This window comes from Melopsittacus undulatus, chromosome 1 (assembly GCF_012275295.1).
Source record: "Melopsittacus undulatus isolate bMelUnd1 chromosome 1, bMelUnd1.mat.Z, whole genome shotgun sequence".
NCBI lineage: Eukaryota > Metazoa > Chordata > Aves > Psittaciformes > Psittaculidae > Melopsittacus > Melopsittacus undulatus.
The window spans coordinates 29,557,726-29,701,904 of NC_047527.1; the positions used below are offsets into that span (position 1 = coordinate 29,557,726).

General features: G+C 42.0%; 1 protein-coding gene across 1 annotated transcript; it reads left to right on the top strand.

Moving 5' to 3' along the window:
* Positions 1-6,800: 6,800 nt before the first annotated feature.
* ZNF704 (zinc finger protein 704) lies at positions 6,801-95,972 on the top strand. The gene is made up of 9 exons (XM_034068780.1): positions 6,801-7,078; positions 22,571-22,818; positions 69,849-69,952; positions 75,960-76,192; positions 79,634-79,734; positions 81,760-82,021; positions 86,987-87,091; positions 92,070-92,164; positions 93,921-95,972. The coding sequence occupies exons 1-9, from the start codon at positions 6,830-6,832 to the stop codon at positions 94,030-94,032; spliced, it is 1,509 nt and encodes a 502-aa protein (XP_033924671.1). The 5' UTR covers positions 6,801-6,829; the 3' UTR covers positions 94,033-95,972.
* The last annotated feature ends 48,207 nt before the right edge of the window (positions 95,973-144,179 follow it).

A 144,179-nucleotide genomic window follows, 5' to 3' on the forward strand; every position in this document is an offset into this window, starting at 1 on the left:
CCGCACATGTTTACGGGCCGCACTCTGCCGGCAGGAGGAGAAATCGGAGGCAAAAGCTGAACAGGATCGCGGGCGGGAGCATGGAGCGAGGGCTGTGGGAGCTCCGCCGGCCCTCACGCATCCAGCGTCGGTGTCCAGCCGCGACGTGTCTGTGCCGGCGCCGGGCTCGGCTCCTCTTCGGTGTGACTGTAAAGGGCATGTTACTGGAGGGGGAGAGTCCGTTTTATCTGTGCCTTTCCAGCTCCGGAGGGGGGGGGGGGGGGGGGGGGGGGGGGGGGGGGGGGGGGGGGATGTGTGTTATTTTTTATGGAGGAAAGCAGGGTGGGAAGAGGCGCAAGGTCAACCGGGTTTTCCCAGGAACAACGAGGTAACTCGTTCCCGAATGAGGACCGGGAAGAAAAGCAGAACAGATAGTCTAGAGTTGTCTCTTTCAGCCTTTTTTGTTAGGGAAATCTCGGACTATCAAAACTGCCAGGTTTTGTCTAAAGACTCCCGAGGAATTGACGGGAAGGAGCACCTCTTCCTTGGGGAAAAAGGCAAAAAAAAAAAACAAACAAACCCATGAAAACAAACGACAAGAACAAAAAAAATCCTACACCACAAAACCGAAAGTTATCTGTAATGAGTCGTCTGTATTCACTAGAAGGTATGAACTTGCACAACACAGAAAATGGTTCGTACATCTCAAGCTAGTAACAGGCTTTCAGCTGATTAATGAAATCTTTGAGGTATGGGTGATCTCAAGTTATCTGGTGTTTCCTTTATGTATTGATTACAGTGCTATTTACTTGAAGAGCCTTCAGGGTTAATGTCAGTGTGGTAAGCAAGCCAAAAAAAAAATGTGGGTGCCCTTTTCAAAGCAGAGTGTTCCTCTCCTGAGTTAAGAATTTATGCAAATAAGACTATACTAAACTATATGACAGCGAGATGATCAAAATAAAGTTGTACTTACTGCTCAGCTTACTGGAGTAAATATCTTTATTGCTGGTGTTGACTGACAGCTGTACAGTCTTTTTTTTGTGGTTCCACAAGATTTACAGTGGAGTTTCCATGTAAGAAGTGAGTCTGCAAGTACTGTTTTATGTGGTCCTGTAATGTTTATGTTCTTGAGTGCCTAATCTAGTTTGTTCATTTTGAAAAGAATGGTTATTTTATGTATAATTGCTACCTCTGCAAATTCAGCCTTGACACTAGGAATCAAGAAGAGTGACACTTCACTGAGAAAGAGGAAGTTGACATGCCAGTCTTGCAGTTTGCTTAAGATATGTTCAATCTAACTTACATGGGAATTTCCACCTAAGTTAAGACAATGAATACACTTACTTAAAATAGGATTTCAGTTACCATCTTCCTTTTCTATAACCTTCCTTTAATAATATAGGGTGTCATTTTAGGAGTCAGTGTTGTTCACACACACTTCTTTTGCTACACATGAATGAGCACAAACAGCTTTGAAACTCCCCCAAACAGGGGCTTTGTGTAAAAACAAACAAAAAAAAAACAAGCAAACAAACCCAAACCTATATAAACAGTTATTTCTATCATGTGCTCAAACATTTGCATTCCAGAGGCCTGTGTGTCTCAGCCCTCAGTGCAAACTGGTTGGGTTTGTAGTTTGGATTTTTTTCTGTCCTGCCCTGCTTTTGCTAAGAAAAAGTGTTTTCTTTCTCTTGTTTGTTCTTCATGATTAAAATGTTAGTCTGCCTTTTTTCAAATTCATCCCTTTGTCTTCCTCAGACTAGTTAATTTGAATAAAAAGGAACTGGAATCACTGTATCAGTACTAGCATGAAACTCCAATGAACTGGTTTTTTTTCTAGGAAACAAGGCTTTTTAAGAGGCATAAGCAGGTAAAATGCATGAAATTAGTAATTGACAACAGCAAAAATCTGAGGAAGGCCTTTAAAAAAGCTGGACAGTTCCAGTTGATGTTCATTTTCCCACAGTCCAAGGATGGACTACCCAGAACTCCTTTCCATACCAATAAGATTATTCAGAACTAGCCAATGCTTTGGAGCAGTAACTCTTCAGAGTCATAGAATCATAGAATAGTTAGGGTTCGAAAGGACCTTATGTTAAGATCATCTAGTTCCAACCCCCCTGCCATGAATAGGTACACCTCACATTAAAATACATAATGGCTGATGAATTTTGATGCTTCATTCCATCGCATGGCTGGCAGCAGAACTTCCTTCGAGCAGAAGACATAGCCTTATCTGCAGGGTGGCATGTCACTGTACAACAGCCAAATGCAGAAGTGACCTTGTGCTCCCTGCTCGGTTGATGAGCAGGGCAGAGGCATGTCACAGAAGTGATGATGTTGCTCACTGAGAAGAGGGTCAGGAGGTTGCCACCTCTCCTTTTGAACAGCATCTGGTAGACAATTTTCTGCTTAATATTGTCAATCATTCCCTTGTTCTTGAAGGTGCCTGGCTGTCCTCCCAGCTGGAGTGAGAACTTCAGTGATCACTATAAAGCAAAACAAATATGAAGTTTACAAAGGGGGTGTGGAGAAGGCAGGTCCCCAAATAAAGAAGTTGGCAGGGACTCAAATGCCTGGGATTATGAGAGAAGTGGAACACAGACACGGTTAATGCACACGCTGGTTTGAATACCAAAGCTCAAACAAATACATTTGTTGTACTCTGAAAAGTGAAAAGTGAAGGGCTACTCTAGCAGGTTGTGTTTTAAAAAAGGGTGGTGATTGTGCAGAAAATTGAGGGTTTCTTTGCTTCCTCTTGCTGCTAGACTTTTTTAAAGGCATGGAACTACAGCATAGCATCACTCTGGGAGGAGGCAGGAGCAGAGGGCATCTTGCTTCTATTGATAAAAAGCTGGCATTCATGGACAAGGGGAAAAAGTATTCAGAGATGAAACAAAATAAATCAAGAAGTGTATTAACTTTTTGCAAGCACATCAGAAACTAAAAGAAGTGGAAAGAAAAAGCAGAGCTAGTCAATGCAGGATTCTGGGTGGTCCAGCTATGTATCTGCAGGCTTGTGTGAGGCAAACTAAAATATACCCCTGCTAGTGCTTGGTAGCCATGACTAGTGCTTGTTTCTGCTGGCAGCTGCACTGTTGATAGATCAGGTTGTCCCTGCTGGAAGTGGCTGTGGGACCAGCAAGCAGGATGGTTATGGAGTAATGCCTACCTGAGTGTTATGGCAGAATCTCTGCTTCCCACAGTGAAAGGAACTCTCCCCAGTGTGGTGTCAGGCGAGCTGTGCCTGCAGTCACGATCACAGTACTTGAATGGAACAAAATGTCAAACAGATCAGTAAATAATTATATTAAAATGAGAGGAATGCTTAACTGAGAGATGGACTGTATAAAATGTTTGGGGAAAGTATGTATCATAAGAAAACTCTACCAGATTTTAATCAGGAGAAGACAATGCCAGGGAAAGTTATATTTTTTTCAGTGGCTAGTGGCATGGAACTTCCCAGTAGGTTTCCTGAAAGAAGTTAGACAATAATTATTCAAGATGAACCACAAAGCTGTCACTGTAATTCACCTTTACAGAATGTTCTAGAACTTCTGGAGGGGGATATATACTTAAGTATAATTATCAGTAGAATTGTCTCCTATGTCTCAGAGACATTTCTTGTTTGGAAATATGAACTGATTGCTAAGGTTAGAGGTGAAGAAGCATCTGAAAGGCTTGTGCTGTGTTGGAAAGCTGTGTACACTAGGGAAGTGTGAATGTGCACATTAACTTTTAATAAGCTTGGAAATCATTGACATGTAAACAGCTATTATTACAGCCAGAGCCTGTACTTTCGTTAGAGGCATATTATGCTGTAGCACAATCAGGAGCTCTCTCTGTTGAGTGAAGTGATACCATATTACTCCATGTATCACACGAGTTTACTTGATGTCAGGATGTGGCTGTGGGCCAGAATTGTTCAGCAGTTCACCCCAAGAGTGCTAAGACTGAGTCTCAGGGAAAAAATGTTGATGGGTGAGAGTGGATTATGGCTTGTGTTTGTCTCTTTGCTATTTGTGAATGTAAAGACACTGAGGAGAACTGTATCTAGGGCTCCCTGACCATCCTTAGAAAACTTCCTCCATAATTTAACTCATCTGGGAAGCACTGAGGGGGAAATGAGTTCAGCTTCAGCTCCATTCATACTGCAAGTCAGACAGACTGGAAGAAATGAAGCAAAGTAATTTCTATCTTTTGTGTGTATCAAATATTGTGAGAGAAGCTAATCTTACTACAGCTCCAATCTGGCTCGCCTGAGAAGTGCTAGAAATCTTTAACCAATCTGTTGTAGAGTTGTCAACACGGTCTTCTCATTGCATTTGATAACCCAGCAGGAACAAAAAGCATTAGCAGCTCAGATTACTGATCAAAAGTCAGTATCCCTCTCTGAACCTCTTCCCAGGATTGCCCTGCCTCTTAGTGAATTCTGGACTGCCTTTCCTTATCCCTCCTGCCCCCAAAACTCTTTTGCCACCTCTCCCTCCACCAGAATTCAGATACACTATTCCTCATCCACCCTGTCCAACTTTTCCAGGGCTCACCTACTCTCCTGCTCTGAGAGCTGAGGGGCCATGATCTGCTGGAGCCTTATGGGGGATACAAGAGGCAGCATCCCTGAGGATGGGAGCAGCCTCCTGCTGACCAGCAGGCAAGACTGGGATGATTTACATGTCCCTAAGAACCTGCCTGAGCCGCTCTGCCTCCTGCCACCATGCTCCCAAAACAGCCCAACTAGGAGTTTTTGAAACAATTGTTGCTGAACTGACAACTGAAAGCCTGATTATTGGTTAACAGTCTCTTTTTATGTTCACCCAGCAAAACCTCAGGGCAAGAGGCATCAAGTCAGCTGTATCTTACACAGGGTTCCTGGAACCAACGTGATGGAATGGCTGAATACAGAGTTCAAACAGATGTTGAAATGTGAGCAGTGCTGGAAGTCAACAGACATGTCTGTGCAAGCCCAGCTACTCTTTTTATCATCTCTACTTTCCACAAGAGATCCTTTGGTCTCCATTCCGTCAGTTGTGGCATTCATGCTAGAAAATATAATCCAATCCAGTGATTAAGTGCATAGAATTTCTAAGGTTGGTTCTGGTTTTGCTACAATTAAAACATGCAGAGCTTTGAAAAAGTCAAGGAGTCTCTTCATGTGTATCCCAGTATGTGGCTGATACGAGTGGGACCTTCAGTAACAGGATTATAATAACGTATCACAGATAACTGTGAACATGGGTCTCTACAGATGATCACCATTGGGTTGAAGTGATATTCAAATGACATATTGCAAATAATTATAGGACATACCTGAATGATTCCGTTTCTATACCTTTGAGGTACAAGTCTCAGGGAACTGAGAATACCATTTAAATTCATGGCGGAATTCATGTTTAAGGCAAAACTTAAGCATAACTTCACTGTCAAATTGGAAACCTTGGAAGAATGAACGAAAACAACTGGTTTGTGGGGTTGGATTGACTTGAAAAGTAACTTTATTATTTCTTTAAGAATGGGAACTGTATTATCCATCATTTCTCACATGGAATGTGTTGCATGCTATATTCCAAAATAAATAAATACTGTTAATTTTTGACAGGAACAAGTTAACCCAGCTTTAGAGGTGAAGCGTGGCCCCATGCTGTTACGTGCACATTTGGCCAATTGGCACCTCTCTCAAATAGAATGTGTGTGGAGAAAGGCACTGAACACTGAAAAGGGAATTACTGTCATTCACTGGTAAATAGAAAAGAATATATATGGTTAAAAATAACATGTAAATGCAGACTTAAAGCTTGTATGTAGAGGAACAGGTTAGGAAAAGCATGCGACAAACTGAAGTCTCAGTTAACTCAGTCTCAGGAGGCTTTAATAAATGGTATAGAAGCCGATAATAAATTTAAATGGTGACTGCAGTAACTTTAAACTCTGGAAACTATATTAATTTAAAAATACTTTTCAGAAAGGTATTTTAAAGCTTAAAGTGCGTAAGTACTACAACGTCAACGGGAAATTATTTCCCTAGCTATTGTGGGTAGTTTTCTCCTCAACAGGGTGTTAATTGTTCTGCTTTTTCATATTGAAACCTCCCTAACCCCCCAGCTCCTTCTCAGCTTTTTCCCCCGAAAGTTCTATATCCCCCATTTCTGTTTTCTGCGGAGAGGTGAGACTATTTCATGCCACCCAGGCCCCGGACATCTGCTCCCTGTCCCGTTTTCCGGCCCTCATGCCGTTCGCGCTGACTAAACGCGGCAGGGTGCAGGAGGGGACGCGCCGGCGAGTACGGACTTGCACCCTGCTCCCACCCGGGCCGAAGCCGGCGGTCGGCGCAGCCGGTGGCACTCCGCAGGGAAACCGGCCCGCGGCTGCGGGCGGAAGCAGTGCGGCCCCTGCGCTCCGTACAGCGCCTGGCGGAGCCGCGGCCGGTGGGAATCCAGTCCGGGTTTTGGTGCCGGGAACCGGCGGCGGCGAGGAAGGGCGAGCGGGAGCAGACCCCGTACTGCGCCCGACAGCCGGACCGGACAGGGAGGGCAGGCCGGCGGAGGAAGAGGAGGGCGGCTGGAGCAGGTGGGCGAGCGGCGGGGCGGCCGCGCCGCCACCGGGCCCGCTTCGCCGCGCCCGCGGGCCCCCATGGCCTCGCCGCGCCCGCCGCACACACCCACCGCCGCCCCCCGGTGAGCGCCGCCGCCGCCCCTGGGGCTCGGCGCTGCCGCTGCGCGCCCGCGGCGGGGCCGCTACCCGCAGCCGGGGCTGAGCGCGGCGGGAGGCGAGGCGGGCCGGGCCGGGCCGGGCCGAGCCGGGCGGAGGAGGAGGCACCATGCAGGCGCGGCGCTTGGCCAAGCGCTCCAGCATGGGCAGCCGGCGGCTGAGCGCCGGGCCGGTCGCCGCGCAGGCGGACGCGGGCAGGCTCCCGAAGCCCGAGAGCGCCTGGAGGCCGCCCCGGCGGGAGGGCTCTGCTGTTGCCCTGGAGGAGGAGGACGAAGACGAGGATGTGGTGGTGGAGGTAGAGGAGGAGGAGGAGGAAGAAGAGGGCGGCCTGGGGAGTCCCCCCCCAGTGGTGACCGGACACGGCAAGGGTCCCCTCCGCGGGAGCCTCAAGGTGCGTTCCGGGGGGGTGCGGGGGGTGTGAGACGGGAGCGGGGTGGTGGCGGCATCCGCCCGGGCCGGGCCGGCTCATGTTGGTGCCGGTAGAGGGGTCAGGACAGAGGTGCCGGGCTGGCGGGGCGGGGCAGGCCGGTTGCCTGCGCCGGGCGGGGGGGCAGTCTCTGTCCCGCCGTGCCGGGTGGCTTGCGGGTGTCCGCGGTGCTGGGAGCGGGCTGTCGGCGCGGCGGTCCCCGCGCGGCTGGGTGCTCTGGGGGCCGGTGTGCACGGGCCTGCGCTCAACAAGTCCCAGGGGAAGCGGGTGTCCGGTGCGGGCCGACCCGGCAGCTCCGGAGCCCGGCGGGGGCTGGGGGGGGAGGCCGGTGCGGGCAGCTCAGAGGCGGCGTGTGTAGGGTGTCTGGAGGAGTTTGAGTACCGAACGTAAAGACTTTCCTGGGCAAAGTGCGGGGCTGCTGGGGGGGGGGGGTGGAGGTTGTGCAACCTGGCCGTTTGCCATGGCGGAGGTTTTCAAGACTCGAGTCGTGCCCACCGGGTGTGTGGTGTACGGGGAGAGTGGCCGTGGTGAGCAGACATGGATGGGCGGCGAGTGAGAAGTTTCTGAATGCAGCAGCACTGTGCAGAGGCCCGAGTGTGATCGGGCTGCCCGCTGAGTTTGGTGCGTTTTGGAGGAACCTGCTGAGCACAGTTGCCGGCTGAGATCCTGCAGACTAGGCCTTATTTTATCATGATGGGTTTTCTGTAATTACTTTTCTCTTGGGATAACCTGGATAGTAGGGTTCAATTTGTGTATAGGTAGGACCGTGGAGGATTTATGTGATAGTTGTGCACTGGGTTATGAACAATAAATGTGCATAAAAGTTTAAAGGGTGTCCATGTGGATTTAATTTTATTTATTTATTTTTTTTAAGGTAGATAATGATCCTTACTTAACAAGAACCAGGTTTGTTCAGCCTTGAGAAAAGGAGGCTCAGGGGAGACCTAATCACCATGTTCTGGTTTTTAAAGGGTGGCTACAAAGAAGACAAGAGACTCCTTTTTTACAAGGAGTCACATTGAAAAGATGGGTAATGGGCACAAGTTACTCCTGGGGAGATTCTGGCTGGGCACAGGGGGAAAATTTTTAGCAATGAGAACAATCAGCCATTGCAGTAATCTCCCCAGGGACATGGTGGATTCCCCAGCACCGGCCACTTTTAAGATTTGGCTGGATAGGGAACTGGGACATCTAGTCTAGGTCATGCTTTGCTTAGGTTGGACTAGACGATCCTTGTGGTCCCTTTCAGAGTGGTATTCTATGATTCCTTGGTCCTATGAAGAGATGAGTGTTGGCCTAGTAGTACTGCTATCTCATACTAGAAAAAAAAAGGAAAAGAAAGCCCCAAACCAAATAAAACTGAAACTAAACAACCAACAGAAGAATCCCTAAATTAAAGCAGCAGCAGAAGTACAAGTTATCCCCGTATTGCTTCAGAACAAGTTTGTTATGGCAGTGGCAGGATAAATCTGTCCCAGTTGGCTTGCTGTAACCTGTGAGTGTAGCTCTTCGGTGAGTCTGTCAAAGGCCATGCGATGTGGTTATGGTCTGGCTGTGTCAAACTGTCTGTGCTGAGGCCCCACTGGCTGGGACAATTTTGTTGCTGCAAAACCTTTCGACACTTTATTGGTAGCCTAAGGATGAAGGGCATCGCAATGGGCTTCTTGTTCCATCAGTCTTCCCATTCCGTGGAAATGCTAGGTGGTAAAGGAGGCTTAGAGAAACTTCTCATGTGTACCTAATAGGAAAAAAGTATGAAATTATCAAATGGAGCACAATAATATGAAATATTAACTGGATTACATTGGTATAAACTGTATTTAACATGGGTTATTGGAGTATACTGTTCTCTTTGTCAGCCCTCTTTGAAGAGTTATATATATATATATACATATATATATATATATCCTGCCACTGCTGTGACAAACCTTTTCTGAAGCAATATGGGGATAACTTGTACTTTCACTGCTGCTTTACTTTAGGGATTTTTCTGTTGGTTGGTTGGTTTCAGTTTTGTTTTGGTTTGGGTTTTTTTTCCCTTTTAATGAGATTACAGGGAAGACCCCAAGGGGAGCATAGCAGTACTACTAGACCAACCCTGATCTCTGTTAATACTTGTATTAAAGGTTGCTGGTATTTCTGCTTTGCACTTAAGACTATATGTGCATAAAAGAACACCGTGCTTGCATGTATTTACTTCCCTGGACAGTGAATCTGCCTCATAGATGAGTATATTAAGATACTTCTAGTGTACCTAATAAATGCTCAAGTCATCTTTGGTTAACAGGTGCAGGTATTTGCCCTCTTTAGGTGAATATTTCTAATCATCATGACCTGCTTGTGTGTTGTTTTCTCTGTATACTTTTGAGTACTATAAAATAAGAAAACTGTTAAAATTTAATACTTTAAAGAAACTGTCTTTGGTTTCTCTATATTTCTCTAGGGGTTGTTAGTGTAGAAGTACATAATGTTTAATCTAAGGTTGTTCCAAGAGCTGCAGGAGAGTAATGGGACTAGCATGATCTGGCTGTGATTTGTCAAACAGGATTCCTGCCACATAGAGAGCTGGCCTGGAGTTAGCAGTGTTTGACTCCTGTGCCTGGCCTTCCAAGTTGGGGTGTGGGTGCAGAGGGAAATCACAGGGTGTCTGCTGCTGAGAGAGGGCATAAATGATTGCAGCATTCAGTACCCTTCAGAACAAGAGACATCCTGAAGAACTTCAGAATTTAATCACACTTGGAAGCAATATGGTCTGGGTGCTGGTTTTGCTATCCAGATAATGCAATTAAAAACCAGCACACAATGATTTGGGATGTGGTATTGATACAAGTGATGCACACATGCACTAAATGTCAGTGCCCTTGAGTGGAACAGAATTTTAAAGCTAGAGATTTCATGGGCTCCTCACAAAGTCACTTCCATATGTGGATGAATGCATCATAGGGCCTGCAAGGGAATTAATATTTTTTTAAAGTACCTGAGAATAGTTAAGATGAAGAAAGTACCAGCACCATCAGGGCACAGCTGTGTTGCCTCCAGCAGAAAGAAGTCCATGGTATTGGTTGCACCACTGGTAGTCTGGTTTTGACCCTCACTTTTAAGCATGAGGATAGAGAGGAAGAAGTGCTTCATAAAGACAAATGTTACTTCTCCAATATCTAAAGTCCTGGAAGGAGAGAACAGATACCACATGAAAGTGGGTAAGAGAGACTGCTGGTCATGGGAAAGATACAAAAGTTGCTTCTTTATATTGCTGTAAACACATATATGTCCAGGTGGAGGACACTGGAGAAAACTTTTGTTGCTCTCCTTCCCCCTGCTATTCTAACGCGATGCTGGAAGAAGCATGAGCATTCTGTGCATAGCTGGTGGGCAATGGCAGGAGATATCCAGAGACTCTTTCAGAGCCTGTAAAGCCTTGTTGAGATGTGCTGGGATTTCTTACTGTATCAGATACTAGTTCATTCATCTGCATAGGGAAACAAGTAATACTAATGTGCTGATTATACAGACTTAGTTTGCACGTGAAATTCTATCTGTGCAACCCATATTGCTGCTTTAGCTACAGCTAGATTTCCAACCATTTGAAATTATATGAAAAAGAGTAAATAGCCTAATTATCAGTACTTAGTCTTGAAGCGTGGATTAATTTTCAGTCCTGTTTATTTCATCTTTTGTATAGAGCTTAATTTAGATACCACAAGCAGCCACATTAGTACTGTGCTGGGGTTAATTCATTCCATGGAAACTGCTGAGTTTGGTGATATGGAGAAAAGGTTTTGAAGTAGGGTCCATCAGTGGTCTGTGATGCTGAATTTATCTGGTACTTATAAGCAAACCCCAGTGCAAGTAGCAGAATTACACTAATTTGCCTGTAAACCACTGGAGCGCTGTGATTGAGGATTTGGGCTAGTAATGACACAGGCTTGTGATAACTTGCCAGCATGTTGCAGTGTTTTCTATACCGTTATAAATAGTAAAGGACTTAGTGCTTTCTTCTGTTTAGCCCAGGTGATCTGCCACTTTATGTCCAGTGCAGTTGCTGTCCGCAGGTTCAGAGTATGAATGCAGGATGTTTCTAATCTAGCTGGCTATGGGGACTGCTCCTGTTCCTCAGGCACTATGTTGCCAAGGTCTCTGCTCTTACCTTACCATATGCAGCCATGAAATTACCCATTTCAGATATTGTCTTGTGTGTGAGCACTTCTTGGTGGTTCAGAAGGATGAATTTCCTGGAAATGGATTTGTTCTTGCAGATATGCAGCTCTCAGGATCATGGGAAATTAGCAGATTAATAGTCTGGAAACTAAGGGCCCAGATAGCTGTGCTGCGATGCAGGGGGAATATGAAAGCCCAAGCTGCATAAGCAAGGTGTCAACTTCATGAGCATTCTGAACACTGTGCCAGAGGTTTCAGAGGGGGGTGGTAGGTTCTGGTAGGGAGTCTAGGTTAATCCAGGAAAAAATATGCTTTTGGACATTTTTGTGGTTTGGTTTGCTTTGGGTTGGATATTTTTTTTAATTAATTTCTTTTTAAGATAGAGACATCTGTGTAATATGTAGGATGTAGAAGAATCATCAGAGTTTGTCTGGTAGAAATCAGTTGCCTATTTTTTACATGAGTTGCTTGGCTGGATTGAATTCACTATGCTCCTTTGCTCTTCGCATTCTAACACCAGGTATGATGAATTCATTGTTGTCCTTTCAATCAGACTTTCAGCTTCAGCTTTACTGTTTGAATGGACTACAGGCTCGTCTTGGGCAAAACATACTTTTTGGTTTTTGCTTGACTATCAAAGTGCTATTTAATTTGTGTGTGTGTGTGTGTGCAAATACATTTTTACAGGCAACTTGCAAAAAGCAAAATGCAAACTTCAAGTACCAGATTTGCTTAGTGGTAGAGAGATCTCTAAGGCACACTAGGATCTTGTATGCTAACCTAAGAGTAAACTGAAATGTTTCCTCTCAGATTGATAATGGTATATTTTTATAAATACTGCTAGTTACTAGAACACCAGCACTCATGTTCACATCTCGGATCCTGTTAGTCTAGGCTGTTAGTCTAGGCTGCATACAAACTCAGAGCAAGCATGATCTTGTTGAAGAGTAACACAAGAGATAACAAATGGATACTGGTGGACTCTGGGGAACAACTAAAGGGGGAGGCAAGAGAGGTAGATGAATACCAGCAGTTTAGCCATGTTTTTGTAAATAGATAAACTGAATTAATTTTTAAATTTCAGACTTAATTTTGTTTCTTACAGACCTTGAGTGAAAACCTGGCTGGTGGAGTTCTTGTGGAAACAGCACAACTAGACTTGGGATTTCTTTTTTTCTTATTAAAATTAATTAATTAAAAATTAAAATTAAATTTGATTAAAATTAAACATTAAAATTAAAAAAGTTTATATGTAGTGTGGATTACTGGGGGTAGAGCTCAGGGTCTTGGGCTTGCAAGATGGTTTTTTTTCTTAACTCTCCCATAATAAAGAATGAATGGGAGTAATTTGCTGAGGATCTTTGATGTGATTTGTTGTTGGTTTTTTTAGACATGGAGCAAGCATAACCACTTTTCCCTTAAAAGGAATTGTATTCCAAAACTGTAACTATGTGAGAATAAAAAGGTGCAGTGTAGCCATGAACAGTTTTGATCCTTATTTGCTAGACTGGTTTCAGTCTAGAATGAGTTCAGTTGAGAATGATCAGTTGGCTGCCTTCAGATATGCAGTCTGTGCTGGTGCGTGGAGATGTGCTACTCAGTCTTTATCACAATGGTTGAGGTGAGAAGGAACCTCTGAGAGTTACCTAGTCTAACCCTCCTGCCCAAGCAGGACCACCAAGAGCCAGTTGCACAGGAACATGTCCACTTGGTTTTGGAGTATTTCCAAGGATGGAGACTCCACAACCTGAGCCAGTGCTTAGTCACCCTCACAGTGAGAAAGTGTTTCCTGATGTTCAGAGGGAACCTCCTGTGTTTCATTGTGTGTCCATTGCCTCTGATCCTGTCACTGGGCACCATTGACAAGAGCCCAGTCCTGTCTTCTTTGTACCCTCCCTTCAGGTAGTTATAGACATTTGTAAGATCCCCCTGAGCCACCTTTTCTCCAGGCTGAACAGTCCCAGCTCACTCTGTCTCTCCTCATAGGATTGATGTTTCAGCCCTTTCATCATCCTGCTGGCCCTTTACTGGCCTCTCTCCAGTATGTTCCTGTCTCTCCTGTGTTGGGATCTCAGTACTGGATGCAGTGCTCCAGGTGTGGCCTCACTAGTGCTGAGCAGAATCATCTCCCTCCACTTCCTGTCAGAAGTTTTGCCTGGTGCAGCACAGGTCACCATTCACCTTCTTGCTACAAGTGCAAATTGCTGGCTCAAGTTCAACTTGGTGTCTATTAGGACCTCAGGTCCTTTTCTGCAAAACTGCTTTCCAACTGGATGGTCCGTAGCATATACTGGTGCCTAGGATTGTTCCTCCCCAGGTACAGGACTTTACATTTCTACTTGTTGAACTTTATGGAGGTTCATGTTGGCTCTTTTCTCTTACCTGTCAAGGCTTCTCTTGGTGGCAGTGTGACTGTCTGGTGTATCAGTCACTCCTCCCAGTTTTGTGTCATCTGCAGACTTGCTGAGGATGTACTCTTCCTCATCATCCAGATCAGTAACAAAGATTTTGAACAGGACTGAATGCAGTATTGACTCTTGGGTTATACCATCATTAATCACTTTGTGCTGCTGATCACCACCCTCTTGGCGTGTCCATTCAGCCAGGTTCCAAACATTTCACTGCCTGCTTATTCAGTCCATACATCAACACCTGATATATAAAAATGTTTTGGGAGATGACATCAAAAGCCTTCCTGAAGTCTAGATAGAAAATATCCACTGCTCTCCCTTCATCTACCAGGCCAGTCATTTTGTCCTAGAAGTTCATCAGGCTGGCCAAGTGTGAATCCATGCTGACTACTCATGATGCTTTTATTGTCCTTCATACGCCTGGAAATGGTGTGTTGGATAAGCAGCTCAGTCATGTTCTTGGGAATCAAGGTGAGGCTGACCAGCCTGTAGATCTCTCGGTCTTCCTTCTTGAAGATAGAAGTGACATTGTTTTGCATCTGAAAACTAAGTATTGAGAAAGTGCTTTTTGTGGTCTGGTAATTAACATTTGTAATGTGTCTTATGACAAGTGCAAACAAACAGACCATCTCTGCCTTTTCTGACCCTGTGCTCTTCCAACCTCGCTTTTGACCCAAGGTTACAGAGAAGCCTAACAGTCCTGTAGATCAGCTTTGAACTCTTGAGGCCTACTTTGTGTTTTCCAGGGCTAGATTAGTGATTTCAGTGGTATGAGAGCACCAAAGAGATCTTAGCAGACTGTGGGATAAATCTGTGCCTCAAGCTGTGCCACTTGGCCATCTCAAAGGTGGGAGCTTTGCTGCTTGAGCATGCACTGGTCCTTGTTGGTGTCTGCTCTGTAAATACTGCTGTAGATTGAGCAGTTATGCTTTTTTATATTATTTATTTTTCCCTCAGAATGAGAGTAGTTTACAGTTGGCTTTATGATACTTCCAAGTGACTTACTGAATCACTTATTTCTACAACTGATGAGCAGCTTGACCATTCCTGCTGCTTGAGGCCAGTCCAAAGACTACAGAAGGGTGGTAGGCTGAGAGAAACTCTTATTGTGTTTTTGTTTATTTGCTGAAATTGAACAGGAAATATAGAGTGAGTAAAAAGAGCTCCTATGGTGACCAGCTTCAATTTCATGAGCTTGTGCTGCTGTTTTTTGCTGTAGTGTGTTGCCAAACAGAACATGTAGGAATTTAATGTTATCGCTGTTACTGAACAGTCTGTGATGGGATCACTTTCACTGCTCTGGCACCGTGCCAAACTTTCAAAAATGACGATTGCATTGACATTTGTCTCATTGTATTAAAAAGTACACGTGTGGGTGGTATTTGTTGTTTGACAACAAAACTAATGAAGACAGGAAGCTGAACAACTTCTGTTGCCTGAACTTTGTATAAAAATACAGATCTTTTTATTGATGCTTTTGCAAAACATAAAGAGTCAGATTTTCCTTTGGAGGACAGCAGCCATTTGGTTGTTTGGGTTCTTTGTGAAGGCCCTTCTGCCATGCAGTGTGGTTGTATCCCTATAGTATTTTAATAGAGGGCTGGTTTCTAGAGTGGCTGAGGAGGAAGAGATCATGTTTGGCCTCTGCAGGTTTCTGCTAGTTACTCCATTGCTTCCAGGGATAAGGAGATGAAACTCTGTGGTATTACTCTGCTTAGTCAGATCCCAAAATAAACTCTTTTTTTTGGCATCTTTCCCACTCTGAACAGGAAAACTGCTAAATGTTTTTGTCTGGAGCCAAACATAGACTTGGGAGAATCTCTTGTCTGAGTGCAATGCTCCTTGCTTGTTCATCTCCACTGAAGGACCATGCTTTCTACTTCTAAGCTTGGAATCAAGTAGATGAGATAAGGGTGTGTGTTTGATTCAGATCTTGTAATAGTTCCTCCAGGCTCTCAGCTTCAGGGATCAGCACTGCCCCTTTAAGCTGTCATTCACAGTGCCTATTTAATTCCAAAGTTACAACAGTTGGATACATCTGTGAACTACCTTGATATAATTTCACTGAAATCCAATCATGAAAAAGAAAATGAAAACAAATGAGAAAGAGCAAAGTCTCTTTATTCCCAGGATGTTAAGGTTTACATTCAGTAAGCTTTTAAGAGATGTAGGATATGAAGCATCTCATCTCAGCTGTCTGCTTCCAAAGTCAGACAATTGCTTCTGACCTTAGAAATCTCACACCCATCTGTACCTTATTTGCAAGAAGTCTTGAAAGTAAAGCTAATTTGTTTTTCTTTTTACCAGACATACTGCACTATATATCTCTGTCTAGGCAGAGGAGGAGGGCTTTCAAATGCACATGAACTGATCAAGTGTTTCTTACTGAGGAAGAGTGAGTCAGCATTTCCAAAATCTCCTTCAAAGTGTGGGGAGTTCCCCACTGCCTCTTGCATGGTCTGGTTTTTGGGGAGCTCACTTGCTTGATCCTGAATCAGATGATAGAAGTGATGGTATTTCTCCATTCTGCTTTGAGCTGCTGCTGTCCTTACGGTTCCCAACCCCCTGAGCAAATGAAAAGAAAAGCAAGTAGATCTTTAACACCATCATCCCTTCATGTTCATATTGTAGAGACAGAAAGGCTCAAATATCTCTGAATCATTTTTGTTTAGACCCGACAACAGTGTATGGGAAGGACTGTAGCTTCCCAGTGTACCTCACTGTCTCCCCTGTAATCTCAGTAACACCTCTCTGTCCAGTTTCAATAACACATGTTTCTTGTGCCAGTTAGTGCGGAATTTCAGATGTCACAAGTTGGTGATTGTTTTATTTGGCATTCAACAGGTATCTCTATGGGTACTGAATTTCACATGTGAGACTGAAAGTTTCTGTCATTCATCTGGATAGATGCTGTATATTTCAGTAGCACCTTAGGCTGGTACTGGGGCACAGTTTTTGGAGATAAGTTGTATTTAGCTGCATAAACATTGACATACACCTGATGATGAAAAGGGTTGAAGTTTCTAGACGACTCCAGTCCGTGGTGCCTTACACCGTATTGTGGATCCAGGCAACATAAATGTTTAAATTTGTATTTTAATAACTAGAAAATATATTCTACAGGTGGTTTTGTGTATTTAGTCAAATGGTGAAGATAGGGACTTTGTCCTGGCCTCGTTGAAAATAAATACTACATTACTGTACATTAGTGCATACTATACATTATAAAGAAGGCTTACAATGACCTTAAAATGCATTATCTTCTGTATTATTACAGAGCAGCAGTTTACAAATGCTTAGAGTGATTAGATTGACATGGTTTATGTGTAATAAGCAACTGCCAGTGAAGCGAGTAATTAAATGCAAAGTATACTCTAAAATGTAATAATACATTGAAATTCAGGGCAGATTATTTCCAAGCTTCATTACGAGAATCTGTCTTATCTCTGTATTCCAGTATGAATAGAGATTTCTGGCAAAATGAAAATTCAGTGCATTCTTTCCTTCCAGTGAGGACGCCAGTTTGGGATGGTAAAAATTAGAGCCTTTTTACAGAAAAAAGCCTCTGTTGTGGGAACTTGAACTGGAAATACTGTACAAAGTAGTAAGAATAAACAAGAACATTTGCCGATCTGTGGGTTTAATTTAAATATTTTTTACTTGCATGATATTATCTTGGTAATAAGTTCAGTCTTTCTCATTGCTGCTTGTCATATTTTGCTGTGAACTTTACTCCTGATTTCTCTCTTGTTCAGAAACGTGGCTTATCCCTGTCCCTAGAGCATAGCCTAACTGTTCAGGCTGGCCTGAAAAGAGCCTTGCAGTTATTAAGCTCTTGTTTTGGCTGAACATTTAAAATGTGTATCATGTTAAATATACACACTTAATTCTTGTTTTACGTTAATACACTAGGCTGGAATATATTGATTCCTTTTTTTTGGGCTGCATGTTTGTTCTGTAGTGGATAAAAATATTGCAAAACCCTTGTTTAAAAAGAAAAAAAATAAAATCCTGTGACTTTTGTTTTCTTAACAGATGGAAGGTTTATTGGCAGTCTCTAACATTTAGCATGCTTACATCTATTTCAGAAAATGGAAAGAGTTGGTCACAAAGTCAGAACAAAAAAATTGTTTATACAAACCAACAGTTACCCAGCACATTGGCTGGTGCTAAACTGGCTTGTAGCTATTGGTGTTTTTTTTAATTGGTGTTTAATCAAAAGAGGTTTTTTTGATAGAATTAGACCAACTGGTTACATAGTAAATCAGATGGAAATCATAAGTCCTCATCCTGAACTGTGTTTTTTTCAACAGTTACATGGTGTTAATATTGTACATAGGCTGAGGACTTGCAATTCATAGAATGGTTTGGGCTGCAAGTGACCTTAAGATCATGTAGTTCTGACCCCTTTGCCATAGGCAGGGACACCTTCCACTAGACCAGGTTGCTCCAAGCCCTGTCCAGCCTGTCCTTGAACACTGCCAGGGATGGGGCAGCCACAGCTTCTCTGGGCAACCTGTGCCAATGCCTCACCACCCTCATTCTTCCTAATATCTAATCTAAATCTCCCCTCTGTCAGTTTAAAGACATTCCCTCTTGTCCTATCACTACATGCCCTTGTAAAAAGTCCCTCTCCGGCTTTCTTGTAGACCTCTTTATGTACTGGAAGGATGCTTATAGGGTCTCCCTGGAGCCTCTTCTCCAGGCTGAACAAGCCCAACTCTCTAAGCCTGTCTTCATAGCCGATGTGCTCCAGCCCTCTCATCATCTTCATGACTCTCCAGTCTGTGACCCATCTTGTGCCTTTGAAGAAGTTTTTGACATGTTTGCACTATTAGGTGTTGAAAAGTCAGAGGAGACCAGATGGGAAGGCCGGTGGTTGCTGAAAAGCAGTGGAACAGGTAATGCCAGATCAGCCCCCAAGTGTGGGGCAGTGCCAGAGCAGAGCTCCAGCAGGGAAGGTGCAGGTAATACTGAGCTGTTGTTTCCAAGCAGAGATGTAGCAAAAGTTTCCCTCGCCCAAGTGGTTATGGAGGAAAGTTGTCAAAGGCAGATGAGGCTAGCGGCAGACAGAAACAAAGCTAGTTTTTAAAATTTGGATGTGGTTTGTAACTCCTGTTTCTGTGACTGAACTTCCAAGTGATGTCAGTTGCCTGAGGGCAGGTTGCAAATGACTCGGTTGAAAGTAAGTTGAAGGTTGCTGATGGCTTAAGGGTGAAAATATGCAATGAATTGCATAGAAAAACTGTTAGCCTATTACAGGATGGTTTTATATAAGCGACAATCTAAGCGTATGGAAAAAACTGGATGTGTTTTTATCAGCAGTTGATGCTGAAGGCAATAAGGTGGCAAATACAGAGATGTAACAAAAGCCAAACCAGAAGGGAACAGCATAAAAATGGAGTTTGAGAACAACAAAGGAGAGAAATGTGAAGTATTTGAAGAAAGCTGAAATAAATTGACATTACAGTGTTAATGTCTGGCTCTCTGCAGGACAGGCTGCTTCTCTTTGGATTAGACCTTCCACAGAATTTCTGATGAAACATGCTATGGACTTAGAGGACCACCACAAGCCTCAAAGTAGTTAAAAGAATATGAAGGATCTGTCAGGGGAAAAATAAGAATTCCTGATTGGTTATTGTAGAACAGTTATCGGGAAAAATATACTGGAAATTGTCCATGTTTTTCAGAACTGTTAGTGATGTTGAAGCAGAGCTTGAAAGCAGCAGGGTCCTGATGGTTAATCAGTGTGTTTGCCAAGAAGTGATCAGTCTGTGGCCTTTGGCACTCTGCACATCAATGTCTGCTTGTGTAGGTGATTGGGTTTCCAGCAAAAGACCCTGTACTCTTCAATTTCGAGCAGGTGTCTCAAGTGGAAATGGCTCCTGTAGACACGGATGAATTAAAACAGAAAAATCGTCTGTAGAGCAGGAGAATGCCACAGGAGAGTGGCCCCCAAGGGAAACTCGTGGCTTTCTCTCATGATCACCTGCTTTCAAAGCAGAAATGTTTCTTTATCTGCAATTGCTCTCAAGGGAAAGTTTAGAAGGAGATTAATATTTCCAAACATCTGTTGAAAACTGAAGGAGTGGGAGAGAGTTAGTCTAAGCATTGGATTTGGTCTTTTGCTGTTTCTGGCCAGTTTAGCCAGTGGACCTGGGACTGTTTGGCAACCAAAGACCTTGCTTCTGTGATTTTAGTCATTCCTCACTTCCATACGCTTACATGGGGCTGTCTGTTAATTATGACATATTGACATATGAAAACAAAGCTCTTATTTGACTGCATTTGAACTGTATGTGAATAGTTTTGACATAAATGAATAGGTTATCTGGTATCATAGTACAAGTATTCTGCTCTTTACAGTTAAGTTTTATTTGTACAGCTGTGGTCTGAGCCCTGCAACCTTTTGTCATCACTGTTTAGGTCTGTAAAGAAAACTTGATAGTGTGTGGCACAGTATGTGTGCTGAAACTGACTAAAATATTATAGTTCCATCAATTGAGGAGTTTTTGGTTGTTTTGGTTTGGTGTTATTTTCCTTTGGTAAAATCATGGCTTTATTGGGTTAAAAAAAAATTGTCCTGATGAATACTGTGTTTAGTCTGGCATTGGAGAGTAGGGAATAAGGGAGGCTGCCCTTGTGCTCTCAGGGCTTTCTCCACTATAGGCTGTGCAGAGCAAGGAGGAAACTGCTGGGTCCTGCCTCATACATGTGCGCACCAGTACCCTGCCATGCACAGCACATGTAGCTGCTCATGCCCTGCTCAGCACTGTCCTCTGCACTGGATAAGGTGGAAATCCTAGGGAGTGAGGAAATGATGCATGGTTGTGCAATGCAAGACCATATGGCAATGGAATGGATAGAATTAGAGTCTTGGATGTACCTTAATTTGCATTATATAATTTCTAGGGGCTTGATATCAGAATGTGGCTATTTTCATTTTTTGAGGGATGTTTTTTGCTTTAGTGCATCACTTCTAAGTCAATTCTGTTGAAAATCGAAGGGAACTCAGCATCTGCTAAGATCCTCAGACCCTAAAAAAACAGGCTTACTGTAAACCTAGGAATGTTTTTATAACATAATCCTTAAATCAGAATTAAATTTATGTTGTTTATGTGTCTTCTCCTAATTCTGTGTGATCACATGCTGATTGTTTTGTCTTCCAGGCAGATTTTCTTGGTAATGTGTCATCTGTTTGTGTGTGAAGATGTGTAAAATGACTAATTCTACTATTTACATTCATAAAGGAACAATTCTAGTTTTGTTCTTTAAGCAATGGCTAAAAGCCCTTCTGTGGAAACACTAGAATAAGACAATTGGTCTGAAGTATTTATAGGTTAGCAGAGTTACATACTTTACTGAACAAAACAAAATTAACTTGGCAAGGTTGTCTTTCCTGTGAACTTAAAATTGCTTGTGCTGTTTTTATACCTGCTAAGGTCTGAAAACTGTAAACAGGGAGGTATATGGAGAGAGGACTATATTTTAGGTATTTTTATGTGTAAACATATGCACATATATTGATTAACTTTTGGATGATGTAAAAGAGTACAGGGGAAGAGTTTACATAGGGAATTTCAGCTTATTGATTGGGGTACTTTCTGAGGACAACACGTCCTCGATCTCTCCACTGTAAAGATCAGCAATAATTTACAAGCATCTGTGAATCCAGTTTGCAAGTCCTAGGTGTCTGGACTTCTCCAAGATGTGGCATGTGTCATGGAAGTACCTCTGCTCATGGTGGGACAAGCATCTATTTTGTGGGGTCGCATTTTGTGTGGCTGTTTGGATTGCCTCCCTGGTGCATCTCTTGGACTTACCACAAGTTAGCAGTTAAAGCTTCTGTTCTTAAAAGCACAGTTATCTAGAAATAACTCTGTTAGCAGGTGTTTCTGGTAGGCAGGGACTTGAGGAAGCTAGCAGGCTGAGGGTCTGGAGAAGTTTGGCTGCTGTACAGCAGAATGAGAGACTCATGACAGTCTGTGAGATAGTCTGTCCCTGTGACCTATCTCAGCATAGTTTGCCAGGGAATGGCATTCCAGAGAAAAGTTTAGGTCCTGGGCTTTGTTTTGCTTGCTGGGAAGACGGAGTGGCTTGGTTCTGTTGGTTTTCCATGCTCTTCACTGCAACCTTGCAACAGTTTAGTGTATAAACACCAATGCATTGTATTCCAGAGAGGTAGTGTATTTGTTAAGATACCTGTTTGCTAAGGAAGTCTCTGCTTATGGGAAGCAGCAGCCCTGAATATCTGGAAAGTGCTGGCAGCCAAAGAGACAACTTGACACTGCTCCCGTCTGTGTCTGTGCTCCTCATTGCTGGATGGGCTCCTCATGGATATCCAGCCGGCAACTTCCTCCCCTTTGCCTTCTGGCACCTGAGTTGGATCATAGTGAATAATTTTTCTGCTCTTGGAGAAACCCTTATTTACAAATGCAGCTGTTAAAGAATCCAGTAAGTGACTGGCAGAAGAGCTTTGCTTGCTTTATTGCCTTTTATCTGGATTCTGACTTTTTCCTGGAATTTTAGGAGAAGGGCAGCTGGCGTTTATTTTGTGTAGTTATGCAGCACAGATGTGTATACATTTAATGTATATATTCTGTGGTTTCTGATACTTCAAATACCTTTTTGATTTGACAATAAGAGGTAACTGCTTTATCAAATGGAAAATGCTTATTTTTCTGCATAGTCTTCAACACTGTTGAGAAATTAATGGCAGGTTTAGACTTTATGAAGGGCAAAGAAATAGTATTCTCTGATTCAAAGAACTAATTAGAAGTAAATGCCTGTGGGTATTGGGTCATGTGTCGTGTGTGTCCACACACCCCCCCCCCCAACATTTTGGGAGATTTAGAGGAAAATTTAATAATTGCTTTCAATTTTACAGGCAGCCAGCATCAAGCGTGAAATGACCTTTCCTGCATTTCAACAGGAAGATGTAAAATATGACGTCGGTCAAAAACTGCCAGACCAACAGTTTCTCCTGTTCACCACAAAGGAGGAAGATTTAAAAACAGCAGAGACCAAAAAACCAAACAGAGCTCATGAGTATGAGAAGGAAAACACTCGTTCTGTTTGCCTTCTGGAACAGAAGCGCAAGGTTGTTTCTTCAAATATTGATGTGCCTCCAGCAAGGTAAGGACAGCTGGGGTTTTTGTGTTTTGTTTAATTTTTTTTCTGCTTGCCATTTTAATGTTTTGTTTTTAATGGGATGTTAGAGGTAAGTTTGGTAAGCAATACTGTGAAATAGTAAGACAAGTATTTGTGTCCAAGCAGTCCAAAATCAATCACAACTCCACTATTTGAGAGATCAGCTAGAAAATTGAAAGCAGTTCTAGCAGAAACTGAGGCCATCTGCAGTGTAGGATTTTGTATCGCTTTTGCAGTGTTTTTGCCTTTAGAATGTGATGCAGCTGAGTTACTCTCAGAAGAGGATGTCTTAACAGAAAGAGATTGTTGACCCAGCTTCACCCCAAGATGTAATCTTCTAAATTAGATGCAGAATCATCCTACCTGATACCATTTTTTTAATTATTATTTTTTAGTATCATACCTGCAGCCAGTTTATAGTCATGGATGTGACTTACACTGCATAGAGGGAACGTAGTATCTTAAGTTCCATTGCATCCTGGTATACGGTCATATACAGCTGGGTCATAATCTTGAGAATCTCAGTAATCTAAAGAATCTTGCATTTTGGGCAAGGACTTCACTCCTTTGAGAAAGAAAAGGAATGGCTCCTCTAGGAAATGCTGAACATTAGTATAAAAAACACCATATCCAGTAATGCTAAACAGATTCACTTCTATTCACGGTGAGGAAAATGACGACAAATCGGGTATTCTATGTTGCAAGATGAGAGGTGCTGTTTCTTTTTGTTGTTCATGATTTGGTGTTGCCATCAGTCTATCTACAGAGATTTTTTTTCCTTCACCTGCCTGGTGAGTTGACTTGCACATAGTGTTCAGTGAAACACCTTCTGAGTTTATATTGTCACTTAAAAAATACCGGATGCTTTGTTGTTTTTTGGTTTGCTTGCTATCTAAAAACCAACATAAACCAGCAGGTTCTGTCACATTACCCAGGACAGGATGACTGTTGTTTTCCTCTTGCTCTCATAGATGACACTTGTGATAACCACAAAGTTCATGAGCATTTTGACACCATTTTCCCCCCATATGTATCTAGTAAAAAACTGTGCATTAAAAACTTGAAAATGTTATGATACTTCCTTGAGATTTTCACCAGTAATAAACCCTGTAATGGCTGAGTGTCTTTCACCGTTATCCTTAAGTATCTCTAAGCAAGTAGGAACATCAGAAAATTCAGGTTAGCAGGGACCTCAGGAAATCACCTAGTCCAACTTCCTGCTCAAACCGCATATTAGAATTCCCATTTTACAATTCAGGCGGCTGAAGTACGGGATTTAAGTGCCTTTTTGTGTTGCTTCATGCAGATAATCCACTTCAAGAAGTGGTTGATCTCCCCTGTCCTGTAACTGTAAAATATCCATCCTTGGAGGATGGATATTTTTTCCCAAACAAGGTGAAAAATAGGATGAACATCTTTAATGCCTTTTTAAGACTAATTGTGACACCAGTTGTGAGTTTAGGATGCTTAAAATTTTAGGAAATAATTTAATGTCACATGTAAAGTTGTCTTCTAAAATTGTTCTTTGTTTCCATATTTTGTTTGGAACAGACAAATTAACATATTATGTTGTTACATATTTTCAGACATACAGGTTGAGCTGCTACATTAGCAGAATTAGAAAATGAAGTAGAAAACAAACCTGGAGTCTAGATTGAATAGCATGATAAACATTTCTGTCACTCTTGCTACAGTTTCGCAGACAAGTTTAAGTTTAACTTTTAATCTGAGGTGAGATATTGTGCCATTTGTCCACACATTCAACTCATTCAGTGTTCTCCTGCCTCCTTAGAAGCTGCTTCCAGTCTTCTGTCTAGGACTGTTTTGATGGAGTTATGTGTTCCCTAGAGATGAATTCCTTCTCCCTTCGCCTCCTGGCAGGACTTGTTGGGTCGGCTGTCCTCTGCTTTGATGAGAACATCCATATGCCTTCTCAGATTTGTCATATCCAATCGTGGAAGGTCATCTTGAATTAATTAGATGATGTTTACAAAAACATGGAAGAAATAAAGGGTTTAATATGACCTTCAGTTTCTTATTGCTGCATTCGCACTTTTTACAAAAAAAAACCCTCCCAGCTATTGTTAATGAAGTAGAAAAATGCTGTGGAAATGAAACTTGCTATTTGTTGTTTTAAATCATTAGTGGAGCTGAGGTTACCCACTTCTCTTCAGATGCCAAAGTAAAGGGTAAATTCTGCAGTGTCCTGCTAAACCCAGGACAATATGTGATTTTGAGACAGAAGGTTATCATACTGCAGTAAGGATTCTGCAAGGGCATATGAGTATAAGACCTCTGAAAAACTGGCTGCAAAAGACTTGGTAGCATGGATGAGTATACTTCACTGACCACAAAATGAGATCTTATCTGTTTTTTAAGGGTGTCAATGAATAAGAATGAAAATCATTCTGAAGCACTGTATCCAAAATAACTAACAGTTCAGAAAGTGCCAGCATAATAAATGTTCTTTGGAGGCATTCAGCCACAGGGCTTTCATTATTGCTTGCAGATTCTGAAATTTTAGAAATGTGAAAATACCTTAACCAAGTACCTGGTGTTTCAGGTGTGCTAAAATTACAGTAGGTGGAACTGTAGAGCAGGGACAGACTGCTGGCCCTCTTGTGTTGTTATGCAGGAGAAGAGGACACTAACAGGAACATGGACAGTTTAAAATGTGTGTCAGTAATATCTGGAGAGAAGGGGTAGGTCCATACTCGGTAATAGCCCAACAGTTACATGCTTGCCTGGGGTGTGGTGTGCATTCTGGTTCTTCTGTTGTTGCATTTGGAGCATGGATCTGAACAGGGGTATTTGGTGTTCAAAGGAGGTATCTTAACCATCAAAGTCTTGATGTATTCAAGGTGTTTCATAGGGCAGCTCTTTTAAGTAATAGTGTCAGGCTAAATGTGGCAGACCTGAAATAAATATTTTATTGCATGCAGGAGAATTTTAACATTAAAATTAAATTGCTTTTTAAAGTTCATTGTTTACATCTTCTATTTAATTTTGAGAAAGTATTGCCAATTTTTCTCTCTGCATTATTTACTGTACTGGAAGTGTCTTTTGGAGTAAAATAGGAGACCTTGACTTTTTTTTTTTACTCATTTTTATGTTTTGGAATGCAAAAATAAAACAAGAGATTAACAGCATTTCATCTTTTCAGATTTCTTCATTTGGGCATTTTGAACAAAATTTATATGCGTTCAATAACTTTCCTACTTCTGAAACTCAGATAAGCCTAAATGAAACTGTTCAGCTTGAGTAGACAAATTATTTAATATAATAAGAAAATTTGAATTCCTTACTTGCCTTCTAAAGTTTTAATCTGTTGGTAGTTTTCGTGCATGAAGGACTGCTGTCTTGGAGAAGGGAATCTGACCACTCAACTGTAAACTGCAATTCTCTCTTGGGAGTTGAGATGTTATCGCTATGACAGAGTACACTTTATACTGACCTCCAGTTCAAACATGAGCAATCAAACACAGCCCAGATCCCTAGGATCTGAGTAGTGAAAGGTCATTTACTAAAATGAAAGTGGTGTCCCGCAGGGACTAATCGCCTTGTCTTGAGGGCAGAAGCAAGCACAGGTCTACCAGTGTTCTGAACAGCTACATCTGTAGAGGTCAGATGTAACCAAAGATGATGTTCCCAGTAGGCAGCAGTGTGGAGTTCGCAGAGCTCTTTGCTCATTCGTATTTTCATCAGTTACTTACCACAACACACACTCCCACAGCAAGTCAGCAAGAAAATGGGGAAAAGCCTGGGCTGCTGATGTGGTGCTTGTGAGACATGATGCAGGGACACAGTGCAGACCAGGCATGCAGGGAATGACTTCTGCCTCTTGGAGGGTGAGGTTGTAAGAGTGGGAGATGGAGAGCAAAGGGTGAAATTTCTTTTTTTTTTTTTTTTTTTTTTTTAGTAAAATATGAGGATAATTGTCAGGAAATGGTGACGGGGTTAAAGGTCCTTTTAGACACAAGTATTTCAACCACTCTTCAAAACTTTTATGCATTAGTGTCAGATGTGTTGTCCTTTCCAGGACTGGAAACACCCAAAAGGTTATGAGGATTAAAGAAGGAGCTAGGCAGCCATCACTTCTACCTCTCTGGTGGGTGAAAGTATTTGAATAGTTGTGCTTTTATGAAGTTTTTGCTAGATGACCTCAAAATAGTGTGAATTTTTTATTATCCCCTGCCACGACGTTTTCCTTTCCCCCAGTCCTCCTGGGCCCTATCTCCTCTGAAAAAAAAACTTCCTCTGAAAAAGAAATACAAACATACCAACTGCCTTTTTCTACATTAAGTTTCTGTTCTTAAAGGACAAGCCAAAGCTAAACCTGAGCTGCTTAAGCACTTTCTATAGGGTGAAAACAGCTGTTGTGCAATAAAACCTTCTGATTCCTGTGCTCTTCTGGTTCACTGCTATTGAGCTGTGACATTTACCTTGGTGGTAATATATTGGATATTGCTGTCTTCTGTTTCTTTTATACATATAGAAAGTTGCTTATTATGGTGAAATTAATTTTTATTCACTTACCTATACTTTACCTATTTATATATAATTTAATGAAAGAGTATGTGAAGTAATTGAACTAGAGTAAATGAAGTATCTAGGAATTCTCTCCCCCATTGCCTCTTTAGGTCCTTCAAGCATAGCTACAGATAACAGGGGCAAAATTAATTGCAGCTGTGTTTTCTGACTATCATTATAAAGAAATAGTGTAGGCAGTGCTGCATTTTCAGCCCTAAATGATTTTCTTGCCTGGTCTCTCCAGAAATGCAGCTCTGGGCAGCCTTCTGATTAGAGTGGTTTGTTGATCTGTAAGGCCTGCTGGGCACGATTGATTATGCACCGTGCATTTCAGTGGAAACATTTGCCTATTTTCATAGGCAAAACTCTCCAGAAGCCTGACTTCAAGATCAGAAGCAATATCTGCTTGATTGTGATACCCTCACTGGGACTTCCCTATCTGCTTGCGGAGGGAAGGACCTGATGATCAAGTTGTGCATTTCTGTTTATCCAGAGGTGGTGTTTATTCAGAGATTGTATTCTGTTATGCTTCTCCATCTGTTTTAGATGCCTCATCAGTTCTCCTTGGGAGAGCTTCTTTTCTATATCTCTGAAATTTTGGCAGAGAGGTTGGTGGGGCAGCTTTAGAAGTCATCAACTATTTGTTGGCTGCCGAAGTTTTTAAGTCAAACTGGGTGCCAACAAAATGCTGAGAAACCAGGCTGTGCTTCACATTTAGTGACTGTAGCTCTGCAAGCTTCTGAGCTCTCCAGCTTTTCCTTCTAGCCCCAAAGCACTTAATTGGGGTGTGAGGTTTTCTCCAAGTTTTTTCACCATCCTATAATTTGAGTGCTCCTGTTTCTTAAATTTTATTTTCTGTGCATCCAAGGTAGTTAGAAACTTTGAAAACAGATGTTTATCTTGTAATGAGAATTACTCCCAGGATCATTCCTGTATTTCAGGGCTTCTGTAGAAATGTTGGTGTTTGGCAATATGCATCTAAAAGCAGCTTCTCCAAATATCCACACCAGCTGATTATTGAAGTAGTAAATTGTTGCTTTGTTATGCTAAACTTTAGCTAAATATGTGTGCAGCTTGATTGGATTTCATCCAAGCACTCATTACAACTTCATTATGTTTCATGTTGCTCATCATGGCCTGCTGCAAAAAGGTGTGGTGCCTTCTGGGATCTAACTGTTCATGGGAAAAAGAGGCTTCCCCAAAGAGTAGTGAGAGAATCTGTTAACACATTTTGAAGTAAAAAACCTATATTTCTTGGTGCTGTTTTTTAATACTAAATTTTCTTTGTGATCTAGAAGGACTTTATGTGCTTTAAGCTTCAGATGCCTTCGATTTGCTGCAGCATGCAAAAGTGCTGTAGCAGAAGCTTATTTGGAAAATGTAGATTAAATTGCAGATTAAAAGCTTTGCACGTAGCTACCGCAGAACCAAACTAGAACTCCAAAAGTCACCTTGTTCATTTAACTGGACTGTCATCTTCCAGATTACTTGGCTGGGTATACATAGTGGTTACTGCCATGATAGCTGAAACAGCTTCTCATGATGCTGAGACAGATGACAGCTTGCAGACTGTTGGAAACTCACTTTTCAAGTGGTGAGATGGATCAGGTCTGAGGTTCTGGGGAACGGGGACATACTCAGTGGGATTGTCCCATTGAAAGCATCCTGACCATAGGAATGGCTGAGCTTGCTGTAAGTAAGATTGGATTTTGTGGCTGGTGGTACAAACTCGGCATTAGCATTTAGAAGTCTGCACTGCCAGAGAGCCACAGTGGTATCCTGGATTGGATCATTTGTTGGAAAAGGGGTAACATACCCAGCTGTAGAAAAATTTACTCTGAAAGTGTGCATAATGTATTTTATTTTCTGGTGGACTTTTGTCTTTTGATGTGTGCAGTAGTATTACTGGTGGAGGTGGCTGATCTCTTCTCCGAAGTAACAAGCGATAAGACAAGAGGAAATGGCCTCAAGCTGTGCCAGAGGGGTGAGGGTTAGACTGGGTATTAGGAAAAATTTCTTCACCAAAAGGGTTGTCAAGTGTTGGAACAGGCTGCCCAGGGAAGTGGAATCACTGTCCCTGGAAGTGTTCACAAACCATGTAGATGAGGCCCCTAGTGACAGGTTGGCAGTCCTGGGGTAATGGTTGGACTTGATGATCTTAAAAGGTCTTTTCCAACCTAGTTGATGTAGTGATTGATATTAGAAGAGGGAACTTCTAACACCAGCTGGTGACTTCAGGCATCTGGATTTTGGCCAGTGTTTTTGTCCAGTTTTTTAACTGTGGACTTGTAATGGCATTTTCAGGGAATGAAATTCCAGTGAAAACAAAGCATGAAAATTTGATTATGTAATAAATAGTTGTAGTCATCCTACTGCCTGAGATTGCAGTCTGTATTATTTTAGGTAATTATTATTTTCAAAAGAGGATTTTGCTTGAGCGTGCATATGTATATATGCACAAACATATATATAATATACATAGAATTAATTTTGAATTTCTTTAGAAAATCCCATATTCAGAGCACTGCTGAGAAATATTTGTCTTTATGTATAGAAGATGCTCCTCTTTAAAATCTTCTTCTGCTGGTGGCCAAAAGAGAAGGCTAAATAATTTTATCTGTGTGATGGGAGTTGCCAATGGACAGTGATCTCATTTCCAAGCAAATTTCAATGAATTCCTCTAATGTGGCACAGAGGAAAAATGTGTCCTTAATCTGCAGCGACCATTAGGCACTGGTTCTTGAAGAGCCGCATTCAGTCAGCATTGCTGTTTTATCTGTTAGCCATTGCTGTGAATGCATGGCTTGTTCTCAGCTCTTCAGTTCCCTTAAAAAATGGAGTGTAATTTCAAAACACTCTTCAACAGCAGGCAATATTCAATAAGAGTAATTTCTTTGTGGTTTGTGTTAGCTGTGGCACAAAAAAAATTCCTCTTGAAATGCCATCTGTGCTGAGAAAAGAAAAAAAGTCAATGGGTACATGGTTTATAACTTGTGTATCTGAAATGCGCAAGCATGGGCTACTGTGTGTATGGTTACACAGATTACATATATTGTAGCTGTTTCATTTAGATGCTATACAATGAAAATATTCTAGTTTATGCAGTGGTATTCAATGTTGTATTGTTGATGTCAGCAAAGACGTGAAACTTGCCTCTCTGAGAGAAGTTGCATCATTGATTGTTACTTGTAAAATATTTTAAACATTTCCATCTTAACTCCTTAAGTATCATCTCCATGAAAACATTCATTATTCACACTGAAAAAAGAGGAGGTAGAAAGCGTGACTTTTCTCTATTTATAGTAATATGCTCGTGCTATATGTACAAGAATTTTTTAGTGTTTTGTTTGTATCCCTGAGACAACTGCACTACAATGAAAATCAGCTAACCCTATATTTTTATGTGGTATGTAAAGTGTATAATTGGTTTCTATAGATGAAAGGCTATTTTTAAGGTGCCTTTTATTAATTTCTGTAAGAAAGATTTTCTGATCTCTGTTATATGGTGGTTTATATGCATCAAATGCCTGCTTTGCCTATTACTGCTTAAATTTTTGTGACAAGGGGAGAATTGTCGAAGGATGGCACACTTCGTCACTTTCAAATATCAATGTCTAGATTAGGATATGTTTGTAAATTAGGTTTTTCTTACGGGTTATTTTTATTTGAAGCAGAACTGCATCTCCTTATGGTTTTAGTAATCTGCATGCTTCAATGTAAGTTCCAAGTCTTCCCTTTTTACTCCCTAATCATTTTGGAAAAATGGTGGAACAGAAGTGTTGCTATATATACAAGGTCTGCATGAAGCAACTATGATTTTTGATAAGTTACTAGTCTTTCCAAATAAAATATCCTTTGACTTTTTTACTGGAGCAGCGCTTGATGGCGGTGTGTTGCATTGGACATGTGCTGCACATGACCTGCAGTGTGACTTTTTGTTCCCTGTGGAAAGCCTGGTTCCATACCTGAAAGGACACTTTTTGGAAGCTTCTAAGAGTTAAGCAGTTGTGTTCAGTATATTTATAACACATACTGAATGACTAGTTCACAGGTTTCTTGAGTCAGCATTAAGAGGTAGGTTTTGTTCTGCAAGTGCGCTTGTTAAGCTTTGCACTGCTCTGTATTTTAAATTCTGCCACGGGAATTCCTGCAGGTGATCTGACAAGTGACCCTTGGGCCATCTGTGCTTGGTATCCCGTGAACAGAACAGTGGTAGTGACATCTTCAGTGGACCACAAGGAAGCTGTGCATGAAATAGGAACTTCTGTTATTAGTGGCCCCAGCAAAGAAGGTACATCCCAAAGTACTTTGCTCTTCCATCCATACATTAAAGATGAAATGAGACATTTTGCTAAAACTATTTAAAATTCCTAAGCAAATGTGTGTTTACAGTTTGCATAGAACCAACATTTAGAAACAATTTTGTTCTCAATTTGGGATAAAACATTCACTGTTAGTGGCTGTGTATGTGAAATGGTTTGTTGGTGCACTTGCACCAGAAACAGTCGGCTGGTGCACTGGTAAAGAAGATCTCTACTGGTGCTGCCAGGAAAAAGTGGTGAGTCGTAGTAGGGGACTCTACTTTGAAAGGAACAGAAGCACTCATCTGTTGGCCTGATCCTGTCTCAAGGGAGGTGTGTTGCCTACCTGGGGCATGGATCAGGGGTGTTGCAGGGAGGCTGCCTGCTCTAGTAAGTCTCATGGACTATTACCCACTTCTAGTGATACATATGGGTTTTAGGGATATAAACAGTAGTAGCCTGGGGAACATAAAGCACTACAGAGCCCTGGGAGAGGTGGTTAGAGGCTCTGGAGCTCAGATAGTCTTTTTGTCAATTATCCAGGATACAGGGGACGACCTTAAAAAAGCTAGGAGGTTTGGACAGGTTAATAAATGGTTAAAAGGGTGGTGTCATAGTCAGAGGTTTGGGTGTCTTGAACACAGGACCCAGTTTAGGAGGCCAGGTCTACTGGGCTGGTGGAGCTGCTCTGATAAAAAAGGGGAAGAGTGGTTTTGGTAGGAGGCTTGCCAGGCTGGTCAAGGACTCTTTAAACTAGATGTGTTAGGGGAGGGGGGCATCATTCCACCTAGCACCCCCAGTCATTTTCCAGCACCTATAGTAAATGCTAGGAGCAATGTAGAGATATTCCAGCCGCTCCAGCCAATGAGCTGGCTTCATTTTAAGCTTGGCTCAGATGTCTCTATACAAATGCCCATAGCATCGGGAACAAACAAGAGGAATTAGAGATGTGTGCCCATCTAGGGGGTATGATATAATAGGCATCACAGAAGCATGGTGAGATGGCTCCTATGACGGGAGTGTTGGAATGGAAGGTTACAGGCTCTTTAGAAAAGACAGGCCTTGCAGGTGGGGAGGGGGAGTTGCTATTTATGCTAGGGATAGGCTGTAGCGAATGGAACTCTGTCTGGGAACAGGTGATCAGTTAACAGAGTTTGTGGGTCAGGGTTAAGGGGAAATCAGTGATGGGACACATTACTGTGGGGATATGTTACAGACCGCCTGATCAAGAGGAACCTGTGGATGAAGAACTCTACAGACAAATAGGAAAAGACTCACACTCGCAGGCCCTTGTTCTCATGGGGACTTCAACCACCCTGACATCTGTTGGGGCAACGGTACGGCCCGGCACAAGCAATCCAGGAGGTTTCTCGATTGTGTGGAAGACAACTTCCTTCTGCAAGCAATAAAGGAGCCGACGAGGAGAGATGCCCTGCTTGACCTCGTGCTCACCAACAGGGAAGGGCTCGTTGGAAATGTGACACTCCAGGGCAGCCTTGGTTGTAACAATCGTAAGATGGTTGAATTTGAGATCCTCAGGACAGTGAGAAGAGCATGCAGCAAGCTCACTGCCCTGGACTTCAAGAGAACAGACTTGGGCCTCTTCAGGAACCTGCTTAGTAAGGTTCCATGGGTTGTAGCCGTAGAGGGCAGGGCAGCCCAGGACTGTTGGTTGGTATTCAAGGATCACCTGCTACAAGCTCAGGAGTGTTGCATCCCAACTAGAAGGAAGTGCAGCAGGAGGGCCAGGAGACCTCCTTGGATGGATAGGGAGCAGATGAGGAAAATTCAAAGGAAAAAAGAGGCTTATAAAAGGTGGAAGCAAGAACAGCGGCCTGGGAACAATACAGGGATGTTGTCCAGGAAGCTAGGGACCAGGTTAGGAAAGCTAAGGCTAAGTTAGAATTAAACTTGGCTAGGGATGTGCAAGATAAGGAAAGGATTCTGTAATTACATTGCAAATAAAAGACAGACAACGGACAGCACAGGCCCTCTCCGGAAGCTATCAGGAGAGCTGGCTATGCAGGATTTGGAGAAGGCTGAGGTTCTGAGTGACTTCTTTGCCTCGGTCTTCACTGGCAAAGGCTCTGACCACACCACCCAAGTCTTGGAAGGCGGACGCAGGGACTGTGAGAATGAAGACCTTGGGCCCACTGTAGGAGAGGATCTGGTTTGAGACCATCTTAAGAACCTGAACATATACAAGTCCATGAGACCTGATGAAATCCATCCGCAGGTCCTGAAGGAGCCGGCAAATGAAGTTGCAAAGCCACTGGCCATCATATTTGAAAAATCATGGCAGTCAGGTGAAGTTCCTGATGATGCGAAAAAGGGAAATATAACCCCCATTTTCAAGAAGGGGAAAATGGATGACCCGGGGAATTACAGACCAGTCAGTCTCACCTCCGTGCCTGGCAAAATCTTGGAGCAGATTCTCCTGGAAGGCACATGAGAAACAGCAAGGTGCTTGGTGACAGCCAGCATGGTTTCACTAAGGGGAAGTCCTGCCTGACCAATTTGGTGGCCTTCTATGATGGGGCTACAGAACTGAGGGACAGGGGTGGAGCAGTTGGTGTCCTCTACCTGGATTTGTGCAAAATGTTCGACACTGTCCCACACAACATCCTTGCCTCTAAATTGGAGAGACATCAATTTGATAGGTGGACCACTTGGTGGATAAAGAACTGCCAGAATAGAGTAGCAGGGTGTTTATTTTTTATTTATGTGTTATACTAAATTCTAGGCATCTGAAATTTATGCTTCCTTCAGGAGCATATCAGGAGCCCACATGTTTCTGGACACCCTAGCTGTGTTGTCCTATGGAAACAGCTGTCCTCTGCAGCACCAACACTGGCATACGGTATTAGAGGTAGCTGCGTTCTTCATGCTATACTGTGTTCCCAAACTTGAGCTCCCTGTTTTCTGCTTTTCTCCTTAACTTGGATCATCTGTTCTGTTTTCACTGTGAAGGTCCATTCAGTTCCTCCCATAAAGCTGAGGCAGGCAGTGAAGGAAGGTTTAAAAAAAAACGGGTATTTAGGACTTTTCCATAAACGCACACAGTGCCTCATGTGGCAGCATGGAGCAGAAATCACTGTGTACTTGGTGGCTTTGTGCGAGGAGATTTCCTCACCTGGCTGAATGAGGAGGGAAAAGATGATGAAGAGGATGTGCTGGGCCTATTTTGATATTTCCTTCTAATGAAAAGTGCCTGTAAAAAAAAAAAAGTTTTGATGCCACTTCCTGATAGGACTGTGCTGATGATTTAGAAAGAATGTTATGGCTGCTTTTTCAGCTCTTGTTAACTCTTGAGTAGTCATGGACAGTTGTTTCATTAATGTCTTCTTTGATGAAATTATTTGCCTTCTCTCTTCTCTAAAGTGGCAATAGCAGGGTTCATTGGGCCTTTGGCACCAAGAATAAGGATGTGTAATTCTCATAGTAAGTGCTGACTAGCTATTAAATATTGATTTTATATATATATATATATATATATATAGAGAGAGAGAGAGAGAGAGAGAGAGAGAGAGATAACCAGAGGGTAAGCATGTGTTTGTGTGACATACTTGTGCCCTCATCTGTAATATCCTGAGAACTATCTTGCTGATATTTAACCTTTCTAAACTAGTGTTTCTATTTTTAGTACCTAGCTAGATCTTTCAGTACTTTTAGATCACAGGAATAACAACAGCAATAATAAAAAAATCTAATTGGTGTTGAAAGCCCTTTAAAATATGTCACATTAAAAGGTTTGTGGTTACACTTACGTGTATTTTGTGGTATACGTTTTCTGATTATGCTGACAGAAATTCAAAGTATTGCAGAGGAAGATGCATTACAATCTCTTGCTAATCTCTGAAGTAAATATCTGCAGGGGAATGCAGCAATTTTGTCATTACGTTTTGATCTGATGGAGAAGCTTGGGGTGAATATCTACATTGAATGTAGAATACAGGTCGTACCAAATAAATTGGAATATGCTAAACTTACAGTACATCATTAACATTAAACCAGTGCAAAACCTAGCTTTCACATCTTAATTTAAGACATAATGTGTAACATTAATAAACAGGGCTTGTATTGATCCTACAGATAGGAGCTTTGGATTTCATTATGCAGCAAATGTTCTTAATTATCTTTGGGGTTTTTTTCTTGGGATTTTTTTTTCTGGCAACCTGTTGTGCAGACATCCAAACTGTTCACAGTATTAAGTGAATTTCCCTGTCATTATTATGGCAGAGGAATTAGAAAGGCAGCGTCTCTGCAGTACGCAGTTCCATTTACATGCCAGAGAAAAATGTAGTTGCTGTGAAGAAAGCCATGAGGGGTCACTCAGTAGGTGCCAGCGCTGCCAAGCATGACTGAGGCTTCCTTCTGTGGGGCAAGGATTGAGGTCTCAAACTGTTGCCCCTCAGTGTGGCAGCTGCAACTGAACTTCCACAGCAGTTGATGCTTTCCTCTTTTCACCCATGAGATCCCCCTGAGATGGAGGGGACTGCTTGGGTACTGCTGAGGAGATCCTGGCTCCAGGGAGTTTTTATTGTATGTATTGGTAAAATACAGCCCTCGTAAAGGAGCTCAGATTCATCACAGTCCTTCAATGCCATCTGTGTCATTTAAAGTACTTTTGGCTCTATCAGTATTTGCCTCTCTGTGATCCTATAAGTATGGCTTATTTACCTGCTATCAACTATATCAGAAGCAGAAAATACAGAAGATAAAATCTTTAATCAGACTTTGAAACAGAGAACAACCTGTCTGCCTGTCCATCCCTACATCGAGGAGCAAATATGCAACCACTCTGTGTGTTTCTGCCTTCCTACCTACTTTTTTTAAATTACACCTTGTCTGAGCTACGTGTATCCCTTGATGCTATGGGAACTACAAAGCATCTGGCCTAGACTGCCCTCCTGCTTTGTAAAATCTCCTGTCGACTCACTGTGCAATACAGCCTCCCACCTATTGCTGCATATTCTCTTCCTCCCGCTTGTTCTCCCTGTGCTGTTCCTTCTGTGAGAAAATCACCAGCAGCTCTCCAAACCTCACCTTCTTTCAAATACTTCACATTTTTCACAGTTGAACTACCAAAACCTTCCCTTCAGTTCCAATGAGGAATGTATTTTTCTTCCTCTCCAAAAGATGTATTTCCAAATACTCTGAAATGACTCTTGTCTTCATGCTTCTATGATGTGCTTCATGAATAATGTTTGGGATAAATTGTATTGTATTAAATTGAGGAATTACGTAGTTAAAAGCTCCTGTTTGCATATTACGCACTGAGTGTATGTATGTGCCTGCAAAATATCCAGATAACCTCTCCCTGCCCCACTGCATTGGGAAGAACGGCTCCTGAGACGAGTGCAAGCTCATGGAGGAAAGGAAGTAGCTGGGAGAAAGCAAGTCTTTCTAATTAAATGCGTGAACCCAATTGTCATTTTTTTGCTACTATCTTTGTGAAGTTATCAGCATTTATATCTAATTATATCTGATTATATCCAATTTTTTTTGTGGGGGAGCAGTGAACAAGAGTCTGAAGTTCAAATCTGCTTTATTTGTTGGCAAGTATCTTCATTTCTGTGATCCAGCCAACAGTAACAAACTTTCATAAGCAAGGGCAGATGTGTATACATGTTAGGATATGTTTCTGTACAACACTAAATCACCAACAGGATAGTTAAAATTTGCTGAGTAATGCCTGTGGTGAGACCACAAACAACATGCATATTATTTCCTTTATATAAGCAGTGACAGACAAATTGTTACCAATTTCTATAAACAGTACAACCTGAAGAAAACACTAGACTGATAAGCTTCTGTTTCTAGTTTAAAGAGCAGTGTCAAACAAACAGAACAGGAAAAAAAAAACCCTAAAAACCAGCAGACCAACCAAACCAAAAACCCACAAGCTAATTGAAAGGTAGACAACAAAAAGCCAGAACAACCATTACGAGCAGATGGCTTATTTCCTCTGTTCCTAAACTAATTTTGTCACTACATATTACTAAGTTTAAGGAGTAGGTTTCTATTTGCACTATGCTTGAACCCAAAATGTGTGTACTTATCCCTATACTGTTACATGAGCCCTTTCATAGCAATATGGGAACCCTGTTCTGTCAGTTCTGCACAGAGAGTGCCTTTTATGGAAATCATGTTTTATGGGGTTTTAGGGTACCTTGGTTCCTCCCTGTGTACAAAGCTAGGCCCTCTTTAGGCTGTCAGAAAGCTTTGTTCATTACTCAGTGGGGGCTGCTACCTCTAAAGGACAAGAACTGGAGGTGGAGCAAGCAATGCCAAGTTGCACATGCAGTGTGCTGCTCTTGCCAATAGTGTAGCTCCGCTGGAGCAAATTTGCTCTGCCACCATATGTCTTCCCTAATTGATTTCAATGAAAACAAGGTCTAACCAACATATACAGCATCCAACATTCACAGAAAAACAATTGTGGGATTTATAAAAGGCATTACAGAAAGCTACACTGTGATTAGTAAAGATTTATTTCCTCTAAACATCTGTGTATGTATGTACATAGAGTAAATTCTTATGTTAGAGATTTTCTTAATGGGAAAACTGGATATAATGTCATTACCTCAGGGCCTTGTCCTGTTGATAGAATTGTTGCAGTTTTAATGGAAAATATTTTGAGCAGATTTTAACAACCTTAAACTCATACAGTGTTCTGTTAAAAATGTGCTGAATACTTTCCCAAACTGTCTTTTAGGAGATGCGTGACTACGTGTTTTATTTCTGGTGTATTGCCAGATTTCCTATATCATCTATGCCAACTAATTACTCACTTGTTATACTGGTAGCCTAAATACTGTTGAGGTGTGTTTAGAAGAAATGATGGATATGGGCATATTTTGATTTATAACATTGGAACAGCAAAAATACAGGTAGAAGGTCCTCCACAGGTCATACAGTTCTTCACTTCCCCCCAGCAAGAATGGGGATGTGTATCCCTTTTGATAACTGTTTGTCTCATCTGTTCTTAACAATCAATACCTATTGAGAGGTCATTGTGCAGAATATCATCAGTTCCAGGGTTTAAATGTTTTTACTGCTAGATTTTTTTCCAGTTGCAGCTAAATCCCCCCGCACTAATTTTTACACCCATTGCTCCTTCCCCATCCCCAGTGGGCATGGAGAACAATATAGCCCCTCTTTAAAAAAAAATAAAAATTGCCCCCATCATTTTACATAGTGGAAACCAATCTCTTTTTGGTGAATGGAAGCGACTCCTTTTATCTGCTTGCTGTTTAATGCAAGTTGCATGAGTCAAGTTGAAAATTAACACTCTATGGGCGCATATCGCATTTCATGGTGGCACAGATGTTGAGGCTGTGGCCTTTTGCAAAGGGGAAGGGATTGAAACACCCTCCAGGTAACTGGGTGGTCAGGTTGGAGAAGGGAAGAGAAGGGGACAGGACTCAGGCAAGTCAGCAGAGATGCACAGTGGCAGAAACCCTTGAGCACATCACAAGCAGGAACCAAAGATGCCTGTGGCTTCTGTGTTGCTCATAAGGAATTTGTGGTCATGCCCTTTAAGCATCAGCATTTTCTGTGGCTTTATTATTTGTTTTTCCCCTTCTGCCTCTGTTCTCTGATTTTAGCACAGAAAGTAAACTAGTGGTGAGGAAGATGAGAGGAACTCCATAGCAGGTCAAGTTGAATTACCTCTGTGAGCTTAGTGAGTAGACTAACTGGGTGAGACTGCTGGCATTTTCACGTGGTAATAGGAGTGACAGGTTCTGAAAACTGAATCCAGAATTTGTTTTCTGGGAAAGGGAGCATAACATTTTCCACATTAATGCATTATATGGGCTCAGTGTTGGACGTGACCCAATCTGCTGTAGCTCATGCGTGGCTGAAAGCCCAGAAATGCCACTTTTGTCCAAGGAAGGATGGCACTAAAACTAGTTTAGAGAAGGCATGTCTGTTGTTCACTTGTGAAAGCAATAGTCTTATCACGGCTGTTAGCTCTGCAATTTAAACAGAGACATCTCTTTTTTTATAATGCTTAGTATACTTCAGCTGCTCCTTCTGCTCACTTCTCCTTCCATCTGTGACCCCCAAAATATACATAGGTTCCCAATAGCAGAGTGCTGCTGGAGGTGGGGAGGCTTGGTTTGAGGATTCAGTGCCTCAAAAGTGGCTTGTTTACAGCAGGTATAAAGCAGATGCATTGTTTTATTCTCTAAAGAAGGGGGAGGGTTGGCAACCATCCATCTTTGCAGCTCTGAAACTTGATATTCGTTTGAATAGTAATGCTCTAGATAGGTTTTGACAAACTCCAGATTGCAAAACAGTGGTGATGGAGCATTTATTTTGTATAAGTGTACATATATATACACATAGTATATATAAAATATATATGCATATCTGTAGAGTCTTGTGCACATGAATTCCAAAAGTCTGTGGTTTAGATGAGTCTCAGTGGTCATTTCTATTTTCCTTTACCCTCCCAAGGATACTTTGTTTTATTTGGGAACTGGATTGAAGTTAGATGTGAGAATAGATGAACAGATGACCTTCTGTTGAAAGTGAACAACCATTTCCTGCTGAGTATTTTCAGGTACATCATCCAGTTGAAATATGTGGTGTCCAAAAACTTAATCACTCTGAGAATAGCTGCTTTGCTGACTACATTTGATACAAATGGTTTCCCATGTACATTCCCTCGTCCATGTGTGTGCGCTGTTGCGTACTGATGTCCCGCAGCACTTCTTACTAGTGTGCTGTGTAATGTAGAAGTGAAGATGCTTTCTGCTTTTTAACTGAACTTCATGCATGCACAGGAAGATGACAATTTATTTTGGGGAGAAAAATAAAGAACCACTCAAATGGTGATGTAACTTCAAAAAGTATCAAGTCTGCTTCAATCTGTGCAGGATAACAACTGTGCTGACAATAAAAATAATAATGGTTAGTATAGCATTTTTATGATTCAGTGCTATACAGGCACTAATGTTCTAAAATAACAGAGAGCAGTAAGCAAAACCACTTTAAAGATGTTCAAGAAGTGACTGAGCAGGAGGAAGTGGCCTCCTAGCAAGCAGGAGCTGTACCAGGATTAGAAGTGGAGACTTCCTCCCAGCCCTGCCTTCATTCTTCTGACTCCCAACAGCCAGCTCCTGTTTCTAACTTTCATTCCCTTTTTATACTTACCATCTAAGGTCCCCCATTCAAAATCGCACCTCAAAGTTGAGTTGAAAAAGGTTAGGGTTAACTGATCCAAACACAAAACAAAATTCCTTCCATTCCATAGAATATCTTACACCACTCAAAAAAAAATCTATCACTCCTGCCTTGTATGCCTGATAACCTAAAAAAAAACAAAACACCAAAACAAAAAGCCATGGTTTCTCTTAGATGTTAAAATGCTTTTTCTTTTCTCATATTTGGATTCACCGGTCAAAAGTATACATTCTTAAAATGTCATTTATTTATCTAAAACCTTTTACCTTTGGGTGATTAACTCATGTAAAACATGGCTTTTAAAGGTGCTGGATACCCAGACTTGCAGTTGTCCAAGATGGTTTATGGTGAAACCTGGGCATGAGTTTGTCAAATTCTCTCAAAATGTTGGGATAAGTGAATTTTCTAGATGGACACAATGGAGTTGTTAACCTTAGTAGTGGATTCTGACTATCTGTCCTGCTGCATGTAGCAGTTTTAGTTCATTGCCAATCTGTGATCAGTCCAGATGAGCTGTTAAACAGCACCGTTCATGCACCTTGCACATGCCTCTTAATCCAGTGGTGATTTTTGATCTGGGGTCTTGTCATCCATGACTGGGTTCCTGTGGGACTGTAAATTTCTTATCCCTCCAGATGTTGCTCTTTGTTAAGGGATGCAACCCCATTATCTTCCAGTGTGCATTGGTCTCAAGGCCTTCATTTATATAACTAAGTACAGGTTGTAAATTAAGGTCAGCTTTATCTAGGTGGTAGTTAGCTGCTTGAGGCCTAAGTCTCCAGCAGCTTCAGCTTCCCATGCTAAGAGACTACTCATGCTAAGCAAAACCACCCAGTCACAAGAACTCAGTTAAAGGAGTTCAGCTAACTAATCTTAACTCACAACACCTTGTTTACCCCAAATATAAAAGCAAATAGCAGAAAGGTACAATTTTGCGATAAGAAAACACATGTTCATACATTCGATGTTCCGTACAGCTCAGGCTACAGGAATGAGCTGGATGACTCCTTTGACACTAGATGCTGGTGGTTCAAAGCACCTGTGCGGTGCTTTCAGCAGTTACATCCTTATCAGCCTCAGTTTCGTGAAGTACTACTAAAAATGGGATTTAGGCTCCCAAGTCACTCCAGCTCCTGAGGAAAACCTCAAGGGAGCAGGTTCCACATAATCTGTTAGCTGCAGTGATTAATTGCATCTAGTTTCTTTGCTTTCAATTAAATAAAAAATAACAAAGGAAACACCTGTGGACATTGATAGCCTTTGAAGTCTGAGGGTGTTTGTAGAAGAGGTTACAGCTGCCAGAGCCTACTTCAGCTATGTTAGCACTGCATATTGTGACAAGTGTGCAACAGAAGTGAGGTGCAGGCAATCTGCTGGGGAGACGTGCATGGGGTCACCTCCAAGGAGCACGAGAGGCTGGCCACTTCCTACAGCAGACACTCCACAGCTTTTGAAAATCCTTCTTGTGTGCTCCTAGGAGGAAGGTGGGAGCTCAGATTTCACAAGTTTCTTTCAAACACGTTTATTCTTAATGAGATTGTTAGGGCAGAGTAAGTTACATTTACTCACTGCAGATTTTACATGCATGTAATTTTTTTTAGTATAACATACGGCAAGAAAAGGTTTGTTTCTATAGATGAAGAGCTCAAACTGCTGAACAGATTTAGCTAAAATGTTCCAGATAAATAACGTGTGTGTCCCTCTGGTTCGAATGCAAACTCACAGAAATGGCAGTGTTCAAGGCCAGGTTGGATGGGCTTTTAGCAACCTGGTCTAGTAGAAGGTGTCCCTGCTTGTGTCAGGGCTTTTGGAACTAGGTGATCTTTAAGGTCCCTTGCAACCCAAATTATTCTGTGATTCTATGTTAAGCATGCAGTGAAATTGAGGCGGTTTCTAAGAGGAGCTTAAAAAGGCAAGGGACCTTTTAAACCTTGAGATGAGTTTGTGATTCACAAATAATTGTTACCAATCATCTATTAAGTAAATTGTGGTTCTAGGAGTGTTATCACTGAGGGATGAGCAATACCTGGGGGGGAGAAGGAGGAGGAGGCAGTGCCTGTAGTGAGGTGGTCTGGTTTGGTCATTAGCCGTGCAGCCATTATGTCCAGCTGGACAGAAGGCCAAAAGATGTGGAGTTACTAACTCCACACCCCCCAGATCTTATTTAAAAATCAGTGTAGCTGGTTCAGAAGCAGAAATTGATTTGGAAGTGCTTTTGGAAGATGGTTTCAAGGACTTGCTGTGCAGCTCTGTGCAGGTTGTTCTGCCCTGCCAGCCCAATCGTCAGGTGCATGAATGCACTGGAGGTCCAGGGTGGTTGGGTAGTTGAAACTGGATGAAGGGCCTGATAATTGAGATTCACTGCATCACATGTAGTTTTTCTCTTACTGTTCACCCTTAGAAGGTGAAGAAGTTCTCTCAAAGCTATATGGGCAATACAAATTTTTGCAGAGCAGGCCATTTCTCAGCTGTGTAATATTCAAAGACTTGTTTTAAATTTCCCATCTTTCAGCTTATTCAGATCTTCCTTCCTCCATGTGTGGTACAGCTGCAAGTTTGGTCATGCTTTAAATGTCCATCAAAGAAGCACCGACAAGAATGCTTTGGTAGATACCTTTTTTTAGGTTATTTTGCTGAAAAATAAACCAAAACCTTCTGGGAGACTTAAAATGGGCTATAAAGTATGTGTGCATATTTTATAAGTACATATAAGTAAATTAAATGATATTACAGGTAATAAGTGTCAATCACAGTCACAGTAGTAAATTGGCTCTGTACAGTGTTAGTGGTTCCCACACCCTACATTACCAGTCTCTCGCAGGGCTTCACTTTTGGTCAGCAAGGCTCTCCAAACTAAGTGCCCTGTCACAAGGATTGAATGGTGTGGAGATGCTTACCAGGCTGATCCCATTCTGATAAAGTCTTTTTCTTGTTCCATGCAGTGGAAACCTCTGAGTCCAAAGGAACAAAATTGTATTTGAAATGTGACAGCCTGCTGTTAGCGGAGGGAAGCAGAGCTAAATAAATGGTTATTTAAGTGCATGGTTCAGCTGAAGAAAACATTGTGTTTAATGACTGATGTGAGGATCCGAAGTAGTGCATTGGTGCCCTGCAGTTTTTGTTGCATCATATTAGTTAAAGTTTGGAATAATGAAGCTCCCCAAAATACAGGGTTACCTTATCTTGTTGAAACTGGAAAAGCTGTTTTTAACCAAAGTTTTTGCAACTCTTTTTGCAGCAGATGTCACGGACAGGCGGAGCTTTCAAGAGCAGAGTTAACATTGTCCTGATCATGCCAGTGCTATTTATCTTTAACTGGAGTATAAGCATTTTTAGAAGAGACAGTAACTTGACTTGACTTTAAAACCTTTTTTTTTAATATCGATTAGAGCTGTGCTTTGGTCAGTTCATAAAACATAGACTCATGGAAAAATTTGGGTTGGAAAGGACCTTAAGATCATGAAGTTCCAACCACCCTGCCATGGGCAGGGACACCTCACACTAAACCATGTCACCTGAATTGATGGTTTTCCCTCTCTAACCAGGCTAGCACATGCCCTGAGCTGATTTTCTCTTTCCTCTTTTATTAGCAATATTTTATAATGCCTCACTGGCACATCAAAGAGGAACCATATGAGTGGAGAAATTAAGTAGATAGTGAGGAACAGTGATTTTGTCTCCTCTGCTGATTTCCAAAATCCTGTGCTAACACGGAGCTTTTCCACTCTGCCCACTAGCAATTCAGCACCTCTGCTGATGCCTCCACATCACTGAACTCTGTCCAACAGATTGCCTGTTTTGTTCCCTGGGGATCTGTTCTGTCTCATTTTCACCTCTGAGTGTGTTTTCTGTTCCACTGGTACCTATGTCAGTGGTGAAGTCTCTGTTCTCTGCTGTGATTTGACTTCTACATCTCACCTGGTACATAGTTCTCTCCAGTTATCCTTCTGCATTGCCCAACTCCTTTTATTTTTGACCATCTTAGCTTTTGAACCTTTCTAGTTATTTCATCCAAAAGCCCCTATATTGCTTATTCTCCATATACTTTCACTGTTCCCAGCTGCGCGCTTTGTATGGCTTGCACAACCTGATTTGCTCCACCGGTCTTCAGATATACCTTAAAGTGCCCCTTCTTCCTAATGTTACACAACAGATTGATTACCTCTGTCCATTTTGGGCATCCACTTTCTTTTGTAGCTGGAGGTGGTGTCCATGTTTTAGATTTCTGCATGCAAGAAACTGGCAGAGGTCCTTGGTTCCAGTCTTCTGTTATGCAGATCAAATAAATGTAAATTAGTACATACCATTATGAAAAAGCCACATAAGCAGTTCTTGCATGCAAATATGGTACTTCTGTGAGGTTTTTTAAATCATCCTCTAAAAAGTTGAAAACAAGTTATGCTTGCTTTCTATATCTGTGTATCTATAGTAGTATAATTGAAATGATTTCCAGAAAATACATGTTTCATATTCTATAGATTTTCAGAATAACTTCTACAGAATTATATTGTTTAAAAAGAACATTAATAATAAGTAATCAAAGTGAGCCAAACACTTTGACTGTCCAAGTGGGAATCATTCTGTGCCTCTTTCGAAAGCAGCAGAAATTCAAGTCTTCTATGGCAATAATGTTTTTCCATTATTTCCATTTACATATTTTCTGCTTGGAGAGGCTTATCAAGCACTAAAGACTAAGATTATGTGCTATTAGTCACTAAATTACATTAAATCTTTCTGCTGCTGTGTGTGGATGGAAAGAAGATAGGGAAGAGCTTAGGTAAAAAGTAATTTTTCTAAATTACTAATCTAAAATTACTTTTTTTTTAAGCAGAAGCATTACTGACGTGTTTTGTTAGCATCTTCTGGGGCCCAATAATAGCATGGAGAGATGAAGCAATATGTTGTTTCATCTGAACTTTCTGTTTTTGCTTAGCCTTTGTCCAGATTATTTCAAAGCATCTCATTTTGGGTGGGAGAAGAGAGAGGTTCAAAGTGTTTGATATTATAAGAAGAGTAAATATTGAGGGATAAGTATGTACCCTTAAACTGGTAGAATGAAGCTACAGAATTTGGATCTGGGGGCTAATTTCCAAACTCTTTGAAGCTAGGATGGGAGACTTCCAAACAATTCTTCATCATACAGAGTCTGTTTGCAAGATTCAAAATCTGCATTTGGATCAGAAGGGATGTTTTTGCTTGTTTTCCTCTGCTGCAGTCTTATTTTCTGAAATGTTGAGCGTATCAATGTGCAGTTGTTGACATAGGAAAGCTAGGCAGGATTCCTCGAAGTGGAAGCAGGTTCAAGGAGGAGGCAGAGCATTTGTGCAAGCGTTGCTTTACTGGATTCTGTGTTCTTACAGGTCCCAAAGTGCCACAGAAATTCCCCGTCTGAGGGGTTCAGGCCTTGCCTTCCTGTGCCTTCCTGTGATATGAGCCTCTGCTGTTCCACTGCTGCTCCACCCCAGTGGGATATCATAGAGTCATAGAATTCCTGCAGTCCTTTGCTCTGGTCTTGGTGTTTTGCAGTAGCTTTGCTTGTACAATGCTATGGCTAAAGTGTGGTTTTGTTGATACATTTATTCTTTTCTGGGCACATGTATTTTTATTTTCTTTTAAAACTCATGCCTAAAAATGTATTTGGGACTTGTATTAGTTTGAAATAATGAGGCTTTGTGCCTCTTCATGGAAAAGTTACTTCATGGTTCAGTGGGCAACTAGGGGTATTGTCTGAAAAAGGTCCTAGTCAAGGAATGACACCACTAAAAATGCTATGCAAAGTCATTGTCCTGAAGTCCTGAAACCTAAAAAGATCCTTTGACCTAAGAGTATGGCTTCTTCCTCTGCTGCCCCTCTGGGCAGGTCATGTCAGCTGTAGTGATCCTTTGCCACTCTGCAACCCCTCTATTTGTGTCCTCCTACCAATTGCTTTCTTTTGGTGGTGTTTGGTGCTCCCCAGACATTTCTAATGCTTTCAAATCACCCTGGTTGTGTTCCCCTCTGGGGTGAGCAGCCATGCCTTCTTGGCAGCTGTAAAACCCCTCTCGCTAACCCTATTGCTGTGGTGCACATTTTATCTTGGCTTAGGCCACATGGTGCTGACTTCTGAAGTCATCCCGCTGTCCCACATCCTTCATTACTGTCAAGGGCACTGCTTCTGTGTCTTGTCTGTGTTTGGTTTCTTCTTAGTTTCTATTTTTACTGTGCATCTAAAAAGCTATAATAATTTTCTTCAGAGGCCCATATGTTGCTGTCTGCAGAAGTCTTCAGCCACTACCAAGAACTCACTGTGTGCCTGTTTTTGCTCCAAACTGTACATTTTAGATAGCACAGTTCAACAGGCAACATGAAGCAAGGCAGATTGGAATCCAGCAATATGGAATGATGACTGGCAACTCCATAAACACCTGCAGCAGTATTCTGCCACTCTCACCTGCAGTAGAAACCTGGTCCCTTGGTTTTGATCTGAACCACAAAGTAAGGGGTGACACTGCACATTAAAACTACATTATTTAGCTTTGGGGATGTTAACATAGGTTGTTTATATATAAAGGCTTTTATAAGTGGACAGGAAGAAAAGTATCTAAAATGTCAAAGTTGCAGAAAGCATTTATTTTCTTTTATGAGGGCATAGTGATACAATTTAAAACTTTTCTTATATTTTTTCCCCATTACATTCTCATATGGGGGTTTATATGGTATGCTCTTATTCAATATGAAGAACGAAACCTGATCTTTGTGTGGGCTGTTTACCAGACCCATAGATGCTATGAGGCTGAGAGGTGTTTCCAATTTCGTTTTGTTGAGTGGCATTCTGACTGCATTGGGCAACTGAGCTCTGCTTTCTGCTGCAGTCAGGAATTTTATGAACTTCTCCGGTAAAATGATAACTTTAGTTACTGAAAAGTATGAAATAGACTTAAATGAGCTTGTGAGTATTAATGCTTACTGCACTTACTGAAGCTACTGAGCTTGTCATGGACCTGAGTGAGCATATTCATAACAGTAAACAGATACAGCTAACCTTTCTGTTCATGGAGAATTAGCAAAACACCTTGGATTTCTGCAGGTTAGTATCAGAATTCTTCTCGGAGCATTTCACTCCCATACATTATTTCTATCTGTGACTTTTTATGAACTGTTTAGTTTATCTGTTGTTACCTATTATTAATAGGTTCTGACTGTTGACCTGTGTTGCATATTTTTGTATCTGCCTTGAGTGTCTGTTGGCAAACTGAAACAGCTGTAAAGAAATTAAAGGTTTCAACCTTCCTTTAGCATGGCTGTATAAAGATTTTCTTTTACAAACGCATCTGTTTGAGCCCTGGTTTTGTGAGCTAAAGATCATGAGGCTGCATGCTTGGTGAAGATCAAGTAAAAGCATTGAGCAGCCCTTTGAAAAGTATTTGTGGGTCTTATTCAAAACCATATCTTTAGTGTGTTTTTAAGTGGGTTTTTTTTGAGCTGGACTGATAACACAGTTTCATTCTTTTCCAAATAGAAAGCTGTGTCTTTTGTGTCCGTGCCGGAGCTATGACAGATCGAACAGGGCAAACCGCATGGTTTTAATGGCAGGGCCTCCAGCTTCTGTTCCTGCTGCCCAGGTGTATCTGTATATTACAGTATTTTTTGGAAAAAAAGCTACGTAAAAAATGTAGCAGAAACCCTGTGTGGGGAGGGGGAGACAGGGAGTAAGTGTGAGTGCATGGCTTGGCAAGCATGATGTCATTCTAATCTGCACTGCTAGGGGATGAGCTCATCTGGGAGGGGTCTTGCACATTTACAGCTGTGCCAATTCATCTCTGGCTTGATTAATGTTCTCCCAGTTCCTCCTTGAACTAAACAACAGGCACTGCGTTATGAATTATTTAAAGACCTGTGAGAGCCGCTACTAAATAAAAACAAGCATCAGCGTAAAACAAAAAAGAGTGCACTCTAGTTTGCTTCCACGGTGTTAGAATATGGCATGTCTGCTGTCCCCAAAAGGATAGTTAGGTGTTTTATGTTCTCCCTCTATTCCTGCTCCTTAACATTTTTGTGCTCTTAGTTTTCAATTACAGTCTGACTTGCCTTTTTGTGGAAGGTGGGTATGTACACTTAATATCTATCTATATATATGTTTGTTGTTCAGGTCACCGTGTAGCATGGACAAGGCTGTACTCTGCCATTCCAAACCTGGGTTTTCATTTCTAATAAGAATTTGAATTATAGAATCATTAGGGTTGGTAAGGACCTTAAGATCATCTAGTTCCAACCCCCCTGCCATGGGCTGGAACACCTCACACTAAACCATATCACCCAAGACTCCATCCAGCCTGCCCTTGGGCACTGCCAGGGATGGAGCATTCACAACCTCCCTGGGCAACCCATTCCAGTGCCTCACCACCCTAACAGGAAAGAATTTCTTCTTTATATCCAATCTAAGCTTCCCCTGTTTAAGATTTAACCCATTACCCCTTGTCCTGTCACTACAGTGCCTAATGAAGAGTCCTTTCCCAGCATCCCTATAGGCCCCCTTCAGATACTGGAAGGCTGCTATGAGGTCTCCACGCAGCCTTCTCTTCTCCAGGCTGAACAGACCCAACTTTCTCAGCCTGTCTTCATATGGGAGGTGCTCCAGTCCCCTGATCATCCTCGTGGCCCTCCTCTGGACCTGTTCTAACAGTTCCATGTCCTTTTGATGTTGAGGACACCAGAACTGCACACAACACTCCAAGTGTGGTCTCACAAGAGCAGAGTAGAGGGGCAGCATCACCTCCTTTGACCTGCTGGTCATGCTCGTTTTGATGCAGCCCAGGATACAGTTGGCTTTCTGGGCTGCAAGCGCACACTAAAGCCGGCTCATGTTCATTTTCTCATCAATCAACACCCCCAAGTCCTTCTCCTCAGGGCTGCTCTGAATCTCTTCTCTGCCCAACCTGTAGCTGTGCCTGGGATTTCTCTGACCCAGGTGTAGAACCTTGCACTTGTCATGGTTAAACTTCATGAGGTTGGCATCAGCCCACCTCACAAGTGGGTCAAGGTCCCTCTGGATGGCATTCCTTCCCTCCAGTGTATCAACTGAACCACACAGCTTGGTGTCATCAGCAAACTTGGCAAGGGTGCACTCAATCCCACTGTCCATGTCAGCAACAAAGATGTTAAACAAGACCTGTCTCAACACCGATCCCTGAGGGACACCACTTGTAACTGGTCTCCAGCCGGACATTGAACCGTTGTCTACAACTCTTTGAGTGCGACCATCCAGCCAGTTCTTTATCCACCGAGTGGTCCACCTATCAAATTGATGTCTCTCCAATTTAGAGGCAAGGATGTCATGTGGGACAGTGTCGGGCGCTTTGCACAAGTCCAGGTAGATGACATCAACTGCTCCACCCCTGTCCCTCAGTTCTGTAGCCCCATCATATAAGGCCACCAAATTGGTCAGGCAGGATTTCCCCTTAGTGAAGCCATGCTGGCTGTCACCAAGCACCTTGTTGTTTTTCATGTGCCCTAGCATGCCTTCCAGGAGAATCTGCTCCAAGATTTTGCCAGGCACAGAGGTGAGACTGACTGGTCTATAATTCCCTCGGTCATCCATTTTCCCCTTCTTGAAAATGGGGGTTATATTTCCCTTTTTGCAGTCATTGGGAACTTCACCTGACTGCTATGATTTTTCAGATGTTATGGCCAGTGTCTTAGCAACTTCATTTGCCATCTCCTTCAGGACCCATGGATGGATTTCGTCAGGTCCCACAGACTTGTGCATGTTCAGGTTCTTAAGATGGTCTCGAACCAGATCCTCTCGTACAGTGGGCCCAAGGTCTTCATTCTCACAGTCCCTGTGTCCACCTTCCAAGACTTGGGTGGTGTGGTCAGAGCCTTTGCCAGTGAAGACTGAGGCAAAGAAGTCATTCAGAACCTCAGCCTTCTCCAAATCCTGTGTAGCCAGTTCTCCTGATAGCTTCCGGAGAGGGCCCACGTTGTCCCTAGTCTGCTTTTTATTCTCTACATACCTTCCTGTTATCTTTCACATCCCTAGCCAAGTTTAATTCTAACTGTGCCTTAGCTTTCCTAACCTGGTTCCTAGCTTCCCAGACAACATCCCTGCATTATTTCCAGGCCACCTGTTCTCGTTTCCACCTTTTATAAGCCTCTTTTTTCCTTTGAATTTTCCTTAGCAGCTCCTTATCCATCCAAGGAGGTCTCCTGTCCCTTCTGCTGCACTTCCTTCTTGTTGGGATGCAACACTCCTGAGCTTGTAGCAGGTGATCCTTGAATATTAACCAACAGTCTTGGGCTTGTACTGTTGGGAAAAAAACTAGCAAATTTTTGTATTTCTAGAGGCCACATTCAGACTTACTACTGAGTTTTTAAAAATAATCCATGAGAAAATATCTGACTACTAAATAGGTTTTCCCTGGTTTCAGGGTTTTGACTGCATTTATTGTAAGATAGTTAGGATTTTCCCTACACAAATTTTAAGTTCTGCTTCCACTGTGAAGGAAATTGGCCTCCTAAAACAGCCAAAGATCCGTTCTCAACTGTTGTTTTTGGTTTGCTTTGTGGTTTTTGGATGGGTGTGGGAGCTGGTGCTGCTGGATTCTGCCTCCTGCATTGCCGCAGGCTAGAGGTGTTAGTGGATTTGTATACTTACATTCAGTGAAATTCTGCTGAAAAAGGCACTTGTCAGATTTTCCCAAAAATTAAGATACTAAGTTGAGTTGTTGGGTGGAAATAGTGAGAGCAGAATTGTGCCTACCCTCTGGAAAATACTTTGGGACCTCTTTAAAAAGCATAATACAGTATAAATGTTCATCATTATAGGTAACTGGTACCTTCCCCTTTGGTTACCTCCTTGGAACTGATTAATATGAACTTCTCAGTTTCTAAAGCCCTAATTATTGCTAGTATCTGTAACAGCTTAATAGCATTATTCACTCCTCATGTGAAGTACTTTAACCCATTCCTTTAGATGCATCTGTCTTTGTAATTGTAATACAGCAAGAGATACAAATACAGGGAAACTTGAAATTAAGTAGAGGTGGGGTTTGAGTTATGACACTCAGTTACTCTGTCATCACTGTGTCCCCCTTTCAGATTTGTGTTTGGAGGAGAGCAGCTAAATACCCCAGAAATGAACAAACAGCTGAATATTTTGCTGGGAAGTAAAACTAAAAAGGCTTGTTGCTGGCAAAAGTGACTCAACCCAGAGGTCAAGCTGGTTTAATCAGTAAGTTCAGAAAAAAGTGGCTCAGGAAGAAAATCATTGTCTAAAAATCACTGCAGGCACTTAGAGGATGGAAAATCTGCACTAAACTGTCCTCTTAGGGAAAAAAAAAGTTTTTAATACTGAAGGTGTAGAAGGACTTAGTCTAATTCTTGTAGTCTCTATAATTCAGACAGATGAAGAAATAGGGTTTTATCTCCATTAAAATACTCTAAAAGTGTGGGCAGCAGGTAACAGCTCTTCAGTGCCTATGAAATGCTTCAGCTGGGAGCCTGCTAATGCTCCCTGTCCTTCCCCCAGAGCATTAGGAAAGTCTGGAGTAAAGCACATAGACTTGCAGTTTTAACACCTACTTCTGTATAATCAGCTTTATCTGCAACAGACAAATTGCATACCATGCTAGTTTCAAAATAGTAACCGTTTAATTTCACACTGTGAATGGGAGCAGTGCCAAAATACGCTTACTCAAAGGTGAACTCAAAATATGTTCAACATTTAACAATGCAGTGTGTCCTACGGAACAAAATGCATGTAGAATAAACACCATTTAATTTCCAGTATTAGCGCTTTAAGTACAGCTCTGCTCAAGGATGAGCTTAATCTTCAAGATGGCAAGCAGTTTTGCAGAGACAAAAGCAAAAATAAGCCTTCTATCCAAATTTAGAGGTCTTGAGGCAAACCCACACCTTGGTTTTGTTGAAGTAAAACTCGATTGGTTTGGAAAGTTGCCTTGAAATGTTTCTGGGGATGCTGCTGGTTCCAAGAGTAATGACAGAGGGGAATCTGGTCTGGGGTTCACTGCTGAATTGGTAGCACTAGCTGATAGTGATGGCGTATTTGATGCTGGGCAAACCCCTTCCCTCTTTGACCTTTCCATATGTAAAATTGGGACTATACTATTGTACTTGTGGGGGTTTCCTGTAAAGAGCTAAATGCTGCAGGGTAGTAGGGTATATCTTAATTTTAAGAATGTAGTTATGATTAAGCCTGTCAGTCAACAGCAGGTACCTTGCTTAGTAGAAGTTGTTTGTTAAATACAAGAGATTTCTTATTTTTATTTAGTAAGAATGAGATTTTCCCATGAATGGGAATTTCAGACTGTGGAATTTCACAGTGAGGAATTTGATATGGTGGAATGTAGGTATCACATGTAAGCTGTTATTGTGGTTGGGATATCTCCTCAATACAGAGGCCGGTTGACTCAGAGATCAATTCATGTTACTCTGATGGAAGCACTGAGTGGGAGATGGAGTTCTCTAGATATAAGCATCCAGTGCCATGTTACATGCCATCAGTATTTGACGTGCTTGTAAAGAGGTCTGGATGTGACTGTGAAGTGCCAGAGACCTTGCTCTGGGAGCAGCAACTAACTGCCAAGGGTACGTGCTAGGGCACCTCAAAGATGATGGATGCCTAAATGTAGGCAAGCCCAACCTTAATCGTGCCAGTAATGGCTATTCTCTGTGCTCAGCTAATGATTGTTCTGTAGACCAGGCTTCTGTTTACAGTAGTGGGAGTGTGGACATGTAGTCAGGACACAAGTATAGATGTCCTGAGCTGGAGGTAAATCCCAACCTGTGTCAGCCAGCTTTGCATATATTTCTGACATGTTCTCTAACTGAAGCTCAGTGTTGGGTATCCCAAATTTTTGTTTTAAACATCCTCAAAAGGAGTGTTTAAAAGCACAGTTCTTGCTTATGACAGTGATTTGTAAAACTTACTGATACTTTAAAGGCAATTTTAAAATGCAAAAGGCTTCTGTGAGAGGTGCTTCTTGACAGGAACCTGTACTTCCCTTTGTAGGTCCTGCAGATGGAGTAGCGCTGGGTGTTGCACCAATGAGCACACAGTTCTAGGCATTGAGGTTATGTAGGTTTTTGAGCAGGGGAACAGGTAAGGACATGTAGTGCTGTTTTCCTGCTAGCCCTGATAAGGGTACAAAATGGGTTTCAGAGCTGCAACCAAAAAGTATCCCTCTGTTATGGTAGTTACAGAAGCATATTGCATATGGCTTGTGGGAGAGTGAGAATAATCAGTGCTATCAGCTACACCCTTTTTGTTCCCAGGAAATTGAATTAATGTAGCTGGAGGCAATACTTTACTACATTTAAAAGTTTAAATAAAGGTATGGGTGTCCTAGATTTGTTACCAAAGCCTTCTGAATATTTTTTTGGTTTTTTGCTGTATTGTTTAAGATACTGCTGACTGTAGGTGTGGTGGGAGAAGATAGGTCTGAAGGTGGAAGGAGGGAAACAACGTCTTGGTTTCATATATTAGCAAACTTGATAGAATATGGGGTTTTAAATTCAGGGCTGGTTTTTTATTTCCTGAGGTACAGCTGAGATTTCCAGGTTCCTGCAGGTGTAAGAGCTTTGCCTGGGGGATGGGAGGGATGCAGGTTTGAACTTCCTTAGCTGGCATCATGCCTGGTCATCCATTGCTTGGACCTAATCCTGAGCTGTCACACTAACAATGAGCAGCAGCACCATTGTGTGTATATATTTATATTTATATTTATATTTATATTTATATTTATATTTATATTTATTTATATTATGTCTATTTATTTTATATATATTTGTATCCATATCTCTATTTTCTATATATAAACATATTTTATGTGTTTATATCTATGCCCACATTTAAATACACAGAATATAAATGCATATATATTATATGTCATGTAACCTTCTTGTGCTATGCTGTACAGATGTATTTTAGGTTGTACTCCTGTTTTGTTACTGAGAATTTCAGGAGCTCTGATATTGAAAATGATTATTTACAAGTGACCTTACACATACATTTTCGTGTGGCCTTTTCTAGTATGCAGTTTCCAGAACTGAGTTTTAAATGAATGTTTTTTCCTGTTTTGGAAATGTTTTGCTTGGTTTAGAAATGTAAAGCAATTTATCCACTTAGCTACTGCTGAATCCTGCATTTCATTTTCCTAGGTAAATAAATAAAACTGAAGTAATTCATCACACTCCTTTTATAGGGCGAAAGTCATAATGCAGATGCATTTAAGTCCTGTAATAAATGCCAAACAGGCATTTTCTGGGTGGATGGAGGTTCTGTTCTAGAGAGAAAAGCAAAACAAAACAACTAAACAACCGTGAGGTTTGGCAAAGTTTTTGGCATGAACTGAATTTTACAAGATCAGACCCTTGATATTTATAGCAAATATAATAAAAAGTAAATTATTTGGAAAAAAAAATATATAGCTCTCACTAGTTGCTCATTCGATTTTTCTAATCTGAGACATTCTCCAAGCATTTCATGCAGTGCACTGGTGGTCCTCTGCTTTCTGGTTGTTTCCACAAGGTTTGGAATAGCCATTCATGCATAAAAACATTGATTTTAGCACATTCAGCTTAACAGCAGCAAAGGGAAAAGGATCACTTGGCTAAAGGAGACAAGTATTTGCAGAAACTTCTTGTTGAGTCTTTTGTGTTTGTTCCCTGCTGCGAGTTTCTCCAGTGGAAAATTAATGTTAATTAAATCAAGTAGCAGCTCACCAGGGCTGTCAGCTGGTTTATTCCTGAGCAGAGCAGGTATTTACTTTCTCTTTCCACCAATAGCTACATTCTTGTCACCACTACAGATGATTTTTTAAAAGTGTTACATGATCAATTGCTATTGCACATTAACAAACTGTCGTTCAATCTGTTAAACTTCTCCCATCAAATTACATCTTAACTAAGAGAAGAAAAAGGGAGAATTTAACTTAATGAAATATTTCTGGAGTGAAAATATAGGGGGGGAAAAAGGGTACACCTTTTATCCTGTCTGCTTTTTGGTAAGTACAAGGGACTGTGGGCTACTGAAACAAAATTTCAGCTAATGAGTTCTGGCAACAGTCTAACACTGGGAAAATGCAGTCTGTAAATGTGCTGAAATCCTCTGGTCTATATATACAGCTTTGCTATGTCATGTTCTAAGGCATGGCTTGAGAATGCATGATTTTCATCTGAGAAGGTACTAAAATTAAAAAGCAGTGGAAAATAGATACTCTAAAGCTTGATTTAAGAGTGTAGTTCAAATTCTGGCTGCAAAAAAGGCTTCTCTAAGTGTTTGGTTTTTACAGACTTCTGTTCATAGAAATTGAAGCTGAATTGAGGTTTAAGTTAACAAAGATAAATATTTACCCCACAGGTTTTGTTCCCGTGATCTAGTTTTGAGAACTGGCCTTAGTCAGATCACTGCCAGAATTCATTAGTCTCTCTCATAGCTGTCTCTCTTCTCAGTTTTTGAAGCAAATACCCCTTTTCAGAACTGACATTGCAATAACCCCCAGCCCACTCCTCACAGCTCAGAAAAACTGGATATTACAATTGCAGACATTCTGCAGTGTTAAAGAACATATTGCATATAGTATAGAAGTATTGTTCCATGTTGTATTTGGTTGAGAACACAGCCCTGGCTTGCTGGATTATATTCTAACTGGAGTTACTTATGAAAATTTTTGTGAAGCAACTTTTAAAACATCACAGATTTCTCTGACGCTGGTGAGTCTGCTCTGAATTTTTTAGTTGATTAAAAAATCAACTGAGAAAAAAAAACCTGCTTATTCTTGAGGAATAAAAAAAGAAAAGAAGAGTCAAGAAATGAAAGCTGCAATTACTTTTTTGGTCATCCAAAATCCTGACTGTTCACCACGGTAATAATATCACAGCAAAGTTGCACTAGACATGGGGGCTTCCCTGTATGACTCAGCTGCCCTCTAGGCTAAAATGCAAAATCAGTTTTACTTCTACACATCTCTGGTTCAAGAGTGGTGCATGAGGCTAGGTTGATCACATTGTCTGATTGCAACAACTGATTACAGCAGCTTCTTTTTTTTTACTTCTTTTTCTTTTTGGAAAGTTGCCACCTTAACACTTTCTGAAAAGCTGGTCCTTACCATTTGCCAGGCCAGGGGTAGTGTGCCCCGAATTACTGATTATTACAGAAAAAGCATGACCTGAGCACACATGCAGCAGCATGGTTTTATTTTGATTTAGATTTTCATGAAATGTTTGGGAAGATGATATTTTTGACAGGTGTTCCGACATTAAGTGATTAAGGTGGCTCAGGTGTGCTTCTCTCAATCTGGATACCAAGTAACATCTGTCTCCTGGAGTTTACACCACATGAATGTGTTTAAACAGCCTTTATACATTTAGCCTTACTGCCTATAGATAAAATTGTCTGTTCTCACATCAATAGATAAATGTTTAAATTTGTCTCCGCTATGTTGCTTGGGAGTGAGGTATGCTGAAGGAAGGTGTGAGTTATGGAAGTTGGCCAAAGCTTTTTTCTTTCCTTCTTTCTCCCCCCAGTATATTTGACTGTGTACTTGCACCCAGCATTATCCAGTCAAAAATCCGTGTTCTCTAATTACTCATTTTTGGCTAAGGTTACTTAGGTGTATGTTTATCTAAACACCATTAAACTGGGGGCAGACCTTTGCAGTTACCAATGGTAACATTATCTGGGCAGAAGCACAGAAAACAGTTCAAACCAGTGGGAGACTTGTACATCCAGTACCAAGGTACTCAGTATGCTGATGGACCAGTGGGAGCAGGAGGGAGCAGCTTTCCCTTTCCCCTTCTGGGCTGGGGTCTTTGCTTCAGCTCAACCACAAACATACTTGGTCATCATATATGAGCCTGGATGGAGAGTTAGGCAAAATGGTTAAGGATGAAGCCATTGCTTTTTCACCTCCCATTCTGTTTTGTTGGGCTGGGGACTTTTTGCTGGATTTCTGCTGTGGAAAGGTGGGATTTTGCCAGTTCTTGGTGTTGCAGTCCCAGAGGCCAATGTTGTACTGCCAGCTCTCCATGTGCTGCTCTTCGTGAGCCAGGAACAGCAGTGAGGAGTCACACAGACATCATCCTTATTTAAAGAAAAAGGAGAGCCTTTTAAATACAGAGCAAGGGTGCCGATAAGCTTGGCTCTCCTAAGGGAAGCAGTCAGAGCTGGTGGAGGAGCCACAGATGGACACGTTGTGTAACAGCCTTGCTGGCCGGGGTTCATGCATCCTTTGTGACAGAGCATCCCTTCAGCGTGGCACAGAGCAGGCAGGACAGGGGCGAGACTGGGGGTATAGAAACCGTCAATCTGAATCTGCCCTTCAAAAAATCCCTCCTAAAGCATGTGTTTTCATAATATTTTGCTTGTGAGATGTTTTTTGGAGGCTATGACACTACAGGTGCTTGCTTCAAAGTGTTCTATCATGCTTTGCATATTGCTGTCAGTAGCTGAATACCTTTTGTTAGCAAATCCCATTTGTGGATCTCATATACAAGTGTGTGACTTGTGATTTTTTTTTTATAAGTTAATGAATCTCTTTCTAAGTTAGTCCTTTAAAGTGATGGACAAATACCCGTCTGGTGTGTAGTTCTTTAGCTATAAGGTCCTATGCAGGAGTGTGAAAGATGAGATGTAGAACAAAACGAAAGAATAATTTTGAATTATGCTTTTCTCATATTCTGTGTGCATGCACACATGCTCTTTCTCTCTCTTCCCATTTACCACCTTTTAGTTATCAGAGAATCATAGAACCATAGAATAGTTAGGGTTGGAAAGGACCTTAAGATCATCTAGTTCCAACCCCCCTGCCATGGGCAGGGACACCTCACACTAAACCATGCCACGCAAGGCTTCGTCCAGCCTGGCCTTGAACACTGCCAGGGATGGAGCATTCACTGCCTCCTTGGACAACCCATTCCAGTGCCTCACCACCCTGACAGGAAAGAATTTCTTCCTTATATCCAAATATATATATATATATATATATATATATTATGCACATTTGCAAAACATGAGTAAAATTTCCAGGCATTGCAGTTAATGCAGACTCTGTGACAGGCTCTGTCCTGCATTTCTTCACCATTAGCAGTCATACTTGAAGCACAGAAGTTGCATCTTCCTCTCCAAACTCTTTGTCATGAATGTTAATCTATTCGGTTGGCCAAGTTTTGAGTCCCACAGTTCTCAAAGTCCCAAGTCAAACAGTTCAGGGTCCTTTTTTACCCCCCCTCTCCCTTCCCTATGGAGTAGTGCTTGAAGCACACTGGTACTCTTTGGTGAAGTCTCTATTGTCAGTGATCAATAACTTTGTGATAATGCGAACCAGCAGGTGACTTGAACCTACTACTGCAGCTGCAGTGATGTGGGCTGTAAGAACATCATCTTCTTTACCTGAAAAAAAGGAGAGATTTGGGTAATTTACAAAACTTTTGCCATCATCAGCAAGACACTACTGATGGGATTGAGGGTTGGGGCAGAGGAAGGGGGCTTTTAAAGGTAGGAGTAGGTGGGATGAGTAGTGCATCCAGGAGAACTTTCCTACCTACATCTTTTCCTTAATGTGAAGTTGTATACAGACTTGTCCTGGAGGTGAAGTAAGGTAAAGATTACACTAAGCAAGCCGGGGAAATTAGTGACTTGCAGAGTTGTGCTTAGGAGGGGAAGAGAGTCCATGTCGTATGTGTGCAAGAAGAGACTGTTGATGGGAAGTAAGAGTGAAATAATATGATCTATCTATTCTGAACAGCCGAAAGAGAAGGAGCTGCAGTTAGGCTGTGCTCTCAGCTCCACTGGGGACTTGCAGCTACATTGCATTATTTTATGTCTCTTCTGAGATGTGCAAAGGAGATAGAATTAATTCAGTCCTCTTACTTTTTTGGAGGAAGAAAAAAAAAATAAACCAGAAATTACAAATAAAGCTTATTCCTTAAATAAAAAAGGTAAATTTCCAAAACCCAGTAATATCCTGCAAAGATAGTGTTTAGTTGCAGTACTTGAGGTTGCAGAAAACGTAGTGTATCTACAAGATAGTAATGTAACCTGACTCTGAAAGTGGTCATGTTCATATTAAAATAATATTTAAAAGTATCATATTAAAAGCTGCTGTGAGGTGCATTATGCTTTCAGGCAGAGATTCATGGAGAAGTAACTCATCCTCTGTGAAAGTGAAGTAGCTAACATACCTGGGACCTCCCTGGAGAGCAGCAAGGAGGATGGCTGTAGGAAAAGGCAGATATGCTAGGGGACGTCCAGCATCGAGAAGAAAAGGGAGTATAGGAAAACTGGGGCAGAGCATCATGAGGTAGAGGGGCTAAGATAATAAACACAAATATATATATTACCAAGAACAGAACAAACTGGAGAATGAGATGGACCTAGTACTAGACAGAGGCTGGGCAGTGTATGCTCAATTTCCCTTTGATACCTGCAGGCCACAGTTCAGGCTGTATCTTGCAATGAAAAAGGTTGAATTTAAGACACACTAAAGATTACAATAGGTTTAAGCTAGATGTGTTTTTCTGCTGCCACATATTACATCAGTAGTTTAATTCTTTTAAATGGAAAGCATTCAAGTAATTAAAAACAGATGATAAAAACACCCCCGGACTCATAGAGCAAGCTTACTGTAGAGCACAATGAATGTTTAATGTTAAAAGCATCTTGGAAAAATATTTAGATCAGGACTACTTTTAAATATTCCTGATACCTCCCTTCAGTTTTAATCCATCTAAATTGACCATCTTGTATGTTTACAGTGTTTTATCAAAAACCCAAACAAGTTTCATAGGACTTCCTAGTCCATTTTTGTTAGCTGTAAGCAAGCGATGAAGAGAAAGGCAGTGGGCTCATATTGTTCATTGCAGGTAAGTGAGCTACCCTTTTGAGCCAAATCAGAGAGATTTCAGCAGGGACAGGGACACAACACTGTCCTTACAGACATGGGTAAGATCATATCAATAACAGACACAAGAGATGAACACAGATTTGCAGGATGATCATGGAAATGGAAAAAAAAATATCCCATCTGAAGAGATGTACTTGGATGTTCTTCATGGAACATGTGTGAATAGACAAAATGGCTGTGAGCTAGCTATCCCAGGTACTGTTGTCAATGTAACCCTGCAGACCTAGTCCAAGATGAAGATGTAGGGGAGGCAGGAGTGCAGAGAGCAAGATGGCCTAGCTCTGTGCCATCCTTGTTCTGAAGCAGGTTTCTAATGGATTGAGAAGGACAAAATCTCAACCAGTTGTGAGGTGCACCGAAGCGTGAGTCTCTCCTGGTATGCTACAATAGCAAGGGTGACCTGGAAGATACTGTACAGTCCTGTGACCTGGCCTATGTAATTCCACTTTTTGGGATATGGTATCTCACCTTGGTGGGAAGCAGAGGGTAATCTCAGAGGTGTTTCTGCCTCTAGTCTCCAGATCTCTTTCAGCAACACTGGTGGCCAGTGGACAGCCTTGTCCCGAATCTTGAATGTGTCTTTTTTATTTTGAATTCTGTTTGCTTCTAGCTTGGAAAAAAAAAAAAAAAAGGAACTGGAAAGCTCAGAAAGACTGACATATAAATAGTAACAATAAACAGAAACTGACCCTGAGGGTCAGGTTTGAGACTGATTTGATTTCAGCAACGTGCTCACCATTTTGTTCATGTTAGTAGTTGTACATAGTAACAAGACAGCATGCTTGTGGCTCTTTGATTTGGTGAGAGGAAAACTTGCAGGCTTTTTCAAGATGTTCATCAATGTACACTTTATTAGAAAAACTTAATATAAATATCAATGCAATTACATATTATTTTGAAGTAGACTTACAGCAGGTTTTTAGAGGTAAATTGTGCTAAACCAGTTACCCATGTAGTGTGTTAGGACTTTATATAGGTATTGATATTATAAAACATATTTTGGGAATGTTTGAATTAAATTCATACAAGGTGGAAATCACACTGTTTGCAATGGATAAGAGGAAAGAAGAAGGAAGAGCAAAACATTTCTGGCCTTGTATTTAGTGTTTTACTTTGGAAAAAAAGACATCTGCTAAAAGGATATTTTCAGCCAATCACTGGTAGAATAATTCTTCTCAAAAGTTAAAGGAGATTTACAGAGAAAACAGTTTTGTAAAAGGCTCAATGAGAGCATTCTGAAAAAGAGATCTCAAGACATAGACTCTGACTGCAGGTTGGGTGAGGGTGGCAAACCATGCTGCTCTTCAGCAGCAGGCTTTGTAGTGGGAACGCCAGCTTCCTGGAGGCAAGGTAGCATCGGGAGGCATCAGCTGTCCTCTTAGCACATCATGGAGCTTCTTGTTACACTTGATGAGCTTGGACCTTTGGGTTTGGTTGTTTGGGTGTTTTTTTACTTTTCTACCTTTAGCTATTTTCAGCATGACAACTTGTGTTGTTGTATTGGGCTGCACAGGACCTCTTTGGGCAGTGTAGCAAACGGTCTAGCCCTTTTCCCTGAGGATGGCATTGGAATTGTGAAATTTTCTCCTGCAGACAGTACCACTTCAAAGCAATCCCATTTATGAGAGGGGATATGCCTGTGAACAGGCTAGAACAATAGCATCAGGCAAAGGCAGGAAGGGGATGAACAGTAATATTTTGGGTAATATTTGGAATGTCTGTTGCTTCAGGGTGCTATTGAGACCTGATTTGAAGAAACTGACTTATTTACTGCATCAGCAAGTGGCCTTCAAAGTAGAGGAGATGGAAGAGAATATATTCCCATAGTCTTCAAGGTTTCTGAGTGGCCGTAAGGGATAACCGTTCTCTGCAAGGTTCTGTTATTCCTTTCTGAATTTAATTTCTGCCTTACACTCATAATCTATCAAGTGGTTACCATTTATTTGATTGCTGTGTTTTGAAGCAGACTATTTCTATGTCATATCCTACTCCAGCCTCTCTGGTTGCCTCGAGGGCTCTTTGCCAGATCAGTTCTCCTGATAAGTCGCAGCTGTTTGAAAAGTAAAAATTATTCATTGAATCAACGTTTTCAATATATGGAATAAATTGTTCCTGTACACTGCAGCTTATCTCCCAGTGTTGAATTTGGCTCACTTAACTGTTCCTATTTATGCAGAGCATTTGAAAACTATAGATCATATCACCACCCAGTAATGAGAGCAGGGTTTTACTTACCCATCCTCTCCCTGCTCATCCCCCACACACTGTATCCTGTATCCTCTGGTTTTAAATCAGAGAGTGAGACCTGGAGTTCAGTCCTGTTCCCATCTGGACAGGTTTGAAATTTCAGTTGCCTTTAAGGAAGTCAGATGAGTTGCTTAAGAAGCAGTGATAAAAAGGCTGCTATGAAAAAGGTATTTTCCATCTGTTTTGCAGGCTTTGCCTTAAACTTTTCTGGGGAGTCTTGGAGGGCAAAGCAGCTATTGCAGCCACTGGGCTGCAGAGGGACAGCAGCAGCAGAGCATGTCTATGAGTTGTGTTTACACCAGACCACAGAAATCACAGTAATTTGGTATTCAACTTGTTGCTGGTGCAGCTCTGCCAACACTCCCTGAAGCAGAGGTCTGGTGTGGTTGTAGCAGCCTACAGAGCAGCCAGGGACATCACTATGTTGTAACCCATAGGGAGGAGAGGGCCACTGGGAAAGGGTGCTTCTGGGGACATGCCTGGCGTGGGACATGCCTGGCTTGGGAAACCATTTGTCCAGGGGTCTGGAGGAGGCAGGGATGGCAGAGGGAGAGACAGGCTACAGCCCTGTATGGCAGAGCACATCAGCCAGCCTTTAGAACCTAAGTACTGCATTTTCTTGGTTTTCTATATCTATAAAATGATTGTGAAAATGAATTTATTATTATCCATCAAGTTGTAGTGCTTTTAGTTATAATGGCTGGAGAAATACCTGTTTTTACAGAGCCCTCTTTTTGTGGAGCAGTGAAAAGTGATGCATGGACTGATGCAAATTAAAATAGATTTTGAGAATCACGCTTGCATTACACACCTCTTTCTCTTCAGTTCTGTTAAAAAGTATTTTTTGCTCCAGGATGCTGAGAACCACTCTGTGAATGTCTCACATCATCTCAGCTGATATGACTAATTTGCAGAGATTTTTTTATTGTCTTTAAACCATTATGGTCCAGATCTGAAGTCAGTACCTGCGTCACTTATGACTCGTATTGTCTCCCCTTGGGCTCTAATGCACCAGCCAGACTTCCAAAGGTCCTTTGAATAAGCAAATTGCAAAATCTGTCCTCTTGGCCAGGAGGAGGTGGAAAGCTTTGAGGTGGCCTTTGATGCATTTTGCCTTCATAGTTCAAGTTTAATTTCTCTTTAGTTCAGGTATATGTGATTTTTAGAAGAAAATTTCCTGTATTTGTGTAGTAAGGATTTTGATCACAATTAAATTCTAGCAACTGTCGGTATCCAAAAAAATTGCTTGTCTATAACAAGGACAGCAGAGACCAACAAAGAAAGGTCAGTTATTCTGTATATGAATTAGTCTGCAAATACCACAAAGTGTGGAAAATGTTAATTTTCTGTTTTGCCACAATGAGCAAAAGCAGAAATCCCTAGCTTCTAATTAGTGCACTGTATCATTGTAGCTCAATTCTCTCTTTAGATGTGTAAATAGTAATGCTTTTCTCAGTACCACTTGGAGCAGCTCTGTTCTACCTTGTCCACACAAGCTGTGTTAGGGCAGCTCGGGAGCATAGGAGGGCACTTTCTATAGGGTAAACCTCAGTGCTTTCAGAATTGCTGCATTGGAGTTAGAGGCTTCTGGTCAGGGGATAAACTGAAAGCTTTTGAGTTGCTGGCAGGGAAAATAAATTTGTCTGGGTTTTAATTTGCTTAAAATAGACTTAGTTGTCCTTTTGAATAAGGTCAGTTTTATCAAAACACCTGCTACCACTATGAGTGTGTCTGCTCTAAGAATATTCTCTAGAAGCCTTAAAATATGCTTCAGTAAAGTACTGACTGTCGTAGTTTAAACCCTGTCGTCAAGTTAGCTACGCAGTCCCTCTCCCCCCCGCACTCCCCCTCCACCCCCCTGCTCCCAGAGGGATGGGGAGGAGAATCAAAAGAATGTAATTCCCACAGGCTGAGATAAGAACAGTGCAGTAACTAAGGTATAACACAAACCACTACTGCTACCACCAATAATAATAATGATAAGGGAAATTACAAGGGAAGAGAATACAACCGCTCACCACCCGCTGACTGATACCCAGCCCAACTGAGCACCGACCAATACCTAATCTAACCCCCCAGTGCACTATCCCTTCCGGATAACTCTCAGTTACATCCTGGGCATGACGTGCTGTGGTATGGAATACTTCTGTGGTCAGTTTGGATCAGGTGTCCTGTCTCTGCTTCCTCCCAGCTTCACCTCCTCTCTGACAGAGCATGAGACTCAGAAAGTCCTTGGTCAGACTAGACATCAGTGTTATCAGCGCTGTTCCCAGGCCGAAAGTCAAAACCACAGCGCTGCACCAGCTACTAAGAAGGAGAAAAATGACTGATACTGCTGAACCCAGGACACTGATCTAAGTCTTTCCACTAGGAAGACCTGCAGGCTTTCTCATCTAAGTCAGGCAAATAATAAAAAATAGACTAAAGACTTAAAAACTAGAGAAGAAAATTACCTATTTCTGAGGATTTTTTTGAAACCGTTTGAAAAAAAAGTTACAACCATAGACAATAGAACTAAACCCAGAAGTGTGGTATAGGTATGTCCAGGTGGGAATAACACTTAGAAGGGAGTGTGAAGGTGACAGTGGACAGAGGAGAACCTGTGCATCTTTCCCAAAGGTAGGACAGGAAGACATCCATTTGCTAGGAGGTTGCTAGGAGGAAGGAACTGCATCAGGAGCTTTAACCATGGGTTCAGTCCCATAAGTAAACACACGTTCTAGAGTGAGTATGCTGGCTGAGGAAACAGGACAGTGGGAGATTGGATGTTGTGTTGGTTTGGAGTTGCATGGCCTGGGAGTCATCTTGGATCGTCTTCTGCTCATCTTTTGGAGCTTAAACACAGCTTTTCTTCACAGAGAGCTCTGCTTGAGGAAGATGGGCTAGTTTCTTAAATTATTATCAAAACAACAGTGAATTCATCAGTCAAACCAAGTAAAGGATTGGGGCAGAGTGAAGTTAGTAACCAAGTTTAATTAGAGCTTGGCTATTAAAGCAAATGACAGTTTTAAATGCCAGGCTAGCTAGGTTGGGGTGTTGCAGGGATCAAGCGAAACCATTCTCTATGCTAAGGAAGCAAGGAGACGTGAAGTTGAGAGACATGGAGTGGTGGTAAAAGATCTGTTCCCAGGGTTCCCTAACTTCTGCTGCTTATGCCTCAGCTATTTCATTATAATTCAGCTATTGGCTTGGGTTTGGGTTTACAAAGGCTTGGAAATAAAGGATCCAGACATGCTTGGTCTCACATGCAGACTGGGCTGACACAAATATATGTGTCCAGGAGTTGGGAGATGGCATTTTGAGCCTGGGATATGCAACAGAGGAGAGAATAATCTTCATAACTAATATAGCAGATGATCTTACAGCTGATCTAGATTTCATTACACCTGATAACAGTGTAAGCAACATCAGGGATTATAACTTCAGTGCAGAAAGTCACTGTAACAACGGTGGAACAAATGGTTTGTGAATAGTCAGAATCAAGTAGGTTGGAAAAGACCTTTAACTTAAAGTCCAGCCATTATCCCAGGACTGGCAAGTCCACCACTAAACCGTGTCACTAAGAGCCCATCTATACAGTTTGTGAATACTCCCAGGACGTGTAACAAACAAGTTGTTCTCCCCTCTGAGTGCAAGTACTGTTGGACAGCTGTGTACAGGTTCAGCTTTCCAGCAAAGAAAGCTGGAAAAGACTGGAGCAGTCTTAAGACATTGACTTTGATGTGATGCTGAGTAAATGCAGATGGCTTAAGTGGTTCCTGTCTTCAGTTTTATGCTTTGCCTCTGTCTTGAAGGCTGCTGCTGCTGCAGTGGTGCTGGCTGAGTGATACATGAAGTATGTAAACATACATATTTCATATATCCCATACTTACGAGCCAAACTGTAAAAACGTGTTTGGGAGCAGTTGCATAAGCCAGCTCTTGTAGCTGCTGAAATTCTTGTGGCTGGGAAGTACGAGCAGGGCATTCATCATTTGCTGGATGCAGCTGAGGAGCAGCGAGTAGTAAAAATTACTGTGATTCAAAATGGGCAGAGAAAATGTCCAAAGTTTTATTTACTTGGGCTTTCCATATTAAAGATCTGTTCAGTTGGATCAAGTAGAAAAAAGTGTTCCAGTAGCTGCAAGAGTGTGGTTTAACATGGCTAGAAATGGCAGGGATTTTCATGACTCCTCCTGTCCTTTGCCTGCCTGTGAAGACTTTCATTTTGGGTGCAGATGCCAGTGCTGTCAATTATGGGGCATTATTGACAAAATTATTTGGAGCAAAGTTTAGTTTTTCAGAGCAGCAGTCTGAGTCATGGTAGAGGGGAAAAAAGATATCAATACAGAAGAGCTAGAAGAAGTTAAAACTATAGACTCCTTGGAGGAACTTTGGAATTAGCTCTAGATCTGTACTCTGACATCTTGACACTAACTTGGCAAATGCTTAACAACAACTGCTGTGGTGTGATTTTGCAGCTCTGCAGAGCCCTGGCTAGTCCCTGCTAGTCCTGTTGCCATGCACACAGAAGAGCTTTGTTGGAAAGATGGTTGCAAACGCTAGGAATCAACTTCTCCAGCACATCAGGAACCTGTGGTCGTTTTGTCCCCATGTGTTGCAGAAGTGCAAATATTAGTGGGTCATCCACAACTGGATAAGGGAGAAGGAACAGTTGGTGTAGTTTTGCAGGAGCATGCTACAGAGCAGCTGAATCCTTCTCAGAGCAGATTTTCATCCTGGGATATTAGGTAATTAGAAAATGATCTGGCATCATTGATCTCCAAGGAATGTAGCATCTCTGTGTCATCCCTGAGGAAAGGTCTTCTGAGCCCAGAGGAATTTAACGTTCTGAGAGAAATACTCTGCAGGCGAGAGGACCTGATAGGTGACACAGCTGATTACAGAAGATATCCAAGATCTTTCCAGTACTTGATGATGACCATATGGCTACTGTGCTTTTTGCCAAACACTTGGCTGAAGGAAAGGAGGGTTTCTATGTATATAATTAGAATGCAGCAGGAGCCATCATCAGTGTTTCTGTTCCAGGCACTGATGTGTTGCAGAAGACAGTCATGAGAGCTAAGCTGTTGTGCAGCATGGTATGTGCAGCATTCATTGGTATCTGTGTGAGTCCTTGCAGCAGCCAGATAGCAGCTGTGAACCATTTAATGGACAAATTCAAGGTTTGTTTGCTAAAATATCAAGAGGCTTTGACTGTTGAAGTTTCCAGTTAATGAGCCTTCCATCAGGTGGGTGAAATCGGATTCTGGAAAGGGGACTGCAATCGGCATGTCCTAATATTCTTGGTGACTTACCTGTAGACACAGCAGTCACGGACAACACGGAAACGATCAATGTGATCAAGCAGTTGCCAAAGTTTATTTGGATGCAGTGCTTTTTTTATACCCTTACATTATGTAACAGCCTTGGATAGCAAGATATGATTGGTTAATCTAGAGGTTATTACAGTTTACAAAGCTAAACTAATACTTATGATATGCCATAATTGTGGCTAATTAGCCTGTTCTAGAAGATACATTGGTGAACTACAACCTTGGTGGAAACCAACATCCGCACGTCCTTGGCGAAGAGTTACAGAGATACATCATGAATAACAAGACAACTGGCCTTGGCTATGTTGGCCAGAAATATAGAGGATCATAGATCTGGTTACTGGCATCCTTACTGGAAAATTACAGAGACACACTGAGGTTTAGGGCACTGGGATCGCTCACCGGGTGGCCCTGGTCCTTTAAGAACCCTACACTTACTGATCAATAGCCGATAGAAGACATCAGGTAGCTGAACTCTTCTCATATTGGGCTATACAGACAGAACCTGGTTGGTTAAATAGAGCTCCTGGCAAGCCACAGAGGAAATTTTAGAAACCCCTCAATGCAGGATAGAGGGGAGGAAAACATCCTAGTGTAAGAACAAATTTAGTTTGATCTCTAGTAAAGAGAAGATGGTCTTGGATAATCAGTCATATATCTGAAAGCAAATGTTTGTAAGAAGCTATCTATTTTGATTCCAGTGTCCCGCAAGGATGGAGAGCAAAAGTTTGCTAAAACTAGTGGATTTAGTAGTTTTATTTTGGTATGTTCCCTCTTCAGAGATTGTACATTCCCTATGCCTTCTCTGACTTAGAGCTGGTTCCCAACAAGACCAACCTAAGGCATCAGTGGGTCCCTCTCTTTCCACCATCCTGCTTGCTGAGGTGCCCATTACACCTGCAAAAAACCCCTTCTCTCTGTCTCTGTTTATTTTAATTCCCCTGCGTGGGTTTTCTGCCAGTTTGATAGTTATTTCAAATAATTGGTTTATAATCTGACCAGGGAAAATTGGGATCAGTCTTTCAGAGAGTACGAGAAGGTTATTAGGGTTAAGCAGAAGCAACAAAGAAATTGCATCCCTTAGTTCCAGCTCATCCTCACAGTGTAGTGTATGTTGTTAATTTTACTACTAATCTTACCTGGTTTTGTATCTTTATGTCTTCATCCAATAATTAAAAAACAACCCTCAAGTGCACACTTAACTCTTAAGGATGTGAATAGCTGGAATTCTGAAGTACAAAAAAAAAGGGGGGGGGAACAGAGTTGCCCTTACAGGAAGATGTATTCTCTTTAGCCGCTGCTTTTCCTATTTACCTTGAGCTGGTTTGCTTAAAGTAGCCAGTTGCTATGCTCAGGTTGGCAGAAGACAAAAGCTATGAGAACTCTGCTTGGTGGCTTTCCTTTGCTGCTGCACTGTTCTGGCTTAGGGTTTGGGCTGGTGTTAAAAAGAAAAAACAAAAATCACCACTTAGAAAAAGTTAAATACTTGCTAATGTGTTTCCTGCGCCTCATTCACTGTGTTTCAGAAAATCACCTGAAGAACTGGACATGGATAAAGTAACAGCAGCCATGGTACTCACCAGTTTATCCACCAGCCCCTTGGTCCGCAGCCCTCCTGTCCGACCCAATGGTAAGCTTACAGAGCTGGGGCTGCAGGGAGGGTGCCAGGGCTTTGTATGTGGGGGCTTGTTCCCAGCAGCTTTAGCCATGGTGGAGGACAGAGGATGAGTGGCTGTCTTCTGGCAATCCCCGTGCATGCTGGGGGCCATACTGAGCTGTGCTCTAACCTAGTCAAGGTCTTGATGCAGCATTAGCAGAAATAAGATGAAGCCTTTTCTGTAACTGTAGAGCAGCTCCAGTTTATAAAATGGGAGATGCCCCATTTCGTAAGTGGGAGGTGAGTGCTGCAGAAGGTCTCCTGAGCAATCTGAAGTGCTAATTTTTCTAACAGTTTATTTGTAATTGCGCATGGAAAAATCATAGAATCATAGAACGGTTGGAAGGGACCTTAAAGATCATCCAGTTCCAACCTCATGTCATGGCCAGGGACACCTTCCACTAGATCAGGCTGATCAAGGCCCCATCCAGCCTGGTCTTGAACACTGCCAGGGGTGGGTCATCCACACCTTCTCTGAGCAACCTGTTCTAGTGCCTCGCCACCCTCACAGGGAAGAACTCCTTCCTTATATGCAGTCTAAACTTCCCCTGGTTAAGTTTCAACCCATTGCCCCTTGTTCTATTACTACAGTCCCTAATGAATAGTCCCTCCCCAGCATCCCTATAGCTCCCCTTCAGACACTGGAAAGCTGCTATGAGGCTTCTCTTCTCCAGGCTGAACAGCCCCAACTTTCTCAGCCTGTCTTCATATGGGAGGTGGTCCAGTCCCCTGATCATCCTCGTGGCCTCCTCTGGACTTGTTCCAACACTTCCATGTCCTTTTTATGTTGAGGACACCAGAACTGCACACAATACTCCAAGTGAGGTCTCACAAGAGCAGAGTAGAGGGGCAGAATCACCTCCTTTGACCTGCTGGTCATGCTCGTTTTGATGCAGCCCAGGATACAGTTGGCTTTCTGGGCTGTGAGCACACACTGAAGCCGGCTCATGTTCATTTTCTCATTGACTAACACCCCCAAGTCCGTCTCCGCAGGGCTGCTCTGAATCTCTTCTCTGCCCAACCTGTAGCTGTGCCTGGGATTTCTCTGACCCAGGTGTAGGACCTTGCACTTGCCATGGTTAAAACTTCATGAGGTTGGCATCAGCCCACCTCACAAGTGTGTCAAGGTCCCTCTGGATGACATTCCTTCCCTCTAGCATACCAACCGAACCACACAGCTTGGTGTCATCGTCAAACTTGCTGAGGGCGCACTCGATCCCACTGTCCATGCTACAGACAAAGATGTTGAACAAGAGCGGTCCCAACACCAGTCCATGAGGGACACCACTTGTTACTGGTCTCCAGGTGGACATTGAGCCATTGACCACAACTCTTTGAGTGCGACCATCCAGCCAGTTCTTTATCCACCGAGTGGTCCACCTATCAAATTGATGTCTCTCCAATTTAGAGGCAAGGATGTCGTGCGGGACAGTGTCAAACACTTTCCACAAGTCCAGGTAGATGACATCAACTGCTCCACCCCTGTCCCTCAGTTCTGTAGCCCCCTCATAGAAGGCCACCAAATTGGTCAGGCAGGATTTCCCCCTAGTGAAGCCATGCTGGCTGTCACCAAGCACCTTGTTGTTTTTCATGTGCCCTAGCATGCCTTCCAGGAGAATCTGCTCCAAGATTTTGCCAGGCACAGAGGTGAGACTGACTGGTCTGTAATTCCCCGGGTCATCCATTTTCCCCTTCTTGAAAATGGGGGTTATATTTCCCTTTTTCCAGTCATTGGGAACTTCAACTGACTGCCATGATTTTTCAAATATGATGGCCAGTGGCTTAGCAACTTCATTCGCCAGCTCCTTCAGGACCTGCGGATGGATTTCATCAGGTCCCACAGACTTGTGCATGTTCAGGTTCTTAAGATGGTCTCGAACCAGATCCTCTCGTACAGTGGGCCCAAGGTCTTCATTCTCACAGTCCCTGTGTCCACCTTCCAAGACTTGGGTGGTGCGGTCAGAGCCTTTGCCAGTGAAGACTGAGGCAAAGAAGTCATTCAGAACCTCAGCCTTCTCCAAGTCCAGTCTACCAGTTCTTCTGATAGCTTCCGGAGGGGGCCCAGCCTGTCTTTTATTCACTACATACCTATAGAATCCCTTCCTGTTATCTTTCACATCCCTAGCCAAGTTTAATTCTAACTGTGCCTTAGCTTTCCTAATCTGGTCCCTAGCTTCCTGAACAACATCCCTCTATTCATCCCTGGCCACCTGTCCTTGTTTCCACCTTTTATAAGCCTCTTTTTTCCTTTGAATTTTCCTCAGCAGCTCTTTATCCATCCAAGGAGGTCTTCTGGTCCTCCTGCTGCACTTCCTTCTAGTCGGGATGCAACACTTCTGAGCTTGTAGCAGGTGATCCTTGAATACCAACCAACAGTCTTGGGCCCCCTGCCCTCTAGGGCTATATCACATGGAACCTTACTAAGCAGGTTCCTGAAGAGGCCAAAGTCTGCTCTCTTGAAGTCCAGGGCAGTGAGCTTGCTGCACGCTCTTCTCACTGTCCTGAGGATCTCATATTCAACCATCTTGTGATTGTTACAACCAAGGCTGCCCTGGAGTGTCACATTTCCAACCAGCCCTTCCCTGTTGGTGAGCAGAAGGTCAATTATGGATCACATCCATAATTTCTTAAAAGACTACTCACGATATAGCAGAAGACACACAAGTAAAAATAAATCTGAAACATTAATGGTAATAATGGGATTGGTAATAAAATATAATGAATCTGTGCAAGCCTGGCTGGAGTTACCAAAAATGTTTAGAAGTGTCATATTTTAAGGAATAGTTTGAATTAGGACACCCTTGTTAGGATGTCTCAGCATTGTGTGACTCTTGCTCTTCTTACATGTAACTCTTAAATAGATACTATATGCCCTCCAACTGTAAATAATCAGAGGACTTTAAGGAATACTTACAGATACAAACTAATAGGGAAGTAGTCTTTACAGTTCTTCATGGAAGCAAGGGCAATTCAGTGAGTAGTGTTCTTCAAAGGTATTCACACCAAATATCCCAGTTTTAAAGATTTTTAAGCAAATTGTGTGGTTTTTCCATTTCTTTCCACAAAACGTTTAGCTTGAATTATAGCCATGAGCACCCATGGCTCCTGTTAGTGTGCTTTCCAGTGCTGAAAACAAGAAGTATTTAAGGAGTGCCACTGCCCAGAGAAGCCCTGGGAAGCTTCCAGCAGTGACATCCCCAGTGACCATCCTGCCTCAGGGCTGGAGGTTGCCAGTCTGGAGGGAGGGCCTGTGGAAGGGTAAAACAAACCTGTTCTCCAGCTGCTCTGTCCACAGCCAGAACCACAGATAAAGGTGGATCTGTGCTGATGTGCTAGGCAGGGATTTGGAGTGGCAGAGGCACACACATGTCCCATGTTGTATCTTTGTTCAGAGGGAGCTGCTCTGCTGTGGGGCAAGGCAATATCTGCCACTGTAGACAGTTTGAGCAGACGACGCTTGTCAGGAGCAGCAGTGCACATTAGCTAGCAGCTGTCGTTGGAAAGATGTTCCAAACAAGTCCTTTTGAATTGCTAATAGGTAAATGGTAGCTGTTAACTGCCTTTGATACTTCGTGGTGCAGTCTGAGTGCTCTTTGATATGTCTTCACATAGCTTGTCTGTTGCTGTGAATCTGGGAAGACTAGCCTGAGAAAGTAATGCATGTGTTTTCGGTAATCACAGGCAAGATTTTGAAGCTGTTTCTGGGCACCTTCTCCCTGAATATCCTGAGTGATGTCTTAATAAAAGACTTAAAGTGTAAAGATTTGATAATTTAAAGCTCGTGTGGTGTTGCAAGGCTAGGCTCTGACTTTAGTAATATGAGCTACAAATTCACTAATGATTAATTCTGTCTATGTCCTTTTCTAAAAAGGGGCAGTAAGTAGCAGTGAAATTAAAGGAATATTTGTTTAAACAAACGGAATTTTGCCTGAAAGTATAAAGAGATAACATTAGCGTATAGTATTAAAGTCTGATCTGTGCTGGAATTACTGGGGATGATCACCCATGTAAACTGTATCAGAGTTTGGCCCTTGTTTCCCTGCAGCTGAGTAATATTTGGTCTGGTTCTCTTTCACGCAACTCCAGCAATGTGAAAAGAGCCCCCAAATAAGAGTAAGTTACATTTATTTATATTTTAAATTTATTTACATTGACAGATTTGTTAGTATTAATGAGAACCAGTGTTTGTTTTTTCCTGTTGTCAGCCTTATTCAGTCTTTTCTGTACTACTTTAAACATATTCTTGATTCACATCTCTTTCTCAGCAAAGTGAGGAGAAGCCGTAAACCCTGAGAATATGAAATATCACCATAAATATGTCAGAAAGCAGTAGTTGAAGTAGTGCTGTTGTCTTTGCTTTTCTGAAGAAATGGACATTTTAAGCTAGGCTAAGGTCACAAGTTGATACCAGATGTACTGCTTGGCTTTGGCACAAGGCTCAAGTACAAATACAAAAACAAAACCCACCTCCATCACAGTCACACTAAGGCTGTAATCATGAAACAAAGCATGACATTTTCATGTGTTAACTCAGTAGGTACCAGAAATAGTTATGTCCTTTTCCAAAGTGGAATTTGGGAGGTCAGGAGGAGACTGTATTTATGCTCTGTGTACGTAAGTAAGTACGGGGTCATTTTTATGCATGTGTTCAGATGATGGAGCACTGTGCTCTGTTTTGTGAGCAGCTGATGTTAATGATTAAGGGTTTAATCCAAACTCAACTGAATTAGGAGATAGGAAAAAAAAATCGTTGGTTTTGGGTTAAGCTTTTGGTAGCAGGTGGTAGAAATTATTTTCTTGCTGATGTCATGAGTTAAATTTGTCTGTAAGAAACTGAGAAGGAATGAAGGAGTGACTTCTGCAGAGCTCTTCAAGGCAGGTGCTGGCTTGAAAAGACTCCTATCTCACACTTAAATAATGTTTCACAAAGAGATAAGATGTTATTTGCTTGCCAACTCCAAAGTCGGGTATTGCACAATATGTTGTCATTGGGAAAAGTTTCCAGTGCCTGAGTTAGGGAGAAGCTGCACCTAAACCACCCTTGCACATGTGCCCAAGCCCTGTAAGAACCTGAGACTTCAGGCAGAGCCACCTGTGGTTGCACCTCTGGACACACTCGAGCCATACCTTTGCTAAAGTGATGATCTACATACTCCTCTCCTGGCAAAACCCCTTCAGGGACTGAGAAGAGTGACATGCAAATGTTACTATCATCCACTAAGTTATAGAATAGCATGTTAGTTGGAGTGTCTGCCTGCCACCTAATGTCAGGGGAACTGCTGCATGGAGGAGGGGTTCCTCCAGCAAGTAGGTGTGGAGGTGATCCAGCATCTGTGCCTCCTACTTCTGAAAGCAGATGCTTAATGATACACCTGTATGAAGACAAAGGGATACACATCCAAGGATACTTTCCACCTCATTTAGGCATTCAAGTTATGCAAAGGTATGTGCAGTGGGGGATTGTGAGATAACAGTGTTAATTATGGTTTTCTTTGGTGTCTACTGTTCTTGCAGATCTACTTAGTGCCTTGGGGCTCAGAGTGTTATGTCCCCTTCCCAGGGGATCTCCTGTTGGCCACCTAGTGGCTTAGAGATTGCTCTGATGCCCCACCAGCATCTCGTGTTCCTGTTGAAAGTTGAGGATGTATTTGAATGTTTTCCCTTGATGGTGCATGCAGTGTCAGACTGCTTAGTGCAGTTTATGCTCCAGAACAGGTTATTTTTTCAAACACAGAATTTCTTTTTGAGAAAGTGTTGCTTGGTTTTAGTTTTGTTGTTTCATTATTTTATGAAAGATTAAGTGTGGAATATATAATTTATATGCAGTAGGATAGATGTAGTTCTCCTCTCTACTTCCAACACTTTTGCTTTTCTTTATTGAACATACAGTTAATTACCAATATGGCTTCTAAGCATAAGTTAAGAGTTCCTTAGCCTTAACACATACTGTTGTAATGATGGCTGTTGTTGTCCTTGACAGAATCCATAAATGGATCTTGGAAGGAAGGAGGATTTGTGCCTTCTAGTACCAGCAGCAGTGGATACTGGAGCTGGAATGCTCCCAGTGACCAGTCCAACCCATCCACCCCATCTCCACCTCTGTCAGCTGATAGCTTCAAAGCTTTTCGGACACCTTCCCAGGCAGATGATGGTATTGACGAAGCCGAAACAAGCAACCTTCTCTTTGATGAACCCATTCCTAGGAAGAGAAAGGTTAGCCTCATATTAAATTCCATACCCATGGGCAGATAGGATGTTGGTAGACTTATTTTGCTGTGAGAAAGGAACCAGTCACCCTAAAAGCTCTGTATTTGTGTATCTTATAGCATCCAGTTAGTGTAGATACTTGGTTTAGTCACTCTGTCTTGTTCAACCTTGTAACCTTCTGCACACACATGGTGCCATCAGTACTGCATACTTGCTGGCAGATGGTGAGGTTGTACAGATCCTCCTGCTCAGAAAACACTAGAGTGATTTCCAGAAGGTGTTGCCTCTGGCCATCCAAGGGATTTCTGTCTTGTTTTGGCAAATCCTTTGTATGCAGGATGCAACAGGCAGCCTTTACATGTTAATGTTATCACAAAAACGGGATATGGCCTTAATATTTCTTGTTCGCTGGAAGTGCTGCTTGATAGCATGTCAGATACCTTAACTCTGTGAAGCTTTCTCTGCACAAACATACAGAGTGAAAAAAGGAGAGAGGTCAAACCTGATGGCTTTTGATACTGGTGAAGTTTATCCTTGGTAGGAGTGCAAAAGCAGACTAAGTAAACCACAGCATAAAAAAAGTCCAAAACTAACCCCCAAACAGAACTGTTCTGCTAGCAAGCAAGCTCCTCTCAAAGAAAAAGAAAACAAAGAGATGGCACTAGTCCAAGTTTCCTTCCCTCCCAACACAACAGGACAGATTTTACATAGCAAGATGAAAAAGGGCTTTTTGTAAGGAGATAAAGCAGAGAATTTATTCTCCTCAGTGACTGTTTCTGGCTCAGTCTGAGGCAGTTGATTGCTTCATCACCAGCAGGAAGAAGTTTTAGTGATTGTTTAAACCTGTTCACATTTATCCTTCTGCTCCAGAAGTTGCTTGTTTGCTGACCCACAGTGTTCTGCCCTTGTCTGTGGGAGAGGAGTGGGAAATATTTGTGTTTCTTGCTAAAGAGAACAAAAAAAATACTATTTTGGAGGACATTTTGTTATAATTAATTACAAGTTAGAGCTGACTGTTAAGAGATGATTCTGGGGGGTGTGAGACAGGAGGAGTAGGAATGCAGAAGTGTGCCGGTTTGCCTCATACTTCTCAGTTAAAGTTCAGCTTGCTAGCATCACTTACTGCTCGGCTGTGATGAGACAGATGGGTTTGCAGCTGCCATCTTCATTGTTTTCTAAGTTGTCTTATAATATTTCTATTTATGTACCCACCACAGATCTATTACACTATCTGTTCTGGTTGGCAGGGATTTTGCTCTGTATTGCAAGTGTTTGAATTAGATAAATAATGACATTACCTGCTAAACTTTGTCTTATAAATGAACTGCATTTCCTGCAGGTTTTTTTATTCTGGCCCTAGCATGGTGCTTTATCTGAGTACAGCTTTGCACCTTTAGAAGCTGAAATAAAAATGTTCAGGTTATTTCTTCTTCAGGGCTGCAAAAATCATCATGAATAAACCTGGAAATAGAGCAATTGATAGCTTCACTTTTCCTCGTTACAGTTTCTTCCATTTCATGTTTGGAAAATGTCGTGCATGTTAGCAAGCACTTCCCCTGAAGAAATTTGTTTGCTTAGGAGTTTCCACTAATGTAGTTGTTCCTCACCAAAACATTTGTGTTCCATTGTTTTCTTAAATAAAACCTTAAGCCGGATTAGGCAATTTTTGGACTAGTCAGAAATGGAAGCATGGTTTATGTTCTGTATTTCTACCAAGTGAGATTTCATTCGGTTACATTAAAATCCATGGGGTTTTGCAGACTCATAGCACTAACAGGAAAACCAGAAACACAGTGCAGCTGGGAGACAGGTTTTGCCTTCACACTGGAGATGGATGTTAAGCCACATGCTTTGTGTTCATAAAAATGCACATGATGTTCACAAAGTGATATGGGAATTCCCAAGATGTAAATTATAAGCATAGTCTTCATCTTGTCACTGTGGCTGGTGGTTGTTTGTAAGGTTTTGAGATGATGATAGTGTTTAGTATTATATTATAAAAGTAAGAAACATATGTATGAGGATTGCTAGACAGATTATATTTAGGGAAAAAAAGGAGTTCTGTGTCTATTTGAATGGCACTTGTATTGTTGTATTAAAAAATTACAGAGGGGATTTGTGTGCAACTTACTCCAGAGTAGAAGGTTTTAATACAAACAGTATGATCAGGTGACTCAAAACTTAAAGCCCTTAGCGTCCGTACTTCCAAAGAGATGTTAGACTGCCAAGGAACAATGAGAACATGCTGCTACAGTCAACTTAGATTTTTAAATGTCCATCAGCTGAGGTTTGTTGAAATTATTTTCTTATCATCATCTCTCTAACAGATACTGAAACTACCATGCGGTTCCAATGGTCCAGAGTGTCCAAACTGGAAAACTTTTGTTTAAGACACAGTGAAGCCATGTATTTAACTCTTCAGGATGTGCTTGTTCCCTCCTTGTTTTTCTCAATTGAGCATTATGTGAAAATGTTCATCTGATCTTACATGTAACTAAAATTATAAGACAGCAATACAATATTTTGAAGCTCTTCCTCTTTTTTCTTTAATAATGTGTTATAGAGAAAATTATTTTTGAGAAGTAAAAATTATTATCTATTTTCTTAAAATTCATAAAGCTTGATTTTGTGGTAGAAGTAGCTTTAAAAAAATACACAGTTCTGCAACATCTTTGTTGTTTGTTACCACATACTGGGCTTTAAATTAAGACTGGTTTTCTGTAGAGTCCTCAAAATATTGAATATGAGGCTGCTTGCAGCCTTGTTGGCTGTGCTCTAAATCAGTGATAACACAGTTTAGGCCAATTAAGTTATATTAAATAATATAAGAAGAATATTAAAATTACATTATACATGTATTCTGTTTAAAATGTTGAACACTGACAGATGGCTTTTCGTTCTCTTGTCCAAGTAAGGGTCACAGCAGCTTCTGAATGAAATCAGAGCAGGTTTTACCAACTCATGAGTGAATATTGTCACAGCAGAAGCTACAGTTTCCTGGCACAGTATTTTTTATGTGTTGTAAAATTCACAAGCAGAAATATTCATAAGAGTTTGCTTTAGGAAGATCTTAATTTAAGAAGATGCTTTGCATGAAGTGAGAAGTCCTCATCAGCTGTTCTTTGAAAGGCTCCAAAGAAGTGTTGGAAGCTTTTATATCATCTGCCTCCTTTAGAGGGTAGACAGAAACTGGAACTTGCAAATGAAAATGCTGTGCCAAATTGTAGAGAGAGCTGAAGTTTTCTCACAAGCTGCTCATGCAGCTTTTCACTGGGATTCTGCTGAGTTCAGTAGGATGAGCCTATTGACAGAGACTCTTACATCATTACAGATTTGGAATTAGGGACTCTGAACCTTCGCAGTGTTTTGTAACTGTGTCTGTTTGGGGCGGTTTGGGTTTTGTTCTGTCTTCCATACAACTAACGTTGCTTTATTCGTAATTTTCAGAACTCCATGAAGGTGATGTTCAAATGCCTGTGGAAAAACTGTGGGAAGGTACTGAGCACAGCTGCAGGGATTCAGAAACACATACGGACCATTCACCTTGGGTAAGAAAGCAGTCTCTTCAGAAAGATTTGGTATAGAAGGAGAGCAGTCGCACTTGGCTGGGGAGTTGATCTAGATTGCCCTTGGCTATTCTGTGTCAGATCCCTGGGTTCCTGAGGAAATTGTGGAGTAGTGCGTCAAGGTGAACAAGAACTTACTCTACAGTGAGGCACTTTCTTTCCTGAATTTCATGACCTTTGCTAGGAGATCACATACAGCTCTAGGTCACTGCACTGCCCTGATAATGGCCACACAACTCAGTGGCATTTACTGCGTATCAAGTGCAACTCTCTGCACGTCATGTCCAGGCTGATGTGGTGTGAAAGACAGCAAGTTTCAGGATCTTGCACTAATACTTTCCAGTCTTGTTTCACATCAGATCAGGTGCTTGTGCTAGTTCTGAGTCAAATTAATAGTGAAAAAACCTCCAAACAAACCACCTAAGAAACACAAGGAAGAGAAACTGAATTGCAATTCTTTGTTTATGTTACTTGCACTAGAAGCAAAAGCAGATGAATCTTGTATGACACAAGCTTGTTTCAGAGCTTTAGTTTGCAGCTGAAATCCCCAGTGCAGTTTGCTGAGTGACCTAGCTGTCTCATCTGTATTTACAGTGGGGACTCATGGTCTTCAGCTGCTAGGTATGTGGGAATGCATCCCTGTTGTGTAGTCTGTTACCCAGGGCTTAAAAATTAAAGTGATCATGAGGAAGTAGTCTGGTGCAGAGCTCAGGAGAGTCTTGCAAAGGGCATAGTAATTGCTGTTGTGATCTGAAGAGTGAAGTAATCAGAAACACAAAATGTCTCTCAAAATGGCGTTATGGGTGTTGCTTTGTCCTGTGTATTATGGGGAGATCCTTTTTTGGTCACAGAAGATGGAGAAGTAAACAGCAGAACTTCTCTGAAATTTAGAGTTTGTAACTTTGCCTGAAAGAGGAGTTTTGGTGAATGTGGCTGCAGTTTGATGTGTGGTACTTCTGGTAGAGTCTTTCAAACTGGGGAACACATGCTCTCTCAACAAGTTCTGCTGGGTAAGGTGGTGAGAGGACCATAGAGAGAGGTATCGGAGTAAGCGGACTGAATAACTGGTTAGGAGCTGGTTTTGTGGTGTGTGCCTGGAAGAGGCCCATTGTTCACCCCTGATATGGACGTGCAGCCTGGAGGATGTTTAGGGCTCCCAGATTTCCCATATGGAAGATTCAGGAGAAAATACAGATGTATGAGCTGTGAGTTACCTCTGTATAGCATGTGGATTATTAATGTGCTAAGAGAATGATTTGTTTTGAACTTCAAAACAGATACATAGCTTACTGGGAGGTATTGTTTCTAGCACTTGCACTCAAATACACAGCAGATAGTGCCAGGGACGCAGGGGCAATTAAATCTTTTACATTTCCTCCTTCAGTAATTCTGCTCCTGGAGAGCAGGACCAGAAAGTCTTGCAATAGCAAGCAAACTGATACATGTCCCTTTTCTACCTGTCTCTGAAGGAGTTGCATGGTGAGACTGCTAGCAGCTTCTTCTGTTACACCAGGAAGGTTTTGGTGGACCACAGGCATGACTATATGTTGTTTCATTAAGTAACCTATGATAAGATTGCATACTGTTTGCTATAACATTAGTGAAGTATATCTTGTCCATGTTTTTTTTCCTGTCCTTCTGTGACTGCTATGTCTTTCCGAAGTCAAAGTACACTGAGATTCTTGTTAACTTCAATAGTTAGGAATGAGAAGCTGATATTCAAGCTGAAGCATGGAAGTTAAACATCTATTTCAAGGTCAAAAAAGATGTCATGAAGAACACAGAGGGAAAAAAAAATCTAATTCTCCTTTCCCTTCAGACGAGATGATTTTCTCTTCCTCTTCCCCTTTCGTGCAGTCAGATTGCTGATAAAGTAGGTAGTGTTGAAACTGGGAATAGTAATTTATTGCCAGTATGAATATATTTGCTCATGTATCTAGATCTTAAAATTTACCTTGGGGTTTGTGCTTTCATTTAATCAGTCTTTCATTCTTTGTCTTGGTACAGACGTGTAGGAGAGTCTGACTACAGTGATGGAGAGGAGGATTTTTACTACACAGAAATCAGGCTCAATACGGACTCAGTAGCTGATGGCTTAAGCAGTCTTTCCCCAGTCTCTCCATCTTTAGCATCTCCTCCTGCCTTTCCCACCCAAGATGCAATCCATCCCGAAACTTCCTGTGCCAAAACCGAGACTAAATTGATGACACCTCTGAGCCGCTCAGCTCCTACCAACCTCTACCTCGTACACACGGACCATGCTTACCAGGTAATGCCAGTGAGAGCGAACTCAACTGATTACACTAATGTCATTAATGCATAAAGAAATGTCAGATGACAGTGTTTGGAATTTAAAAAGCCAAGTCTAGTTTTAGCTCAAAAATTTGAAAGGTTGAAAGGTTTTCAGGGCAGTTCAAGAGGTTTGTCTTATTTAAATTTAAATGTCTGCTTCTGAGCTAGTTGTTTGTGCTCCTACCATAACCAGTGGGTACTGGGGTGCTCTTTATCCAGCCACACTCAGAGGCGTACTTAAGGCTGAGAAGAGCTGCTCTGTGTATGTCATTGTGTGTATATCATTGCCTACCTCAGTTAATTCTTCACTGACCATAAGGAGAGCCCAAGATGACATGCTCAGATGTGGTGTCCTGCATTGTAAAAACTCTCAGTCAGCTGAATCCCTCCCCGAGTCTTCATTTCAGCTCTTCATGTACTGTTGGCAAGTAACCAAGGGATGCTGGGAAATTAATTTCCTTTATTTGTACAGTGTGAGATGTCAGTTTTCGTATGTGAAGCAGGGCAGGATGAATGAAAAGGCATATGTGGTATCATCCTACTCTTAGAGGTAATGCTTTGCAAATGGCAAAAATCCAATCAGATTCAAAACCTGTTGTTCCCAAAACTTTCAAGTTCAGACAGAAAACATTAATTTTAAAAGTGCACTAAAACTTGACATGTTTTCGTCTGGATACCATATGAGAAAAGACGAATAAAGGCTTTGAAGTAGTGTGGTCTGTGACCTGCGTATGTACTTGGAGAACTGGACTCTGTTAGGACTAGTTCTTTATATACAGCATTGTACAGTTGAAATCTTTTTGTTGTGTCTGAAGCAGACCCACTAAAAAAGGCACCGCAGAGAGGGAAGCACACAGAACTCACAGGGTTGTTTCAGGCTCTCTTGCATGGCAGAAAGCATGGGTGGAAGTTTGGCATCTCAGGTGGGAGCTACATCAGGTAGCACACCAACTGGGGGACTGATCAAGCCGGCTAGGAGAAAAGACTTTCTCTCAAGTGTAGCTTAAGCCCTGCAAGTCTAAGCTGCTGAGAAGAATCTTACTTCATTTGGGATGTGCAGTGGTGACAGTCTCCCCTGCAACTTGGAGGCTCACTCGATCCTTTTTATAAGCAGCCTTTGAGTAAAGCACGTGTCTAAGGAAATCGTAGTTCAAATAGAACTTAATGGACTAGAAGAGAAGGTGATAACAGTGTCTTTCATACCACCATATTTCCTGCAGTTTGCTTGCTGGGGTGAGCCATGTGCAGAATTTCAAAACTTTTTTTACTTCTTGTATTATCCATATCAAACCTGAAAATATCGAATGGGAATGTAGTGATGAAGGTTGTATCTCATGGGAATGAGAGCATGAAAGTGGCAATTACTTCATTGGGAGTGAAAAGGCAAAATTCACAGCTCAATGAACTCAGAGAAAGGAGGCTGAATAACGTTAACAGGAATCCCAGTATTCCTGTTAAAAAAGGGAAAAAAATGCAAAATCCAAAGCTGGGTCAGAAGAATCCAAACCAGACCTGTTAGTTGCTATTTTCTGTACGACATGAGAATGTACTATCTGTAGTAAGGAAAAGTACAAAGGGAAAGCGAGCAGGCACATTCTGACTCTCTTCTCTGACCCACTTCTATGGAGGAGGAAGGATTTAGAATAAATGAAGAAAATGTGGAAAGTACAGCAAATGAGGTGAACTGCAAAGGAGGAACCCCAACGAAAGATAATGCTAGAACAGTCTAACATCTTCCTTGGACGAGATAGCTTTGTAAGCAACAAAGAGGCAGTACAGAAGAGCAAATCCCTGTGGATTTGAGGAGAGCATTTTATTTTACAAGATCTAAGCAGTATTTTTTAGGGTAGAGATTAAATGTAGTGTAGGGGAGAGAGCTGGGGAGTCAGGGAGAACAGCAGTGAGTTATTGTGAAAGAGCTATTGAATGTTATTAGTGGGGCTGAATAAAAAGCTGTTTTGGTGCCTGATCTCATTTTCATTAAATCATTTGGGTACCACACAAATACTGTAATAAACTTGGGAGACATCAGCCGTACAAAGATATATATATTATGCTTACATGACTGGGTGGTCTTAACAATAGGGTTTTGATGAAATTTAATGGCAGAACATGAAACCGCACCTGGAGTACTGCTTTCAGCTCTGGGGCCCCCAGTATAGGAAGGATGTGGACCTGTCAAAGAGGGTCCGCAGGAGGCCATGAAGATGATCAGAGAGCTGGAGCACCTCTGCTATGGGCACTGGCTGAGAGTTGTGCTTGTTCAGCCTGGAGAAGGCTCTGAAGAGACTTTATAGCCTCTTTCCAGTACCTGAATGGTGTCTACAAAAAATCTGGAGGGGGACTTTTTACAAGGGTGTGTAGTGATAGGACAAGGGGGAATAGCTTTAAACTGGAAGAGTGTAGGTCTAGACCAGATATAAGGAAGAAATTCTTTACCGTGAGGGTGGTGAGGCACTGGAGTTGTGGCTGCCCCGTCTCCCTGAAAGTTGTTGGCCAAGTTGGATGAAGTTTTGAGCAACTGGCTGTGGTGGAAGGTGTCACTGCCCCATGGCGGGAGGGTTGGAACTAGATGATTTTTAAGGTCCCTTCCAACCTAAGCTGTTCTATGACTCTATGATAATGAGATTTTTCTGCTATAAACTGTGGTGGTTAGAAAATGATGTGAGGAGGAAACTGATGCTCATTAATCAAGCACAGAATGACCATGAGCCAACAACAGTACAGCTGTGTCAGGGAAAAAAAGTTGTCAGCTTTCTTGGGTTAGAAATAAGTGGGAGAGACAGGGAATTTTAATGTTGTTATACAAGACCCCTGAGATAATTTCAGCTGAGATCCTGAGTAGAGTGCTTGTCAATCAAGCTCAAGGCTGATAGGTTCCTATTACAAGAGGTAGAAGAAAGGTGATCAGAGTGAAGATGGGGTCAGGGAGGACACAGAGCCCTGGAACTGACAGTTCAGGAACAGAAGAAGCCAGAAGAACAGGATGGGATTGCTGCTGGGAAGAAAATGGGAGGTTAAGCATAAGAGGGAAGAAGAGGAGCATGTGCTATTTCAGATATAAGGGCAGTGTTGGCACAACTAAATAATTATAAGTTAGCCATTAATAAATTTTGATTGGAAATCCAATTGAGGTCTGTAAGCAAAGAGAGATCGTGATGTAGAAGCTCTTCAGGCCATTGTAATGTTATGGCTGCTTACCTTTTGAAAGAGATTGTCCAAAGATGTTAGCCTGAAAAAGGTGACTGCTTAGTGACCAAAGAAGTACATCTGAGAAACAAATGAAGAGGGTGACTGACTGTCCAAATCTGATCATGTCTGAGGTAGATATTTAGGCACAGAGAAAAAGGTTTGAGCACCATGGCATTTTAGGAAACAAATTACAGCAGTTTTTAACTTCTTGACATGTCATTATGAAACTAGTGCCTGTACCTGTTGAATTTTGCTACAGAGGAACTACAGCTGGGCTCTTCCAGCATCTAGGGTTTCCCTTGCAGGTCTTGTTTGAATAGCCGAGGAAGTCACTTTGCTGATCGCAGCTTTGAGCTGACATCCCATGGGATGCTGAGCAAAGGCAGTGTCACCTCACTGTCCACCAAGCAGCCTCCAGTTCTTACTCCTTCCCATTTGATCAAGGTTGTGATGCAGCACTACGGGTACCATCTGGAGTTGACAGATTTTTCTTGATGCCTTTCAGCAAGGTTTTTATGTATTATGGAGCTCAGTGGATGTTTGTTCTGCATGTCTGTGTGGATTCTCTTGGAGATGTCAGCAGGCTCAGCAGCCTGCAGAGCATCGCTGCCATAGGTAGAGGCATCCGGTGGTCTTGGATTCTCTTCCTTGGGGAGACTCCAGGGATTGCATCAGCACTTGTTTACTCTGAAGATTATCTTTTATGGGGACTGTGACGTTGTAGTTTGTTATCAATCCTCTCTGCCTGGTGGTTGCTCAGGGAAGCACTCTTCCCTGAAGTGGTGAGATAACTTCAGCAGCCCCAAACACAAGCGCTTTGTAAGTGTATTGCATTATTGTCAAGCACAGGCAACCCAAAGGTAGAAGTAAAACTAATTTTTAATGGCAGGCTCTTTCTAAGTGTAAAGCAGGGAACCTTTTCTATGGTGACAGCTTGAACTTCAAGATTCAAAGGGAGGCTGTGTTTATGGTGGCTGCTCATGCTACTGCTACCCAGGGTAACTGCAAAGGTATGAATTTTCTGACTCTGTAGATTAAATGGGATTCAAAAATAGGCAGGGAAGAATTCCTGAGGGCTCACAGCCCAGTGAGAAAACCAGAGGGAAGGACCAAGATGAAAGATGCTCAGCAGCCTGAGCTCCCCACATGGGAAGAATGTAATTGTTCAAGGGGCCCAGGGGTCTGTCAAGTATTTATTTTAGCTTAGTTTTGTAAGAGCTGTTTTCTGAATCCCAAGGGTGATCTTCAGCTCCATGTTTTTGATAGGAAAGACTGTTTTAATTGAGATGATTCTTAATAGCATTTATGTGATAAACAAGCCCTTACTGGTGATCATTACCCCTGTTGTCCAGGAAGCCTCACTATCCAGTCTTCTGTTTAAAACAGCTGCCATCAGTTTAAGCCCTTCCTTGTTTATCACTGCTGCCTGGCATTATTTTAAGTTATTTGTATATGATGTTTGATTTTGGGTGGGTTTTCCTCAGATCAGGCTTCAAAGGGTTGTGTGTGGATTCTTCAGAGAGCTGTCATGTTTCTGTGCAAAGAGTTTTAAAATGTAATTATGTCCTTTCCTTACTGGCTTGTCCATGACTTTACCTCTCAGAAGGGTAAAATGCTTGTTGCCATGCAGGTTTTTTCTGCCTTGGAAAGTCTCTTGTAGTTTTACAGTTTCAAGGAGCGAAAGACTCCTTGAAATGCTTTGGGAGAGGAACGGTTCTTCTTACTGGAATAATATTTTCTTCCCACACAGGCCACTCCTCCAGTGAACATTCCAGGGTCAGCAAAATTCACTCCCAATGGCAGTAGCTTTAGCATCTCTTGGCAGTCGCCTCCAGTTACCTTCACCGGCATTCCAGTAAGTGAATGACAGAAAAAGAAAGCAATTAAAAAGAATAAGTTTTTAAAACTTTTTGTTTTGTTTTGCAGTGCCTCATTATAAAGGTAAATTTGACATAGCAGATACCAAAAAGAAACCAATTAAATATATTTGGGTGTCTACAAGCAGAGAATTGGTATGCTATCTACAATATATGGTATCTATTCTTTTAACAATATGCAGAGCCTGGCCCTATATGTTTCTTTTTGTGCCACTAAGGTTCCTTACAAAGCTAGATGTAAAGTCAGCAAAGTGATGGTTATGTTACCAGGCCAACTGAATTCAAACAGTAGAGCTATTACCTCAATGAACTCTTGAAGATGAAGCATGTTTGAAAGGCAACTGAAAGAATAAGAGGAAATGCAAAGTCTGATTCTAGGAGCCTACATATATATAGACCCTATTGATAGCAGAAAAATACTGTTTTATACAGAATATAGGTTCATTTCATACTGCATTTTTATATTAATATGTATTGCAGTTTGACAGCTTTCTAATGAAGATGTATTCGATGCATGTATTAGAGGTAAAGTCAGCGCTGACTGTTTTTTAAATTCAAAAAAGTTGGTGTACAAAGCTTCATTTCATAACCGGGACTGCAGAAACACAATGTTTGCTTGTCGCAAACGTAATGCAATATAGGTGTGTATACTGTAGGGGGAGTTAGAAACCTTTATGGAGAGTTCAAAGGTTTCCAGTGCCTAGCATGTGAATACTGAAAGTAAATGTAAATCACTATGAGTAGTGGAAGATTGTCTGTATAATGAGTAGAAATAAATATTAATGTAATGTATCCTAATTCTTATTGGAAAGCATTTTTCAGTATAAATTGATACTCTGTAATCAAAAACCTTTTTGCTATCATAACATCTCATTTACTATTACACTTCATGAATTTATGAATTTTTAAAGTGTGATATATAAAGCACATAACTTTCTTAATCCTGACAGCGACTATTAGACATGGCAATAAGAGATGCTATTTCCCTCCCTTCTCTTCACCAAGTAAATCTCCAAAGCTTCTTACTGTCAACTTTTGGCAAACCTTGGAGATTTTCTGCAGAGGCTGTGGCACCCTGCAGGGCTGATAAAAAATGACAGTGGCTGAATCAATTACATTGCACTCTGCCAATGAATATTTATTCAATTCCATCAAGGAGCAACTAACACTGAAAGACATCACGCTGGCAGCAATTTCAGCAAGGGTGCCTTGACAGAGCGTGCTATCCATAAAGTTCCTTGAGAATTTGATTTCACAACAGTGGGGTTGATACAGAGCAATTATGAAGCTGGCTCCTTCTGTGAAGTAGCAGAAATTGGTACCAGGAGTGCTGAGAATCTAAAAACGCAATTAGCCACATTGTAAATCAGACTCTTAAGAGGACAGGATTAGACACTTATGCGCTCAGTTTACTTGTTCAAGCAACAACTTTGATCTGTGGCTGTAGAGTTGAGAGTGCTCAAAAGAATTTAAGAAATGCCAAATCACTCTCTGAGAGCTGTATGGAGATGCCAATGATTAAAGTACAATTTCAAAATAATCCCAATACAAAAGCCTGGGGAAGCAGTGATGATGGCAGCATTATAAACCGCTCAAGGAACCCATGAACTGCCTTTATATCTCTTGTGTAACAACATTTATAGGCTGTTTAGCAAAAAAAAAAAAGAAGAAGGGAAAAGCCGCCTAGGTTGGCACACACTTGACTCTTCTGTCATCAGTGAGATTATTTATGAATTACTAAGACTTGCCTGCAGTGAAGAGTCACGTGCAGTAGGTGAGGGTACAAATGCAAGGTGATGTTAAATAACTGTACATTAAATGAAAGTTTTCTTGTTTCAGACTAAATTTGATATTGATTTATAAAAAAGGGCTCTCTCAATTCCCACCCTTACACTGGATGTAACTACTTTAGGAAAGCTATAGTTCAGGGGACTTCCTTCTCTTACGAGGTCTACCATGTAAAAGAGCCAGCATACTATAAACTCACACAGTTATATATGTATGTTGTCCCTGAGATTAGGTGCACATCTGTAGCACCCAAAGGAACTTCAGAGAGTTAAGTCTAAACTGTTACTTTTTGCCTGACCCTTAATATTTATTCAAGCAGTTTCCTACAGTGGCTTTGGGACCCTTTTTTGGTCTGGACAAATCACTGAGGAGTAAAGGATTAGTTACAGATTTGCAAAAGTCTACACATCTCTTGATGTTACTGATGATATGGGAATGGGGCCATTCTGTCCTTGATTCCTGAGAAAGCTGTTGCATCCTGGTTTTGAACAGGTTTCTTTCTAGACCTCTGTGTCAGCAGCTGAGTCCACAAGAGAGACAAAATTTCAATAGTCTTCTTTTGTGGGTGGGGTTTTTTGACACCTACCGTAGGTGTCTTCCCATTCATTTCAATGACACTGACCACTCTCACCATAGGCATTTATCTAGAAGTCTTATAGTCATAAAGGAGGAGAATAAGGGAAGCCTCCAGAGTCTTTATGCTTTGTGCTCTGAGTCATGCATAGGTTAGATTCCCAAGGCAAATGGAAAATACCCTTTTTCTTACCATTTTTCCAAGATAACATTAAAGGTGCAAGAGAAGGTTGAATGTTGGCACAGCTATGAGTTGTTGTTGGGTGTAGTTCTCTGAAGCAATAAGGACAAGTTCATGTTTGCTACACCACTTGAGACCGAACTAGAAGAAAAAATACAGCACAGCATGGAGATATACAAGGAGGGTGAATTAAATGATACGAGTGGGATGAGCAGCAGTGGAGTCTGTATCTCTTGGTACTGGAGGAGTTAACCACCATATAGTTCCACTTTTATGTCATGTAGGATGAAAGTCATCTTGAATGCCAGTGTGATCTCTGCTCTGTGATACTGTTTTACCTGCCCATAAGACCCAAAAATGTTGAACAGGAGAGATCTTTAAGTTTGATAATCTGATGTTTACAGATCACAGATCTTCTCTGTAAATACAGTTTTCCCCAGGAGATGTAACTGGAAACTCCAGGTCCTTGCTTCAAACAGACACTTTTGTTCCACATTCATTCTCTGTGTTAGACAACACTTCAAACGTGAAAAGTCTCCGAGGGCAAAGATTGCCTTCTCACACCCTTCTCTTAATCTGCTGAGCTGTCGCCTACAAAGGAGTACAACTGCCTGGTATTGTTTAGACCTGCTGCAGAGCATATCAGAATGCACTACAGCTCAACTTCAGTGCAGTTTAGCTGCCTTTGCATGCCAATCTGTGCAAACCATTGTGCAGAAACCCTCTCTGGGGCATGAGAGAGGGGGGCACAGTGTGCACGCTGCAATTACTGCTCAATCCTGTTCTGTGTTTGGAAGCTTTCAGGGTAATTTGTTATAACATAGGAGGCCATGAGAGTACTTTTTTGTTCAGTGATAACCAAGGAATACATTGAGTATCAGTTAGTAGTGGTAGATATAAAAAAAAACTGGAAGAATTGACTGGAGGTCTCTGGTTGCTGGTAATGACTAGAAAACTGCAGTGTGTGGTAAATGCCAAATACTAGAAAAGTGTAACTGCTTTGCATTTTGTCTTCAGTATTTCAGTCATTCTTCAGTAAAACGAGAACTAGTTGATAAAAGGTAGAGGAAAAAGCAGTAGACAACAGTCAGCCCTCGACATTCTGGAGTGATAGGACAGAAGGAGCTGGTGTGGTCTCTGCATATGCAAAACGTGACTGATGGTAAGCAGGCAGAGGCAGAAAGTAAATTTCTTTCAAGTTTTGGAGATGTATTTCATATATCAGTAATGGTCTAAACTAGTTCAGTGTGAGCTGCACATGGAGTTACAGCAGAAATTTCTGTAGTTACCAGCCAAGAGTAAAAGTTGAAAGAGTGTCTGCACTCCGTTAGGAGTACTAGCTTTTTGCTGCTGTGGAGTAGCTATAAAATAGGCTTTATATCAAGGATCAAAGCACATTCAGTAACTCTCTTCAAGTCAGGTCAGTTCTCATTCTTCCAGATACTGTGAGACTTCAAAAGGGCAGGAGTGAAGGCACAGCAATGCAGGGAACTCTTGACAATATCTGCAGCTGTGGCTGCAGGAGGCAGTGACTCCACACACCAGTTGCCCAAATGAAGCTTCTTGTTCTGTACACAACAAAAAATGAGTGTTCATAAATTTTTCTGGTGCTTTAGATGTGGCCTTTACCCAGGAGCAAAATAAGACCCTCGCAGTAAATAACTTAGGAATTACTTAAGGCCAAGTTTTATGCCATGTGATTACTCGAATAATGCTGCCAACCCCCAGGCTCATGCAGGAGGCTTATTTGGGAAATCTCAGAGGACCAAACTACGCCCTCTGCTTGGGAGCATTGACAAAGAAGAACAGACACCTGCTGAGGAGGTTAACGGTGCACAATGAAAGAAATAATGCAGTGCGTGTTACTAGCAGTCTTGATCAGAAGGGCTGCCTTGTGCTCCCATTAAAACCTTGAGGGCCACATCGTAACTGCCCTTCAGCAAATCCTCTTCCCCAGAGCTGTCTCCACAAAGAGCAACAACTCACAGACGGGAGCAACACGTGAAATCCCTTTATGTCACAAGGGGTTACTGGTATTGATCTCAGCACAGGATGGATTTTATTCTTCCATTTATTTTCTCTGTTTAAGAGCTATTTGGAGTTCTTCAATAAGAATTAATATATTATTTTCCATATTGACAAAACCCGCAGTGATGCTGATTTGTATTCTGGTTTGGTCTGCTAGGATGACTGATAGAACAGGAAACCAAAATGTAGCTAATACAATGTACCTAGTGCTAAATGAACATCTTTCTCAATAGACCTACAACAAGTTATGTGTGCATATTATATAATGACCTCTCCTGGGTATCCTTGCCACAATGCATCATGAATTGCCTTTTCTGGGAAAATTGTTGATACTGCATTCATATGTGTACATTCTTCGTAAGCAGCTTTTTTGTCTGTGTTGACAGGTCTCACCAACTCATAATCGTCCTGCAGGGAGTGGAGAGCAGAAGCAGTCCCACACAGTTCTTTCATCGCCGCCTAGGGTAGCATTTGGCTTGAGGTATGGCACCATTAGCTCCTGCTGACAGACCAGCAGCCTCAGAACCCAGAAGGCATTTAGTAAATAAGGTATCAATGGCCAGAGAAACAAAACCTCACCACCAACTGCTATTGCAATTGGTGGGCAGTTCATTACTAGAACACTTCAGAGTTAAGCATTCTGGACCTGTTTTGCTTTTCATTACCATCAGAAGTAAAGTCCAGGGGAAGAGTGAGTTGTTGTGAAATGAAAAATGCAGACTGTGGAGCACAACTGCAGGCCTTATGCCAGCATGTCTGGAGTTCAGTTGCAGATCTAAATTGCCCTGCAAAGAAACGCTGCCCAGATTCACTGCTCCAACTGAAGCATTCTGGGCTGCATTACGTGGCTTTGCTTTTTTCCCCTGAAAGGCTGGGCTGTCATGTATTCATCACCAGTCAGTCTGGTATTTGGATCAGTTGAATTATAATAAACCGTATCTTACAATAAATCAGATCAAAGCAGAGCTTCTTATACCTTGTCTTCTGAAACATAAGCTACATTCACTTCCATTAAAGCTAACTGATGAGTGGAGTCTGCTTTAAAAGCATTCAGAAAGTCATGTTAAGAAAATCAAACCGTGACACTAAATTTCTCACAGTAAAGAAACTATTTCTCACAGTTTTGAAGGTGACCGTACTCTAAAACAAAATAAAAGGAAGATTTCTTGCTTTCTGTTTTCTTCATCACTCTCAGATCATTGCATATACTACAAACCAAACTTCGGATCTTCCTGATTCATGGATTGTGCTGTTAACGAATGTTCAGTATTAAAAAAATGTGTAGGTATGCAAGAGAGGAATCACCAGGCAATTCCCATGTGTGCCATGCAGCATGTGATAGGGGTGTAAAACAATTCTGTCTGTGCAGCTACTTTTTTAAGACACCATGACCAGTGGCACTGCTGGTGTGAGCATTGAGTTACTTGCTGTAGCATCACTCCTCAGGTTTGCTGTCTTCCTAAGTGCTGAGTAAAAAGAGGTTCCATTTTAACAGTTACTTTGATCATTGTCTAAACCTGTGAACTTTTGAGTGCAGTTTTAAGATGGAAAACATGACGGTTATTACAGCTCTAAAAGTGCATACTGTCTGCCTTGTTGACACTGGGGACAACAGAGAAGGAGCACATGTGAATGTGCTGCTAATGAGGGCAAGGGTTAAAACTACTTCTTGATCGCTTTGTTGGGTTTTGGTCAGTGAGATCAGAGCAAACAATGCAGGAAGGACAGGCAAGCTTAGGAGCTGGTACCTTTTCCCCCTCTTCTGCATAGCTGTTGCCTGCTAGTAGTCAAGTTCTGCTGCTCAGAACTATGCAGAAGACTGATACCACAGCTCTACAGCAAAGGTGACTGCCTGACGTGGCCAAGATGTGCTGTAGAATAGCTGTGGCTGCCCATTACAGCTGGGCACTTAGCCTGGATAAGGTACCATTTATGCAGACTGGGTTTAGTCCCTGGCTGAAGTCAGGGCTATACATTCCTGGGGTCGTCCCTGGTGCAGAGGAGCAGGCTCAGAGGCTGTAGAAGCCAGGTGAGGAGAAGGACTGCTCCCTCAGAGCTGTGAAGTCACAGCTGTATGTCTGCTTGTGAGCTCCCAGTTGACTCAAACCCACATCACTTTGAAAAGCTGGGAGGTTCTCTGCCTACTGCACTCCTTTGAGATTGTTGTCCTGATCTTACTGTGATAAAGCAAAGCTACAAAAGCATGTCATTAACAAGCTTCCCTTTCTTTCTGACAGGAAACCTAGAGGGGAGGGGAAGAAGTGTCGGAAGGTCTATGGGATGGAGAACAGAGATATGTGGTGTACTGCCTGCCGATGGAAGAAGGCCTGCCAAAGGTTCATTGACTAAAGATTGAAATTGTGCAGAGGATTTTGGGATGGGGAGGACAACCGCAGAACCAGATTGCTCAGCTGCACTGTATCACTTCCCGGTTTTCCCTCCAGTGATGTGGTATTGGAGGTTTTGTTTTCTCGGGGTGTTTTTTTTAAAAAGAGCTTTGTATTTCAAAGTGAAGCACTTGTAGCCAAGGAAGAGCACTAAGCAAAACCTGTGTGGAGCAATAGAGAAAAAAACCCAAGAGCATACAGCAGAAATCTGTCTAAGTATGGAAACCAGAGCAGCTATTAGTGTTTTTCTGTAAAAGAAAGGAAAAAGTTAATTTTTTGCTAACTCTGTGAGCTATTTGCTCCCTAAGATCATTTTTAACCATTTCAGTCTCTGTGCCGTGAACGTCTGTATTTGCTAAACTGAACGCTTTTTCTTTTCCTGAAACAAAGATCTCTTTTTGAAAGCTTTCTAATAAACACTTCAGAGTCCTATAAGCTACAGTTTTCTTAGCAAAAGCTGTACTAAGACTGGAGACTGCTAAATAATTCTCCTGATACAAATGATCATGATTATATTCTATTTTTGGAAAGGGCATGTGGGGAGGAGTTGGGATTTTCATTTGTTTGTTCATGGAAGCCAAGCAAAGTCTGAATTCGCAAGAAGGACAAGCAGTGCTCCTGGAAGATTCTTAAACCAGGCACAGATCAGTGGAGTGGAACGAAGTAATTTAAGTACCAAATTGGATTTTGATACTCTAGAGGAAGAAAAGCAGCAATGGAAAGTCACCAGCAGATACTGTCACAACAAGAAGTTGAGGGAAGAAATCCAGGGATGCTTGCTTGAAACCTGTAAAAATAAAATGGCGGTTCAGGAGCTTGTCTTGCTGCTCCCCCATTCCTGAGGGAGGATGAAGAGTTGGACCAGCGCGCCTGTTGCTGCAGGAGGCCTATAAAGAACTGGTAAATGCAGCCACTAAGATTGTATGTAATACCTATTCAGGGACATGATCCAGCCCAGCCATTCTGCTGTTTGCTTCCTTTTCTCTTATTTGAGAGATTGTTGTTAAGATAAGGTTTGCTCAGCTTTTTTTTTTCACCTTACTATATAGTTTCTAAGATTTATTTGACACAAAAAGTGGGTAGAGAAAAGAAAATGCTCCCTTTCCACAACATCATCTCAGAAATAGAAGTTCAGCAGCAAAGGAATGCCGTATTTATGGTAAAAGTCCATTTCTTAACTAATCTTGATACACTAATTAACAAGTTTCTGTACTTGCAGGGCTTGGATAGATTTGGGTACTTCAGTTTCTTTGTCCGTGAAGACAGACAATTGTCTAAGATGTCTGTAAGGGGACTCGAAGTATCTAACAGCTCTCTAAAATCTAGTCCAGAGTTGACTTGATAGCTTTATGAAGTGTGCATTGCTGCTTATGCCTATGTAAAAGCACAGAACAGCAATGCAGTTGTTTAGAATATACACTATGAATTCAGTAAAGCAGTACTGAGAAGTAAAATCTATAATAGGAGCTACTGAAGGTTATCATCTGATTTTCTTTGAACAAGTTAATTGGGCAATCAAATGCCTCATTTGAGCAGGCTATTGCTGCAGTTGTTCACAAATTGTGTGATTTACATGCACAAGTGGCAAGACACACTTGCATACACCCAATTACTTGATTTTTTGCCCAATGTGTTCTCTAAGTCATTAAAGAAAGAAAAATAAGACTCTGGAATCTAGTAAGACCTTGATATATGTACACACGTGTGTGTATGAATATATATCTATATGAAACTATATGTTATGTAGTTACATATATATATATATATATATAAATCTGGGATCAGCAGGGAGGAGAAAGGTTGTTTTCTTTATAAATATAAAACCCAAGACACTAAAGGTCAGTGGGTATGTACAGCCACTGTATTATCTTCTTTACTCTTAGTAAAATGTTGGTCATGGTATTTCTTTGGATGTTGTATTTTTTTTCAATTTCCTTAGTAAAATACCTCATAGTCATTCATAGTCATTTCATCTTCAAACACTGAGCGTGCTGATGGTTCTACTTTGGTAGAACTTAGAAAATGTGGGATCTTTCCAAGATACTCCTGCCAGTTCCCCCTCCCCCCCAATTTTTACAAGCACTCTGAGACTAATTATGAAGTGTTCCATAATTAATTTTACTATTGTTAGACTGACAGTGTTTGCCTCTATATTTGTTGTTCCCCTCCTTTTATATTTTCCCTTTTTGCTTTGGAGGATTTTATTGGAAAATAATGCATCAAATTGCATATTGTTTCTGTAATGTCATGGCATCGTGAGCACCTTCCCGAGGGCACTTTACGAATTATTGTAATAAGATTATTCTTTATGAATTTCAGCACGGAAGAATGGTTTTGTTGCCAGACCAGATTGCCCTCTGGTACATATTTGATACAGATTACATAGAGGCAAAAAAGCCACAAATTGTCAAAGCGCAATAGAAAGTTGGTGTTAACGAAACAGAGGACAGAAGATACTTGGTAAATCCTGCCAGCACAAAGCTCAGTTACCAGTGTTTTTACACAACGTTTAATCAGCAGTTTATATTAAATCAGTTTTGCATCTTATGGCTTTGGCATTTTGATTCAAAAGCAGGCACTTCTCCAGTTACCATGGATAACGGTAGAGAGGCAGCGTGGCCACCTGGACCCACGTGAAGCGCTCACCAGTCGCTTCGTGCCTTGAACTCAGATTACTTCATGTCACACGAGCACTGCAGCTCCCATCAGGATCCCCTTCACCCTCCTGACACACCCAGCAGGAGCAGAAATATCAGCAAAGCCTTTCCTGTGCTGGCAGTACCAGCATTATCTGGAATAAGTTCTTTTCAGTCTGTTGCTTCTGTGTTGCTCTAAGCTGCGTCGCTGTCCTTCTAATGTCCATTCATCTCACACTTCTGCACCAGCCTCTCTGGAAGAGTCAGACTTTTCTGTTTTCCCAAGAAAGGGCTAGCCTGAATGCTGTGGGCATCTATCATCATCAGTACATGCCATTTCCCCTATTGTGGTTTATCTGCAGGAGGTAGGTAATTGTCTCTGAACTCCCAGAGAAGTGACCCAAATGCATCACACAGCCTCTGTGTGCTGCAGGGATTTGGATGTGGGTTTGTTCATGTCAAGAGCCAGAGCTTCCCCCTGAAATACAAAAAAATGGAAGGATCTATTTTATTGGCTTTAACCACTTACTAGTATTGATGCTGGTAATAGAAATCACCAACATCAGTATCAGTGGAGATCAGCTGTATAGATCCCTAATACTTTTCTTCAGGCATTGTTTTGCTTAACAAAGCTGTTTCCCACTTCCCCCTCTACCCCATCCCCCAAAAGATATAGAAAAAAATATAATTTTAGAAGTGAGAACTTTTAATGGCAATTTTTAAAATGTCACTGTGCTCCAACTGCGCCTGTATGAATCTATTGGACGTTACAAACTCACATCATTGCAGTCATAAAACGGTTTCCAACCAAAACAATGTGCCTGATTCTCTAGTGCCTTGCACAAATATAACATGATGCAAAGGGAGTAAGAGCTCTTCTATTCCAATTAGCAGGTTTACACTGACTTTTAAGCAATGCCACTTGTCACCTTGTGGCTATCTGTTGTTGTGTAAACCAAACCTGTATGCCCTGCCGGTGTGAATAAGCTGAGCAGAATGCCTGTTGAACTGCTTTTTCCAAATCACTAGCCTGGTATGAGTGTCAGCTGTCAAATGATCCCAGATTCCTTGCACTCATTCACTATCCCTGCCATCACTTTGTTCATTCCTTCTCCCCTTCACTTTTTTAAGGTAATGACCAAGTGGGCAACACTACAGGAGGCAAAGCTTTGGCCAGAAGTTCTTGCAGAACTGCATGTAAGAACAATTCCAGCTTCATGCCATATCCCAGATGTTCTTGTCACTCACTTTTTATTTTTGAGTCATTCTGACCTAGTGAGGCAGGATGGTTTTCTCTCTCTTGCTATGGTCTGGGACCAGTGAGAATGACCCTGCCAGGAATTCAGGACAATCACTTTAACTGTGGCAATACAAGGTAGTTTATTCTTCCCCTGCCTGTAAGTATGTTGAAACACCACCTCAGAAATAAGACCTGAACTCAGAATCTTGCTAGCTATGTACAGATACTTCAGAGGTTACAAGTGACGCTTGTTTCTGTTGGTTCAAACGCTGGTCATCTGTTGGAGAAAGTTGTGCTGTGCCTTTTCATAGAAATACTTTGATAAGGAAACATTTGTAAAGTGTCATCTTGGTTTTATATTTACACTTTATTCAGTCTTCCTGTAAGGTGGTAGCACTCAGTTGCAGCACTGGAACTGAGGCCTGTATGGATTATGGGATTTAATCTGCATTCGTCAGGGGTTTTCTCAATGATAACTGTGGGCTGTAGCAAAGCATCATAGCTTAGATTAGTATAAGTTCAGGAGAGTTTTATGGCACCTTTAGCAAAATAATAGCTAAAAAGTAAGCCACAAGAAGGATTAATCAGGCTGAGGGTTTAAATACATACTGCATCCGCTAGATGTGAGCAGTCCTTGTCTGCATCTGTGAGGAGAATCCAGAACAACCTTGAAAATTAGTCTCTTTCCAGTGACACCAGAAAGTGTCTGCCATTTGCCAGTCCTCTTGAAGAAATCAGGTTTTACTTTGGAGTCTTTATCTCAGCAATTAGTGTATGATGTGTAATGCTCAGATAAAAGATGTTACTAAGATGCTTATAAAAACTGCCTTTGGAAGACAGGAAAAGAAAGAGTCAATGCAGATTACCTCAGGGAATGTATGAGAGATGTAAAGGCAGGGTGTAGCTTTATTTAAATGGAAGATGGCTAAGAAATTAATTTTTTCCTAGGCAAAATTAAAGAGCAATATGTCACTACTTGACTTACTGAAATTAGAAGGAAGCACTAATTACTGAACAAGGTCTTAATGCTACAGCTTATGATGTTCCAAATAGGAAAAAAACCCCATGTTTGATAGTATAAAAATACAGAAAATGAGCTTGAACCATAACCTAATTATAGTATAAATCTATACATTTGTATACATCTTTTAGGAAATCTACTGTAAATATGAAGGCTTCTTGTTTATATAGCTGCTTGGTCAAAGAATACTTTGTCTATAATTGTGTCTATATAATTGTATACTTCTTACCAAATTACTTCAGCAAGCAAAAAAGAAATACTTTAGCATGATATCCTGGAGGTGCTGAGTACCCACTTTGCAATGTGCTCATTCTACATGGAATTGAAAAAAAATGTGGCACCATGGGTTTGGTAGGTTTTTATCATATCTGCAAAGGTATCAGCTTCAGGAAACCCAAGATTTTATTGAACCCTGTTAACTGGTACTTTGAAGGAATACATATGCAAATTCTCATTTTTTTTCTTTATTTGTATTCAAAGAAATTACTTTGGGTCCATAATAATTTTTCCTGTCAATTCTTTTTCCTGTATCCAGGGACTCCATTCTGCAAATTCCCAGATATTTATACTGAAGTGAATGAAAATGAGAATCTTCAATATTAGGACCTAAAAGTGCAAATAGCACCTGGCATCAGAATTTGTAGTATCAGTATTTAGCTGTAGTAAATAATTTTTGCAGTGAAGCCAACAATTCTTTCAGGGAAGGGGAGCACCTAACCTATAGACCAGCAGGTTTGGCTGTGCAGAGGCAGAGCTGCTGGTATTCCAGCAGTAAAATGTAGGCTCACATAGATCAGAGCACTCAAGTAGGGGTTTAAGTGTGTGAGTTCTTTGTTGATGAGACTACCTGTGTTTCTAAAGTTCGGCACACATTTGTATGCTTTTCTGAAACCAGACTTTTGGCAAGAGCACATACTCTTATAGCTTTGTTTGAAATACTCACTTTGTAAGACAATCTATCTTTCTCTGCTTTTATGCAATTTATCTTGTATTTAGAGACCAGACAAATTTAGAGAATTTTGTTTTTTAATTATTTCTTGCATTGCAGAGGGAAAGTGAGAATGAAAACAGGTTTAACCATACACTTGAGCATGTGAAAGCATTGCCTAGGTTTGTAAATGGTGTCCATTTGCCATCAAGTTCAAAGGAACTAATTTGAGCATGTCAGAAAAAACAGCACATGACAAGCAGGTCACATTACATAAATGTATGTAGTTCCATCTGTATTCCCTGTACGCTCAACACTCCTTCAGGCAACTGGAGTCATCGGAGCTCTGAGTGTGCAAGGAAATACATAATTAAGTTTCCCTAAAAGCTTTAGGAATGCCGTGCTTTTAAGCCACAGATGATGTTGTCTGTGTAATTTGTAGTGTTAAAAGCAAATAGATGGTAGCCTTATTAACAAGGTGCAATACTTACAAAGGGCTAAATTATGGAAACAAGTCGTGTGTATTCGTACAACATTGAAAATGTGCACTCTTTTAAAACTGACTTTTATAGCACTGGGATCTTATTACCTCTCTGAAATTATAATGTTGGTATAATTTTATATCCATTTTATACACTATGAAACAGGATTTGGGATTGCTTGGCTTGAAATTGTATTCTTTTGAAAATAACTTTTAAAATTGAGAGATTCCTTCATCACAGTATACAGTCTGAATGGGATCATACAACATAATTGGCTCCATCTTATGTAGAGAGTTCATGTAAGTTTATATAGCTTATATACCTACATAGAAGTATGTAACATCAAGGAGGTTATACAGGAAAAGCTTACATTAAAGGTTTGTGGTTCAGTTATGAAAAAAAGGGTTTCAACAATCAGACTAAAAGCTCCACTTATGTTTTTTCTCTCCGTCTGCACCATGGGATCAGCAGAATACAGGCTGCCAAGTATTGTGTGTCTTGCTATCATACACCTTTTTTTTTTTGCTGTTAAATAATGACAGACATGCCATTATTCCATTGCTCTTATTGTTCTGTCTTAAAGTCCAGAATTAATTAAGAGGCAGAAATAACCTCATCTGTTGGACAAAAGTTCTTTGGGTGTTTCCCTGTTTGACTGACTTAATAGCAAAGGCTGAAAGGACAGGCTCAAGTTCACGAACATTAGTTGAAAGAGGCTTGAGCCAGTCAGTTAAGACTTGAAACAGAACTGCTCAGAATCAGATCCCAGTAGGAGGAAACTAGTCTTAAGCAGTCAATTGCAGAAGTTTTTTTGGTTTGGTGTTTTGAGGTGTTTTTTTTAATTACAAGCCTGATGAGAAGTCTTGTTACACAGTTAAGAGCAAAATGCAGATAGTGGTACAACTAGCTGGGCCCTCGAAGCATTGCAGATTTTCTCAGGAGTGTTGCAATTACTTCCATAAATAACTACACCGGCTAGGACTGCTCATACAGGTAGGGGGTGTAGAACAAAAGCACTTGGGGTTTCCTCTGTGTGACTATTTCTACTGTAATTGAGAGTGCGAGTGCTTGAGAAGAGGATTTTGCTGTTAGGCTTTGTGAGAGGGATGGATAGGCACCCAGGCACATGGTGTGGTGGCTGGAAGATGTTGGTCGAGTTTCTAGCACTTTTCCAGCTCTTTCCCAACTCTTCCACTTCCTAAACAAGTGTTTTATTAGTAGAGTTTTGTAAAGGGGACATTGCCTCATGACTTCCCAATGGCATTGCTAACACTGCACCAGCAACCCCTGCATTTGCAAGGAACCAGACATCATCTTTGTTAGTCATGGAGTTTGGGCCATATTATTTTAGATTTTATCTCTACATTTCACCTAACACTGTAGTTCCACAGCAGATTAAGTTGGCATAAGCTCGTGCTACTGTTGAAAGAGCTGTTCTACCCCTGGCAGAGACATTCTAAAATATCGTGGGATATGCTAGCTTGAACCACTCCTAAAAGTGTAGGTCTGTATAAAATGCTTAAAGGCTACATCAGGATATGGTTTGCTGGGTTGGTACCTCTGCTCTTCATGTGGCAGGCATGATAATACTGCCTTTATCCCACTCTGTCTTGGTTGGAGTCTCATTAAGGGCCTGGACTTGAGCATACTCCTCCAGTAGCTATAGCTCAGGAGAGCTCCACTAACACATGGTTGCTTAGCACTAATAGAATACCATAAAAACAGCATTTATTTTGATATGGAGTCTTGGGGTGGAGGGGAGAGTTAGATCAATAATACTATGTGCAATGAGTCTTAGGACCATTATCTGTGCCATGGTTTTGCTAAGCAGATTCTGGAAGAGTTAAGGGACATGAAAAGCAACCTTACTGGGCCATGTTCCTCCCTGGTCCAAGGGTGTCCTGGAGCCAACCTGATGTTATTCAGGGTAGTCTCAGGCCATGCACGGTTTACTGGGGAATGTGATCACTGTGCAAGATCTCTGGGCCACAGAAAACCAGGGTGTACTTCTTACCCAGACATGATAGCAAGTAGGAAAGATCCTCAGCTGCTTTGTTAGTGCCGTTTTCCAGTCCCTCTTTATTACAGGATCAGTGTAATAGTGATGGGACTGCTGGGAAAAGGTAAAGGCTCCTCAGCTAACTGAAGGAAGATAACTGCCATCATCAGTTGCATTATGTTTTGTTAAACTCTGTGAAGAAAGTAATTACGTTTTCTTCTCCTCTGCTAGTCATACTATTTCATATAAGAAAAGTATTTCCACCACAGAAGGGGGTGAATTTAGCACCAGTTAAGCAGCTGCAGGAAAAAGCCAATTGCCCAGTTTTTATGAATATGGGATTTCTAATCCACTCTGCTTGCAAAGTGCAAGTAAGACTAAGCACTACAGACTGAGACTGCAGTACTTAGAGCCGTGCACCCTTCCATCTCACTTCAGTCACAAAAGGGAAATAACTTCCCACATACATTGTTCTTCCTTTGTTTCCTATCAGATACGATTTTGAAGAAGATAAAGTAAATGTAGGTTCTTTTTTTAAAAAGTATTTTTTCTGAATTATTATTTTTGGAACCAGAGCATTTTTCTTTCACTCAGTATAAAATTACTGTACTTTTATTTGCTCTGCATTGCACTTTATGTATTTTTTTTCACTTGTTGGGCTTTTGTTACTCTAGTTTTAACTACAAATTAACCATGAAACTAAGATATTTTTATAAACATGCAAGTTTCATAAAATACAGCAAATAAACTATTTAGGTCAGAGATGTTTCTAATGATATGTTGAAATACTATAGCTTCTGTAATTATTTACCATTTGGTAAATTTAATACATTAATGGATAGTATGGTTTAAAATGGAATATAAGTAAGCAAAAGACAAGGTTCTAGACATTGGAACTGCTTATGTGTATTAGCTAACTGATACGGGTCTTAACAAAATTAGTCTAATCTAGGTTAAAGAATTATAAAACTATTTAATAAGCCAGGTTCAAATGAAAAGAGGTTACAAAAAAGTTGAAATTGGTTTAACCTAATTGCTGAAAAAATAGTATTTTCCACCAGGCTAATGCAGAGCTGTCTAGTGGGCAGTCTGATAAGCCCCTTGTCCCTGGAGTGGCTGAATTCACACAAGTACAAGACACTACCTGAAGTCAAATGGGAGTATGTATTTCCTTGCTATCAGCAGTAGCGCTTCAAACTCTTGTGATTAAAGATGCATTTTCAGGGTGACAATAGTACTTCCATTTGTTTTTTTCCTGCCTTCATCCCCTCTAATTATGGGAGCCAGTGTCCTAAAGACAATCTTCTTGTTCCTAAATGAGCTAATGAAGAGCTTACTTACCTTCCCTCTGGTTTTGGTATTAGACTTGCAGCCCTAATACAACTGCACATAGTTTTGCTTAAGAATTCTTAGATGCCAGTTAAAAGTGTTTAAACAAAGAACAGCTACTCTACCCCCGCACAGAATCCCTTCAAATCTTGTGGAGTATACTGAAAAATAAAGACCTTTCTTACTTTTACTTTGTCCAAACTCTTTATTCCAAATCATACCTGGGAAGATGGAAGTCTGCAGTGACTGGAAAACAAAGCATAAGGTAGTGAAAGAGGAGAGAGAGAGATGGTGAGACTCACTTTCTTCCTGGGCTCCCCTCTCCCAGGCTGGTACGTGTGTGTGCACAGACCACACACAGCTCTGAAGTCCTTGACACCATGATGTGAAACCCCTTCAAAAGTGCTTTGTCAGCCACCTCCCACAGCCTTTTAAAGAGGCTTTCAGACATCCTGCTTTTTACATTTCTGGGTAAAACTAAAAGCTAACCTCTGTTCCAGTAGCATGATTACTGTCTCACCTTGAGCTGCAAGTATATAATCCTGCTGGTTTTAATCAAGCTACAGGTTTGCCTACAAAAATGGGCAAGATCCGGGTATTTCTGCATGCTGTAAAGCCATGGTGTCCTTTTAGGGAGTAACAGGAGAGTCTGGAACATGGCAAGTGCACCGCCAGCATCAAGCAAGCTTTGTGCTTGGCATTAGTGGGCACTGGGATACCTGTGCTGAAGAGAAATTGTAGGTTAATGTCACCTATGCAACCTACAACAGAGATGAGTACTGCACAACACTGCTCAGGTCTTGTAAGCATGGAGAAACTAAGCTCAAAAGCTTTGCCCTAAGCACAGAGTGTCTCTGAATACTCAGTTTAAGTTTGGCTGAGGAGCAAGAGTAGTGACAGGCCTACTCCAAGGTGGTGACCCATCAGGGAGCACAAATAACAGATCTGTTGCCCAACTAGTTTCCCTATTTTCATGTATGTTTGAAGGAAAGCTTAAAAGACTTCTACATGATCACAATCTGATTTGATTCTGCCCTCTGGGGGCATCTGTGGGTCAGCGCAGCAGATTTAGGTAAGGTACTTCCACTGCCAGTGACTTGCACATAGCAAAAAAAACCTGTTTCTTAGAAGCAGGTGCTTTTTCTTTTCTTTTTCTTAAGACAACAAACCACAAAAAAATGCCATTCTGCAGCCTTCTGTTAAACTCTCACTGTCTCCCTGTAGCACCTGCAGCTGGGGAGAACTCTAAAGTTCAGAGAACCGTGGCCATAACTCATCAAAAAACCTCTGCAATCTATTACTACTGAAAATGTTCTTGTGCTAGATCAAGAAGATAGAGACTTGGGCTCTCCAAAATTCCCTGTTGCTGTTCCTTTATATGAAAATGGTGTTAAAATCTTTGTGTCTACATCCAAGTCAATTTTGCCTGCTGAACCAACAGCACTTCCAACAGACTTCCGCCATGTAGAGAGTCATTCTCAGTACAAGTCAAGATGCTCCAAACATTCTGAATGTTTTTCTTAAAAACGTTTGTGAAATTAGCAATGTGAATGTTAATGCCTAAAAGTCTATGAAAAAAATTGAGTGAAAATACTGAGAAGAATGTGCTTGCATTTGAGATGTTAAAGAAAGACTACTGAATTACTAATTTGCTAAGCACTTGCTCCTGAGTTTGATTAATGCACTAAACCAGCTTTGGACAGAGTTACTTATAAGAACCTAGAAGGAATATTTTTTCCTCAAGTTACTCAAGTTATTCATAGACTCATAGCATAGTTAGGGCTGGAAAGGACCTTAAGTTTAGCTAGGTCCAGCCCCCTGGCACAGGCAGGGACACATCACACTAGACCATGTCGCCCAAGCTCATTCACTTAGGTAATAAATTGTTTCTGGTTACTGGGTTTTAGAATGAGCAGATCTTGTCCTCTTGCACTTCTAATCTCCGTTGCTTGTATGGACAGAATCTTTTCTGCTGTTTCATTTCCCAGTGAATGATCAAGTCACTAGCTACAGGCAATGTTTCTTCACGTGGATTGCAAAATAGGCTTTGATGAATTTACTCTTCCATGCAATTCCTGATTATCTGATTATTTTTTCTAGCTTCAAAAATGCTTTTGTGCAATTTTCATAGATAAGGTTGAATAACAATTGCAATGAAGAATCTTAAGTAATCTAGTAAGTGTTTTAACTGCTTTTTTCCCTAAGTAAAAGTTGAGAACATGAAAAAAACATGAAGTATCATGAACAAAGTCGATTCATGCTGAATTAAAGAACATCTTGATTAATAAAACCAGTGATCTTTATGGAAGTTACCTTTAGGAGCAAACCACTGTGTTTTAGTAAGTATAGCAAGTGAGAAAGCAGGCTTCTTCAGAAAAAAACACAAATGGAAAACAAGATTAAGGTAGATAATTTAAACCAAGGTTTTCTCCTTGTCTTTAAGCCCATCCTGCCTGGTATGTTACTGTTGTACATTCAGGGATGCTCAGGACAATAGACATTCCTCAAGGGAAGAAGCTAGGTTCCAAAGTGTTAACTGAAATAAAAGTGAGCAAACTCATAGGATTTTGTAGCAGAGCAATTGCCAAAAAAAATGCCAAAAATCACTCCTTGCCTCTGAACTAGAATTCAGCATTTTAGAGGAATCATGCTTTAATGTAGCTCAAACACCACAGTTAAAAGCAGATTTCTGTTGGTTTGCTTGTTTGTCTTACAGGCCTTGTGCTTGATAATAAACCTCAGAACAGGGTATGCCAATACCTCAGATGACCACAGTTAAATTGGAATCTCAAAATCCACAAATCTATTACACGTTATTACAGAAATGACAGTCTTTGAATGAAAAACTACTTCAAATTATCTCAAAAAGGCAAGAAAAAAAAGAAGCTAATGCTTTATTTAGGAAATGCCATTCAGCTACCATTAACTCCTAGGCTGTGTGCTTAACTGGTCTCCTGTAGCTTTTTCAGGTTGCATTTTTGTTGAAAGCAAATGCTGATAAGACTACATAGCAAAGAACCTTCCTTTGATCTTTGTAAATGAATGTATACATGTGAACTATGCATTTTCATCCAGGTGCATACTGTACCTTGAATCAGTTCAACTCCAACCTCTTCCCCTAGGTTAGCAATCACAGAACTTCAGGAGCTGAAGGTGCTCCTATCTCTTTTAGCAAAGTTTGTCTCCTGTCTTGTTTCTGCTCTCCAGAGGCCTGAGGTGCAGGACAGAGGTGTGCTGAGCTACAGCTCATCAGGAGCAGAGTGACTGGGGGCTTGTGGCCAAGCAGGAGTCTGGCATGCTCTGGGGGACCAGTCTGGAATCCCAGGCCCAGCATATCCAAGTAGAGGGTTGGGGTACCTGTGCTAATTCAGCCCCAGCACCTCTTGCACTTCTGCTCAGCGTCTCGCATGCTTGGGCAGAAGTGCAGGACCAGGAGCTGCTCTCTCACACAGGGTCAGTAAGAGTCTGCAGCAACACTAGAACAAGCTATGCCAAGGAAGTGGCCACTGCAAATAGGGCTTGCAACCGTGATCCTCTCCCTCAAAAGAGCCTTTTCAGCCACGCTACCAGCCCAGGTTTGTTCTTGCCACCACTCCTCCACAGTGCTCTGCAGCACACCATTTAGGATGTGTGGATGACTCCTTAGGGGTTGTGGACTCACGGCTGAGACCTGCTGCCCCAGATGATCAAAACACCCAATCCTTCATCCTAATCATTGACTGGACTCCAGGGCCGGAATGTGTAAGAGACAAAGGATCAGACCTTGGTTTTAGTGTAACATCTGTTGGAAGGGAGTAGGAAAGATGGAAAATGGGTATCTTGTTCTTGTAATCTGCGCAATTAAATTAATGAAAAAGGTATTGCATGTGACATTCTTACTTAAACTTTGGGTTGCTGCTGTACTGCACATCAACCCAGCCTGGTCAGTTAATTGTGTTTCTTACAGCTTATCCTATGCTTACAGCTTATTCTTATAGAAGTGTTAAGAATATCCTTGCTTTAGAGTAAAGCAAACCTGGAGAGAACAACAAAGAAAGATTATGTTAATATGCAAACTGTTTAAACATTTGATACCAGTCTGAAGGCACTAATATTATTATCTATCCAGAGGCATGCACTCTTCTAGGTTATGTTTAATTGAAAATATTTTTGCAGTATGTATCTGTATTTGATAGGCTAAGGCTTCCACTTTATATTCTTTACAGGAATTAGTGTGGAAATCATGTTTTCCCCTTTGTTGAGCTACCTGCCCATGCTAGATGTTCATTTGTGTGAAGAATGTTTCTATTACTTCAGAGGGGTTTGGGTTGTTTTTTTTTAAGCACTGTCCTTTTCAAAGAATGCAGTGCTTTTTGTATGTTGCTCAATAGAAAAACACACTCCTTGCAGGGCCCTGACCACACCATCCAAGAGCTGGATGGTGTGGTCAAGAACTGACTTGAAAACAATGCTTGAGGGCAGGGCTTTGGGGTTGTCAGCTTCTGTATCTCCCATAAACATGACCACTTCTGTCAGTGGGGGACCTGCCCAGGAGGGTTGGGCAGAGGTGGCTGTAGGGATGCTCAGACTGGTCCAGGAGGCTCTCCAGAGCTCACACATCTCTGGTACCAGGATGAACCAGAAACAATATAACAACAGCAACAGAAAGACACTTTGCATTTCTCTGCAACTGTCCAGTGTAGCTCCAGCTGCAGTCCCTCAAATCAAAGCTTGGACTGCAACTGCCAGTCCTCTGCTGTCCCTTCCTATCACAAAGTTAACTTTCTAAAATAAAAAGGAGCTTCCAACTCTGGCACTGATGGAAATACTGAATACTTTTAATATATATATATATATATTTGGAAAGTATTTGAAAAAAGCATTTTGTCTTTTTTTATACAACTTTTAGCCAAATAGAAGTATTCTGATTATTACTTCTGTGGATACCTGTCCACCTGTAAATAAACTCACATATTCAGATACATGAACCTGAAGAAAAAAGATAAAGACTGTTCAGTGGCTATGCGCTTTGCTAGCTGTTGGTTCCTTTGTACATAAGAGATAACTGTTTAAATGTTGGGTGAGGGTTTTTTAATTTAATTCTTGTTCCTCTAAAGAAAGAAGAAGAAAACCTTTTGACTTTGTTTCCTCTTTTCTGAGTTAATACAAAGATTTTCTAACTTTTTACTGCAGAAATTAGTAAATACCTGGTGCTATGTGAATTTGAGTCAAACTGGCCATAGCAGACACACCAGTTAGAATGCACTTTTCCTGTGGCACATGTTGTATTTTCTCAGAAGGGAATTTCAAAGGACCACGAGATGTTTACATTTCTTCTTGTTACCCCAGATAGTTTTGGTTATTGAAATAACTCCACAAAATAAAGTCATGATCCATTACTGATGCGATGAATCCTTACATTTAGATATCTACGAAAGGTTTGTACAAATACCATTTTAGAGATGATAGTTGAAATATTTGGGCTTTCATACTTTGTAATGCTTTGATGTGACAATAAATATGCTGTTGCTATCTAGTCTAACCTCATTGTAGATCTGTAACTTCCTGTTTATGGTTATGTCATAATTTGCACTGGCTTGAATTTAGCCAAATACTGACTGTTCAGCTGAAATACTCCGACTGTTATGATGTCCACAAAACATTCATTAAATACACTTGTTTCTGACTACCACAGAGTATGTCAAATTATTCCTCTAATAAAACCCTTGTGTAGAGCTTTTTCTACTTGTTTATGTGAACTTTAGTTCTTCTATAACCACAAATGTCAGTGCATCAACCAAGGACCAGCTCCAGTCAGTGTTAGGCTTTGCATCGACTGCATTACAAACAACACTGAGCTCCTTTCCTAAGGCATATATTTAGACACCATAGCATGAGATGAGAGACACAAGACAAGAACATGGCCCTTGATTTTTAAGTTTTGGCCCTGTGAACGTGAAGTGCAGCCTTTAGCTAGTGCCTGTGGTTTCCCACTCCGAGGTTCATGCTATAGAACTGCATCTTCTGATGCATCAAGCTTACAACCCTTTTCCTGTCCTGCTCCTGCCTGGCAGTGGAGGAACAGCCACCTTCCTGTGCACAACAAGGAACACTCCTGATAAGCAAAGCTTCATTTGAACTGCATATACCTTTCTCATGGTATGAGTAGCTAATGAAGCTACTGCTTAAAACTTGCAAGTTGGAGAGACATTCCTGAAAGAGGGAGTAGTTTCTTAAAAAAGAATAAAAAGTATAAACTACTACCATTTCTGTCCAAGTTCTCAACTCCCCTTCTAGCTTTGTTAGGTCATATTTAGATTCTCCTTTGGTTAATGTGCTCCTACCCCCTGCTGCAAAGCCAACTCCAATATAAATAGCAAGGCTATTAAATTTAATGAGTGGTTTAATCACTCTTCTGTTTGCATTTTCCTCCCTTCAGGCAACACCTCCTCACCACACGCATACTCTGTCATCCTTCTCTGGTAAGAAAGATCTCTAAACTAATCTGTTCTCTAAGCCAGAGGCAAAACGGCTCAGGCAAAGACCCTACCCTGCTGCCCACAACATGCATTGTCACCAGCAGCTGGGCTTGTCCAAACAGCCCCTTCCTGAACATGCATTGGATGCAGCAGATCCCAGGTGCTGCTTGAGTGGGCAACACTCCTTGTAGCTTCTCTTAGAGAAGTCTGTTGTCTTCATAGCCCCACTCCTGCCTGGCAGGTACCCACAGCTGTCCGGCTTCATAGAATGATAGAGTACAAGGTTAAAAGGGACCTCAAGAATCATCTGGTCAAACCATTCTAGGCAAAGCATGGCCTAGACTAGATGTCCCAGCTCCCTATCCAGCAAGTCTTAAAAGTGTCCAGTGCTGGGGAACCCACCACTTCCCTGGGGAGATTATTCCAATGGCTGATGACCTGCATCATTAGATTAGGTAATCTTAGGGCCGGTTCCTCCAGATCTAAAAAGGAAGCAATCTGAACTCATATAATTAGCAGGGAAGTGTTTTGTGGTATTTCAGATTAAATTCTACTACTGAAATGCCACTTACAGAGATGATAATCTCTGTTGTAGTTGATCTTTCTGAAGACAGGCAGACAGGCCATTAAAGTTCCCTTTATGCAAACATGTTTTCTACTTTCGTACATTACAGAAAAGAGATTTCATTTTACCTCAACATTCAACCCTTACACTCCGCTCTCCAGAGTTTGTCTTCTTGAGCCAGTTCTGAACAGTTTTAAGAGTGACTACCTTAGGCACATCTGGTTTAGAAACATTTGTCACCTTCACGTCCTTCCATTAGAAAATGTTGGGACAGAATGATTCCTTCCCTGCCTGCATCAATAACTACTTCATTTCTTTTATCTAAAATAATTCACTAAATTAAACTTTGGGTTTCAAATACTCTTAGGTGCAAGAAAACATTTTGTTGAAATGTCTTGTGCATTTTTTACTTCAGATGCTGCCATTGTCTTGTTTTATGCCACCACCTTCGAAATCTGTCTCCAAGTGTGGGGTTAAAAAATCATTTTGTTACAATCTTACTTCTTCTGTGAGGTCCTAGTGGAAACCTGGGACACCAAAAGCAACTTTTTAGTAATGAAAATACCACTTAGAGAACAATAGCATTATATTGGTGCCTTCAATTGAACGCATTATTTTCTAGTTTATTTGCTTAAACTGCCAGCTTTTTTCTCACTCTCCCATCCACTCTTTATTGTGCCAAGACAAATATTTAGGTTATAAAAATTGCCATGCTGGTTTGAAGACTGTGCTACGGTTCTCTTTTTTGGCTAACAAAACACAAAGCAAACATTTTGCTAAGATCTGTGTTCTAAATTTAGCTTTGGAGAAGAGAGAGAAAGAACTTGTACCTTCCTGAATTATATTTTCCTGCTTTATCCACAGATGACAACACCATGAACAGATGCAGGGTTTTTTTCTCTACAATTTCAAGGGAAGGAGCAGAGTTTTCAAACACTGCTGTTTCAATGCAAGTGTCATGGCTTAAGCCCAGCAAGGCAACCGACAAGCAAATTTCTCCTTAATTTTTTTCTCATCTTTGTGGTCTTCGTGGTCACCTTAGCACAGCAACTTGCTCTGCAACAAGACTTCATTGCCTTGGGGGACATCGTGTAGTGTGAGGTGTCCCTGCCCATGGCACCGGGGTTGGAAGTAGATGATCTTAAGGTCCTTTTCAACCCAAACCATTCTATGATTCTTACAATTTTTTGCCAACTTGTAAAAACAAAACAAAAGTCATGGATGGGGAGAAAGGGAGGCACCATTACCAAGGACGGGCTTAAACAAGGAAGCTTGTTTTTACCCAGTCTTATGGCAGAGCTTCAAGTGTCTTAACCTGGCTCTACAGATCACTGGTTGTAATGGTTCAAGCCCACCAAACAGTAACTTCAGTATTTTTCAGTAATACATGAACATATCCTTTTGGCTAGAAGCAGATGACTTACCCCCCCTGCCCAGACTGTTAGCTTTGCAGGCTTGTTAGCTTTCCTTCATAATACTAAAGCAGCATTTCATATACATATATATTTATAAAATATATATAGTACAGGTATAATAATGTGTGTGTACGTGGTTTAGAGACCCTTTTCACACAGCTAATTTTCAAAATAAGAACATGCAGCAAAAGGGAAAATAACTAGAAAACATCCTTGTTGGGACAGACAAGATAAAAAATGGGTGCAAAATAAAACTGTATTACATAAAAGTGTTACTGAAAGGAACTCGGTGCTCACCGGTTTTACTGAAACAGGAACTGCACATTCTCGGGATCTGAAAAAAAAATTCAAACCAGTCACTGGAGGCGCTAACTTATCCAGTGCCGACCTCTTGTGGTACGCAATGAATCTGCAGTGGCTAAAAATCGCTGGCATAGGTCAACACCAAGATGAGGTAGGAGAAATACCGATAAACTGGTATTCCCATCAGACCCAGGCTGGGAACCCAGAGAACACGAACACAGACACAGACACACAGACACACAGACACACACACACACACACACACTCCCTTCAAATCTGACCTGAGGATCAGAATTAATCAATTAATCACTTTCTTAAAGCACTCTGAAGGCCAGCTGCCTACAGGAGGCACTCTTTTGTACTGCTGTGTTTAACACCCGTCCCACTAGATTTGGTCATCGCTCTCCAGCCGACACGAGCTATCCCCCTACCCTGAAAGGAGCAAGGCTTTCACTAACATTCATGTACAAGCGTTCAATATAAAGGACACTTTGAGTCTTACCTCAGAAGAAGGAACAATTTCGTTCCTGCAGCCTTGCCCTTTTAGTGTCATCAGAAAAAGCACTATTCACAAAGCAGGCCTTCCTTGTGCACCCTCAGAAATGGGAGCACAGTGAGGATGCCTTCATCTTCCCACACAGCTGGAACTGCTACTCAAACACAAACACCAGCGTCCTTCTAGCTGAAGCTCCTGGGCTTTGAAATCTCACCCCCTCAGGGTGAGCTGAGAGCAGCCACCCCCAGAAATCACTGCCAGGCATGCTTTTCAGTCCTTTTTAGGCCATGAACACACCTTCTAGCCATCTTAGAGCAGAAATTGGCTCTATTTACCCCCTTTTATGTTCCTTGCAGGTTCCCTGCTCTCATGCATACTAGTATCACCACCGTTACTTCCCATCATGCCTGAGGTATGGAGTTAGTGAAGTGGTGACTCACATAAGCAAGTTCAGCCTGAGCTTTTAGCTAGGATTTGCCAGGCTCTCTGAAGTGCTGTGGTGCAGAGGTTTCTGTTAGGGGACTCACATAATGTCCTCTTTAGAAAGGGCTGTTTCCTTCCTTCTGGTCACAGACCTCTTGACCTGTGAAACCAAACAGGATACAGAGTAAGGGAAGGAAGGAAGGAGGAAGGAAATTTTTTTTTTTTACTTCTGCAGCTTCGATAAATTAAGGGATTTCCAAAACTATCTGCAAAATTCCATTCCCAGGCTGCTGCTTCCTTGGGTTCTCTTTCCTTTAAATGTTTACGTTTCCTCCCAGAAATGCTCAGGAGTTCTGGCATTTCAAGCTGAATTTACACCATGTGGCTCACTATGGGGGTGGTTCTCAAAGCTCCTCCCTGTGCCAGCTCTGCTGCTTCCCAGAGTCAGCAGCAAAATGAGAAGTACAGTCTCTCATTGAAGATGTTTCATATTTAGAATTGGCACTTGATAAAGATGCATCCTGCACTGCTCCAAGACATGTGGAGGGAGGCAGACACAATATAGTGTCAGGGCAGGGGAACTAGAAAGCTGTCAGAGGAAAGCAAGATGAAAGTGGAAGGGAAATTAGGTAAGTGGGTGATAAAATAGTTCTGTTATATAGACAGAAACCCAGAAGGATCAAAGGATCTTTTTATTTGCATTTTATCCTCATTTCTATTCCTTGCAGTTTCCTTCCTCTGCTGTATATTATTATCACCTCTATTATAAAACTTTCTGGTTGCTTGCAATTATCCCCCCTTTAATCTCATGCTAGGCTCTTCCCCTTTGATCCAGTGCAGTACACGCCTCCTTGCCATATGACTGTATGACTGCATGACTGCTGCATATATATGTAAAAGCATACTTCTTTTTTTTTTTTCAACCTGCTTTTGCCATTGTGTTCCCAGTATAGTCTAGGCAAAGTCTTGTGTCCTTCACAAAAACTTTTCTGCTTACCTCAGTTAGGGTAGCTTCAGCTCCCGGTAAAAATGTTGCAAATGAAAAGCTCCTTCTAGCATCTTTGTTTTATTTTTGCACGTAAGTTACAGTTATAATTGTATATGATAAAAGAGCAACTACTGAAAGGGACACCTAATTATGCCCTTCACTGAGAGGCTAAGCTGAGTTCAGCTAGAAGAGACAAACCTATTACTGGCAGACCATTGATCCTTTCTCTTCTATTTATTGAAATTAAAAACCCAAAACAAGCACCTTCTCCTTCTTCTCCCTTCCTCCTACCAGCCTGACCTGAGACTACAGCTTGCCCTATCCCATGTCACTGCAAACCAGGTTTGATGCCAGGACTGGCAGGGCTGAAGAAGGCTGGGAGCTGAGGTCCCAGAGAAGAGCTCAGAGACAACAAGGAACAGGGCAGAGTCTGTCAGGAAGTCCATAGGGAAGACACTCCTTCTCCAAAGGAAAAGCCAGTGCTTCCTTCTCTGGTGGGAAACAGGAGGCAAAGAAGAGCTGCCCAGCACAGCCTGGATCTATTCATCCCTCTGCGGAGGGCAGCTCCCTGCTCACTGACAGCCATTCTCACACAGGGCTGACACCAGGTGAGACCAGGTAAAGTCCTATTCTGTTTCCTCTCCTCCTCACTGGTTTTAGGGCTGTCACACTTTTTTAGCTGAGCTACACCCTTTTGAGTGTATGAAATACGCTGACCGGGCTGGCCAGAAAGTCTCATCTTCATTCTTCTTCAAAGGGAACACTGAAGGAACAGTGTTTGGATGGTATGAGGTAGTCAACTGTATTTGTGAATGCTATAAGGAGTGCCAAAAAAACCACCAAATCCCACATAATATTTAAGCAGTTTGTACCATGAATATTGTTAATTAAACCTTATGCTTTTATAAGGAACACAGAATCATAGAACATAACGGAAAATTTCTTCCTTACATTGCTCATACAGGCTGAATTCCCACCAAACAGCTACAATAAGCACCTGATAGCTCAGGAAAAAGAGCCATTGAAAGGAGCCATAGAAAGGAGGAAGGGGAGCACCTGAGCTGTAACTTCTATCCTGGCCTACACAAATCTTTCACAAAACAACACATCTTCCAGAAAAATCAAGTTTTTATTCTCTTTGGCTATAAAGATGATCTGCTCTTCATGTCCTCCAGAGTATCAGCTCCCCCTCCAGATTCATTTACCGTCATTCCTTGACTTCCACATCCAGTCACAACCTCCTATCCATCATCACCACCATGCTGTCTTCCCTGCCACCTTCCTTGTGAAGATGAGAGCTAGCTGAGATTTTTAAAGAGAAACAAGTGCTTTCATTTTGTTTTCCCTCACATGAGTTTGGAACTAATAAGAGCTGAACAAAGGATCAGCAGAGGTACGAATGGCAAAAATATTTAGATGTTTTTGCCTTAAGCTCTTGCACATGCAGCTTTATCTATCTGAATTAAATGGGAGCATGGCTGTTTCTTATGCTGCTCTGCATTCAAATAAATTCACTAGTAATAAAGCAAGATGCAGCACCTCATTTTCTAGCACCTCATTCTCAGATCACAACATGACCTTGATCATCTTTCCACTGCCACCTTCATAGACAGGACTGCAGAAACACAAAGGATTTGCATATGTTATTGAGTTAAAAAAAGTCCTTAAGATTTTGCTACTCACATCCTTCACATGCTGTACTCTATCAGATGACGCAGTACTGCCTTCTATTTCTCCTTTTAAAATCTCAAACAATGCTGAGTTTATTCATGCCCCATGCCCTGGTGATTAATTACATTCCCCTCTCAGAAAAATACTTTGCTTGATAGATCAGGAGTAAGAAACTGGATCTGGCTAGCTGAACTGAAAAGCCCTGTGCCAAAACACCTTTTGCAGCTGTGAGCATCAACACCCACTCATCACGTTGCCTTTTTCAACCTTCTCTTCAGTAAGGTGCATTAGTCAGGCTCCTGAAATAAGCACCTTCAGGGCTTGTTTTCCATTCTTGTGGTCCTCCTTTGAACTCCAGCCAGCCTATGCCTTCCCAGAACATGAACAACCATGGTAATAAATATATCTGATAAGAGTTCACAGAACATTACCATCAACAAGCCAACAAACGGCTACCAAGTGTTGGAGAGTATTACATGCAAGGGATATATAAGACTGTGGAGGCCCTTTAAGACTTCCAAAGGGCAGCTGCCCCCCTAGGGAGTGTGGATGGGCACAGCTGACATGAATTGACTCACAGGGCTGGATGCCCAGCTCAGAGACTTCAAAGATTGTTTGCCTTGGTGATTCAAGTTTCTTATGATGGACTTGATGAAAGAAAATAAGCAAATACTGGAGTCCATTGGTTTAGTTTTGCTGGGTTGCAGTGTTCTCATTTCCTAGGCTTTAGGAGACAAAAAAAATGTATGTATTGCTGCTGATTTAAAAGTGATAGCAGTTCTTTTAGTAGGCTGGTAAGAGGTACGATGCATGATCAACCTGGTAGTTCACAACACACAATTGTGGGGCTGGAGCTAGAATATGTAGATCATCGATGAAATATGTGTGTAAATGTATTGTCTGGTGTGGTGATGTGTCTGACATTGACAGAGGGGAACTAGGGGTAACTTTTGATGTTGCTCCCATGAGAGGTGAGCTCTGGGTTCTCCATTCAGCCTTTCCCATGTTAGCAGTGCAAAGCAGAAGGGTTCTCACTGGCTATTCTGGCAGCTCAGATTCCTTGAGGTGTCAGAACTCTGCAGAACAGAGCCTTCTGCTGTCAGAAGCCCAGAGCTGTGGTGTGCAACAATATCCTTTAGTGGCCTGTCTCCTAGACTAAGCTGCAGTCCAATGCCCTGAGTGAGGTGTCCCCCATTATAAGGGGAGGAAAATCAATCACTAGATACTGAGGTCTGCCTCAGGTTTTGATGTTTTTTCTTCTGATCTTAAGGTGTGATATTGAGTCTGTGTGATGCATGTTTCATCCGGAATCAGGTTTCAGTAGCATATGTAAGGGCTTTTTTTTTTTCATAGCCTCAAGACTCGAGGCTATGCTCAGCCTGTTCAGATGCTGTTTTCTGTCAGAGGCCCACAGCCTGTTTTTCATCCAGAATGACTACAGAACACTTCAGGTACAGGAAGGCTGTTCACCATCTTCTCGCTGAACTGAATCTAACCACCCAGCAAACCACATGGCAAGCTCTGGTGGGACGTGAACTGTGCCCTGTGCCTCATTTAATCTGCAAAGGGGATAGACACAAGCAGGATGTAATTATCCCAAGTGGAAGCTGGCCAGAGCATAGAGCCGTAACCCCTCCCTTTTACTCCATGTTACTTCTGAGGGAAGGGAAGAGTGGACTGGCAACTGCAGTTCCTCAGTTTAGAAAGGAGACTGCAGTGTGTATTGTTCACCTGCTGACTTCAAACAGAAGAGCACAGATACAAAGGCTACTGGGGAGAAGGGTGCACAAGGACTTCAGAGAAAACACTTGGTTGCCATAGCTCTTCATCCACACAGACTGGAAGAGTTACTGAATTCTCATTGCAGGGGTCATAACTGCAGGTGTCACCAGGAAATTTGGTGCAGCAGCCTTAAAGCATACACAAAGACAGTAAACTAGAAAAGCAGTACATCCAACTGAGGTAGAGTCCACAGTGAGGCTGCCTGAACATGAACTGAAATTCCTAATGACTTGTGACAGAAATTGAAAATACTGAGTTTATATTAGAATCATAGAATAGTTTGGGTTGGAAAGGACCTTAAGATCATCTAGTTCCAACCCCCTGCCATGGGCAGGGACACCTCACACTAAAGCATGCCACACAAGGCTTCCTCCAACCTGGCCTTGAACACTGCCTGGGCAGCCCATCACAGTGCCTCACCAATCCTAACAGGAAAGAATTTTTTCCTTATATCCAATCTAAACTTCCCCTGTTTAAGTTTTAACCCATTACCCCTTGTCCTATCACTACAGTCCCTAATGAAGAGTCCCTATCCCAGCATCCCTATAGCCCCCTTCAGATACTGGAAGGCTGCTATGAGGTCTCCACGCAGCCTTCTCTTCTCCAGGCTGAACAGCCCCAACTTTCTCAGACTGTCTTCATATGGGAGGTGCTCCAGTCCCCTGATCATCCTTGTGGCCCTCCTCTGGACTTGTTCTAACAGTTCCATGTCCTTTTTATGTTGAGGACACCAGAACTGCACACAATACTCCAAGTGAGGTCTCATGAGAGCAGAGTAGAGGGGCAGGATCACCTCCTTTGACCTGCTGGTCATGCTCATTTTGATGCAGCCCAGGATACAGTTGGCTTTCTGGGCTGCAAGCACACACTGCCAGCTCATGTTCATTTTCTCATCAACCAACACCCTCAAGTCCTTCTTCTCACGGCTGGCCTGAATCTCTTCTCTGCCCAACCTGTAGCTGTGCCTGGGATTGCTCCGACCCAGGTGTAGGACCTTGCACTTGTCATGGTGTCGTGGTTTAAAACCAAATCGCACAGCTCGTTGACTCAGCCCCCCCCCCCCCTTGCTCCCCCAACTCCCAGAGAGGTAGGGAGGAGAATCCAAAGAATGTAGCTCCCACGAGTTCAGATAAGAACAGTTTAATAACTAAGGTATAACACAAATCACTACTGCTACTACTACTACTAATACTGATAAAGGAAATAAAAAGTGAAGAGAATACAACAACTCACCAGCCACCGAGCCATAACTCACCCCACCCTGCCCGACCGAGCACCGACCAATACCTACTCCATCCCCCCAGAGCTCCAGCCCTTCTGGGCAACTCCCAGTTACATCCTGGGCATGATGTGCTGTGGTATGGAATACCTCTTTGGCTAGCCTGGGTCAGGTGTCCTGTCTCTCCTTCCTCCCGGCCTCCCTTCCTTCACTGGCAGAGCATGAGCTCAGAAAGTCCTTGGACAAACCAAACATTTGAGCAGTAACTCAAAACATACTTGCTATCAGCAACCATTCCCAGCCCGAAAGTCAAAACACAGCACTGCACCAGCTACCAAGAAGGAGAAAAAATGACTGCTGCTGCTGAACCCAGGACACATGGTTAAACTTCCTGAGGTTGGCATCAGCCCATCTCACAAGCATGTCAAGGTCCCTCTGGATGGCATTCCTTCCCTCCAGTGTACCAACCGAGGCACACAGCTTGGTGTCATCAGCAAATCTGCTGAGGGCGCACTCAATTCCATTGTCCATGTCACTGGCAAAGATATTAAACAAGAGCGGTCCCAACACCAATCCCTGAGGGACATCACTTGTTACTGGTCTCCAGCCGGACATTGAGCCATTGACCACAACTCTCTGTGTGGCCATCCAGCCAGTTCTTTATCCACCAAGTGGTCCACCTATCAAACTGATGTCTCTCCAATTTAGAGACAAGGATGTTGTGGGGGACAGTGTCTGTACTGAGGTCTGTAAATAAGAGGATGATTGTCAAATATACTGCTTTAGAGTTGCTTTAAAACTTGATCTAAAACACTTTTTAAAGAAAATGCAACTATCAACAAGTTAATGATTTTTTCCTAGAAAAACAAAGTATTTGATCAGTGACTTGGACAGGATTTGGGTTAGGTGTCCAAGGTACATATCTTGTTTGTTGTTATTACTCTGAGAACACTTCTATTCCATTATTTGTGCCATCCATGTGATTATAACTTACAACTTTGTGCAATTCTCTGTTTGCTTTAGGGAGGCAAAACAGGAGGCATCCTTCTGTTGATCCTACTTTTTGAAGGGCTGGTGCTTGTTGGCCTGCTATAAAGATGAACTTCTGAGCCCTTTTAAGTGCACTTCATTATACCTTGACAGTTGGATCCTACTTTTGATACAAGCTGAGGTAGGAAACTGAAAAATGGGGTAGTAGGGACAGTACCCACTGGAAAAGAACAGACAAAACATAAAAAGACAAGTGTCATCACAGAGCTGTGCTTACCCTGAGTGGAGACAGTTTTATCTCAAGCTGGCAATGATTTCTGCTTCTTTGATCTACCAATGTACAATTGAGGGAACTGTAACAAGAGAGGCTTCAAAACTGGAGGAATATTAATGTGGTATTTTCTAAAGTACCTTAAAGTTATCTGACAGATGTGATCAGACAGTCTGTAGCATGGAAGGGAAAAGGGCTAAAAAGTAGTGGCAGCTAATGAGAACTTTGTGTGGAGAAAAGGGAGGGAGAGGACGAACTTCCCAAGGAGGGGGGCAGGAAGGAGGGAAAGCCAGTGAAATGTTTGGCTTAGTTGGCAACAAATGAGTGGGGTGGAGGCCAAGACTTTTTAAAGGTCTGGCTTATAAATCTGTAAAGCACTGCCACAAAGCACAGCACCGTAATAAACACACAAGTGTTTTGCCAAAAGTATCTTAAAATTTTCTTTCAAGAAACTTTTAAGCCTTTCTGTATTCCCTTAGCCATTGCCTATTATCTACACTGCTACACACTGCAGTTCATCCCTTTACCATGTTCATGTCTTCTCTTCTTGCTTTTCCCTTTAAATGTCATAGAAGCCCACAGAAAGAGTCTGACAAGTTCAGATTGCCTTTTAAAAGTGGGATGGGGGAGGTTATAGTGTCTAAAGTGTGGGCTGTTCCAAGGGGCTGGTGGCATGTGCATGTAATGTTAAGGAGTGTTATTTCTGTAAAGGACAGAAGGCATCAACTCAGGTCTGGAAGGCAAGAAGCAAGCAAATAAACAAGATAAATGAAGGACAAGTTCTATCATTTTGCTTTGTTCAGTTCAGTGCCTAGTACACTAATTTCACCACACAAAATACAAGCAGTGGCAAGTACCCCAGGAACTAAGGAAAAAATAGGGATGTTTCCTTTTAGAAGTGGTTTTCATGTGAAATTCCATGGGTGAAGTGCATTTTTAGCTACTTATTGGCTTTACAAATATGCTACATGAAAATCCACTTGAATTTTCTGTAAGATTTTATTTAAGTTTACATACAGATTTTTATACTGTTCTACTATTCAAGTAGTGGAATTGTTTGGGGAAATGTAACCCTTTTTTTTTCTGTACTCCACAGTTTTGGGGAAAGATGGAAATAAAAAAGGAAATACACAGTTGTGTAGCTGTAGACCTGTGTAGGTCAGAGACTTTCAACACTTAAAACATCACGCACAGAAAGCCTTCCACTTAAGAGTGATGCAAAAGCAGTGACAGGTCATTTCAGAAACACTGCAGACTTTTCAGGTCAAGCCAGGATGCCCCTCCTGGAAGGTAAGAAGTAGGATCAACAGGCATTTCAAAAGAGGCTTGTCCTCCTCCATACTGATCAGGAAAATCCAGAACCTTTGGAAGCTAATTTACAAAAGTGGAATGGCTGAAGCTGTTCAAGGATGACACTGAAATGGTGCACACCTATAGCTGCTTCATGGGAGCTGGGAGTATACACTGGCATCACTTTGGGGGAAAAGCTGATTACTCAGTCACTTTGCTCTTCTCTTTGTGTCTTCACAGTAAGTTTGTACTTCGGATTACTGCATTTAAGCACCCTGGTACCACTACAAATTGAATGCCTAAATCCCAAAGGCACCTTTGGAAATTTCAAACTCATAAACCAGAAGATTGTATGAATTCAGCGTGTTACCAGCAGAAGTCTGGATGAGCACATCCTGATCCCACACACATCCATCTTTCTGCTGGAAATAGCTCTCCTCCTCTATTGTATGCATGTGTATAAACGTTTCCTTAACATCTGTGCCTGTCCTACATTGAAAAGACCTGTCTTAAAGTATGTAGCAAGTGAGCTTGTTACCTGATTTTAAAGGCTCATCAGCTTCATAACCCACTTGCTCTTCTAGAGACTGCTATTTCAGGGTATAAGGGTCCTGCTCTGATAAAGCTCCAAGTCAGCAAGGCACTCCGGTGAAAGTCTTTGTGTTGTAAACTCCTCATACAGTGTAACAGGAGGAGAGGAGGAAAATCTCAGGGATTTTAAAGCAGCGCTGCTTGAGAAGCAAGGACTTACATGTGTTGTTTTGTTTTTAACAAAGGCAGTTTTTAGGTACACATGGGTCCCCTTGTTCTGTTTCCAAGCTTAAATGGACTTCCCTTTTTTCAGGTGTGGCAACCTATGAATCAGACAAAATAAAAATGTTTAGAGTTACCTGCATAGGCAGCCTTTCTGCCTGAACAAAAATCAACCAACCCAAAACACGGTCCTAACCCTGTGAAACTGTCACAACTTGCTTTCAGTCTTCACTGACACAAGAACTCAGGATGAAGTACTACTTGGCCTTTCCCTGGTCCCGACTCAGGCTATTTGGTAAAAGGACAGTACTAGGCAAACCCTCTACTTTCCTTTGGTCTTTTTTCCATTCCCTATTTCTTCCTTTATTATCACAAAGCCATATTCTCTAGCACTGAAGGAACGCACTCATTCCTACAAAATTACTGTGGTAAGTGGAAATTTTGTAAGTAACCTAAATAGGTGACCACAGACATTATTTAGGGAGAACCCTGGGGGTTTGGGGAGGGAGGAGAGGCAAGGCTGGAATCTATTTTGTTGTTTTACTGCTGCTGTATCACTAAGTTTAGTGGTTGGAAAGCTGAAGCAGCCTGCTGAAGGAGACAGGTTCCTGGCATCCTCTCTTCTTCAAACTCATGCTGGTCTCTCACAGACAAATGCTTAGCAGTAATGTCCTAGGCATAAACACACCCAGGTGACACGACACTTACTGCCAGAGGTTACAGACTTCTGGTAGGAGAAAAAAAAACAAATTTCATCCAGCTTCTTCCTCCCTTTACCTTGTAGTTCATATTTCACATCCTACAGGAAACATGCATTTTCCTGATGAAAAGAACACTACTCAGATATATCTGGTACAGCTGAAGTCTGCATTTTGCTACTTAAATCCACTCTTAAAAGAAACCAGGCAAGAGCCTCCATGCTTCCCACATGTTCCACCAGCTTGAGACCCTCTTAACACAATGTGCAGAGGACCAGGACCATTATACAGGAAAAGGGTAGGACAGCTAAGCACTTAATGAAGCTGAGATTTGTGGCAGTGCTTCATACTAGTTACCTGATTATAGAAACCTGAAGCATTGTGAATTTATGGCCCTGACACTTAATAAAAAGATTTGTGCTGTATCTCAAGCTCTTCTATTGCTTGCCCTAGCTGCTTCACCTCACTGCTCCTCAGCCTTCCACTTGAAAACGGAGAATTGCCTCCTTCATAAATCATTCAGTTATGGCTCTGTTAGCAGCCTCAACAGGTTCAGTGCCTGTCCTCTGACTCAAAGGGCCAGTGATGCTGCCCCACTTGTATCAATGTGACAGCACCCTCCTTCTCTCCTGAAACAAGTCTCCATGCTCCCTACTGGGAATGGTTTCTAGCTTGTGCCTGGGCATTGCCTGAAGAGCACCAGCTGCATGGACCAAAGTCATCCGAAGCAGCATGCTATCAGCATGAACAGTCACTAATCAGTCACCACTTGTGCCCTCTTTAGCTCATTACTTTTCTATCATAGTTATTCCAAAAAAAAGAAGTGTTCTTCATATTTTCTAATTAAAGAGAATAAAGTTATGAAAATTATTTCTTTGAATACAGACATGGAAAGCAGAGTATGGAGTACTGAGGGGACGCAATTAACAAGTCCTTCCAAAAACATGCAACATCTCAATCTGCATTTTAGGAGGTTTTAGACCATGATTTTAGGAACAACTAAAAAAAAACCCCAAAGTAGCCATGCCTGGCAGCCTAACTCTTACTTACTAGGGACTGCAAAATAAACTCTGGAGGCAATGTTATGTTCTTAAAGAGTCACCGTCAAATTAAAACCAATAGAAAACACACTTGCATTTCAAACTTATTTGTCTCCCGGTGTTGTATGTCACACAAACTGCAAAACAGATGCTATTAGAAATATTTTCTTCTTTTGCCTGGTGTGCTGGCAATCTTCAGGGCTATTTTGGTGGATCTTCCACACAGCAACAGGAAGGAGAAAACATTTTTGAAAGTGTGATTGTAAAACCACAAAATACTGGCTTGGGAACTTGGTCACTTGTCCTTGAAGCTGCCCTTATTCCAAACCAAAAGTCACCCGACAAACATGCACTAAACTCTCTAGATTCCCCACCCCTACCAGTCACTATTTCCTCAGCTACAGACAAGCTTAAAACTGTCTTTAAAAACTGTCACTGCTGAATGGGCTGCACTACTGTGGAAATAAAAAGGTTATTCCCTTCTCTATATCCAGAATCCTTAAACCTATTTCCTCCTGTCTTTTTCCTGTAAGACAAACAGAACAAAGGAAACTTCTGCCCTTCTAACTTCTGGGACCAGTGCCCGCTCCCCAGTTTGCTTAAGTGTATTGATGTTTGGTGGGGCAGACCATCCTCTCACATGGCCCAGCTGACCTGTTCTCTCTGCCCTCTGGAAAGAGTCTCCTCCAGCAAGCCAGTAACATACCCCAAAGCCTGCCTTTCCCTGAGGAATGCAGGCTGCCTTTCTCCACCCTCACAGCTCTTGGCTCACATGCTGCTTTCAGGGGGAGGGAATGAATGCAACAGCCCCTGTCAGGGTAAGGACTACACTGGGCTGCCCTGGCAGCACACCCCTGTCAGTTCATTGCTGCTCCTCAGGCACCAGGATACTGCTCACCACCAGCAGCACCCTTGCAGGCGTCACAGACAGGTTGAAATGGATAAACAGCTGTACTGAACAGATATAAATGGGAAGAGACTGGTATTTTTCTTTTGGTAAACAGAGTATTTCGAAACAAATTTGTATTTTAGTCAAATACTGGGTTAAGAGTTCTACCCTTCACTTAGTCCCTTGCACAACTAGGTGAGGCTGCGTCTTTAATCACATGTGATATTCAGGGTGGGCTTTTTCCTGTGGGATTCTGGCATCACTTGATGAGCAGAACAACCAGTGAGCACCTGGGGAGAGTCTGATCAATATTTCGATTTCTTCCTTTTTCTGCCTGTGCTTGTGCATCCGTGTCTGCAAGATGCTGCCCCAACTCTATGTGCAGACAATTACTCACTGATGTTGTTCAGGGGCTCAGATGGCAAAGTTACTCCCCAGAATTAATGCAGATGTTGTTATAAGCCATTTGAAGGTGAGGGGCAAGTTTCCATGCCATCATTACTACTGGAGCGATGAGGGACTCAGAGTCTAGTTATAGGAAGGTTTCCTACCATGGCAAAGACAGTTGAAGACAATCCAGTGGCGCCATCTTCAGCTGCCCAGTCCCACTCTGGCGGCACAGCTCACTGCCTCCATAGCAGCGCAGATGCAATCACTTATGAGATTGGCCTGTATATCATCTGCACTGCAGGCCCACAAACAGTTTCATTAGTGCCTCTGGGGAGCCAGTAGCTGCTGCATAGAAGCAGGGAGCAGCATATGAGCAGATGTGACATGAGGAAAGAGAGTCTAGCTTTGATATCATAGAAAATGTTCCTCTAAATAAACCTTAAGTCTGGTAAAGAATATGAACAATAGACAGGGTACTTTGGATTGTCAGTTTAAGGCACCTCTAACTCTCATTTCACTTACTTTTACAGAGTATTTAGGATTTTGCTGTGCTCACTTTATTGGGACTAGAAGTCTGGTGATCTCACCTGTAGCTGTGACAGTGCAGACTGGCTATATGAGCAATGGAGCACACACCTGCAGTGGCAAGTGTGCTGAAGTTTAAGTTAAGTTGTTGCCCAGCATTCTGTAGTAGCTCTGCTGTGCAGGCAGAGTCTGCTAAGTGGTGTTTAATTACCTTGCCCCCAAGGCCATCCCTTGGACTTCCCTCATGTTCCTCCCTATATGTGTTAAAGTTTCTGCGAAACTGAAGCAGGAGCCAACTGTGTAACATCCCCCTTCAACTGCCCAGCTACAATTCATCCCTCGAGCATTATCCACCTCATGTGCTTGGGAAGAAAGGCATCCTGGGGAAAAAAACCCCACACAATCATGCCATTTAAATCTACAGTGTGATGAATCTGATAAGAAACTTAACATGAGTGGGTAGCATGTGCTCGCAGCCTAGAAAGCCAAATGCATCCTGGGCTGCATCAAAAGAAGTGTGACCAGCAGGTCGAAGGAGGTGATCCTGCCCCTCCACTCTGCTCTTGTGAGACCTCAGTTGGAGTATTGTGTGCAGTTCTGGTGTCCTCAGCATAGAAAGGACAGAACTGTTGGAACAAGTCCAGAGGAGGCCACGAGGATGATCAGGGGACTGGAGCACCTCTCATATGAAGACAGGCTGAGAAAGTTGGGGCTGTTCAGCCTGGAGAAGAGAAGGCTGCGTGGAGACCTCATAGCAGCCTTCTAGTATCTGAAGGGGGACCTAAAGGGATGCTGGGGAGGGACTCTTCATTAGGGACTGTAGTGACAGGACAAGAGGTAAGGGGTTAAAACTTAAACAGGGGGAGTTTAGATTGGATATAAGGAAGAAATTCTTTACTGTTAGGGTGGTGAGGTACTGGAATGGGTTGCCGAGGGAGGTTGTGAATGCTCCATCCCTGGCAGTGTTCAAGGCCAGGTTGGACAGAGCCTTGGGTGACATGGTTTAGTGTGAGGTGTCCCTGCCCATGGCAGGGGGGTTGGAACTAGATGATCTTAAGGTCCTTTCCAACTCAAAATATTTTATCATTCTATGAATATATGCAGGAAGAGGTTAATTCAAGCATCATAATTGTGTAGGTTGTATTAAAAGCTAAGTGAGGACACTCATGCCATCATGTGAATTCATGTAAGTTACTGCATGATCATTAGCAGCCTTGGTGAACTCCACATGTCCTTCTGCCATTTGAGCTGGAGGATTAACCTCTGTCAGTGGCAAACTGCCATCTTGTGTACAGATGAGTGGTGCAGAGACTTGATGGTTTCCTGCTGTTATTTGCTGACAGAACAGGAACAACAAATGGTGGGTGTAGCTCCACATTTCCAGCCCAGCTGGTCTATCAGCAAGGGACATCCCATTCGCCTCAACTCTGCCATAGTGACCAGCCCGTCCACCATTCTGCTTCCTTGCCCTGATTTTTGGGCAGGATGAGAGAGAGCATCACAAGGAAGGAATGAGGCGATGGATAGAGGTGGAGGTGGAAAGCTGTGCAGCTGTGCTAGCCGGCACCCTGAGGGGCAACGGACACTCTACATTTGCGAGGGGAATGGCAGCTGATGAAGAGTAGCAGCCTTGCTGCTTTTGCCCTTCCCAGCAAACCTCACATTCCTCAGCTTCAAGCCAATGTGTTTCTTTCTCTTTGCCTTTGCTTGTTTTACGCTCTGGCTATTTTTATCTGCCTCCCCACCACACCAGATCCCGCCCGATCTCTCCTTTTCTGTGCCACCGACCCCTGCATCCTCCGTCAGCTCCCGCCCCGCCAGCCTCCCCTCAGCGCCTCTTCTCCTTCCTCAAGTACAAACCCTCCTCTTTCAGCCAGGAAAACCGCCCCAGCAGCTCGGCCCGCTGCCGCTTTCCTAGCCTGTTCAAAATAAATAAATACAACAAGTGCTGCTCTGACTAAATTTGGACAAATTTCCGTCCACATACACACACAACCAGCGCAGGGCGGTGCGAAAGAGACCCCATGACGGTGCATTGTGGGCTGCCTTCTCTCCGGCCCTCAGCGGGACGGGACGAAGGGGGCGGTGGGCGGGGGGGTCCGCGGGTTTCGGCCGCTTTCGGTCCCCACCGCCGACCCCGCCGCGCCCACCGCCCCCATGTTCCGCTGCGGAGAGTGGCGTGCCTATGGCGGCAATGGCCGCCTTCCTTCCCGCTGCTGGGGGGAGAAGTGGGGGGAACGCTGCCGGCCCGGCCTTTTCATCCCACCCGGGGACCTTTCGGAGGAGCCAGGAGGGAAAACGTGAGGGAAACGAAGGGCTGATAAGGGCAAATCTTTTGGTTTTCATCCCAGAGGATCCTTTGTTATCCCACACACAAGATCTGGGGATGGGCTTTGAGAGGGGGGCAGCCCCGAGGGATACCTCAGTGCTTCTGTTTCCAAGCCAGCAGTTTTCCCCATTCCTCCCAATGGTAGCTTATTTTTCCCAAAGGGAGGCTGGTTTTCCCCAAATTTCCATGTCCCTGGGGAAAACATGCCAGTGGCTTCCCAGTACTGGCTGCAGAGTGAGGTGCTGGAACTGGGAAGTAGTAGCCAACTACTGCTGTGTCAGGGGCAGGGTTTGTGCCCTGTGTCTTAGCCACTTTTGGGATGTAAGGTTTCCAGGAGAGCTCTTTACTGAGCACAGGCCAATACTCCAATCCCAACCATCCAGGTATTTACTAAAATACATGTATTTCATGGAGAAGTCAGTGATTATTATCTCTTCAAAGGTCCCACCGCTGATCAGCAGGGGGATAACAGTCAGATTGGCCTGAAGCAAAAATCACTATTCAAGGATATCTATTTTTTATACATAAGCAGCATTTCAGTCACAAGACCAGAAACTCCAGCAGCACTGTTGATTCTGTGCATTGTGCTCACAACTTTGATACTAAAATCTTCCATGAAAACAAAACAAAATGTCCTCACAAACACCAGCATTGTTGAAATGATCCATGACATCACTTAACGTAAAAAAGTCAAGACCTTTTAAAATAAGCATCAACAGTGTATTGCTAGTGTGTGTAACTGCATACATTATGTCATTTCTTATTCCAGGAAATGTAAAGGAGCCCACTTCTTCCAAAATGATTCATTCGTCCAACCTGGCACCCAGTTTCAAGTGTGTAATGCAGAAGAGTAACACATCCTACACGTTCCCTGCAAACTTTGTTTAAAAATCAGCTTCAGAAATGTGGGGATGGGCAATGTTCTGCCACAGCTGAACTATATACACATATTGCCTTGTGCTGGAGCCCACTTGGCTGTGTAATTGTACAAACTTGTTTGATATTTTGCTTATTATGTTGCTGCTAAGAACTCTCACCCAAATGAAATAGTTTTGGAAAGCTGTTTTCAAAGCACGTGTGAAGATTAGAAACCTCTTGAGGTTCCATTTATGGGCTATTAATTATTATTATTATTAATGTAGTACCCTTCTGTGCTAAGTATTTGTGACTCTGTGTGCTTAAGGAGCTTACTGGATGGGTTCCAAAGTAAGGATGTTGCAAAGCAGGAGAGGAAAGAAAAAGCCTGCTGCTTCTTAAAGGAAGGCAGCTTGTTATGTAGGGCTCATGGAAGAAGCTGCTGTCTTTTAAGCATGGAGAGTGTGGAAAGCATAAGAAGGGACAGGAGGCAGGTTTTGGGTGTGTGCAAAGTCAGTGGGAACAAGAAGTTAAATTCACGCTGGTAATTCAAAAGGTACCTGCAGTTCCTCTGAAGCACCTTACCTTTTAACTACCCTGATACCTAATAGCATCCACCGGTTCCTTCCTGAGATGCCTAGTGTCAGCAAACTGAACAGGGTTCTCTCTGAAATAACTGTAGGAAATGCTAAGGAGGGAGCCACAAGTTAACCCCAAGGGACTCAGGCTCACATTCTTAAGGGTAATTAGGTACGTTTAAATACAAGTTAGACATCTAAATCTTTGAGGCTCAGAATCTTACTTAACTAACTCTGGACAGGAGGAAGTCTCTTTAACTGATTCACAGCCATGAACCCTTTCCTGTATTTGAATCCTGTTTTGTCTTTCAGAAACTCAACAGGGCATAGTTTTATTATCATGGCAATTAGGCTGGTGTGGTGGGGACTCTGATAGTCTCCAGGAAAAAAAGAGATAGAAATGTGGAGTGGATAGGAAATGTTATTTGTCTCTTGGGAAAAAAAGAACAAAACAAAAACAAAACAAATGAAAACCAACCCACAACAATTTGCTTTTGGTCAGCAATGAGGTTTTCCTAATATAAGAAAGCCAGTAAATGTGAGGAGAGAAAGGCCTGATTTATCATGTAGTGGAGCAGAATCTCCGAATTCTCACATGACCTTTATTTTGATGGACATCACTCATTTCACAGCTCTATTCCTGTATTCTGAGAATAGAAGAAACTTGCTTTTATTCATCTCAAGGGTAAAGAGCCTTGAACTTGCAATCAGAGTAATTTCCACCACATGCAGGGATCCTATAGTATTATAAATTAATTCCTTGAAAAATTTGTATGTTCTTTGTTTTGGGCCCCCAGCACATATTGCATTCCACACACAAGTCTTGAGGGCTTCAAAAGGATTCATAGCATACGTTTTCTGAGAGTTGTATTACTAGAAGTACAGTCATATATTTGCTTCTATATAATGTTCAGCTTTTAACAAATGAGCTTCTCTCTTTGTCTCTCTGTCTCTCTTCTGTCCCTGCTGCCTGCTGTTATAAAGCTCCAGTTTTTAGGAATCTTTGACAGTCATTGTTTTGACATTGTTTGGAGTATAATACTCAGTATTTATGAACCCTTTAATGCTGTAATGTTAAGAGGTAAATAAAGAAGAGCTAAATTTCAAAACATCAAAGCTCATTTTTGTATAAGTGGGAGAAATTCCTAGTAATAGAAATGTTTCTGTGTTTTAAGATCCAGTGGGGACAGTTTTCTTTCAAGTTCCCAGAAGCATTTCCAGCCCCCACATTGCAGTTTTGCAACATTAAATGACATACCTGCTAGAAATAAAACATTACAATGTTTGTTTCTTTTAAGTCACTGATGGAGTGAAATCCTGGAAAATTTATTTCTTTTTTTTTGTGTTTTTAATAACTTGGAATGGAGCAAATGGAACAAGCCATCTCTTGAATAATGATGCATTGAAATAATTCACTCCCTTTTCCGCAGAAAAGAAGTCGGAGGGAGTCTGAAGCAGACTTCTCTTCCTTGCTGAGCTTCCTGTGGAATATCTGCCAAAACAGCATAGCTCTTCGCACCTCCTGTTCTCGATCTCCACACAGCTATGCAGCTCTCACCTTCCTGCCCCTTCCCCCAACTTCCTTCTCTCTTAAAACCCTTCGCACACTTCCACACCTAGCTAGACTACAGCTGCAAATTTATACTCACAGGAATGGCATAAGGACCCTAACAGTTACTGGGCATCGCATCGAGGCCAGGTTATTACAGCTGAAGAGTTTATGAATGATCACAACTGTAGCAGGAGAACTGGCATAGCTGGAGAGCTGTATGGGACAGTCATAAATACTCCCACACAGTAGTTGCTGCACAGGGAGTGTTCACTGTGGTGACTATGCTATAGGTTCTGCTGGAATGGATTCAAGGAATTCAAGGGTTGCTAAAATAGCTTTAGTTCTCGAAGTGTGCTGATCCCCTAGAATCTAAGCAGAAGAAAGTGCTCCCAAGTGATGTTAAGTCACTTCTGTATTCCTTCCTCCATCTGTGCCTTTGAGAAGTGATACAGCTCAGCACTCAGTGCCTCTTTATCCACATGAGCAGATGTGGTATAAATCTGAAGGGTTTTCATAGCAGGAAGCGGTAGGTGGAGACATCCTAAGGGCTGGAGCAAGGCTAAGACACAGCTGCCAGGGAAACTTGGGTGGGTGGAAGAAGGCAAGAACATGCCTGGCAAGCCTTCCCAGGGATGAGCACTGCTGAGAGACAGCAAAGAAGGTAACTGAGCAGCAGTGCCTGGGGTGGGGTTTGTCCGGCCCTCAAGGCCACATGTAGAATGCCAGCACCCTCCATTGTGTCGCAGAGAAGTGAAAGGGAAGATGTGTGAATCTCCCCTCTTACTCCTCTCCACCTTTCCCCTCCTTCCAAATAGAAAAGGAAACTTTATGGAATGAGGGCATTTTTTCCTTGAAGCCAAACCAACCTTTTCACTCCGCAGTATTCCTTTCACAGTGTTTATTGACTGTACTGTTGTTACTAGCAGAAAAGTCTGAGGAACTCCAGTCTCTGCTGGAGCAGAAAAACATTGTTGAGAACTCAGCCTTCAGCGTAGAGATGGAAAGTGAGTGTCAGATGACATGCATGGAAATTCCAGCAGTGTTGCTTTCTTTATAGGATCTAATGCTGCTATAATTTGTTCTTGAAGCCGGTTCTGGGGGAGCATCACTAGAAGGCCTTCTGGCACCTTCCATGGACTGAGTTGGCTGGAGCAGCCAGCAGCCCACAAGGGTATGAGGGAGATATTTAGGGTGTAGGCTGGTCAGAGGCCATGCCCTCACTAAATTTGATTGCTTACCAACATCTCAGAGGGAAAGAAATCATTAATAATTATGTACTGATTTTATTGGGAGATCTACAACAGTAATTGAGAGGTCTGCCTGTGGGCTAAAACAGCTCTCAGAAAGTTGCAAGTAAGAACTTGATACAAAGCACTAGTGTAGGAGAAAAATCTGAAATCCACACAGGAACTGTAGATCTGCGTGTAACTGACATTGTCAGATCTGTCCAAGAGCTCACAAGTAACAGGGAGGTAAAGGTGGCTTTGCTGGATCTGGAAGGCAAGAGCACATCAGCTACGGGCTCAGTGGTGGTGTTTTAAATCCATGCAAGCATAGCAATCTTTGACCTTGATTCCAAGAGGTTCCTACAGCCTGCCACTCAGCAAAAGGCTAGTGGAGGAAAAGCAGATTAGACAGTTGTTGAGACTTCTTTTACTTCCTCCTTTCCTAAATGAGCTACACACATCTGGGTTTGGGTCCTTTGTTCTGAGAGCAGTAACAAATATTTGTCATATGAACATATTCTCTACAGACTTCAGAAAGTTTGTGTTTAAAATAAATGCTTTTCATTTTGTCTCTAGAGACAGGCAGGCTCTCCAAGTGCAATTGGAGCAGAGAATATAAAGAAGCTAGGGAAACAAGTTTGCCTTCTGGAACTTCAGACATCATTCCTCTATCGTTTTGCAAAAACAAAACTGAAAGCATAGGAACTTCCAAATGCTGAAGTGAATGTGTTCATCTTGGAAAGTATACTTCAGTCTCTTCTAGGAGAAAATTATTCATTTAACTTACAGTAGGAAAAGAGGATTATTTCCTTTGTTTAAGGCTCTATGGAGAATTCCTTATTTGGAAACTGTGCACAGTTCCCCCTATTTGGGAGAATCTGTTTGCTGTTTCCTAAGGGTGTGTTCCTAACTGTGAGAACAGCCCAGATTTTAAAGGCAGAGGACTTTCCTCCCACTAGGAATGCAGTCTACCAAGCTGCTCCAGCTGCTTCTTTGTCCAGCTGAACATTTGTCTTTCATTTGAATATTGAGTTTAGTTATCAGTTTGGAGAATACAGATTGAATGACCATCTTGTTATTACATCCTCTTCAAATTATAAATTCAAACCAGGCAGATAGTAGGTTTAGCTGTTCATTTGAAACAACAGGTGGTTTGATTAGGAAAATACAGGATGTGGCAATAGAGGAGAAATTATGCAGCTGGAATAAATTAAGTGTCTCCATGCAAAAGTCTGTATTTACCATGGCTCCAAGAGTGTTTGCATTCATTCACTAAAGCGAGAGCATAGGGTAGAATGGGGGTTTTATGCATGGCAGCAAACTAGAACATGTCAAAGTGACTGGGAAAATTCCTTAGGATTTATGTTTTGAGTTAATGCTTAATGAGACTTCGCAAAAGCCAGCCACTCTGATAGAGTGCTGAGATAGGAGTCGGGTCAGACACAAAATCCCTCTTATAACATTGGTAATAACATTATAGCACCATAACTAGTAGCTTTGCTTTCAAAGTAGGCTGTAAAATGTGCTCTGGGTTGAAATACAGTGTATGTAATTAGATTTCCCTGCAAAACTTGTTTCTAGAGGGCTAATATTCCCAGCTGCCCTGTGTCAAAAAACTCAAAAAAGATTCAGAGAAAAGCCATAGAAAACACATCAGAATTCCATGCGGAAGGAAAGACCCCTAAGTTTGCATTTTTCATGGTCTCATTAACCTGTAGGCACTTCAGATCTCTCAGTTTCTGCAGTATCAGAGTACAGCTGCAGCTCACTGCTCACCAAAAAGTTGTTGTCAAATACAAACCAACTGTTTGACTTGTCCTGCATTGCATTGAATATTTGTGTGGTATTCTTTTGAGCACTGCATTTTCTCCTTGTGTGGCATTCCTTGGAGGGGACCTACACACCTGAAGAGTCAGGTGGTGGAAGCTGGGCAAATGCTATCACTTTCAAGAGCAGAAGGAAGTCAAACAGGTAAGTGGAGTAGGCTGCTTGCTAGTCCAACGGTCGCAGTCAGATGTCCTTGCCAGACCTGAAGAGTTTATGAGACAGAAGAGGAGAAGTTACAAAGTCTTCCTCCTGTTCTGGTACTGTGTTACCTCCAAAAAGAAGCTGTAGGCCTTACTTCCACATTGCACATGTGGTCAGTAGCTGCATCTAAGAAAGACACAGCAGGGACACTGCATGGGCTGCACATTCTGCATCCGGGCAGATTTCTCCTGCCAAAAGGAAGAACCATTTCTGAAGTAGCTGAGGGCCGTGCTGTACTGCCTGTCCCTCCGAGGCCTGGAGGGGAAATTAAGTCAGCTGCAGGGGAGCTATAGGAAGGAAAAGACAATAAAAGTCACATGCTTTTTTTTTTTTTTTTTGTCTTCTGAACATTCTTCTAATGGAAGGAATGTAGCAGGCAAGGATTTCGAAGGGAGAAGAGACATTAAATCATTATTGTAGGTGATCTTAGCTCTTGCTTCCCTCCTTTTCAGTGGAGTATTGTAGCTTCTTTTTTTTGCCTGTCTGCACGTCAGATGAAGTAGACCAGAGTGTTTGCACTGCTGCAGAGGAACCTGAGAAATAAGCTGCAGCCTCATGTTACCTGGAGGCCTATGCCCACCCCAGCAGTTGGCAGCCAGGCAGAGCAGGGCTGCACCCACCCATGCCAGGGGCACAGTTTTGCCATTACAACTCTGTAGTTAAAATAGAAATATGTTTCCTAGATTCCTCCTTATGCTAGCATAGAAACCTCTGAAACTTTGCAGTATCTAGCTGATACTGGAGTTGCCTGCTGCTCTCACTAGGCAAGTCTCTTCATTACCAGTTCTTCTGATAGTTCACGCTTGCTCCTAGGTTTGGCTCTTTAAATCCCTTTAGTATTTTTGTTGGGTTTGAATGACAGCTATTACTTTCCTTCCACAGAAACTGCATACATGACTTCAGTGCAGAAATCTCACAGTGTAAATCACTTTTTATGAGTTTGCAGTTTTGGCAGTGTTAGTGATTTTCAAATAGATCAGAGACTCTCAAGTCTTTTAATATACAGCTATTAATTAAAATCTGCTGCAATTAAATCTAAATAAAGATTTGCCATCTAAGCTATTTAACTCTGTTAAGACTGTTCAGACATCAAATAAACCTGTTTTTTGTTGTTATACCTTAACAGCCCATATCACAAAGATTCAGTAAAGCCTCTAGGGCCATTGTTGCAGCTTTACACATTAAAAAGAAACTGAGTTCTGATAAAACCAATGTGAGCCTGAGCTGGAAGCAGGGGAGCTACAGGATGGCTTCTGTGAGCAGCTGCCAGAAGCTTCCCCCATGACCAATAGAACCAATGCCATCTGGTTCCAAGATGGACATGCTGCTGGCCAAGGCTGAACCCATCAGTGATGGTGTTAGCACCTCAGGGACAAGATATTTAAGAAGGAAAAAAAAACTGTGCAATTACAGCCAGAGAAGGGAGTGAGAATATGTGAGAGAAGATGTATTCTATAGACACCACGGCTAGTGAAGGAGAAGGGCAGGAGGTGCTCCAGGCACCAGGGCATGGGTTCCCCCTACACCCCATGGGCAGGCTGTGCCCCTGCAGTCCGTGGAGTGAGTTTGCTGGTAGGACTTGTGACCCTGTGGGGGACCCACACTGGAGCAGTTCATGAAGAACTGCAGCCTGTGGGAAGGATTCATATTAGAGAAGTTCACAGAGAACTGTCTCCTGTGTGAGGATCCCACACTTGGAGCAGGGAAAGAGTGTGAGGAGTCCTACCCCTGAGGAGGGAGGAGCAGCAGAGACCACGTGTGAGGAACTGACCACAACCCCCATTCCCTGTCCCTCTGTGCCAGTTGAGGGGAAGGAGGTAGAGAATTTGGAAGTGAAGTTGAGCCCAGGAAGATGGGAGGGGTGGGGGGAAGGTGGTTTAGGATTTGGGTTTATTTCTCATTACCCTGCTCTGATTTGATTTGTAACAAATTTAACTAATTTCCCCAAGTCGAGTCTGTTTTTCCCATGATGGTAATTGGTGGGTGATCTCTTCTTGTCCTTATCTCAACCCACAAGCCTTTCATTACGTTTTGTTTCCCCTGTCCAGCTGAGGAGGGGAGGGATAAAGTGGCTCTGGTGGACACCTGGTGTCTAACCAGAGTCAACTCATCACATTGTTTTTCAAATTTAAGAGCATTTCAGACACAAGTAACTTTTCAGACAGTTGTAATCTGAAGTGAGGAACATGAGATGATGATTAACGCTGGATGAACTGCAAGAGCAAACATACTGCCGTAATGCTCCTCAAACACTCCAGAAACAGCTCCCGTTCAGTTAATTTCAGAGCACGTATTTGTGTGTGTCCTGTATTAGGTTTGCTCATTTGGGCAAAGTGAAGAGTGTTAATTATTTGTCCATTCAGGTCAGTAATTCTGACATGTACTTACCAGTTTCCTCAGTGTTTGTCTGATCCTTAGCTTAACATTCCGTCCTGAGACTGAAATGTCACAAGCCAGGGCTAACCCAAAGAACAAATAGAAAGCAATAATATGGCATTTCCTGACAAGTTTTGGCAAAGTTGGCTTAAACAGTTGCTGTGAGTATGAAAGCCTTAAGAAGATGAGTACATTTACTTGCTACCAGCTGTTACTGTTTTATCCTTAATCTTGCATCATGGGGTTGTTTTTTTTTCCATAAAATCATAAACTCCATTACTGGAGTTAAGATTATGCAGAAATTTCACCTTTTATTTTCTTTGCTGCTGATAATTCTAATGGTTACAAAGAAAAGGAAGAAACTGTATTCCACAAAATATTGGAATTTAGAAAGGAAGAGCCATGCTTAAAGATTTCATGCCTTATGATTTAAAGAGGCCTGACTTAGTGTGACTACTGGGTGCTGCACGTGGCCACACAGGCATTATGATGGCAGAGAAGCCAGGGAGGGACATTTACTTGTATGTTTTACAGCAGTTTGCAGTGTTTATGTTTCTCTACAGGCATTCTTCATAGTAGCTGTCACTAATTCTTAGATTCAAATGAAGTGGTTGGATAAACACTTTCCCAGGGTTTTGGTGGAAGGTTAGTTTGGCATTTCAAGTCATTCCTCTGAGGAGCGCTCACCTGTGACAGATTACTATGGCTACTCATTTATGTCTCAGCCTGTTTCACATTAGCTTGTCCTTTCCTGACTCCAATAACAATCTGTTTATTTAGTTTGCGGCAGATGTGCCAAGCCTGAGGATTAACAAACACAAAGAACTTCTCCCCCACACCCCCCAGTCAGGTGCCCCCACTCTGTGGTTGATTTATTTTGGGCAACATTGTTAGCTCCTTTTATATGCTTTGGTGTTTCTGAGCTTGAGGGTGGGCCTGAGTCACATTTTCCAAGTGCTGTGCAAGCTCTGGGGCTTATTTTATTTTCTCATTAGAAAAGTTCTGTTCTATTGCAATCACTCTATTCCTACAACTCAAATCTTGAGGAGGAAAATCTAGTATAAAATAAGCTGCAACAAAGCTGACAGAAGCTGGCACTGCCCCATTGCTCATTACTGGAACAAGGTGGGGGGTTCAGGAGCAGTGTGGTGGTCTGTTTGCTGCAAGGTGAAAAGAGTATGTATCTGTATTAATTGTTGTGCCAAAATACTATGTTCTAGCCTGAAGTAAGAAAATCGCAGCTATTATGTGATTCCAGTTATCATGTGACCTTTGGAAAAATGAAGCCTGCGCTGCTCTGTGCCCAAGCCAACAACTCCTGCACAGTAATTTATGAGGTCAGGCCAACAGGGCTACCAGCACCCAACCAAACCCCACCATTTATGCGGATCAGCTCCGGCAGAAGGTGCACAGAGTTCTCTAATTCTCAGTACTTAGAGCTCCTCATGGCATGACACCTCTGAAGATGACCCCACAGCTCCCTCATACATGAGGGCCTTTTTTCCCCTGGAGGTGTGGATTCTCCTGTGGCTGCTCTTTTCTGCGCTGCAGCCTTCTCCCCCAACCAGTTTGACAAGGCAGTCTAATCTCCGCCAGTCCCTCCAGCCTGACTGGCCTCATTTATTCAGGAACTATTACAGTTACTGCTCTTACAGTTCTGGCTACAAAGCTATTATTCTGTCAAGAATTTGAGAGTAAGAGCTTTCCTCCAGCACACACAGTGAATTTCCACTCCCTTGGATGAAATAGCCTAGTAGAATTCATTCCTTTCCTTTTCTTGAGGTGCAGATGGGAAAAATACATTGCAATCTATCACATTCAGGAAAATTGCTAGAGAAAACAGATTTTCCCTCAGCCTCATCCCAGTTACATTTATTTTCTATTTTAAATATGCCCTAGTGTGCTCATAGCAGTTTCAATGCTTACAGTGCTCTGCCATGGTCCCAAATAGAGCTTTCTATCTCCCAACTCCATTTTGTGATACTGTCAGTTTCATATATTGGCTATATTTTAATTTGGTGTCAGACACTGAGATTCTAAAGAAGGCAGAGCTCAAGACCAGGTGAAGGGGGTGATGCCTATATTATATTTGCCGCCTGCACAGCTGAAGCAAACAAAAGGTTACAGAAAGCTCTGTGCCTCACAGCTTACAGACTACAGCACCACTAAGGAACCTGATACAGATGAAACATTTGCAGGTGCAGAACCCAAAGCATTAAACCACTACAAACCCATTAGAAGTGAAAGTTCAGAGTTGTACCTGTCATTGCTAAATCAGTTATTGTTTCCAATGTCCTACATTGATCTAATTCCACAGAATTTCAGGTATCATTTGTCCTCCTCCTGTATAAAGCCACCTTAAAAAAAAAAACAAAACAAATTGTACAGAACCGTCTGCACTTAATATGCTGATGTTGTAGAGCCATGTCATTAGGCATATGAGCCCCTATGCTTCTTGGCATTTAAAGAAAGACTGTCATTCCCTGTGCTTGAAGAAAGTAAATCATGTCTGTATGCAGGAACATAAAAACCAAAAGTAAAATACTGAGCATTGACTACAAAACTGCTTAAATCTAGCCTGGATTTGGCCAACCTTCTTGAGCCTTTCAGCCACAATACAAAAATCTTCGTCCAAATGAATACCCACAAGCAACAAACCATACCTAACCTTGCAGTCAGGTCAGAGAATGTGCTAGAAATGGCTCATGGGGAGGAAGTGATGGTGCTCAGGAGTTCTGTAAATTCACCACAGGAAGAGTCAGGCTGGTGGTGCAGTTGGGGCTCAGTGCAATTCTGCAGCACTGGCTAAAATCGGGGTGGCTGATTTATAGAATCACAGAATGGTTTGGGTTGGAATGGACTTTAAAGCTCATCTCATCCCGACACCCTGCCACGGGCAGGGACACTTTCCACTAGATCAGATTGCTCCAAGCCCCATCCAGCCTGGCCTTGAACACTGCCAGGGATGGGGTAGCCACAGCTTCTCTGATTCACTCTTTCCTGCAGGGTATCAATAGCCTTGATGCTGCATAGGCCTGAACCACAGCATGCGCATGAGACTGCATGTTTAAGCTTCTTTACTGAGCATTTTATGAGCAGGTATGACAGACTTGACAAGAAATTAATGGCTAAATATAATTTTACAGCTACATGTATTTTTAGTTTCCTGAAAGTTAAAGTTTGTCCAGACTTGCTTTAATTACCTAATTATAAAACAATTCATAATGCCAACCAGCTATCAGTTGACATTATCTGTGTATGTCAGCACCAGTTTGTTTTGCTGAGCTTTTGCTTAACTGCTGACTCCCTTTAATTATTATACTCCATGAATTTATCAAAAGTGGATAATACAGCTTCTCCTGCAATAGATAGTCTGATATTTTCCACACATTACAATGTTTCAGACTTAAGTAGGGGAGGTTTAGGTCAGATATAAGGAAGAAATTCTTTAATGTTGGGAGTGGTGAGACACTGGCACATATTGCCCAAGGAATTCGTGGCTGCTCCATCTCTGGCAATGGCCAAGGCCAGGCTGGATGGGGTCTTTGAGCAACTTGGTCTAGTGGAAGGTGTCCCTGCCCATGGAAGGGGTTTGGAACTAGATGGTCTTTAAGGTCCATTCCAACCCAAAGCATTCTATGATTCTATGAATATAATCATAAGCAGCAGCCACTTCTAAAGAAATTCTGATCTAAAGAATTGGATTCCAATCTGAGGATTTCCCTGGCACATGTGGCATTCCCTGACTTTCTGTGATGCTGTTTGCCACAGCTGACTCATACACATGTGAAAATTGATGTACTACATTGTTTTGTGAAATGAAAAATAAAGGATAGATAAGTCTTGCTCTTTGGCCCAAAGAGCTAACAAAAACCTAAAGTCCTCTGCGGCCCCGTGTACTTAACAAAGCCTGTTTCCCTCAGCAGAGAACAGCATTTAGCTGACAACAAGCCTTTTCCAGGTCTTTTCCAAGGTCACATACCCAATAATGCTCTGGCTTTTCATGAGGACTCTCTTTTAGCTTTCATCTGCTCTACTTTTTTTTGCCTCATGAAGTTTCAGAAAGGAATAGATGCATCAACTGAAGTTCTTTCCTGACCACATACAAGGTGAGGTTTATCTCCAGGTCAAGGCACCTAAATTCAGGTGCCCACCTGTCTAAGTAGGCTCGGTGGAGTCTATAAAGTGATTCTGTTTACCCCTAGAGAGACTCTTGATAGTTTGTCCATTAAATGGCTTTTAACCTGCACCTGAGCTGAGCTTCCAGTGCAGTCAAGTGTAGTAACTAGCTCCCCACTGTCTCTAATGGACCTCAGATGCAGACACCTGCATTGGTGTCTTGTTAGCAAACCAAACTCCATCCTACTGAATCGATTCAGTACTTCAGTTCTTCAAAGCTTCCACATGCGACTGGCAGCATCTAAAGTCAACCCCACACTTTCTGACCAGCAGCTGGAGAACAAGTGAGATACCCTGAAGCATCTGAAATTGGGCAGCTGAATCCAGCCCTAGCTGTCTTCATGGGAAAGGGGTTTCTTTTATGATCATTTTAAAAAGCTGCTGAATTCAGACAGCTTTAGTTCTGTGCCTACAATTTATTTTGCAGCCTTCCCCAACCTGGCCTGTGCTGAACAGCAAAGCAGGCACCCAAAGCACAACAAACAGCTCCTCTGGTGTGTGTGTGTCTCACCGGGCTTCTGCTTGCACTGCTGGCAGAAGGTAAAATCAAAGCTGTGCTCTTTACCAAAGTTAAGAGAGCAGGGAAGTAGAATGACTTGATCCCATGTTCAATCAATACAATTTCAAGGACTGCACATACAGCAATGGAAAAGCAAAGTAAGTGTTTCCATCATGGTGACAGCCATTGCCTAGACAGCTTTCTAGCACAATGCTCAGCAAACAGAGCATTCATAAGCAGCTTTATCCCTAATGTTTTTAAGAGGAATCCTAAATTGCCTTTGCCTCATGAGCCATTTGGGTGTTATTAACAGGCACATAGTGCCCAAAATATTAAAGAATACTAGCAAAAATGCTCAATCTGGGGCAGTGATGGTAGGGTTTTGTTTGGTTGTTTTTTTTTTTTTGAACTGAGCAAGGAATTGCATTTCCCTTTTGTAAGGTGAAAAAAATTGCATCCAGTTATGGGGAGTTTTTTATGTTTGGAAATTTGAAGTTTAATGAGTGTGATTCATGCACTATTTCAGAACAATACATTATAATTAAGTTTATATTATATAGCAAGGAAGCAGAAAACCCTAGAAAGCAGCTCAAAGAACTAAGAACCTTCCAACAATGAAAAATGTCTATGCAACAATATGGCAAAATGATGGTGGACCCCTAACAACAGAAATTGGGCTTTTGCAGTCCCGCGTACCACAAGGCAGAAGGCAACTCAAAAGTGTCCTTTATTAAAGTAAGTTCATTCAGCCTAAATGGGGGGAAGAAAAGATGGGAGAAGAGGACTAGAAAAAGTGGGTTTATTTCATAGTTCGCTGGAAAAAAGCCAACACCAACAACAAAGTCACAAGTATGAGAAAAACTCTGTGTGGATAAACTTTCAGAAAGCCATTTTTATTACTCCGAATAGAGATGTCCAAGTCCAGTAAATTCTAACCAACCTAGAGCCAAGTAACAGCAGAGTTGTCCCTTTTGTCCTTTTTATAGCATCTGTTCCAACTCCCGCGTTATTTGTTTTAAATTGTAATGATGTGCTAAGGCTGATTTGTACCATATTCAGATTTAACAACAGCAGTAGCAAACTGATAAAGCTTACGAGTAAAGTAGCTTACTGCCACTGGCAGCTCAACCAGCAAACATCATAAAAAGGGTTTAAATCCCAAACTGAATCCCTGCCCCTTGCTTTTCAGCTGGTTAACAGCAGAAGATAAAGGATACCAAAGAACTTATTGCATCAGTCGCCAGCTCTGTTAAAACTGACAGTAAGCAAGAGCAGTACAGACTTGACATAAAATCTGTCAGTATTGAGCCTGTCATCCCCATCACCTGCATGTGATCTCTATTAAAAGGTAAGAGAGAGCTCAGCATCAAACTTGAAGAACTAAAGATACACCACCTCTCATGGCAGTTCACTAGCACCTGAAGCCTCAACAACTGTCATGCTCTTCCCACACTATTTAAAAGAAGGTGTAAACTAAGTTACAGGGAGCTCAAAAGAATAACCCTCTCCTTGGAGAGGAAGTGGGCAACTGATGCACTTGCATTTTATTCCTCAGAGAGGATTCTAAGGAGAAAAACCACATGCTACAGAGGATAAACATCTCTTCACAGCAGAAAGCAAGCAAGGAGGACATGACCAAGGTTTCAGAAAAGCTTTCTGTGACACAAAGCTGCTGGCAATGTTTGTGCCCTAGTACCTCAAGCTTCAGCAATACCTTGATTTCTTCCACTTCACTTGACCAAAAGATCTACTGCATTTCCTTAATACAGCTGTATTCTGTACCATGTTTTATTCACAAGTAGTTGTGCCTGAAGGCACACACTTCAGCATGGAACCACCAGAGACTGCTCTGAGGCAAAGTTGGTTTTACATTAATATTAAATGCATTAATAAGATATTGCTTAGGACATCCTGAACATAGGCCAAATGTTCAGGAATAACCTTTATTTTAGCACCTGAAAAAGAAAAAAAAAACTTTGCAGGGTTTTTTCTTAGAACTCACATAGAGTGTGAAAAAATAGCAAGTTTCAAATGATGTGCTTACCAAATAAGCTAAACACAGTATGAGGACTTTGATGTTTCATTTGGTACAGGAAAAGCAGCTGAGAGGTGGGGAGCAGCTGCATTTCAAAGCAAAATTCAGAGCTAGCCTCCCTATAGAAACAAAGGAAGGCAGCCTGAGCTCAAGCTTGCTTATCTGAAGCAACAACTGCAGGATGAAACACAAAGCAGGCAATCTTGTTGCATGCGAGAAGGTACCGTAAGTTCTTTATTTTCTGTATCAGTTGCATTAAATACTGACTGCACACAGGGTGTGAAAGAGTGGATTCTCAAATGCTCTCACAGAAGCAGCTTTAAAAAAAATAAATGTTAAGTTGCAAATCAATTTAAAAAGAGAATCTGACCTTCACATGGCAACAACAGGTTGCAGGCTTCATGCTACATTATACTAAGAAAACTCATGTACTGTTAAAAGAGTTGCGGTGTAAGCTCAGACTTGAAATATCTGAGCGCCCTAGCACAAAAGTTCAAATTCCAACAGGGCTGACTCAGTCCTTCTGCCTTCCAAAGTACATAAATCTAATTCCATGCAGTTTTACTGTGAAAGGAATTCTTAAAAGCAGAAGTCCTCTCCCCTGCTGTGCTGAAGCAGAAGATTCCCTGTCCTGAGATATTTTCAAGTTGT

Excerpts from the sequence above, each read along its gene's own strand:
- ZNF704 (XM_034068780.1), top strand. The coding sequence starts at position 6,830 with ATGGGCAGCCGGCGGCTGAGCGCCGGGCCGGTCGCCGCGCAGGCGGAC. Across the intron at positions 7,079-22,570 it reads CCCTCCGCGGGAGCCTCAAG|GCAGCCAGCATCAAGCGTGA; the intron begins GTGCGTTCCGGG and ends TCAATTTTACAG. Across the intron at positions 87,092-92,069 it reads TTACCTTCACCGGCATTCCA|GTCTCACCAACTCATAATCG; the intron begins GTAAGTGAATGA and ends CTGTGTTGACAG.